We start from the raw sequence: 144,179 nt of genomic DNA, 5'->3' as shown, positions 1-144,179 counted from the left end.
ATGCATGTTTCAATTACATTACAATTACAATTACTTCATGCTAAAAATATCAAATTACAATTACAATTACAATTACTCCTTGCATGCTTCAATTACATTACAATTACAATTACAATTGCTGCTGTTGAACATGTAATTGAATAATCATAAATTCAACCGTGCTCCTTGACAACCGTAGCGTCGTATTTAACAACAATTCAAGTCTAGTTCAGATTGTGTAGTAATAAATGCATTTATGTGCGTACATAGTTGGCTATGTAAGATGTCATTGTGACGTAATATAAGCGTGTTTTGTATGCTCGGTAATTATGGCTCACGTAATTGGAAATGTAAAATGTTATTTACCTAATTTCCTACGGGTTAGGATTAAGGATAGGGTGCAGTATGTCGTTGAAAAAGTATTATAATATATGCACGTGTTGGATTTGCGTATATAGTATATAATTAAAGAAATAATATTATTTTTATCGAGGGACGTAGGAATTAGGATGAGGAGTAAAAACAAAACCGTGCTTTGTCAGATAAGACGTTATATAATGTCCAGTGGTCAGGTTAGTCAGCCAGACGAAGTAACGATGCAGCATCGTGATCTAAAATCGTATTGTAGATTGCCAACCCACGGATAGATGCGCAAGATGTGAGTCACGGATGAATGCACCGACAAACGTACTGCAGAGCCGGCTAAAAGCAGCAAACGTTGTAGTCCTAGAGCTGGCGATCCATGCGTCCAAATTTGATGCATCTGGTATTTATCGTAAGCTATTGATGTACTAATTCCGAAAATACAAAATAAAATCTCGTCAGGGCAATGTAACTGCTCCAAAATAGCCGTTTAAGGCCGACTGTTCTGAAAAGTGAGAACGCTGCAGCAGCATGACCACAACAATCACCAAATACGCCCAGCGATTGTTCAGAACAATGCCGATTCCCAGACTTTCACGACTATTTTGGGATGGTACCATTGCCTGGAAATATACTTTTATTGCGGAATCAGTGCGACACTAGCTTTCGATTAGGACCATACATATCAAATTTCGACGCTTGGATCGCCAGCTATGGGACTATCAATTCGGCTGCTTTTAGCCAGCTCAGCAGTTCGCTTCTCGGTGTATTCAATCGTGAGTCACGTGTTGCGAATCCATCCGTTGGTTAGTAATCTAAAAATTGTATACAATGGCAGCCGAGGCCAGCATAGCGGTAAAAATAAAAAAACTTCGCCCGCAAGGGCGCAGTTAAGGGCTTCCGCGAATGGATCCACCAAATTCCTTGTCGACATTTAAAGAGAATGCATTATAAGTCAATTATTTTATGTTGTGCTTGTCAGGTCTCAATAGCAATTTAATGTAATTGAAATTGTAATTGAGCAAAATTTTTGTCAAATTACAATTACAATTACAATTACACAAAATAAAAATGCTTCAATTACAATTACATTAGAATTACATTAAAAAATGTAATTAATTACATTCAATTACAATTACAAATTACAATTGATCCAACTCTGGTCCAGATATATTGAAATCGCTTGCAAGCCAGACGTAACTGAAAGAATATGTTCGTCCGAGAGACGAACACGATTCCAAATTCGCATTTCAACACCCGGGGCTCATTATTTTCCTCGGTGGGACAAAATAGCGTAATGGTTAAGCGTCCGACCTTGATCGGTAGGTCGTGGGTTCGATTCCCGGCCGGATCAGACCAAAGACCTGATTAGTAACACTGGTATCCATGGCTTCCCTGCTTGGCGCTCATGCATTACTGGGGTAGCATGGAGGGGTGGTGCATGACTTAGAAAGCCGTAAAGGCTATAACTGCACTTCCTTGTCCAGCGGCATATGCACATCATGCCCTCATGGTATGCATATGCGCAGATCATGTGTATGTGTATCATGAGTCGGTGTATATGCCGCAAAAACATCAAGGACAAAAATAAACTACGTCATTTCCTTTCCTTTCCATTTAATACGTGCGGCTCAAGCTGCGGGTGGCGCCTTGGCGCGTTGACAGTGGACATATCAATGTCGAACGTTTTGCGATTCATGCGGGGGTTATATAGTTTCAAGTTTTTATCGCCGCCAATCATTTTGGAAACACATACAACGCAAGCGATTCACATGGTCGTATGTCGTCGGATACTTTAAATTTAGGTCGCGTCTTCTATATCGTGAAAATGCCCACCACCAGAATGCGGGTTCATTTAATAGTTGCGGTCCCGTTGTCTGCACAGTGAACACTCCCATGCTAAAGCATCCAAAAGGTTTGATAAGATATTGGGTTGACGTTCTTCCATAACGGCTAATACGGTTGGACCATACATTATGCATATTTTTAAAACATATTCTGTATACATATACAGCTATTTATTGGGGGTTACCACATTATAACCAAGACATCTGGTTTCAATAAATTTCAAAATAAGTAAAGTCGGCCCTGATAGACCCTATTTTATGTTGATTTACGAACTAATTTTGGATCGCCTACGAGCTTTGTACATTTTGATAACTCCTGTTCACTTTTTGCAAAAACATGTTCTCAATATGTCGTTTGCGTGAAATCGTTTGGTGTGCCATGAAAAATCATCTCGGGAGTTACCAACCCCTGTATTAACCTAATGTAATCCAATAGCTGTTGAAATCAATCAGACATCTGTGGTCGATCAAAGTTGCAACAAGTTTTTTGAACTTGGACTGCATGCAGTAAAGACTGCACGAGTGCACGTGAACATCAGTTATATTGTAACGCAGCCTTGTCTTGTTAATGGTAATGGCCCAATAGTTTAGTTAATTCACGGCCTATGTTGAAAAAAACTGCATGAAACAGACATGGGTTAATCGCGATTAGCAATCGTAATAGATTACGACGATTACAGCATTTTCAAGTAATCGTAATCGCAATCGATTACATTCGAGAACATTACGAAGTAATCGTAATCGACTACCTCCCATATCTAATCGATTTCTTTATGAAAGAACGATTACTTTTTATTTGTACAATGACTATGAAATAACTGAACATTCATACACAAGGAAGAGATATTATACCTGGTTACGTGTTTAGTGATAGCTTGAACGTCTGATTTTCAAACGCCACTGCTCATTATTACTGTCAGAAGTACTAGCTTTGCTCGTTATTGTGTAAGAAGTATCCACATATCGTAAATAGATATTCGATGTACATTGTAGTGTGATTGTAAGAACACCCGCTGTGCTGTATGTCAGGTTTTCAATACACTCGAAACGCCACCACTTCTCAGCAGGATAACTAATCACCACTCTGCCTATAGTTTCAAATAGTAACTTTTGTATTGCTGTCTGGTTATGCTTAGTTAAACGTAGTTTGCCCGCTGCTGCTTGGCGAGCAGTAGGCCTATAGTACGTACGTACGTACACCGGACAAAGATTTAAAATTTTGTACTCGCTTTCCACAACGAAGCATTCATAATCAACAGCTGCCGATATATATCATTACCGAGCCGTTCTTGCAGTATCTGAATTAACTTGAAGGTAGAATTTTATGTTCACTTTAGCTTATTCTCATATGACTTTACTTGAAACGGGCGCCAATCGTTATTTCACAATTCTTTACTCAACATTTGGACCTGCCGCCATAGTCATCCGCTTATATACCATGTTAGCGTGGGTTGCAGCCAGAATCAGGGATTAAAACAGAAATTCGTCCCCACTCCAAACGTTGGTCTTGGGCCCAAACAAGAATGTAAATATTCAAGTAGAAGACCGAATTTCGTTATTAATATTGGTAATTGCATAATATTTCTATTCATTTTTAATCCGCTCTCAGCCCCCGATGGTCAGATTTACCTACAAGGCTTGAGGCACATAACTCATAATGATAATATCTGATATTTTATTATAATTACCCTAGTGCATGTTTTTAATTATTGACTTCCGCTCTGTAATCAAAAGATATTGTAGTCGCCGAAACATAGCAGACTAAATGAAAAACCTGTGAGACGCACAGACAAATAGTCATGTCTTTAATCCTCTGTGGGTGCCCTGGAAGGCATCTGCATTGTGGGCTCAGATTTAAAAGACAGTGCTATTAGTCACGCGTTCCCAGCGCGGCTATTGATAATGCACGCATACCCTAAGTTGCGGCCAAGGTTTTTCCTTAGTAGCACACTTTGTGGAGTCGCAGGTTGGCCGAAACTGCACATGTCTTTTGGTTTGTGGTGGCGCGGCGCGGTAATGACCGGCACCGAAACGCCTATTCCTATAAATTAGACATGCTTTTTTCATGAGGGTAAGACGTACGCATTTCAAAATCAAGCTATCTATAGAGACATTTAAATCGCGAAGCTTGAAGAAAATTTTCATGTTAAATAAATCTCTTCAAAATACTCAAGAATTTATGTTGATTTTACTAAATACTTCTTATTCCCCATATAGCTCTCTTCCCATCCTGTTGGGAAATCTAGGGTGCGGCAGTTACGGACCTGGCATGAATGCAAATCGTTGGGTGCGATAAACCGTCCTCTTTAAAATGGGCAATTGGTACATTATGATATAACAAGCAAATGACGCATCATTTTTAAGATAGTTGTTATCTCATTTGGCCGTTTCAGCGCAATCCTTATATTGTCTCCAATATATCTTCTAATATTACTTCTAAGAAGCAAAATGAATGTAATCATCAGTAATCGTGATTACGTTTGCAATGTAAACGTAATCGTAATCGATTACATTCATAAAGTAATCACCCCATGTCTGGTATGAAATCGATTCAGACACACACTGCCAGTGTGACGTGATGTCTCCGTACCTTATTTTAAAAGAAAAAACACTAGGGGGCGCCAAAGAGTGACCGGAATTTGGTAACCCTATCATACTCCTAACACAGTTTGCTTACGCTGACTGAAACAGTAAATGTCCGAATTTGGCTCAGCCCATCCTTTCTAAAACTTGTAGGCCTTTTTTATCAAAGCTATTATCTAGTTTACTTTCGCAATCGTATCCATTTCCCTTGTAGTTGCTTCGACAGCGACATTCGTATTCGTTTTCATTCAACCTCTGACAGTCCGCTTGTGCATGGCACCGTCGCTGGTTTCTACGCACACATTCATCTTCTTGTCTTTCTGAAATCATAATTGAAAGTTACTCGAAGCAATGTTTCTCAATGTTAATCAAGTGAATTAACCGCGGCAGTTATGCCCATCGCCAGAGTAGCCCGGAGAACAATAACATCTCGGTTTTTTATCCTCTTGCCGCCGCTCACATTGCGCCCACTTGTGACAGTGTCTTCCATTTTCTCGTTCACAGTCTGTGGCCTCTGTGAGTCAAGGAGTTGTTTCAGTCATTAGCGAAGTCAGACCTGGAATTATTTATGATTCGAGCTGCAAAATCAATGGGTAGTGGGTTCGAGTCCGACCAAGGTCGACTCGAGAATTCCTACCTAAGTGTGGGAGGTTTATGTACTAGGCTACTCCTCGCCATCTCGTCCGTGTAAGCGGTGTCTTATAAAGCGTAAAAGTGAATAGTGGTACAAGTCGGCAGCTGGAGAATAAAAATTATGAAAATTGGCCTGTACAGTTGTAGAGTTGAGTTATTTTCCATATTCAAGAAAATGAAAGTCGGATCATCACGAGAAATTTCAATTCAACTCTGACTCGATTCCATTCGAGTCATGTCATGACATGATTCGAGTCTGTATCTCATGAAGACAGTTGGGGAGTTTGAAATCGAAGATTACTAAGCCAAAAGCAAATGCTAAAATACTGACTTTCGCATCTTGGCTGTACACCCGACCAGTGGCCGCTTGGCATACAAGTTCTGGTCTTTGAACCAACGATCGTCATTCCCTTTTGGCATCGATATCCGACCTTATTTCCGACTGCGCACCCTCTGTTCATTGCCACGACGCCGTTTCCCATATGATGTGGAACCCCACACTTTCCTTTACATACGATTCGTTCGCAAGTGGGATTCGTGCCAGACCATTTTCCGTCTTGTTGGCAGGTTCTGGATTCCCCACCAATCAACTCGTACCCGTGCTGACATTGGTAACTGATTTTGCTTCCGACTTTGTGCGATCCGTCGCTAGTGGAAAACCACCCATGTTGTACGTTGTTAGGTGGATTGCATCTTTTTAGCTCAGCATCCTTCTCTATCGTGGAAATACGTCAATAGTTTTAGTGGTTAGTTATCGCATATTGTTCTCAACCAACAATGAAACTCGATTACTCTGACATTGCATGCGACTAGGGTTGCACTAAAAACAAATGATTTTGAAAACACTTAGTTTAAAGATAGGTATATTTTTTAAACATTGTTTTTTTTAATACCATTCATTTTTTTAAATTGTATAATTATGCCATAGTTGTGTAAATACTTTAGAAAAACTTGTAGTATGATCCCACGGACGATTTGCGTTCAAAGATATTTTTGGTCCCTTTAAGACAGGAGTCGGACACCTTTTTCGTCAAAATAGTCATTTTTCCCATATATTTTAAATTGTCAATGTTACTCCTCTGTGACGTCACAATTTCAAACTCATGACGTAATGGCTAAAGAAAAATGAAGTACAAACAATGAGAAGTGTACTTAAAAACGGGCCATATTTAAACGCGTTTGTTTTAAATTGATTTTTATTTTAAATGCGGTAGGAACGACAATAAAACAACGTAAATATCCAGCTAAAGTCGATTATTGTCGAAGGATAGAATAAAGAAAGCTCTCTATGCTGTAATGAAAATCATTTCCCAGAAATCGGGCCATGGGTCCAAACCAGGTTTAGCACCCAATACCTCTTAAAATCAGTCATGCGTAACATTACGTTGAAATAATTCTGCCGCAATTTTGTCTTCACGAAAATTGAGAGGTAACGTATCTCGGGAAATCTGACTTCACGACGGATCACCTGCAATATTTTAGTTTATGATATTTTATTCTGGTCTGAGTTTTCCTACAGAAACACCTTTAAAATTAGATATGCCGAATCCGGATAAGGACAGTGTTTTTAATTTCTAGTTTATAAAGGCGCAGAGCTCCGAAAGCTCGTGTAACTAATAAAGTTATATTCATACAAGTGGACGTTAAATAGGGTGTGGAAGCTACCAAAGTCTTAGTTTATAAAGGTTGGTTGTTCGCCTCGATGTTTGTATGAACGAACGAACGGCTGGTTCCTGCAGTGTACCAGAACTTCCATCTATTGCTGAAGTATGGTTAGAAAATAATCGACGACAGAGCAATAGATTAGAGCAGGATTCTTTTGTTATCCGGATTTTAACAATAAAGACGGAAATGCCATGGTCCGGATTGAATGAGATTCCATTTTATCGAAAGGTATTGAATCTGGATCCCAAAAGATCGTGGTCTCTACTCTCTAGTGTATTTGTGGGTTTGGGACTCGCGTAGAGATAAAATTAGATGTAGAACACAGGGCGGGCGACGGTCCTCAAAAGTAGTATTGATTATTCTTTGACGGTCCCGAAACCACCGTCGCGGTGCACTGATATACAGATCTTACTTCTGTGGCAGTTATATCCATCACCTCCATACCCCGGAGAGCAATAACATCGCGGTCGCGGATCGCTCTGTCGTCTCTCGCATTGAGCCTTCTGATGGCAGTGCCTTCCTTGCTCTCTTTCGCAGTCGGTCGAATCTAAGACAGATCGATTTGATTGCGTCCGCGATTGTAGCGTATATTTCGCCACTTCACAGCTGGACAAACTACCTACATTTGTATATCCCATCACCGGCTTCATAATTTTTTATAGAATATGTTTTGCTACATTCAGAACCTGAATTTGTGCTGCATACTCGGTTCACGACGCTCTTGTGGGAGAATCAATGGAGACCGACATCAATATTACGCAGAATATATTTTTAATGACGTGGGAGAAAAAACCTTACCGTCAAGGAATGATACATCTTCGTGCTGGATTTTGTGAGCAGAAACATGTAAGTCATATTATAGACCAGTGATTCCCAAAGTGGGCGTCAGCCATACCCTGGTAATCAACATATAGTGTATTGTTACATTAATTTAAGGTCGCAAAATGGAGCATTAATTGCCCATTAGACTTCGCATTTGCTTGTCATTCGCTGAAACTTATCGCATTGACATTACCATATAACAAAGCTATGGTGGCGAGATAGCGCGGTGGTATAGTCCGCGGCTGCAACAACAATGGGTGCGGGTTCGAGTCCGACCGAGGTCGACTTCAGAATTCCGATATCTAAGTGTTGGAGGTTTACCTGGGCTCCTCCTCGCCACCTCATCCGCGTTAGCGGTGTCTTACAAAAAGTCTAGAGGTGGTCCATGCTATAAGTCGGCAGTTACGGAAAATGAAGAATATCGGCCTTGGGTAAATGACCAAAGTAATCGAGAAACACCATGAATACCACAAAACAAAACAAAAATACCAGAGCTACATCAAGAAAATAGTGCCATTGCAACCATTGTCAAATACCGAAGACACGCAATCATTTTATTAGATCAGTGGCTTAGATATTTTTCAATGGTCAGTGGCTGGTGGGACAATGGCATGGAGACAAATATGCTCACTTGATTTGTAAATCGAAGAGTATACTACACTCTTAGCCAAAATAACGTGTAGTCATGCCGTGTACCACCTGTGATATATGGGTGTAAATCAGTGGTTCCCAAACGGTGGGGAATTTCCTACTGGTGGGGAATAGACGCATTTATTCAAAATTATATACAGGACAGTCTACATATTCACGGAGACACATGCGCAATTACCGTTACCAGTTAACTGCTCTGGAATGTATGTATCGAAAATTATATTGCGTGTTGTTCACAAAACCTCATTTTTAACTCTAGGTGGCCAATGATGGCGTCACAAACGCATCCAGCATGACTAGTTTGACGTGAAATACCGCTTTCGCGAAATTTTGAGCGTTTCTGGTATCGGTTCACAATACGTTTTATGTTGCAGTTTGAGGCGATTTTCTTGCGTACTGGTATGGTTGTGTGTCCTGTGTAGTGAAACCAGAAGATAGCTGCTCTGTGATGACAAAAGTGCTGGGTATAGTGGGTAGCAGGATCGTAAATGCCGCACCCCAAACCCCCCATTTGGGGGGGCGAGCTCTAAGAGGCCCAAAATTATTTCGTGAATTAACATTAATTAAACTATTTTTTTGAAAATAGCTGGGTGCGCGATTTAATATTGCCAAATATCTGATTATTTGGTTACCCTACCCCCACGAAAATACGAAGAATTTATAGAAATGGAGACTTCGGCGTCGGCCATTACTGCGTCACGACGCACCATGACGTCACATGCAACGTCATGCAACTCAGTGAAGTGTGCCAGAACGATCAGCAGCGAGAAGACCTTGGCCGAGAAGAAATGGCCTTATGGTGAATGAAAACCTCGATATGTACAATATAGGCTACATATATGTTTAATTGTCCATAGGTGGCTAAATGGCTGGCGCCGAATGTTCCTGTCCTGGCGATCTGAACTACACAGATCAAATGTCATCTCGCAGGGAAAAATTATTTGCCAGTAAAGAAATACCAATTTGAAATCGTGTGTGCCTTTTAGTTTGGGCGATTTCCATATCTTTTGACATAGCAGATATAGGAGGTCACGAAATAGCATAATGTAATGGAGTCAATATACCAACGGGTCCGCCTGAAATGTTTAATTCTTCTTTAGGGGTCCCACCTTTTCCAACACACCTCACTCACCTGTACCGGTAAATTTGATTACGTGAGCAGAGAGGCGATAAAAAATTGATAACAAAATATATGCAATTCCCTATCATATCTACCGATTCAAACCACGAACTATATAAATTTTTCGGGCTTCGCGCGTTTACTCCGAATACGGCGACGCATTAAACAGTATACCCAATGTAGCCCAAAATATAGTTATGAATTTTTTTTTTTCAAATGTATACTATTGGACATGAATTTTTGTGGATATTGCCTATACTATAGTTCATGGTTGACGAATAAAAGTATTCTCTCTCTCTCTCTCCAAAGTTAGGTTTATCACCCTGTGGGGGCCCACGAACAACGTTTTTTGGGCGGGGCAGACGAAGTGCTGCTACAGTACTGGTGGGGAATGAAGGTTCGGAATAAATCAGAAGTGGGGATTGACGACAAAAAGGTTGGGAACCACTGATGTAAATTCGTACACATTTTAGTCCAAATGACGCTTGCATGTAGGGCTGTAGGAAGGTGTGGTCGTAGGCACGGAAGATTTATAACTACGATGTAATACTCAGTTAGGTTCTGTTGTCTGGCAACATCTTTTTGGCATCAATCCCCAGTCTATTCCGTAAGAGTGCGTGTGTATACGTATTATTATTTTGCGATGTACACCATAGGCCAGTGGTTCTCAACCGGGCTCCGTGAAGCATTTCCAGGGGGTCCACGAAGCCTCAAAATAGTTTATAACCTAATTTGAATTTTTTTTAATCGGAAAATCCTGAGGCACGATTTTGGCTTCATTACCAGTTAAACTCCAGAGCTCACATCAACAGTATTGCCGCCTGATATGAAATAATCTACTGCGCAGACTCAATAGCCTACTGATACAAACATTTTGCTGTTTAAAGATGTTTCATTGTGACTACGAAATGTTTACAAAAAACATTTTCTCCAGCGATACACGTAACCGTTTTTTCCATAATATAACTTCATGATAAGCTGCTAGATAGAAATGACCAGACCTGACGTTAGGTGTTCATTAAAAAAATTGTTTGTCAATTTTGGTGCCATATTTGTTGCGATCATACCCAAATGTGTCGTCGGAATCGTTACGCGTTATTATTACATTCGCCACAACCTAAATTTGTGGAAATGGATTTTCGGCACTCGTTCATAACAAATCGAAGGCCCAGGTTTTCAAAACACTACCCTGTATCTCAAGAAATGCAGTTGCAGCATTCGCTTTGAAATAATAGAAGTCAACCATTTTTTCTACATGAATAGTATGATCTTGTTTTCATGAAAAGTCATTTTGTTGCTCTATATCACTAAGCCTACAGTTATCATTTGCACAAGACAAAAATAGATAGCACGATAAATGAGCTAAATTTGAACTAAAACTTCGTGCGGGACCGCGGGGCACCGTGACGGTCCTGAAGGGGTTCACGAAGACAAAAAGTTTAAGAACCACTGCCATAGGCAAAGAACACAAAGTATTGCTTATTTGAAATAGAGTAATGCGCAACAAATCCAAAAGAAAAAGCACTGGCTTTCAAAGACTGCACTTCTACTATTTCAGTTATTGGTAGTAATAGCACCCGAAAATTCAAGAAAGCTAAGTGGTATTAACGTAATCATCACAAACCCAAATCTGCTGATAACATTCCCAGTCGGGGTTGATTGAATGCAAATGCTGGTTGTCCAATGTCCAGTCTATTTACCTGATTTTGCAATGGCAAAGGAATGTTTTTGCACCTTTAAAGCTCGGTGACTTGATCTGGACAGTCACCGCATAAAACGCTATCACGCAGTGGTTATTAACCTTTGCAAGCCAGGGGAACATTTATGCGAATCTGCAAGCTTTCCGGGAACCCAGATTTTCGCTGAGTCTCCGATAAAACACTACCACAATACATATATTAATACGCATTAAATACATTACTTCAGATAACAGGTGCACAAAATGGACTGTGCTTCAACAGAATGTTATAAGGGCAAACCCCATTAAAATGTGATTTTCACTCTGAAAGAAAATATGATCATGAATATTTACTGAGAATCAGTGTGAATTCTGCTGTTCTTTACAAACATCAGTTCGGAAATGCTTCAGCTTGGATTATGACATCGTATTGTTTGGTCGAAACCCAAAAGCCATTGCGGTTCGCAAAGTATGGTATGCCATGAATATAATCACCAGATTGATTAGGACAGCGGAAGTTTTCAATTTTGCTGCCTATAACTTGCCTGTCTTTGACCACCGTGAGGTAAGAGATATCTACCCGCTTACCTGATGCATTGGCTGACCTCCAAATTACAAGAAAGCAGAATATTATGAGATACCGCCGTGAATTCTTCATATTGAGTTGTTTGCTTCTTGTCCGCTTTTGCCGCTAAATCTTACTAAAACGCAACGTATTGCCAGCGGGCCCGTTTGACAAGAATCGAAATGTCGAACGCGACAGTAACGAATCTTCAATATTTATGCATCAGATACGTCATTTCTAGTCATAACTAGTGTTTCAATGTGATACCGACATCGTGTCCAAATAGTTCATGTAAACTATGTTCTGATGGTCTTTGTTATAGGGGAGATGTGGTACCGATGGATCGAAAATTGGAAAATGATGGCTGGCCCCGAAATGTTCAGCCGAAAACAGCAGATCTTTTGCTGGCTCAGCACTTTGATACAAGCTCTACCTATCGCGCACACATACATGAATATCCGTCTTTTCAAAAAATATTTAGGAGCGTTCAAAATTTGATGCTCGAACGTATCGTCGGTCCCCACCCGGTGGGTCCAATGGCACACGACCCGGGGACCTATGAGACATACTCTCAAAAACTCAGATGTCACAGCTTTTCTTGCTGTGTATAATATAGTCTAAGCTACAGCAAGCCAAAGAAGAACGTTTGGTCGCAACCGTCCAAAAATAGAATTATTATTAACTCAAATGTTGCCATAAAATCACTTTTCGATTTAGACTCGATCTTATAAATTTGAAGGTACATATTGCCCTAAAATCGACATTGTGACTTCCAAATACCTAGTTATAGCGATAAAACGTCACATGCAATTATTACATAAAGATCTTCTGTACGTAGGCATGTTTCAGTTGTTGCATGATTAGTATGCTTGATTATTTTGCTTGATTTGGCTATTGTATCATCGGTCCCCACCCTACGAATTTTATACATGAATCGAAAAAAATTCCACTCAAGGAAGTTATTGAATAAAATAATATGTGCCATTATATAGCCTGATACAAGCCCTACACTTCATAATAAAAATGATTGCTGGTTTGTTCGTGTTGAAGGTTACAAAGAAAAATGTATGAGTCGATTGAAATTTAGTTTACACCCCCCAAAACAGAAAACATCTGTCAGAGACCCCATAGCACCCGCACGTCGAAATTTTTTGTATGTAAGGAAAGATTTAGCCAGCATGCAATTGTAGACAAGCTCACGGAGTGTAATCATGGAATTATCATAGAGAATTTTTCAAGTATTTTCGGTCCCAGTGATTCATCGGTACCACATCTCCCCTATTGCCAATCAATGCATCGGATTGTCAATATACTGTATCTGTATCGCTCTGAAGATAAACTTTAATCACGACTGAATTGAATCGTGTCGCTCAATATATGGCTAATGTCGCAATCTGTATAACCCTATATGTAGAATTAGGTGCAGAGCAGGCCCCCCTTATTACCAAGTCTATCCACGTGATACTATATTACATTATATTACTATCAATTCTAACAACACCTTTATTCGCAAACAACAGAATTGACAAAGTAGGATGACTTGCCGGTTGAATACAGTTATAAAACCCTAAAACAGCAGCTCTAGCAACGATATAAGTTTGAATATTTCTATGCTCCCTTTGTTTTAGTCGTGGTCTGGCGTAAGCCCTGGGTATGCGTTGTGAGGAATATACAAGGGATTCAACTGCAAACGAATTTAGTTCGAATTGGAATTTGGTTCATCAGGATTGATGCGCGATTCGAGTTTCTGTTGAGGCCGGGGACCTTTTGAGCTGAAATGGATGTGGCAGTGTGACATCAAATATTTGAATTATATATTGTGGCATTTTATTATCAATGTAGCCTGCGTATAACGGTTTCGCATTGGTGTTTTCGCTTCTGTGTTGTTGTCCTTATTTTCCCTAAATTTATGCCCTTAGTGTGCGCATTTTGCCATTTTGGAATTGGGTGTTAATGTCAACGACTTGGTTCCTAATGATCACTAGAGTAAAACCATAAAACCGCTGTCGGGCGGTTATAATGTGGCGCATTTGCTGTCTTGAGGGATTAATTGAAGGAAATAGTTCTTCCTAAAAAGTTAAGCATTCGTGACAAATGTGCTAGATAAATACAAGTATTTTTGCATTTCCTTAAAATTGCTTCTTAGGCCGGATGAAATGGTCTGGTGAGCCGAAAGTGGCCCTCGGGCCTTATGTTTACCACACCTGACATACGTGAAATCTGAATATATGTGCATGCATGATGGCCTCTAGCGAGAAAACGTGAGATGCCTATAATTCTCCAATCTTTTCCAAATCGTTGTTACTGATGAATCTATCAAGATTCTGTTGTCAACCAGAGTCTTGAGATATAGATTTTCGAAAACCAGGGCTTATAAATCAGTCATATCTAGTGGCAGTTGTGGGCCTGGCGATTCATTCGTAGGTGTATATTCTGAATTAGGGACGGTGTGAACGTGAGGTTCACGTTCGCGTTCTGTGTGCGAACCTAAAAAATTTAGAAGTTTACGTTCACAAACGAAACTTGGTATGTTCTGCACTGTAAATCCTTTTCATATATTACAATTTTTCACGTCATTACACCTTCTTTGGTTGAAATTCATTGCATTTCAACTGCGGGTCACTCTATGCACGGCGCTGGCAGCATAAAAATTCCAGCACTAAACGATCATGCACTTTCTCAATCTCGAGAAATTTACTTGCTTCGTTACAAAAGTTTGCTCGAAATATCCAGTCGGGTTCCAGTAGGGATGGGATTAGCAACATGACGTCACCTGACGCCATGAGGTCACGTTCGCGATCACACAGAGCGTTTCTAAAAAGTCCGCGTTCACACGAATCTGAACCTACTGTATTCCGCCCCCTGGGATCAGTTTGCAAGGACACGACTATTCGGCGTCTGGACACATCGATATCGAGCGTAATATGCGACAATCATTTTGTGTCTACATTTCATCGCCGAGGATCTTTTTGCGAGCGCAAACGCAAAAAGACTTTCTCCCGTAATTGCGAATACAGTTAGACTCAATCGGGTAAACTATGCGTTTTTTTTATTTTCAGGAGGGGGAAGGCTACCAAGCAAGAAATCGTGTGACAATTAAGTACGCGAAGCGTGAAAAAAAATCGGATTCGGATTCGGATTCTATTGTAGATTTTGTTTCGGATATTTTCGGATAGTTGTACCTTCGGCTTCGGATATTTCTGGATAGTTCTGACAAGAGGTGACTTAGGTTCAAATCTAAAGAATAAAATCGTCAGCTCGACAACGGAACACGGACAGTAAACTCGTTCTGATAGGACTACTAGTAGTAACGCAATAAAGTTGTTCAGTCAAAGGTCCGAGCAAAGATAAACCAGATAGCCCTAACCTTAGCCTTTGCAAATCTACTCGCAGGTCGGCTGTAGTGCTGTGCATCAGGGTTCTTCGGAAAAGTTATTCGATTCGGATTTTGGAAGGCATTATTCGGATTCACATGAATTTTTTGGTTGAGATTGTTCGGATTCGGACGGATCGTTCCTCAGAGACCCAAACTGTCAGACGGATTCAGACTCTCAGAAATCAATATCCGCCCATCACTGTAGTTCTGCTGGTTGAAGATATTTAGGTTCGTATATGACAGGCGTTAGAAATCTATTTCGTCAAAGGAGATACATATCAATCCACTATGACTTCACGTTCACAATTTATTATACGTGACGTCATGGCTTAGAGAAACTTCAGAATTCCTACCTAAGTGTTGGAAGTATATCCATGCTCCTCCTCGTCATCTCATCCGTTTTTAAGCGGTGTCTTATAAAATCCTAGAAGTGGGCCCTGGTACCAGTCGACAGCCCCGAATTAAAATGAAGAACATTGGCCTGGTGTAAATGACCATATTATTAGACAAACATCATGGGTATCACAAACCAACGAACACTGCATACAACAGGTTGCCCATTCGAGTCATAGACCAGCAGGGGTTCTCATAATTAGTTTAATCTAGGTGATGTGAGCGATAGAAATATCATTTGAGCAACGACAATCTTTACCGGAGGTCATAACATACCAACCAAGCATGCTTCTATAAAGTCATCAATCCCAATAAGCTCCACAACGGTGACAAATGAGAGAGTTATGAATATAATCCATACGTGTTTGATATGAATAACCACGTGTCGTAGATATTCTAACGCCATCAGGGGAGTCATTACATCCTCATTCGTGATAGCGATCGTAATCGCGTTCGTGTTCGGGACTTTACTCAATCGAACAGAATATTTAAATTCGGGATACGCATTACTTGTTTTGTTCGTACTCGTCACTTCTGTTCGTGATGAGTTGGAAGTGGGAAACTTAACACTTCGTTTCGTTGATTGTTTGAAACCCATCTAAATTTGTTAACTGCAATTTCTGGGAATGAATATTGCAGTACAAGCACAAGTTCAGACAATGATCTCAGAATTTGCGGAACGATGATTTGTTTATGACTTGATTAATTATGAGCTAAAAACGAATCAAAGACTTTTGAGACCTAAAGTTTCCACATAGCAGCTCCATTATGACATGGCAATTACCCTGTGCTATTGGAAATGCCATAATTGTTTCCATCGTCACGGCTATCTATCAGCTATTTAAACAGTAAGAGTGCTTTCTAATCGTAAATGCTTATCTGCATGCCTGTTTAATATTATTATACCTAATATATCCAAATTTACGTCTTTCCAAATCGTCAAGAATTCTTGAATTTGGAAGTATCATGGTTTGATCCAGGCCATTTTGCTACAACATCGGTAAATATAAGGTTTGCATCACAGATTCCCTGAATGTTGATTGAGTAAAACTATTTTCTATTCACACAAGCGAACTCGTCATCATGCGGAGCAAATATAGGGATATTAGATCCGTCGATGCAGCTGATTACGCCAGGAAAACCAGCTACTTGATAAAAATCAACGTTTCGCGGCAACGACCTCCGTGTTATTTTTTGACATGTAAATGAGATTTGGAGCTATCGAAAGCATTGAATCCCAAAATGCGCTTAATACTTTACTCATGGATGGCTGGGATACTTTCAAGAAATCTCTGCTGCAATTCTGAAAACTTCCTGAACCGAGCGATTTAGGAAATAACAAAACTTTGTGCTGTAAGGTTAGGTCTGCCGAACGATGACCTATTGGCTCCATGCTATTCTTCACTGCTGGTAATGACCACAAATATTCGATTTCATATTCGCTTATTCTAAATTCTATAACGACTTCTTTATCGCTCCATTATGTTCAAGTCAAAATATTCCCGGTCTTGACATCCACCAAAGTGCGATGTGCGATTATCTACGAAGAAATTACGGGCAGCCATATGCCGATCTAAGTCGTCCCGAATGACGATCGTACGAACACGAATGGTATTGAGTGTTCGTGGTCTGCCGAAGATATTTGTCAGAATTCCGGGAGATTTTTTTTCATGGTGTTCGCGCCAAGATCGCACGGAATACCGATCATAAAAAATGTTTGGTGGTTTCCCGAATACCGAAGATTTCTATTCTTACGAAGAGCATGTAATGACCCCCTGATCTACCGGTACGTGATCACATGGTCAGAGAGATATCCAGGAAATATTAGTATTATTTGCAAGTACCAATATCATTGACAAATTCATTGATTGTAGCTATGAAAATTTGTCGATTCGATGGACGAGAGTAACGGTTCCCAACGTGGACGATATTGCGCCCCAGTGGGTGATTTTGACAATCAAGAGGGCCAAAATGCCAAAGGGGGCGATTAGGGAGCGATAGCGAGCGAAAATGTTCGAATGTCACTACATACATACAAACGGTTAAAAATGCACGTGAAGACGGCTTATTCTGCTTATTCTGCACGCAAAAGAAAATGTGAACTCAACTGAAAGTAGACGCGGAAACCCAGTTTTTCAAGCACCTACCACCACGGAAAATGGACTTTTTTAGTAAATTCACCAGCGATCAGAGTTAGGTGAATAAAGTTTCCGATTCAACATGCTCTTTTTGGATCTGTAAATATGTGGGGCGAAAATTTGTGTCGAGATTGATAAGGCGGCAATGAGTCGAATAAGGTTGGGAACCACTGGACTATAAAGTAGGCTACACACTAATTTTTCTTAACGCCATAACCCTCGATTTCAATGCGTAGTGAACCGATACGTTCGCAGTTTCCTATTCCTGCTCACACATGAATCGCGTATCACTAGTCACTACATTTTTCCGGATTTTGGATTCTATTTTGGATTCTATTTTCTGGTAGAACTGAGGAAAGTGGTGACTTCAGATAGCAGTCGCACGACTCTTTCGCGTTTATGGCCAATGGACAATTGGCAATAGGCTATATATATTGATGGTTTTCTCCAACATGCGGATGTAATTTGCGGTCTTATTTGGTAATACACTTCGAGAAGTCGCATTCTGGCCGAAACTTCAGAAGTCTTGGTGTGTCGTGGAGAGGTAATAGTTGGCGCCGAATTGCCTATATATTTTTTCATGAATGAGGCGTATTTTTTCGTGAGGCGCTGCGCGTACCCATATTAAAAAGTTACTTTTATTCAAATTTTTTGAAGTTGTACGGAGTCTCCCCTTCCTTCTAGCTCGCCCTCCTTAAACAGGATTGGATCCGGATCAGGATAGTGTTTTTAATTTCTAGTTTATAAAGGCGCAGAGCTCCTAAAGCTCGTGTAACTAATAAAGTGATATTCATACAAGTGGACGTTAAATAGGGTTTGGAAGCTGCCAAGGTCTTAGTTTATAAAGGTTAGGTTTTCGCCTCGATGTTTGTATGAACGAACGCGACTGGTTCCTGCAGTGCACCAGAACTTCTATCTATTGCTAAAGTATGGTTAGAAAATGATCGACGACAGGGGCAATAGCTGCTCAGACGTGAGCAGGATTCGTTGGTTATCCGGATTTTAACATTAAAAGACGGAAATGCCACGGTCCGGTTGACTAAAAAAAGATCAACTTTCTCGCTCAACTCCCGAAAATACAGTTTTTTCTTACACATCATCAGGTGGTGGACTAAATAAAAAAAGGTCAACTTTCCGGCCCAGCTCACGAAATAGCCGACGGATCGTTACTTCAGTGCAGATTTGATGTCCTATATTTAACCAAATTCTCAAAAAAAGAGGACAAAATCTCCAAAAGAAGACACTTGGGCGTCCTCCAAGGAGACTTTAAAAAAAGAGGATAAATCCTCCTGAAAGAGGACATATGGTAACCCTACGTAAGGATCGATTTCATTGCGATTTCATTGCCATTGTAGCGTATATTTCGCCACTTCACAGCTGGACAAACTACCTACATTTGTATATCCCATCAGCAGCTTCATACGTTTTTATAGAATATATTTTGCTACATTCAGAACCTGAATTTGCTCTGCATGCTCGTTTCTCAACGCTCTTGTGGGAGAATCAACGAAGACCGACATAAATATTACGCAACATATTTTTTTAATGACGTGGGAGTTACATGTCCGAGAAAAACCTTACAGTCAAGGACTATTTCATGTTCGTGCTGGATTGTGTGAGCAGGAACGTGTAAGTCATTTTATAGACCAGTGATTCCCAAAGTGGGCGTCAGCGTCCCCTGGGCGATCAACATATAGTATATTGTTACAATACCGTTATGGTCGCAAAATTGAGCATGAACTACGCATTAGAGTTCGCATTTGCTTGTCATTTCCTAAAACTTATCGCATTGACATTACTATATAACAGAGCTCAATCAAGAAAATAGTGCCATTGCAACCGTTGTCAAATACCGAAGACACGCAATCATTTTCTTAGATCAGTGGCTTAGATCTTTTTCCATGGTCAGTGGGCTGGTGCTCACTTCATATGTAAATAGAAGAGTATATACTATACACTCTTGACCAAAATAACGTGTAGTCCTGCCGTGTACCTCCCGTGATATATGGCTGTAAATCGAACACATTTTAGTCCAAATGACGCTTGCATGTAGGGCTATAGGTAGGTATGGTCGTTGGCACGCAAGATTTATAACTACGATGTAATTCTCAGTTAGGTTTTGCCGTCTTGCAACACCTTTTTGGCATCAATTCATACTCTGGTACCTAAGAGTGCGTGTATTATCGCATTATTATCTTGCGATGTAGCCTACACCAGTGGTTCTCAACCTTTTTCACCTCGCGGACCGGTAAAATTTCAAAAAATATTCGGCGGAACGGTGAGCTTTCAAAAATTGAAATCAACTCAAAACGTGAAGTATGCAACTGTTTTATGCAAGTATATGATGCTAGAGAGTGACATTTTGAGGGGTTTGATTGTAATTAAAGATGTTCATGATGGTATCCATCTGATTATACCGTAGTGGGTCTGCTGAGTCCAAGTAAATTTGCCTTGACAAAATAAACGTTCTAGCGCCGAGAGTCGTTGACAGTCTTTCGCGCCGAAGGTCACGTTAACTCGAATATTAATATTCTCTTCGACAATATTGAGAGAACAAGCGTTTCGGAGTCGAACCAAGCATCTTGTCGTGCTACCTTGCTCATTGCCCATTACCATCAGTCGTAGGTTACTCTGGCTATACTATGAATTAGGAATGGTGTGAACGTGAGGTTCGCGCTCGCATTCTGTGAACTTCGGAAATTTAGAGGTTCACGTTCACAACCGAACCTTCGCCGGTACTGGGCAGTGAACCTCTTCCATATATCACAATTTTTCACATCATAGCATCATTGGTTGAAATTCTTTGCTTTTCAACTTCGGGCCACTATGCATGACGCTGGCAATATAAAAAAGATCAACACTAATCGAGCAGGCACCTTACCAATCTCAAATATTTTACTTGCTTTGATACAATGGTTTGCTCGAAATATCCAGCTTTCCGTTTGTGAATATTTAGTGACTCTCTACTTCGAGCATGACCCGCGGTCACACAACATCAAGAGCGAAAAACGCTACATGTAGGTATAGTCAGCGAATCATCCTTCTCATTCCACCAATCAATGAAGTTGATATGAAGAATACAGCACTGTCTACTGTGAAAAATCTAACAGGCGTATGGGATCGATCATTATTTTATATGCTTATTGTATCACGTAGGGTCATAGGTACACGATTGCGTTCACACAGAACTTTTCAAAAAGATTCGCGTTCACACGAATCTGAACCTATCAGAGGTTCATACGATCCCTACTACGAATACAGTACGCCGCACGAGAACACCTGACTACAGCAGTTATACCAGGCTATCCACAAAATCAGGGCCGATCGTCAGCCTAATTGCCCCAAAACGGTAGTCTTGGGGCCCCACAAAGCATAAACCAAACGTCTAGCTAGGAGGCATCGCCCCCAGACCCCACAGCTAGTTTGTTGTTTTCGTCAGGACTTGCGAACACATTCAATATACTGAGTATAGGCAGAGAGTTTTCTTTAGGTAATTCACGACTGAATCGCTCAATAAAATTATTAATTGCATATATATTGCTCTAAATTTGTATACTATCAAAATCATCAGATTTTCCCGTAGAGTTGATTGAGGTGTCGTGTTGAAAAATTTAGGAAAAGTAATAGATAATAATTAAACATATTCGGCTGGGCCTATTGGAATAATTATTTCATCGCATGTCAATTTTTCGTCACCTACTGTCTGTTATATTGTGACTAGACATTGAAATCACCCAAGCTTACTAAACTAAAGGACGGACACGATTCCAAATTGGTATTTCTTCACTGGCAAATAATTTTACTCTGGGCTTTGTCAGTTGTGCTGTGGAGCACAGATGGCCAGTTGAGATTAGGTGCCAGCCATTATGGAGCCTATGGACAATGATACATATATACATCGAACTTTTCGGTTAATAAAGGGCAGTCTTTTTCGGTCAAGGTGATCCCACCGGTGAGTTTATCGCAAACTTTCCGGATTCCTATGTTAGCCTAAACTTCATTATGTGATGGTGCGTCCTTTCACCAACGAATGAATCGAAAACGAATGATCGCGCAAACTGCGCGAATTAGTGAGTCAGCTCGTATGAGTCCTTGCCGATCATATTTCGTCAAATGACATGGGTTGAACTTCAAGTCAAATCGAACATGCTCTCAGACCTAATATGTTACTTCACGACGTTCTGAATGAGTTAAAAACTTGATATTTATTTTATTTTATCAATCGACAAGCCTTCAACATATTGCATCTTGAAATTTTGTCATAAAATTGCAAAATACCTCGCGTACCGGCGGTTGAGAACCACTGGCCTACACCATAGGCATAGAACATAAAGCATTGCTTATTTGAAATAGCCTAATGCGCAATAAATCCAAATGAAAATGTACTGGCTTACAAAGACTGCACTTCTACTATTTCAGTTATCGGGAGTAATAAAACCCGAAAATTCAAGAAAGCTAATTGGTATTGACCGATTATGAAGTTTCGATTGCGCAACGTAGCCCTACTCATCATCACAAACCCAAGTCTGCTGCTAACATTCCCAGTCGAGGTTGATGGAATGTCTATGCTGTTTGTCCAGTTTATTTAGCTGATTTTTTAATGGTGAAGGAATGGTGTTGCGCATTTAAAGCTTGGTGACTTAATCTGGACAGTCACAGCACAAAAGCTGTTAGCCAGTGGTTATTAACCTTTGCTAGCCTGGGGAACATTTACGTTAATCTGCAAGATTTCCGGAAACCCTGATGTACGCTGAGTCTCCGAAAAAACTCTACCACAATACATATATTATTACGCATTTAATACATTACTATAGATAACAGGTGCACAAAATGAACTGTGCTTCAACAGAGTGTTAAAAGAACCAACCCCATTAAAATATGATTTTCACACTAAAAGAAAACATGATAATGTATATGTATTGAGAATCAGTGTGACTTCTGCTGTTCTTACAAAAACCAGTTCAGAAATGCTTCAGTTCGGAAAGTGACATCGTAGTGTTTGTTCGAAACCCAAAAGCTATTGCGTTTTGCAAAGTATCGTATGCCATGAATATAATTATTGGATTGATTAGGACAGCGGCAGTTTTCAATTTTGCTGCCTTTATACGTCGCCCGTCTTTGACCGTCATAAGGTAAGATATATCTACCCGCTTACCTGATGCAATATTGGCTGACCTCCAAATTACAAGAGAGCAGAATATTATGAGATACAGCTGTGAATTCTTCATATTGAGTTGTTTGCTTCTTTTCTGCTATCTGCCGCTAAATCTTACTACAACGCAACGTATAGCCAGCGGGCCCGTTTGACATGAATCGACATGTCGAACGCAACGGTAGCGAATCTTCAATATTTATACATCATATACGTCATTTCTAGTCGTAACTAGTGTTTCAATGTGATACTGACATCGTTACCAAATAGTTTATGTAAACTATGTACTGTCGGTCCCTGCTATATTGCCAATCAATGCATCACAATCTGTATAATCCTATGAATGGAATTAGGTGCAGAGCAGGCCCTGAAAATCGATGGCTGTGCGATTGCATTTAAGGGCCAATCGCGAGCAATATAACAAAAGCGATATATTTAGAACCGTAGTTCAATTACCAACGCAGTTAATTGACGTATATGGTAGAAACATAATCTGGCAGAACCCATACTTCTAGCTTAGCAAGCAAAAACTGCGTCTGAAGGCTATGTCAGGCAAAGAGGTAGTCAAATCATTATGGCGAGATATGGTATCATGGTTACTGCACAGTGCACAGCCATATTGTCTATGAGCGCTGTTGGATCTGAAGTATAATGAATTTTCGGATACTGTGATATACAATCGGTATGAAAATATACCAGAGATAAATGAGCCAGTATCGGCCATTATGTCTTCCGAACTTCCGAATTCGCAGAAAGGTACGAATATTATCACAGGTAGGCTATATCGGTAGCGTATACTGATAAATGTCATTATTGAAAATCTGATCTTTGTCGTAATCTATTTCCAGGGCTCATTTCTATTACTATCGAGTGAGGGCAATATTGATGATGTAAACATTAGAGTTACCATACGTCCTCTTTTAAGAGGATTTGTCCTCTTTTTTGACTTTTTTGAAAGTGTCCTCGGAGGACGCCCTTTTGTCCTCTTTTTTGAGATTTTGTCCTCTTTTTTGAAAATTTAGGTCAGATTTAGAGCAAATTGCGAGTGATATGCCGTAAATTAGCACAGAACTGACGATCCGGCGGGTACTTCGAAGTGAAAAACGGTTATTTTAGCTCTGGACGGAAAGATGACCTTTTTTTTAGTCAACCGATCACAAAGTGGGAAAAATTCACCGGTTTTTGAGAATTCTTCTCCGGTTTCGCAAGTCTCAAATTTCTGAACAAGTGTCCTCTTTCTAGATTTCCAAAATATGGTAAGCCCAGTAAACATGCCATCGCTCATTAACTTGTATGTCATTAGATCACTTGTAAACATTAGGAAGATAACGATACTATGATAACACAAATGCAGCAGAATTCATCGCACATTTGTCGAATATTCCCGACCTTCCGCTACCCGAACGACCGAGAAGGAGATGCCTACCAACAACTCATCTACCATGCACATAGACCGGGGGTGAAAAACTCAACTTGTGTCGCGGGCCGGATTCAGTCCTTCAGATCGCTCGCGGGCCTGTCTAGTCAAATGATTCTTAAATGTTACCTTAAAAAACATGCCTTTGTTTTTCACTTGAACGCCTTATTACTAGGGCTGGGCAAAATCGAGTACCTGAGTGATTCGATTCTGAATCACGTAATATGCTTCGAGTCGAGTCGAGTATTCGAGTATCACTCATTATGACGTCACGACAGAATTAATATGTCTAAATTCAAGTATGTAAGTTTTATGCGACCACAAAGGACATAATCCCTGTTTCCATTACAGAGATACTTTGGTATTTTCTCGGCCATACCGATCACATTGCACTTGGAGACAATGTTGTGAGATGGCCATGACTTCGAAAATTTGCGATTTCCAGTAACATTTGTACTTTGTACTATGTGTTTCGTATGCTACGATACGGCCAATCAAGGTTCCAGGGCTACAATAGTGAATATTAGTATCGAAACCATAATTTTCATTGATAAATTAACTTTCAGTGGCGACGTTCGTATAATTCCAGTAGCCTACTCGAAAAAATCGTATTTTACTACTCGACTCGAATCATTAAAATTAATACTCGATTCAGATTCGAGTACTCGAATCATTGTGCCCAGCCCTACTTATTACTAGGGCTGGGCACAATGATTCGAGTATTCGAATCTGAATCGAGTATTAATTTTAATGATTCGAGTCGAGTAGTAAAAGACGATTTTTTCGAGTACTGATGTTGTACGCTCCTCGCCATTGAAAGTTAATTTATCAACGACAATTATAGTTTCGATACTAATTTTCACTGTTGAAGCCTTGAAATCTTGATTGGCGGTATCGCAGCATACGAAACATATAGTAGGCTACATAGCTACGTGGGTTACTGAACGTAGCACATTTCCGAAGTCGTGATTATCCCACAGCATTGTCATCAAGTGGGTTGAAATCGGTATGGTCCAAAAAATGTCAAAGTATCATTTATGAGATTGATATTAGGCATTATATTCTTTGGTGGCATAAACGGTACATATTTGAATTTGGACGTATTACATCCTGTTATGACGTCACATTGAGTGATACTCGATTACTCGACTCGACTCGAAGGATATTACGTGATTCAGAATCGAATCACTCAGGTACTCGATTTTGCCCAGCCCTATACTTATTACCAAGCCTATACACGTGATACTATATTACAATCAAGGCGCTCCTAGCAACACCTTTATTCGCAAACAATGGAATTGACAAAAGTAGGATGACTTACTGGTTAAATAGAGTTATGAAACCCTAAAACAGCAGCTCTAGCAACGATGTAAGTTTGCATATTTCTGTGCTCTCTTTGCTTTAGTCGTAATCTGGCGTAAGCCTTTGGTAGGCGTTGTAAGGAATATACGCGGGATTCGACTGCAAACGAATTTAGTTCGAATTGGAATTTGGTTCGTCAGGATTAGGTCGCAATTCGAGTTTCTGTTGAGGCCGGGGATCATATGAGCTAAAACGGATGTAGCAGTGTGACATCAAATATTTGAATAGTATATTGTGACATTTTATTCTCCATGTAGCCTGCGTATAGCGGTTTCGCATTGGTGTTTTCGCTTCTGTGAAGAATTACATTTTTGCCCTTATTTTCCCTAAACTTCTGACCTCAGTGTGCGCATTTTGTCATTTTGGAGTTGGGTGTCAATGTCAACGACTTGGTTCCTAAAGATCACTAGTGTAAAACCATGAAACCGCTGTCGATTGGTTATAATTTGGCGTATAAACATACTCGACATTTGCTGTCTTGTGGGATTAATTGAAGGAAATATTTCTTCCTAAAAAGCTAAGCATTCGTGACATATGTGCTGGATAAATACAATAAGTCTTTTTTGCATTTCCTCAAAATTGCTTCTTGGGCCGGTTGGAATCGTCTGGCGGGCCGGATGCGACCCTCGAGCCGTATGTTTGACGCCCCTGACATGGACCTTACGTAAAATCTAATATACTTGCATGATGGCCAAAAGCGAGAAAACGTGAGATGTCTAAAATTCTCCAATCTTTTCCGAATCGTTGTTAATGATGAATCTATCAAGATTCTATTGTCAACGCGAGTACTGAGATGTAGATTTTCGCGAACCAGGCCGAATCAGTCAAGTAGCAATTGTGCGCCTGGCGATTCATTCGTTGGTGTATATTCTGAATTAGGGACGGTGTGAACGTGAGGTTCGCGTTCGCGTTCTGTGTGCGAACCTAAAAAATTAGAAGTTCACGCTCACAAACGAAACTTGGTAGGTTCTGCACTATAAATCTTTTTCATATATTACAATTTTCCACGTCATTATAATTTCTTTGGTTGAAATTTATTGCCTTTCAACTGCGGGCAACTCTATGCACGGCGCTGGCATCATAAAAATTTGTGCACTAAACGATAATGCACTTTGACAATCTCGAGAAGTTCACTTGCTTTGTTATTAAAGTTTGCTCGATATATGCACTTTGGGTTTCATTTGGGTTGGGATTAGCAATATGACGTCGCGTGACGTCATGAGGTTCACGTTTGACTTCACACAGAACGTTTCAAAAAGGTTCGCGTTCACACGAACCTGAAACTTTCATAGGTACACACCATCCCTATTTTGAATATTTATACTATTCGGTGGCCATGTGAATGGAATCGTTATTATCTAAATAACACACTCTCTCTCTCTCTCTCTCTCTCTGTAGTTGAAATCTCGTATATCTATTTATTGTGTAAGATATAGACCGAAATTTCAAAATATCAAAATAAAGTATATCTTATCGCATGACGGGATTCAGCACAAGGGCATTGCAAATTAATCCTCTCATTGTGTAATAAGTAGCCGCTACCTTCACAATTCAACAGAAACGGTCATATGAACACGATCATAAATTTTATATCAATGATGACTGTGAGAGCACTTTTACCGATGAAATAACAGCTCATTTTAGATGAAACAATGACACAGACATAAGATAGGTAGGTGGGAAACATAATCGCTTCCAAAATAAATGCATACAGTATATATTCATATATATATGGTTGCCAATCGTCAGTAGTGTAGTAGATCGCTGATGGCCAGGCAGGGCTTCTTATAGGCCCACTCGCACGGTTCCCCGAAACCCACGTACGCACGGTGACCCTTTTGCATACCGCCAATCGATAGCACGGTGCCTTGCTGGGTGTAGGGATCGCTCGCATGGTAACCGTTTCAGGTATTGGGAACGTTTGCATGGTAACCCATTCAGGTATTGGGATCGCATACACGGTGCCATGAAACCGGCGTCGGCAAGGTGGTTTTTCAGGTGCATCTCTGACACGGTCCCATAAGAAGCCTTGCAACACCACAAGCGATCTAATGCACTGTACTTACGTCCTCATATAGGAGGATTCAAAATGTTTTTCGAGGACGCCTAAATGTCATCCTATTTGGCAACTCGTCCTCCTTTACAGCTAAAACAGCTAAGCTAATGGTCTAGTTTAACTGAAAATCGGCAAAAACAATCTGAGGTAGGCAATGCGGACGCTGGAGCCGGTCATTCAAGAGTCGAATCAAAGTGATGACCTTTTTTAGTCAATACGACAGAAGTGGGCAAAAGTTTTTGATGCACTTGTCGCAACAAAGTGATGACCTTTTATGTTTAGTCAACACAACATGATTTCCAGTGATTATCTCAAAATTAGTTGTTTTCAATTTCGGTAAACTAACTTTTATGATTTTTAGAAAGTGTTCTCCCTCCCGGATTCCCAAATATGGTAATCCTACATCTCCTAAATCGACATAACACCACGACGACGGTTCCCAGTTCACTAGCATGGACTGTATGCGTCGCTATGGCGTAACGTTAAAATAAAAACTCATTTTAAATTATGGATAACCAATGCTGGGTTTATAAACACGTTTAGCACGAGCAGCCTGATGTGCAATAAAACTTTCGCAGAATTTCGCAGGATTCGTAAAACACAAGAAGCTTCATGTTGTAGTAAAATGCGATTGCTAATGTCTACTTTCAGACGTCCCAGGTTGTTGGATGCGCATAAATAAGCATATATAGCTGGTCCGTGACATCCGGCATACCACGATGATGAACTTGAAGTTTTATGGAACATAATGACTAAAGTTAAAAGAAAATACGACCATACTTAACCCGACCTCGCATTCACATTTATTCAGAAAAATTATGAGCAACCACCAAAATCCATGGTTTTCTTTTCACGGGTCGTCACTATCAATCCTGGACCGTCTTAACCTGCACCAATAGAAAGTCCTTACGAAAGGTTGGGAACCGCTGGTGTAGGCATGGGATAATCCTAATGGTATTGATTTCATCCATTAGACTAATAAATGTAATTGCTCCAATACCACGATGCAACAATGCAATTAACATTCGCAACAACATTATTTATTTTACGAATTATCGTGATTAGAATTTTGAAAAAGTAATAATATGGATTATTGCCGGTCACAGTTATCGCCTTTTTAGGCCTTGCGCACCGCGACAATGATTTAAGTAATAGTCATATTCCTTTCTAATCTTCAATGGAGGACATCAATCCGTCGCACTGTATCATTCTCGTATAGCGAAGGTAGGCTCGTAAATGTTATTTTGTGGTTCTCTTTTGCTTTGATCTGTCGATCTTGACTCTTCCAAATCGCAAATTTCATATTGGGTCTCGCGATATTTTGTAAATTTGGCGTCTGGCACATTCTGATACCCGGCATTCATTTCCACATATTTGCGATCGCCAGCAACTTCCGATATGCCGTTACCAGCGGGGACGCTGTTTGATACCGGTCTACGTGATTTATTCTGGTCTTTCGTATTGCTGGGTTCAAACCAATTCTGATTGGCGGCCGATGGCTGCGGAGACATCGGGGCATAATAGTCTGGATCCTCTTGGTGTAAATTCCTAGTTGCTGAACATGTTTTGACGGGTTTGTCTGCTATATCGACGTAAAAATGCTCATCTGTCTGAAGCTGGTCTTGCCGCATGCGCGATGAAAATTTTGCTTTTGGTCGTGCTATAGATTCACTGGATTTCCTCCATATCATGCAGCAGTTTCTGAGAAAATCAACTTTCGCGTTTCAGTTACTCTTGGCGGAAAATTAACGGAGATTTACTTATATTTGCGTAACGTCAACGCAGCAATTAAGTAATCCACGCACAATAGGGTCGTTGAACAATATGTTTTTTTTTCTAAATTTCACTTGATTGCTGATTAAATTTGTCAGATTGCCTATATGAAAGCTACAAACCAAATTTGGGTTAGTTTTGATCAGTACAAGCCGTGCAGTCCTCATTTGAAAATTCGACCATTTTTTTGAAATAATGGTAGGATTCATGGTGGCAAATTTCGACACTTCGATATGCCCAACGTCGTGTTCCAGGCATGCCTTATTGGAATGCGATATTTTCCCACGGGTTGACATCTTGATGTTACTAGCCCGTGATAGAGTTTGGATAATGAAATTGCTAATTATTGGAAAATTTATATGACGCTTTATCTTTCAATGTAATTCTTGTTAATAGGTGTCATTTATTTGTCACTGGCCTTTATCAAGATGTAAACGCGTGGAGAAAGGCATCACTCTCTTCTGAGACATGCCAGAAACACTATGTTTGGTCATATCAAAGTGTCGAAATTTGCCACCGTAAATAACTAATAAACTATTATTTCAAAAAAATCTCCGAAATTCCAATTGAGGATTGCACGACTTCTACTGATCGGAATTAATTCGGTGTGTAGCGTTTTTGTTGGCAACCTGACAATTTAATCAATTGGCAAGCGAAATTTAAAAAAGTTATTTTTGAACAACCCTAATGTACAGTGTACGATTGCACAATGCACATATATAATAATACATTGTACGATAGACATTAGGTGTGCTAAAAAATCTGTTATCCAAACTACACATGCATAGTGAATGTAGCCTATTGTTAGGTGGCCGTGGCCTACAATATCGTTGTGCACCACGTTAGGCCGATTCCAACCAGTGGTAGCGAAAAAATAGCGACCGATTGTCTTCGCGTAGAAACGACTGGCCAGTTATTAGCATTCTACTATCCTATGAAATACATACTTCCTATGTATATTACCTGATTATCTTAGTCGTCTCAGAGTTTAGTGTAGAAAGTCTCACATTTGCGAATTCACCATCACACAACGTGGCTATCTCAATAAAGGCGTGATTTTTTAGCTAATCAGTGATATATTTTTTCTCATTAATCCGCAATTTCTTCATATAAACTGTCACGCGGTATCAGACGCCATGATGAAGAAAATCACCCATATATCATTTTATCATACATCATTTTATTAAAATGTTAATCGAATCAGAACACCGCAAGATTTCATTATAATGAGAAGATGTGAGGGTACAGAAACGACTTGGGGTGGTTGGAACTTTTTTTACAGCTTCCGACAGTTTTCTAGATACTCAGAATTTATGTAGCCTACTATGATGTTTTAAGCTGTTTAGAGATATTTTATCGTGCAAATTTTTGCAACTTTTTTCTATTTTTCATGTCAATTTCCAATGCAACTATTATCAAATAATGCGTGAAAATGTAAAGGACTGGTTTAAAAACATGCTATAAACTATTTCTAGTATGGTTCTATTCTATTTGATTTGCATAACAAAGAGCTATATGATGGCCGCATCTCACTGTTATCTATGACACAATGGCTTTTGAGCAAGAAGTTCAACTACGCCTTCCAAGCACGGCCGACGGCCGTGCCCGAACAATATGTAAATAGATCGCTGTCGCTGTATCAATTCTGTCGTTTAAATTTTAAATAATTTCCCATTTCACGAACGCCCATGCGAGACCACCGAAAATTACATTTTCACTGGGTCACCTTATTCAGGGTACTGATTTTATTAAAGTCGCCAGGAGTGAGTTTTTTCTGTAATGCCTTGGGTCAAGTTTGCAGACCTAGGGGATTTGGGGTGTGTTATTCGACTTGTTTAGGGGCAGGGTTTATCGCTATGCTGTTTGGCTTGTTGGGGAAAATTATTCCCGCATTGCGTAATTTTCTTGCTCTTTGCCGGGAAAAATGTAATTTTTGGCGGTTTCGTCAAATCGTTAAACAGCGAAGTAACAAATTTGACAGCTCCGCAGGAACTAAGTGATACAGCGGAACATTTCGAGTATCTCATACCCTAATAATTCAACAAATATTATAAAAGCAACTTTTTACTGCAACTTTTGTTAAAATTAAATGCCACTTTCTCGCGATTTTAGTGCAACAAAAACTTGCCCTACTAATGATAAAACCACATCATAAATTCAAATTTAGTGTCTCACGGATACTATTACTTCATGATTGTAATCGATTGCGATTACGATTACTTCTAAATGACGCGATTACGATTACGATTACGATTACAGCAAAATCAGGAAGTAGTCGATTACGATTACGATTACATTGGAAAAGTAATCACGATTACTCACGATTACGATTTATTTTGCATCTTGGAAGCTATGTTGGAAGACAATATATGGATTGTTCGTTACGTCATAATGTCCCCATTGCCGATTTTTATAGAGTTCAATTTATCGCGCCCAATGATTTGCATTCTTGCCAGGGCCATAATTGCCGCACCCCAAATTTCCCAATAGGGTGGGGAGTGAGCTTGAAGGGGACTCGAAAAGTATTTCGTAAAGCAACATAAGTTATAGAGTATTTTCGAGAGATCTAAATAACTTGAAAATCCTCTCTAGATCAGTGATTCCCAACCGCGGCTCCGAGCTAGCCTACTTGCGGCTCCCATTGACGTTGGAAAATCCAACAAAAATATTATAAAATCAATTTAGAACAAATAAAAAAATTGATACTAAAAATTACACTTGCTTGGCTTAGAATCTGGAGTTTATAATCAAGGGTGGAGACCAATTCCTTTGCTGTCGAGTAGCGATTCTCTACTCAGCAACGATTTCGTTACTGAACTCACGTCAAAAAGTATGCTCACACTCAAATGCGTTTGGATCGTCACTCAAATTTAAGTCTGCTCATCATGAGACTTAATTAGGTGCAGGTGGTGTTCCAACCCGTTTTACAACGCTATCTGACCATCAAACCAATGGATCATTTGACTTGATTGTTAAGTTGAGCGGCCGCATTGACGGAATGAATGCTTTTTTCCCCATGATGAAAATATTTTCATGTCCTATTGTAGTTAATGTGGCCACTGACCATGGTAATTTACAGTTTGAGTTGCTACACATACATTCAGATATAAAAGACATGACAATTTGTTTGTGCGTCTCACGAAAGTTTTTCTTCTAGTCTGCTACGCTTGAGCCACTACAATATCGTTTGATTATATAACAAATTATATACCTCACGAATTAACAACATACACTAAAGTAATTGTAACAAAATACCAGAGGTTATAATTATGAATTACGTGCCCCCAGCTCTACATGTAGGTAATTGTGTGTCGAGATAGCGCAGTGGTATAATCCACGGCTACAATGTCATTGGGTTGCGGGTTCGAGTCCGACCGAGGTCGACTTCAGAATTCCTTTCCAAGTGTTGGAGGTTTATCTAGGCCTCTCGTCGCCGCCTCATCCGCGTAAGCGGTGTCTTACAATAAGCCTAGAAGTGGGCCGTGCTACAATTCGGCAGATACGGAATCAAAAATGCAGAAAATCGGCCTGGTGTAACTGACCGTTGTAGTCGACAAACACCAAGATTACCTCAAACAAACAAACTCTACAGGATCTGACCATCGGGGGCTGAGAGTGGATTAACCCTTTGTAACCGGCCGGCCTACTGACCAAAATTTTACTGCATCCACATAGAAAACGATAAAATGTCATCCATATGGCTCAAATCGACGCCCAATATATTGCCGTCAACCTGAAGTAGCCGCCTAGCGGTCTGAGATACTCTCACCGCTTAGACGCCAGACGGAATAGCGTTATGCGAGAAAATGTTCGTGATTTCTTGAAAATAAATTACAATTTTGTTCTTCTATATCTCCTGACGTCATACTTAGGCCCCCTCTCAGTATATGACCACCTGATTGCCTTCCGCATGAATCTCTACGTTCCAACGAGACATTACATGCTACCATAGCGCTTCATAGCCCAGCGCTACGATCTTGGAAAGGTAGTGATGATGAGCACAATCACGCGGCCGCCGCCGATGAGTAATCGATTACGTAATCTCGTATTCTCGTTGAAGGCAACGCGCGTCCAGTTGTGCAGAACATAGGAACTGCCTTGGCAATGCTGCCGTTAGTATAGGCCTACATCTCCATGCTATTGAAGTGTTATAAACCCCAATTGCTTGTTATATGTAACTTGCAGCTGCAAGGAATCCGTAAGTATACACATATTGCCTTATTCGATACTGCCCACAGTGCCCAGTGCCCATATACGCTCGGGAAGTCATTTCACGTGATACATTGCTTTATTTCGCATCAATTTGAACTGTATTCTACACGGCTAATGCTCCATGTATGATCAACAGTAGTCATACAAGCCAACAGTAACTTCGTGTGCCATCTAAAACAGATATATAACTGCCTCTTTATGATGTTGTTATCACAGGCTCGGGTACAAAAATAGCCTAACTCGCACGCTTATTTGTGCGGTGTTAGGGCTGGTGTCGGCTTTCTTATACAAAACTAAGCTCCATGATATGGATATTGATGGATATGCCAGGATAATGGCTAACTATATATATATTTTGCTATTGCCTGAAGCAATTGTACATCTGTTTGAAACCGCAACGAGTCAGGTCATCTTACGCAGCCATGATTTTCACGTAATAAGGTATGCTTCTTTCACGTCAATTTGAAACATCTTCTACGTGCTAATCTTCGATATAAGGACTTTCATAGAATAGTATGACCAACAACAAGTCATAGAAGATAACTGTAATCGGTTATATGAAGTCTAGAACGGAAGATAAAATGGTTTATATTTCAGGCGGTCACTCACGCAAACATCATTACAAATTCAATTTTGCGGGAAACCTTTTTGCATGTTCAATCTGCATTTCAAGCATGATATACATTGCAACATTAGGTTATACATGGTCTGATGTATGCGTATTTATAAGAGCTATACATACCAACCGATTGCAATCGTTTATGACCAATACAGCTCTAGCTATCTTGGATTAAATATAGACTCCTCTGCGTTAAACAGTCGCGGTCTAGTATACTAGAACGCCGGTCGCAAAGGGTTAAAAATCAAAAGTAATATAATGCAATTTTCAACGAAATTCAGTCTTCAACTTGCGATTACCACCCTATAGGAGACGTCTTCCTGTTTTGGTCCTGATTCCAGCTACAACCCATGCTGACCAGACTTGTACAAACTAAATATTTAGTTAGTTGATGGTCAACTAACTAACGATTTTTACTGTAGTTCTAGTTCTAGTTGTAGTTGCGGATTTTAAGAATTGAGTAGTTCTAGTTCTAGTCGTAGTTGTGGATTTTGAAAATCGGGTAGTTCTAGTTCTAGTTCTAGTTGCAGATTTGAAAAAAATATTAGTTGCCGAACAACTAAAAAACATGTGTCGTGGTTTTTGGCAAATTGCATGAGATGCGGGTGTTCTGTTGAATGATGTACAATGTTCTTACCAATTCTCTACTAATTGCTGACGATTACCCCTGACGAGTGTCAGCCGAAAATATTCGGGTTCATTTCAATATGAATATACTATTCAATAGAATGATGTTTGTGCACAATGTGCAGCCATTGCGCGCTCGGAGCCATCACTGCTAACAGTGGCCTAGCCAGCGGGTTACTTTTCGGGTCAGAATCTCTCCCATTTCACACTCGAAACCCAGTTGTTTTGAAATGTTGATTCAATGTCTGATATTCCCGAGAAAATCACAATTAATGTGGTAAATAGGAGAATGAAATCCAGTTCTGTACGGTTCTGAACCTTCAATGACTTGGGAACCCATAGATGGGCCGGGCAACTATTTTCTGAGAATGACAGGCAGCAAATACGTTGGCTAGCTAAGTCAAAAGTTTTCACTGTAGTAGGTGGTGTATGTATTATAAATTGAAAGCAATGAATTAGCCTACGTGGTTAACACAAGCTTCTGGGTGGATGTATTACTATTAGGCAATTAAGAATTTAGAGTCAAAGTACAAATAGAATATTTATCCTACGTAATTATTCAAAACAATGGTAAACAAGAAACATTGTTAACTATTTTTAATCACACCAACCCATAGACACGTCCTTCTCTAAGACACCAAAGTATATGGGATGTTACAGCTTGGTCACTATCTCGAGCGTTGTGTCGCATATTGGTAAAATCGTCATGTTGTTTTGGTAATTTGGCTGGCAGGTTTTCCGAATTCGTCTTCTCGCAGCTTCAGCCGAATGAATGTGTGCTTATGTCATAATCCCAACTTTAATTAACCCATGTGGTATCGACTTTATTATGAATATAGAATACGCCAGGGATCGGCTACCCCTGGCACGCGTGCCAAAAGGGGCACGCAATATGATTTTTCATGGCACCCTGAATGATTTGATGTGCATTATTATAATCGTGTTTTTTGCAAACAGTGGAACAAAAGTTTTCAAAATGAAGAAGTTCGAAGGTGAATCCAAATTACTTCGAAATCAACATGAAGTAGGGTCTTTTGGGACAGATTATATTTTTCTTCAATAGTTCTCCGCACTTCTCACGTATGGACTGAATTCGGCCCGCGGTCCGTAAAATGCCCAGGTTATCCTACGCTAATCTACAAGCCTCCGGAGAAACCCTAATTTTCAGTGAGTCACAAAACAAAAGTCTATCACATGTGTGCAATGTGCATACCATATATATCTGTACGACTACCAGTAAAGCTACTCAGACAGCAGACTTGTACAAACCAAACATTTAGTTAGTTGATGGTCAACTAACTAACGTTTTTTTCAGTAGTTCTAGTTCTAGTTGTAGTTGCGGATTTTGAAAATTGAGTAGTTTTAGTTCTAGTCGTAGTTGCGTATTTTGAAAATTGAGTAGTTCTAGTTCTAGTCGTAGTTGCGGATTTTGAAAATTGAGTAGTTCTAGTTCTAGGTCTAGTTGTGGTTTTTGAAAATCCAGTAGTTTGTACAAGTCTGATGCTGACATGATATATAACAGAGATGAGCGGATTTGAAATTTCCATGTCCTAATCCAATCCAAATCCGAACCTTCAAATCCAAATCCAAATCCTAATCCAAAACTTTTCCATATTCAAGTCCATGTCCAATCCTAATCCGATTCGAACTGGAAATTCAGAAAAAATACTAATTTATGCAATGGAGGGATTCGAAAATTTTCTTTCACAACCAACGATTCACTTGATTCAAGATAACGTAGTAACCATAAGTACAGTAATAACTGATCTGAATAAGGTTTGTCGCCATTCGCCACACGACATTTCTATCTCCCAGGAAATAGGTAAATCCAATCCAAATCCTAATCCGTTCTGAAAAAAATGTCTAATCCAAATCCAATCCAAATCCGACAAAATTTCACAAATCCTGTTTTTTCAAAACCTAATCCTAATCCATGCTCATCTCTGATATATAAGCATCATGATATATAAGCTCATTACCATGGCGGCAGGTCCCAATGTTGAGTAAAGAATTGTGAAATACCGGTTGGCGCCCTTTCAAGTAGAGTCACATGAGAATAAGACGAAGCGAACATAAAAAATTCTGCCTTCAACTTAATACAGATATTGTACTGCAAGCGGCTGTTACGAGAAACGGCAAACACGGCTCGGTTTCGATATATATATATCACCAGCTGTTGATTTTTACTGCTTCGTTGTGGAAATCGCAATGTTTTATTTGACGAGTTCAAAATTTCAAATCTTTGTCCGGTGTACGTACGTACTATAGATAGGCCTACTGCTCGCCAAGCAGCTACGGTCAAATTGCGTTTAACTAAGCATAAGCATAACCAAACATCAACCATAAGTTACTATTTGAAACTAGGCAGAGCGGAGATAAATTATACTGCTGCGAGGTAGTGGCGTGTGGAACGTGTTGATGACCTAATATACAGCACGGCGGGTGTTCTTACAATGACACTAATGTACGACGTACGTACATCGAATATCTATTTAGTGTGGATACTTCTTACGCAATGACGTGCAAAGCTAATAGGCTGTTTCTGACGTAATAATGAGCTGTGGCGTTTGAAAATCAGACGTTTGTGCTGTCACGAGCCTGGTATAATATCTCTTCCTTGTTCACGAATGTTCAGTTTATGTCATAGTCCTTGCAAAAATAAAAAGTAATCGTTCTTTTACAAAGAAATCGATTAGATATGGGAAGTAGTCGATTACGATTACGATTACTTCGGAATTTTTTCGAATGTAATCGATTGCGATTACGATTACTTGAAAATGCTGTAATCGTCGTAATCGATTACGATTACTAATCGCGATTACCCCATGTCTGACATGAATATCACGATCAATTGTATATTGAATTTCTGCACCTCCAATAGTTTCTATAAATAATCAGGGGATTAAAAATTCAAATCAGAATATCACTTGAATTGCGAAGAAATAGCGTATAGCCTCAAACGATCACTGTTCTACTTGGTCGATTGGAAACATAAAGTCTTTCTTTTTGAAAAGGTGCATGCCATAATTGTGCAACTACTTTTATAGTTCTTTCGTATACATGTAGCATGAACCTTAGTGATGCATTCAATGTGGAATGGTTGTGACCAGGGAAATGATCGCCAGTTCAGCAGTTATAACACGCAGTTATATATCACTGAAACGGGTGTTCTCGCCAATGGAGATTTATTTACCCTGTGGTTGCAATTTAAGTCTTAGGGAATTGTATGTTTTAAATTGATAGCTGTTCTAAATGCCACACTATAATAATAATGTGTCCTAATTCTAAATACGAAGCTGTCCCATACATTTGAAATCCACTGTTCGACTATCGTATTGCATCCTAACTGGCATTCGCATTATTGTCAACAGTCAAAAGAAAGCAACACTACTGAATTTCTAACTATACACGCACCTGATGCCTTTCGTGCACATCCCGGCATAGAGTATTCGCAAACTAAAGGCATTCAATCTTAAGTTTTAACCCAAATTTTCAGAGGGCTGCACTGCAACGTCGAAAGATGTATCATTGCATATACGTATTTGCCATGGCGAAAGATGTATGAGATTAGCATCGTCAAGTCACGCTCGGTGATAAATATATCAGCAATAAGATCCGTTGAATTACTCGAGCGCAATCAATGACTCGTAACTTGTCGCGCATGATGTAAACAGCGAACGAACTTCCTAACAATAGCACAACGAATACGATATCCAACAGTTATATATAATAGAAGAGAATATACAATACACATGTTGTAGCATTGCCATTCAAATCATTGTATTCGGTTAATAAGAAGCAATGTAATCATTGACAGTTATACTGCTCTCCCATGCATCCATGCGATTGCTTTCATTGTATTCCGAAGTTGTTATCTCTTTGAGTTTCTGTATGAATATGACATAACACAACCTGGATTAGTTGCTCATGATCTAACGATGGTGCGAGTATCTTCTATTGCGCTGGTTTCTTACTTGATTTCTATTAGACTTGCAGATGATGGTGAGTGGTGACATGGTACTTGATTGAAATACATATATCTAGTTACGAATGAATTGTAACAAAATATGAATGGCTGTAGGAATGGCGAATGTTTGGCTTGAAAATGAATAAAAAGCTGACTTTGCTATCACTCATCAATTCAAAGTACATTTTACAGTATGTGAATTAGAAGTCTACCGACTAGACCTGGCCGATTATCGAGGTCGATATTTGGAACTTTCCGGATTATCGATAACGGCCTATGAAGGCCGATATAGCAACCGATATTATGTATATATAATCAAAATTCAATGTTCCGTGTTCTCAATCTCAATAAATTGACGACGCAAGGGCGATACGTGACAGATTTACCCTTGCAAAATTACTATAAGTGGGTGAGCATGCAGAGGAACTATGCTTCCTGCATTACAATTTACCTTTACCGGACTAATATGTAATTCTGTGTCACGTTTTGCATTGTGGGCTGTCCCAAATTTCAATGAATGTGCACAATTAGGCAACAATTCTTTTAATTTCAGGTTTCTCGTTTGATATTCAGCCTTCTGGGACATGTACAATGTACAAGTGCCATTTTGCCTAATATATAATATTTTTGGCGAAATGGTCCTCTGCTCTTTCCATATTGATATCGGCCTACGATATTGGTTATCGACCTTGTGAGTGTGTCGATAATCGGTATCGGCCTGCAAAAATCGATATCGCTCGACCTCTAATGTGAACCAGATATGATCTCACCTCTCTAAACGTTCCTTTTGCAACTGCGAATCGGTACACGGCGTATATTGGTACCCATGACATTGAAGATAAAGCTAGCAACCAGCATATTACAATTGCATACGTAGGATATTCGTAGGTAACGTTTGTGCGCTTGTAAACTAGCGGGGTGTAGTATACTAGACTGATGATGAATAGCGTCTGAAATGAACAAAGATGTGATATAATAATGTAGTAATTTATAGATTGCAAGCGAGTATTTACGGAAGGCAGCAATTTACCAATGTCGCAGCCGGAGTCACGATTAACCAGCAGTATTTGAACCAGGGAATTGGTCTGAATCCTATCATTTCACACACTCTGTCCCAAAATTTGTTGATGCCAAATATCCAGGCCACGCCGACGCATTGAAACAATCCGACAAATATCAGACACCATCCTGCGGCGCCGTAGTTGTCAAATATATGAAGAACGTACACTCCACCCTGTCATAGTAACCACAAATGGTGCAACTGTTGATATACACATCAGTTCCTTTGAATTCTATACTATAGTTATTGACGATTACCCCTCACGTGCGCCAGCCATTTGAACAAACTACCCGTTCTGTTAGGGGATATGTTGTACCGATGAGCCGCTGTGACCAGAAATATTTAAAATGTTTTCTATGATAATCCCATGAAAACGGTCTGTTAATTTGTCTATAGCTGCATGCTGACGGAAATTTTCGTCGCATGCATATAACTCTTCGACCTGCACGAGTAATGGGGTAAGTTGCAGATGTTTTATGTTTTTTTTTGGGGGGGGGATAAAATATATTTCTATCGACGTATACCTTTTTCACACTCAACACAAACAAATGAGCGATCATTTTTGGTCGAAAGTAAAGGGCAACATAACGCGCAAAGCGCGAAAATTTTCTAAAATTCATGATTGAATCGGTCAATATGATCGGGAATTGTATAGCTTACATTGCTATCAATTTTTATCTTCTCTCTGCTTACGTAATCAGATTTACCTGTAGAGGTGTTTAAAGTGCAAGCTACAAGCTGTAAAATGTCAAATGATAGGCTCACCGACCGTGCGAAATCTACGATACAAACTAAATGCAGGTCGCAAAAAAATTTGACTTTGTAAACAATCTTGACATTTCTCAGCCTAACGGTACAATTTTGACAAATTCTGACTTTTTTGACAAGTCAAAAAATCACCCCTGTCATAACCTTCTATGCCATCAAACTATCCGTTGGGATTGCTATCATTCTGGTTGTATTTTTTTCACTATCATAAAGGGGAGCGTCTTCATATACTATAAAACTGCCTCAAGCGCAGAATATCGGTCAAAATCTCAATAATCATATCAGTGAGATTACAAATTCTAATGAATGGAATATTTCGAGTCAGGTAATTGTATAAATAGTGCTACAGAGATTTAAAATTACGTAATTTCGAGCACTTGATGGCAGGAAGTAAGTCATGTGAAATTATTCGTACACATAATTGTTGCGGACATGTATTTTGCGACGATTTGTTACTTACATTAGTGACCATGGCAAGTCCGATGACGAATTGACTCAGCGACAGAAATGCTAGAAATATTTCCTTTCTCCATGGTTTCTTGAAAAATCCCGGTCTCAAATCCACGAAGGCGCTCATCAACGTTTCCTGGCCTACAAACTGCGATGGGTCACCATTAGAATATTTCACAATGATATATTTAATCCGCATTGAAAAGAGTCACTCACTTCGCTGTCCAAGCCGAGAAGAAACAACATGAAGAAGAATAAGCATCCCCATAGCTGCGGTAGAGGCATCAATGTTAGTGCTTGGGGATAAGCTATGAATGCTAATCCTGGTCCAGATTCGGCGACCTCCGTGATATTCCGACCCTTACGCAAATATTATGCTTTCATATCAGGACAAAGACATAGGCATACTAACATGATGTAGGAATCTGGCAGTGTGGTGGAATATCAACGCAAAATTCCCAGTAGTTTTCCGCAAATACCACTTTTGTAATACGTTTCAGGCAGTGTTTGATTGTTTGTAGTAGGATATCCATAGTGCATGTCGAATTCAATAGTCATTTACACCAGGCCGATATTCATCGTTTTTATTCCGATCTGCCGACTGGTAGCACGACCCTCTTATAGGCTTTTTGTAAGACACCGCGCATGTGGATCACATGGCGAGAAGGAGCCTGCAGAAACCTCCAACACAAAGGTATAGGAGTTCTGTAGACTCGGACCGCAATCCGTTGGTGATGCAGCCACGGATCATACCACTGCGCTATTTCGCCACAACGTTCCGGCAGTGCGTTTTATTGTCTAGACTTGTCTAACCCGGTAGTTTCCATAGTGGACGATATCGCCCTTTGGTACGATTTTAAGAGACAGGAAAGTGGGCGCTTTGGAGCCATTTACAATATACAACAATTTCCCGCACGCTGATTATATGTAATGCCGAGCGATAAAATTCATAGCACTCTTAACATATTTCAGAGCTTTGGCTTCAGGGGTTGGACTGGGAATTTTCGTATATATGTCTTTACTCGCTACAACAGAGTTCAGGTATAAAGGGAATAGCCTGTTCTGCCATGGTGACGGGCACTAGCGTGATATCGTTAATTCGAATTCGCACGCGGTATAATAGCATGAAGGTTCAGCATGGTAGGATAAACCTCACAGGCTGACCAATACGCGATGTATGATCCAATGAACTTTTGTGGATTATTTTAAACCACTGTTTCGTGGGCATTGGGCATATAAATAGTTCAAGACAAACGCTATCATCAATTTGTGTTGTACCATGTCAGTTGCCTGCACTTATCGTAATGTGATGGTAAAGACTTCGAATGAGCCGACATGTAGTAAGACAGGTGAAACCCAGATTAACCTCAGCCATTTTTAAACTGGCAAGTGGTACGCAAAAGAACAGTCATTCGTGCCTCGGCATTCGCCTGACTAGTTTGAAATGTTATCGAACAGCTTTTATACGTCGCACGATATTTACTGCTATTTTATCTAAGCACTCGGGTTATAGCCTACGCCATGTTTTATTACTAGCGCAACAATCGCCAAACTAATGCTGTTGAATAGTTGTACCTATAATTCTAGACATCTAGCATCTCTGGGGCGTAACGGAATCATTAGCAACTAATTTTTAGGATGTTAAAATTCCCATTATACCTGCTCTTTGGCCATAAATCCAAGCACCGAAAATATGGCGAATCCAGATACGAAACTGACTCCGCTATTGAAAACAGCTAGCAATATGCAGTCCCTACAATATTAAAATATCCTAAATGTCATGAGAAATTTGGAAATTATACTCACATACCTGTAACTGTTATATCTGTATTTATTGTAGCTGCCCATTGTGGTTAACATTCCTTTGCATAACGCATAAGAAAAAAAGACTTGCGTCGCAGCATCTAACCAGACCTGTGGACGTCAAAGAAATCGCCATTGTGCTATCAATACAATACAAGCAAAGCAACGTAATTTGCCACCTGAATATCCTTTAATCGCTCTATTTCCGGTTTCAGGTAGAATATTATACCATCGATAGCTCCGGGTAAAGTGACGCCTCTTACCAGCAGCACGAGCAGCATTATAATGGGAAATGTAGCGGTGAAGTACACTATCTGAATAATATACATTATTTGGGAATACATTGTAACCTGTGTTCCTTATTATTCAGAACTCGGTAGAGTTGACTTTGATAGCGCAACAACAGACATTAAGATTTCGAAAATATCTTGTTATTACAAAGCAAATAGAGCATTTAGTACATGGTTAAGAGTTCACTGTTATAAACGGTACCTATACCTTGCTTGTCCAGCCTATTCCTTTCCAGATACAGAAATAGATAACTATCCACGTGACCAATAGGCACAATAGCAACTCCCAGACAATCGTACCAGGTTCGTCCACTCCATCCGATATTTTAAGGACGCCGTGCCTTGAAAGATGGTATAGGAAAAATAGCATTGGTACATACACAAATAGTTATGTAGACACTTTGGTCTTCATATGTTAAATTTCTTTGTCCATAGTGTTAAACTGTTTTAATAAAAGGCTTCTACGATAGGTGGGTTGAGTAGCCTATATAACTAAAAAGTGCGAAAAGCCATTCTGGCTTCCAAGATTTACGTAACATGTGCAGTATCAACAGCTTCTTGGAGACACAGAAGTTTAATATACAATTGAATGGTATATATTGAAATGAACCTGCATATTTTCGGCTGACAGAAGTAGGCTAATCGCCAGCAACTAGTAGAGAATTGGAAAGAACATTGTCTATCAACAGACATATCACAAAATATGACGTCATCGCATGAAATTACAAATAATCGGGGCGAGAGGATCTTTCGCGCATTGGTAAACATTTTTTGGATATTCATGTTCGCGCGAAAAATTATCGAGACGACAGATTTCGTGTTGTCGGGAGACGCCTTTCGCAATTTGGATTCCTCTGGGTCGAATTTTATCAAAATACGCCAAGCAAATCTGTGCCAACAGATGGAGTTCATGTACCATTTAGAAATAGTACATTAAGCGTAAGCATCCTTTTCGTCCCGATTATTCGAAATTTCATACGTTGACGTCATACTTTGTGATCCGATTGTTGATATACAATGTTCCTTCTAATTCTCTACTATAGTTGCTGACGATGACCCCTGACGAGTGTCAGCCGAGAATATTCGGGTTAAATTCAATATGAATATACTATTCATGTGCAATGTCTCCTCTAAACAGCGCGCGTGTGCGGTCGCGCACTGCTGACAAAGTCGCCGCGCACAGAAAAATCTGTGGCGCGCGCAAAAAGAAAACAATAGATGACCTTTTCTGAGTCGTTACGCACTGCTATCCAAGGGACTGCGCAGTGAGAGGGTGAGTGCGTGCAGACACATAAAAAATTAGAGGGGAAATTGTTCATGTGTAGTATATATTTACTTTATATACTTTATATTTCCAGTGTTATCGCTATGAATAAAAGAATAAGAAAAAACTTTGGAATACTGACGATCGCATTGGTCGAAATTATGTGTACCTCAATTTTATTTTTGGATATTTTCCTAGTAAAAAAATCAAGCTGATAAAACCTTGTTTTAAATTTGTTTTACATATAGTACATCATGCGTTAAAAGAGGGCCGCGAATTGAATAAGGTTGAAAAGCACTGCTATGGATTAGTAACCTCCGTTTGTTTGGTATAGATACTGTTACCCTGGCCTAATTTAAACTTACTCCCAAAATTCCACAACTGATGAAACACTGTTCGAGTCCACCGAGCTGCCATTAGTAGAATTGCTTCCGTAGACGTAACAACTCCCTGTGTTCCAATCATTATCACATGACGACCATGGCAGATCATAGGACATCGAGGCCACGAAATATCGGAGCGACCAAGCCAATATGACCGCGTAGTAGATGTTGAGGTAGTAGTTGATTAAGTTCATTGCGATTCCAAGACCTATAAGTTAAAATTAACATGTCTTCACAACCCATCATAAGATGGGTTGTAAATGCCAAAATTGTTTTGTTTTCTTTCCGTATTCAACTTTTAAAAGCAAGGAATCTCACCATCCCCTCATCCGAAGCTGGCAACGACATCGGTTACGCCAGTGGTTCTTCAAAAATGGGTGGCGGAATTTTGGTCCCGACCTTACCAGAGCAATCGCTTACTGTTACTAATATTAGCTTAATTTATTGCAAAAATAAATTATTCCCGCAAACGATCGAACTTTTGTTGTTGCTATAGTCATCCGGTGCCATATCCAATTATAGTGACACGCGCCGTCACGCACCAAGATTGGTACGACGATACGGCTTCATGATAAAACTGTGCTCACCCCTGTATCATATTATGGTTGGTCCGACACTAGGTTAGCCTGAATAGCTGTGAAGATCGCGTTAAAGATTTTCGCTGCTCCAGGTATATTGGAAATTGGAATTGCTTACATGTAGCAGACGAAAGTAAAAGAAAATCTGCTTTCGTGAGACGAGAAATCGCATTTCGTTCCGGGACTCAATATTTTTGTTTGACGGTCTCCGTTGCAATATGGGTTGAGATTGCAGGCACAGGACTATTCGGCGCGGTTTATTTCCGTGCCTGGAGGACATATCAATATCGAACGTACTGGCCAACATGTGGCGGTTATTTAATTTCAAGATTTTTCACCGCCAATAATTTTGGCAGCGAGCACTTCACGGTGTCGCATATTGCCCAAAGCGTTATCTGCCTTGGTATGTCCTAGCACGATGCACATCTCTGAAGTAAACCATCCTAGCGGCATCATATATTAGAATAGCATTCTCTCATAACTCTCATCATAAGACGGTCGGAGTCATTTCTGCACATTATGCATTATTCCTACGTATTTTATTTTATTTTATATATATGGGGGGAAGGCAGCCATACTGAAGTCAAGAAATCCGGTTCCACCAAATCGCACGCAACGCGTAGAAAAAATTCAAGATATATAAAATCTGTCTCATAATAAATTCTCGTAATCTGTCTCGTGGTCATTACGATATAGTTTGGGTCGCCTTCGGTCTATCTCCATTTCAAAACTTCTTTTTAGGCTTTTCGCAACAAACAGTGTTAGACAATGCACGTGCTTCAAGTCATTTGACGTGCCATGAAAGATCTTCCGTGCGTGCCAGGGGTCGCCGACCCCTGTTTTATCCTATTACGCAAAACTACTTGCTGTTTACATTGGATTTTGTAACGACGTATGCATCGACCACAAAATCGTTTCGCAATCGAACGCAGTAACTATTATACTCTGTTTTGTTGAAAAATGCGTTATCAAGTCTGGTCTTCCTTATGACACATACCATTCGCTGATGGACTTTGGGACGTATGAGTGGAAATCGAACCAAACTAACATACGGAAAGGTACGCAATTCAGTCGTCAGACTTGAATACACAACTTGAATGTCTACAGCTGAGTCGGCTTAAATCAGCATATTTGGTAGTCGTATAGCTGGCGACCTGAGCGCTTATGTTTGATAATACTGGTCTTAATGCAAAGATAGTGTCGTACTGTTTCGAAAAATACAAGTTGAAATATGGTCAGTGCAATCGAACCACCTCGAAATAGCCGTAAAAGGCAGAAAATCGGCAGTGTTCCGAACAATCACTCGACGCAACTGACCATTGTTATGCACATTGTGTTGCGGCGGTCCGATTGCTCGGAATAAGCGGCTTAAACGGTTCTTTCGCAGTGGTTCCATTGTCTTGACGAGACTTTGAATTGCATTTTCAGATTCAATACGACACTAGCATTGGATTAAGGCCAGTTTTGAATAAATTTAAGCGGTCGGGTCGCCAGCTATAAGGATTAGCGGTATAAATCTTTGGGTATTCCAGTGTGACGGCTGAGTTGCGCATCCATCCGAAGGTTGACAATCTATGATCACACAGAATATTTCGTTTTATTTGTAAGATTTGTCTCACAAATAAATACCTTTGAAAACTGGAACGATCATCCAAGCAAGCGCGCTTCCGCATCTAGCGTATTGGCCGATAGTAACTTCGAGAAAAAACACTGGGAGAGATCCAATTGCCACAAAGAGAACGTATGGTATTAAAAATGCCCCTAAATAGAAAGAGACTGGCATCAATTACACCAATGTCTCCGTATGGCGTATACACCAACTGTATAAACAAACAGTTGACTCAGTATTATTCAGACACTTTGGTTCATCTTAGTTTTTGCCGAATAAAGCATGGAACGGAAAAGCAATCGCGTAAGAACTATGTATTTCGTTAAACTTACCGCCTCCATTCTTGAAGCAGAGATACGGAAACCGCCACACATTTCCGAGACCAACAAAGCCACCAGCGATGGAGAAAGCGAAATCAATCTTTTTAGCAAACGTGCTCCTTTTTGAATCGCCCTTCAATTCCTTCTCTGGCGGTTTCTTCAAGTCATCCACGCCATCGAACGCCGCGGCATTACTGAAGTCACTCGAACGATAGCTGATAGCATGAACGCCGTCCATCGTGCAATACTTGCATTCGAATGGTAAATCCACCAGCGGCGATTCTACTTGTTCTATGACAATGTAACGTCAGCTAAGGACATCCGACCCTAACTCCCGATGCACTCAGCTGATGAAGACCCCGGTTCCATTGAGTCAGAGATCTAGTCACCATTTTATGGTGTTTGTTCAACGCAAGCTGAGGATATAAATGGTATTTGCTGATCGGGGTAAATAGATGTGGTCAACACTCAAAATAGCGGTTTCAACGATGAAAGGCATTACATTCTGAGAGCAGCAAATAAAGTATGTTTGTATGAATGCCGCAATTACATAGTTCGTCGGGTATGTGGAACAACGATTATCATCTTTTTAAAAGAACTGAATTTAAATGTAATATATGAGGAAGGTTTTCAATGTTTGATTTTCTATGAGATTCTATTCATCGCACTTTTTATATTTACCCCTTTAGTGAGTTTGTGACTTCTGAGGCGTGATGAACCTTTGCAAAATCTGCGGCTACCGTTTGAAGACTAACCTAACTACTCATATAATTTATTCCTCAATATACAGCAATATGTCAATAAGTTGGATTAGTCAATCAACTCAATCGACATTGCCTTGGAATTGCAATGGCTCAAAAATATACAGCAAAAACCAAATATACCTCCAATCAAATCAGCATCTGACTATCATAGTCACCCGACGTATAAATCGATACAGCGGTGATCACTGGGTTTCGGTAACATTACTTATTTGAATCGATCAAGCGGCGATCACTAGGTCTATATGAGTCATTACTAATCTGTGGAATATCATGTAGGCTATTCCAGGATGCCTGAATATGCGAGCAAGTAGGCCTCTTATCTCAATAATGGCGTCGTGTGTATGATTCATGTAGGCTACAGAAGTCATTTTGTGATGCAATGGCATCACGCAACTGATTCGTGATTCGCCGTTGCATTTCAACTATTTAACACAAAACACTCTATTCATATAGTGCAGGGGTAGCCAACCTGTGGCAGTGGAAGATAATTTGTGTGACGATGGGCACGTAGCCTAATTGACGGTCGTCGATATAAAAATTGAATTTACGAATTCACTCTCGAATTTTTAATATATTTAAATCAACCTTGAAATTTTTGCCGCCATTCAATTCGACTTTATTTTCCCATTTTAGTTTGGCAGCGCCCTTTGTATTCCGAGCACCGCAGTACAGATGTGAACAGCAGAGAGAAATAATGTCCCCCTTCCATATATAGGCCTAAATATCAACTTGGAATCGTGTTTTCCGCAGGAGAGAAATTTATTTCTGGCGCGTTTGGACGACTTCAATATATTTCCACTATACCGAGAATCCTTAGGGGAGGTAACGAAATAACAGCATGCACCAAAGTCACTAATTACAGTTAGCCCACCCGAAGATACATCATCATTGATAACTTGTTTCAAATTTTCGAAGACACACCCTCCATCACCCCTATCATCTCATTGGCTGATAAAGCATAAATTATAGGAATAAGTGAAACTACTAATAATAACGACGAAATTCATTCGTGAATCTGAAAAGTTTTCGTGCTAAGCCACGACGACTCGAAGAATGTATTCCTAACAAAACAACTGGCTATTTTGGTCCGTATAGTAATAAGCCGATATGAATAATTAGACTATAGTTCAGGTGTCACAGAAAATGGACATGGACACTGGGACGTTTAAATGGATATTTGGTGTCCATTATATTCATTACTCGAGTCAAGTCGAGTCATTTTCAATTCATCACCGAGTCGAGTCCGAGTCCAAGTCACGGTTTAAAGGGTCAAGTCCGAGTCATATAGTGTTATGACTCGAGTCCGAGTCCAAGTCACAGTATTGAAGCCATGTTCAACTTATGTTTTCAATCATGCTTGGGTGATATCGAAATCCTTGCCTGCCAAACACCCTTAGGCCTATTTTGTCGCTATCAGAGTCTTGGCATATGTTTAGTTAGGCTGATAACCGACAGTTCCTGGCCTCATTTACCGATGCTACAGATTGACGAGACAGGCCGCCAATATGATAACTTTACTAATCTTAGAACTTTCCATCAAATATCTGTCTTGTCAGTCTGATACATCACAAATACAAGCATTCAGTTTTTATTACGAGCACATCGACGACAGCTCACAAATAGCTTATAGAGAGCCAACGAATTCACGTCTGCATACTATTTGATAGAGAACCAATGAATTCACGTCTAGATACCAGCTGATAGAGTATCAACAGATGCATGTTTATGTAGTGTAGAGATGCAGTTTTTCTTTCACATTATCAGGTGGTTGACTAAAAAAATGTCAACTTTCCTACTCAGCTCGCGAAATAGCCGCCGGAGCGTTTCTTCATTGCTGATTTACTGTATCTTAGTCGTATTTGCCCTACATTTACCGAAAATTCTCAAAAACAGGACAAAATATCAAAAAGGAGGCTACTTCTTAAAATTGTTAGATTGCCTAAAAGAACTAAATTTGCCTCAATTCCAACCAGTAGAAAGCAATGCTATGAGCGAAAATTTTGGAATAATTACTAATAGAGACTTTCGAGCAGGGCTGTGGAGTCGGAGTCGGTGGAGTCGGAGTCTGGGTAATTTTCGCTTGATGGAGTCGGAGTCGGAGTCGTGAAAACTATGATAGCTGGAGTCGGAGTCGGAGTCGTGGGGAAAATACTGAGTGGAGTCGGAGTCGGGGTTTGTGCGAATGACCCTGACTTCGACTCCGACTCCAACTTCTCTATCATGAAAACGTTTGCTTTCGAAGAATTTTCAATACAGTTTTTATGTGCCACCAATCACTGTCATCGATAACCATACAGATCAGGTGCGGCCAACCCGTGGCACGCAGGCCAAATTTGGCACACGAGAAGGTAATTCTGTGAGGTAATTCTCGAAACTATTTACGACATCAGGTACAATTGCAAGGCCAACCAAAATTTGATTAGCATGACCGCGAAATTTGATGATGACTATAAAATAACATTTCTGGCGCATTGACGTAGGCCTATTCAGGGGCCAGCCACATTTATCCCAGATCTTCGTATATGACCATAAAGTAGAAAATTTCATGGCAGATTTATTTGACTTGAAATTCTTCTCGGTACTTCGCATGATTCATTGTCACTAGATTTCTTGCATTCAGTATTTGAGCCCCCTTCTGAAAATTATAAATACATATTATTCACAGAATTGAGTCTAACTATATTCGCAATTAGGAGATAACGTGTCGTCCAACATGCGGTTTCGCTTGTGCACTCGCAGCAAGATCGTCGACAAAACATTTGCGCAAAATGATAGAGGCATTTTATGTTCACTGATACCGTCGATTTTGCTGTGTCTAAACGTCGAATAATCCTGTCCTTGCCAAATGAGCCCAGTGGTATACAGATGCGACCCCCAATGTATGTTAGCATCATATTTATTGATATAATTCAGTCATTATCTTGCAAAAAAATTTCGCGCTTCGCGCGACCAGGGCCTGATTGCGCACTGCGCAGTTGCATGACATATTTTATTATCAATTTTAGAGCGTATTAATATAAGTCTTGTCTGCAATGTTATCTAATTCGGTTCGCTACTATCGGACGACTAAAAAAGGTTATCAACATTACAGTTGCCTGCGCAATGGTTCGTAGATCTCGTGTGTCCCTTTGGCCGAAAAATTTGCCCACCCCTGGATAGATAAAATTAGACATTACTTGCAAATTACAACTCATTGCACAGGGGAAGAAAATCGCAATGTGCGTTTTCGCGATGCAGTCAAAATTGATGCATTTTTTGGAATTATACCATGATATCGTGACAGAGCAAATGCATCGGCTGGTTTTGTAAAATTGTAAAATGATGTATATATGACCAAACGATGCTTCCCACTTGACAAAATAAAAATGATTGTAGTGTGGCTTAGCTGTTTGGGTCGAACAAATGATTAAGAAAGACTGCAAGTCCCAATCCTTGAATACTTGATTAAGTACATGTAGACTAGACATGAGCTATTGTCCTTGACTACTTAACTAAATTCCATTTATGACCAATGGCTATTAATAGTAAGAGTGTGAGTGTTTGTAATCAGGATGGTGTGCAATGACAAAATTAGTAAGTTCAATCTCTTTATTAGTTGTTGACTCATACACAAGAGCTACACTTGGATTTTCTATCTACATTTTTATTATACAGGATTGGATATCTGCCATATTTGAATGATTCATACATTTCAGGATATTAGAGAGTCCATGCTATAAAAACTTGAAAAAGGAAGGATATTTAGCAAATCTTTCTTTCATATTAATTGCATAGTGGATAATTTGAGCTGTGCCACAATGTAACAATTTAGCATGCCACCGTTAATCATATGTTTACATTGTGGCACAGCTCAAATGGTTGTAGGATAATCATTCAACCGACAATGTGGCATATAAATTTAGAAGTAAATTGGTAATAATGCTGGAGTCGGAGTCGGTACGTTTAAAGACCCGGGAGTCGGAGTCGGTACGTTTAAAGACTCAGGAGTCGGAGTCGGTAGTTGAAAATGTGTGGAGTCGGAGCCGGAGGTAAAATTTACCGACTCCACAGCCCTGCTTTCGAGACTATACCTCATGATATGGTTAGATTGTGTAAAAATCTGATTCATAGCTAATTTGGCTCAATTCCAACTAGAAGAAGCGAAGTTATTAGAGTGGAATATTTTGGATATGAATAGATAGTGCTATACTGGTATGTAATTATATGATAGAGTATATTAGAATATAGAATATATTAAGAATTTCTCACTAAAAATACTCCACTCACTTCAAATCCAAAATTCTCTCCTCTCATATCATTGATTCTACTTTTTAAAATTAAGCCAGATTCAGTGTTCTTTTTATGCAACACACCAATATTATCAAGTTGCTATCCAGTAGAATAAAAAGAAGTTATTTTTGAACAGCCCTATTGCACAAACATCACATAACATAACAGTAGCCATTCATTATTACTCAATGCACATAACTAACAAAAAGGCAAATGGACGGAGGGTATTGTGCGTTTTCACAGACAGCAGATCAAATCAATAGGTTACACTTCAAAAATACTAAAGTGGAGAGGAGATCTTCAGAGCGGGAATTGACAAGCATTTTTAAACCACACTGAAGAGCATTGGATGCTCATTCTTTCTAGTCGCCAAAAATTGCAAAGAATCATCGCCTTCAGATTTATATATGAGGTTATCAGTCTCTTCTAAGTACTTGACCATCTGAGTCATTTCATTGGCTCTAATTGAACTTTACTTCGATTGTTTGCTTGTATAATTGAAAAGTATTGAGTACTATGATTGCAGAGGATCTGTTACCACTTCATCACTGGATGATTTTGTACAATGCATTGCTACTCTGTTGTTTTTCCGGCGGCACGTCCCATATCAGACGAGTGCAACGAAAGCAGTGGTGACAAATAGCGATGTAGGCAGAATTCGTCAGATACGTTGATCTAACCATTACGATTCGGAAATTTCTTCATCTTCAGGTCATACAAAATAAGTTGAGTTAATGACTCGAGTCGAGTCATGCGTAATGACTCGAGTACAAGTCGAGTCAATCCAAATATTGACTCGAGTCTAGTCGAGTCATTTTCCCATTTCAAGAAAATGACTCGAGTCAAGTCGAGTCACAAAAAAATTGTGACTCGAGTCTGACTCAAGTCGAGTCATGACTCGAGTCATTACAACCCAGTCGATAACCAATCTAAGAATTGGCAGTATATCACCTGTAACAAAACCCCAGAACAGTGACAGAATTTATTTCGCGGGAAGTTTACGTCAAAAATTTTTTCAAATAACAGAAATATTAAATTTAAAGTTCGATCAAGAGTAGATTACTCGCGCCGTATGTTTATTTTACTTCACCAAACGTCTGTAAAATAATATGTTCTGCTTACATGCCAAAAAAGTAGGGCTGGGCACAATAATTCGAGTACTCGAATCTGAATCGAGTAATAATTTTAATTATTCGAGTCGAGTTGTAGAAGACGGATTTTCGAGTACTGAAATTATGCGCTTCTCACCACTGAAAGTTAATTAAACAACGAGAATTATAGTGTCGATACAAACTTTCACTGTTGAAGCCTTGATTGGCGGTATCGTAACATACGAAAAATATAGTACCAAGCCAAAAAGGCTACGAGCGCGTACGAGTGTCTGCGTATGGTGTGCTAGTGTACAGCACATTGACGTATTTGGCTGTATTGAAGATTCGCCTTGGATTATGTAATCAAACTGATTTATATGGCGCAACGTGGGACTTGTGTGTAACGGGCTAGCAACCGTCCGTCGCCAGGAGAGGTTCCGGAACCCGAACACTCTTTACGACGTTGCCGTTAAGCAGTTACCGCCGAATCGCGGACACTACAACAGCTAGGATAATGGACAGGTTCAATTCAAAACCGGCATAAAAGCAGTGAGATAGGTAAAACGGACAGGTCATTCGGGAGTCGAATGAGAGCGATGACCGTTTTTTTTCTTCTTCTTTATTAGTCAACTCAACAAAATTTCCAGATATATTGCAAAACCAGCTGTTTTAAGTTTCGATCAACTAACTTTCATGAATTGGCAAGTGTCCTTTCCCGATTCCAAAATATGGTGACCCCAGCGTTGCCACTCAAGTAGAAGCAACATTGTAAGCAAGCTTCCACTCAATTGCATATTGAATTATGGATTTCTACAAAATGTCCGAACCATTTCAAGTAGAGGTGATAAATCAGATATGACTGAAGTACTATCAAAAATTAGATTTGGTCGCACACTCCTAGCAATTACCAGAGCTAGATTACTGATTGCCTTACAAATATACAGAATCTTTGAAAATATATTCACCATTCAATTATGTTTGTACAAGGAATATTTTACGCGGTTGTTACAATTGTTCTCATATATTCCCAACAACTTTCTACATTTCACAATCTAAATACGCTCCGACGGGCATTGCGAGAACGAGATCGTAAGAATGACATTTATTTTAAACAACCCATGTATAGGAACCCATGTATAGGAAGAAACGGGTATTTCAGGAGTCGAGTCGGAAAAATTAACCTTTTCCTAGTCAATTCAATATAGTTATCGAAAAAATTTCCAAATCCGCCGATTTCTTCACCGTACGAGCTTTTAAAACTTTTGAAAATAGTCGTCTTTATCGGATCTCAATTATGGTGACCCTACTTGAACACATTTCTCACGACAATTCTAATTTTATGCGCATTTATTAAATTATCTAGGAAAATTACTATAGCGACAATAGATGCTTGGGGTGTGTTTCCGCTGCCTGCCTTGAACGTAAGATCCGCTTCCCTTATCACCGCTAAACGTAGAGTTTGAATCGGTTTCGATAGAAGACCCGGGCTCTGATAGAGAGTCAGAGTGTTTGCTTGAGGGTAGAGGAGACGATGCACGTTCTCTTTCTGACTTCAAGTTTGGGATATTCTTAATCTTTGCTGTATCCGCGAATTTCACCTCCTGAGCCGAAAATCCACCTTCCTCGTTACGACTTATATCTGACGTATCCGATTCGGGAAGAGACTTGAAATCCGCACTAGGAATGTATTCGTCGACAATTTTTTTCTCCACCGATTTGTCCGTAGATTTGCATTTAACATCTTGAGATTTGGGTTTTTCAGAATCTGACTTTTTCTTTACTTCCGGAGTCGGGGGAAAGCCTGGTTGTTCAACGACGTTTGAAAGCGATTGTACGTGCTTAAGACTAATCGGAAGATCTTCATCGACTACAACAGGCAAAACGCGTCTCCTACGATCAAACATCCTATCGCTCGCCCTGTTCTTGAAATATCTTTCGTACAAATCTCTCAAAACGCGCGACGGCTTATTGCGACGCGGCTCCGCATTCTGAACAGCTTTAAACCCTTCCGCTAAAACGGGCCGGAATATCGCAGACTTTTGCATCAGCGACGGGCTGCTCTTCATAAACACAGGGTTGTTACAGAACGCCGGTCGTATTCTGAAAGGAATGTCCACAAGTCAAGATAAATCCCAGGGTTGTAACCAAGTCACAAGGCTCCGAGTCACAAGCCAATCTCACTTTTATATTTTTGACTCGAGTCAAGTCGAGTCATTTTTAATTCCCACCGAGGCAAGTCCGAGTCCAAGTCAGCGAACAGAGGATCGAGTCCGAGTCATGGTATTATGACTCGAGTCCGAGTCCAAGTCATTGTGTTGACTGCTCACTTTCCAGTTAAAGTCTTCCTAAACCCACTTTTTTTAACTCTGTTTGGTGATATTGAATGGTTCGCATTTATAATATATCAATTTTCCTCACTTTTAGCAGTTTCTGGTCGCATTTTCAAGCACCAGTACCACAAACGAAATCCCAATAGTGTGTTGGCTTCGAAATTACAATGAAATGTCAGGCTTCGCCGTCTGAATCTCGAGTCAATGACTTGCTTCGAGTCATGCGCAATGACTCGAGTCCAAGTCGAGTCAATACACAGATTGACTCGAGTCGAGTCGAGTCATTTCCGTATTTTGAGAAAATGACTCGAGTCCAGTCGAGTCATCCGAAAATCGGGACTCGAGTCGAGTCATTACAACCCTGATAAATCCAACGGCAGCAGGGCACAGGCTTGTAAATACTTCTGGTTTTTCAAAAGGCGTATGCAGAACTAGAACTACTCACTTTTCTGAATGGCAATTAGAACGACAGCTTCTCACTTTTCAAAACTCGCAACTGAAACTACAATTTGGAAGTCAACTTTCATCAAAATACGCAAACCTAGTGCCAACAAAATGAGTTGATGCATCACTTGAAAATACTACGTTGATATGCATGTGATGTCCTACATGATGATACGATTGTTGATATTCAGAATTATTTTCAATGCTCTATTACTTGCAAACGAATTTACTATGAAGAACCCTCATGTCGTCATCACTTATTAAATCAATACTAACATGACCTGACGCGAGATTTTGTGTCTCAAAAAAGCAGTTTGCCAATCCCAAAAATCGTACTTTTGCGTAACGGAAGTATCCTTTCTCCCGCACTAATTTCTCGTTCTAACAAGATGAGAGAGGAGTGTAAAATCAAGTAAATTTGTCCTTGATAAGCTTGACTGCAATACTCATTTCCGTCTGATCTCTTTTGACTTGCAAATGGAGAATTTCCTGCGGTGTCAGCAAATTGGGTATACCTAGTAATTCTTCCAAGAGAAAAGCTTAAAGCCGGTAGCTTTGATGGACCCCAGCATGAAATTCCTTCTAGAATGTAGTAAATAAAACTTTTTGGAAGATCACAAAGCACCCAACTACAGACAATTGGTCCAAAATTGGTATCTCGATACGGAAAACTTGGAGCAAACTGAAGCATGAGCATATAAGTTCAGTTCCTGTTCAGTAATCTTGATATATTTTCGGAGCATTTTGATGGTTATAGTGACGAGCAAAGGGAAAGCTTCCACCAAAACAACAAAAGAAATATATCAGGGTAGATGACATGAACATATTATGCCGCGTTATTGCTTACAGGCTAAAATCGTACAAGGAACAATGTTGTTTCCAACTACATTATTAATATTATATTCCAACTGAATATTTTAAAGTTACAATAAGTGATTGACATAAAACTGATTAAATTAATGCGACATTATTCGAGTATTTGGATAGATACATATATATAGAATTGAAGTATATTATGAACATGATATCTGTGAAAGTCTCCAACTATGATAAATCTAACACCCCTAAATAAAATTCTGTTGCAATTTTTTTTGAAACAGTCTTCTGAGTGTAAAAAAAACAAGTAGATTGAATTTCTGAGCTTTATAATACGATTGAGCGTATATTTATCTAGCCCATACAGTGAAATCATAAGATTTTAGTCACAAATAGCCCCATGGGTGACCTCCGAATCCAGAGCCTATTCGAAAAAAGCTTGAAATCAGTGCAATTCAGAAACGCCAATACCACGACATAAGAATACGTGTTGACCTGTGTTAGCAACTAAACCAGATTGATGGTTTGTACAAGTCTGACAAGGCAGCGTCACTGACCTGCGTATGAATTGTATCCAAGACACGCAAACGCATTTTAACGGTTCGAGTATCAATATCAAACACAACACCGCCACGGGGATGGAGAGCAGTGCGGTGTAATCGCCGGGAGAGTAAAACAGAGGTAATAGACTTGCGCCAATACCAAAGCACACTGAAAAATAAAAAAGTCTTTTACGTTCAAGAGCTGGCACAGCCGTCACTCCTAAGGACTGCGACGGGGGTTGGAACTTGTGTGATGTTACAATGCACCTATCAAACCAAAATTTGCCAATATATGGATTACCACACAAAAATTTTAGCCAATACAAGAGTTGGACATGGTATTCCACACCGGTGGTTCACAACGTTTTTGAATTCGCGGTCGGTAAAACTTCATAATATAGACCTACTTGATCACCTCTTTTCGTTATACTAACACTGTTGCCCTACCTCGCCCAGACATTACTTCATTGATCATTTGCTACCATCGTTTAATTTTTCTTCTATTTTCCTTTTATATATAACTAACATTTTTTACAGTCAGACTGTTCAGAGTCAAGTGTACCTTTTTGATGCTGGTGCGAACAGACTAGACGACCTTCACGGTCTTATCGATCATTCCTATCTAATGCCGAATAATGTGCAATTGTGCATGCATATTTTCGGTAACACCATCATTGCCATGTGTTATGTATGTTGGTTGGATGAAAATGAAGACTCTCTCTCTCTCTCTCTGTGGACAGATGAATGGTCAAAAACTAAAACTACCGCTGCATTTAATAATAAAGAATGCATGAAACTTCATATAATGATGCATTTTTGATACTGGATATCTATACTATATGTGGTTCTATTGAAGTTTCTGCAAGCTTGGGAAGTCCCGTTAATGACCACTAAACTATGATTGTGTTTGTTTGGTATCCTTTGAAAGAAATGTGACTTTGCTATTTGATATAGCCTGCATTATACTGTCAAATATCACGTAATTGTAGTTATAATTGAACGAAGTTTTTTTAGAAGTCCCCGTAGCCTTCATATACAACTTGTCCGAGACGAATTGTAGGCTACTTTTAAACACTTTCCTATCACACTTACACTGTTGTGAGGTACGCCAAGAGTAGACGATGTATTGAGACACAATACAGAAAATATACCGGACACTTCTAAATAAATTTAGAACTTCACGTTTTGTTTCTCAACTAATGAACACTGAGGGTGTTAAAAAATGACTTTTTCTTTCAAACTGTACTAACTACGGTACTTGATAAATTTTCACGTTACCTAAAATAAAACGCTGCACACCAATTTTGGCTCAATTCCAACCCATTGTGGTGGCATTGCTATAAGAGCAGAAGTTTTGGATTTATTTATTAAAATAACTCAATTAAAAATAAATATAATCTTTTTTCAAATTTGACTGGCTACCCCATGAAATTGTTAGACTATCTAAAAAAACGATGCACAGCAAATTTGTCTCAATTCCAACAAGTAGAAGCAAAGTTCTTGATCTTCAAAATTTGAGATTTCAAATCAGTGTTTACGGTGGCCTGAACTATAATAAATATTTAAAGAATTTGCCTCCGTAAAAACTATTTTATTCAAATCCAAATTTTTCGACTACAATAACTCTGCTTCCACTGGTTGGAATTGAGCCAAATTTGGTGTATAGCGTTTCTACAGACAATGTAACAATGTCATGGGGTGAACAGAACTTCTTGTATTCTGGAATTGAGATATAAAATTTTAATCTACTGGACCGGTAGGAAACCTGTTACAGACCGGCGGTTCAGAACCACTGTTTTACACCCCAATCCAAAATAGGATTAGGTTTGAAAATATAGCATCAGGTAATCTTTGTGTGTCGAATATATCATCGTGAGGCATGAAGCCCTTCTTTTCAGAACACCGTAGCCCTACTCAAGTCAGGATTGTAATGACGAGTCACTTTCAGTTCATGTATTTACTAAACGTTACTTGAGTTATTGTGCATGACTCGAACCAAGCCATATGAAACGGCACAAGGACGGCCAAGACATACATTTCATAGTAACTTTGAAGAATAGTAAAGTCACCACATGATTGGTAGTTCGTCTATCAGTCCTGGTACTTGGAGAATATGGCCCAAAACTGTTAGGACTGAGGAAAATTACGAAATTATGAATGCGAGCCATTCTATATCACTTGAGCAGAGGTGATATTGGTGGATTGAATCGGACTGAACTTAAGACTGAACAGTGAACACTCTGACTTGGACTCGAACTTGATTCACAACACTATGATTCGGACTCAACTGTCTACTCAGACTTGACTCGGTGGTGAATTCAAAATGACTCGACTTGACTCAAATCAAAACTATAAAAGTGAGATTGACTTGTGACTCGGAACCTTGTGATTTGGTTACAACCCCGACTCAAGCAGACTTTGCCTATATGCTTCCCTTACTCGAGTGGCGATTTTTTAAGTCCGCCTAAGATATTACACTTCTATATCTCAATTTCAAAGTGGAAGAAGTTATTCATCAACATCAAGTTTTAAATTGATTTTTAAACTTGAAACGTATTTATCTGCATGCTGTTCCATATAGAGTTATTAGACATCTTTTAACTTATCTTATGTCACAATTCGGCAAGTGTTGTGTGAAAATGTTTAAAAGCAGCCTGCAACTGGTTTAGGAACAGTTATATGTGAAAACGACAAACCCAACCCTAGTTATGATTGAGTAGAAATTTACAGAACCGCTTCTATCCATACTTCAGAGTATTATTTTGAAGTAGCGACTAAGAAAAACCACAGCAAGGTTCACGTACCGACTGACAACACCACGAAAAGTCGAACAACAACTCCCGGGTAATATCCGATGCTGGCGTTCTTCCAGCTAACTAAAGTCTTTATGTTCCCGTGGAAGGCTTCTACCATTTCCAACCTGTAAGGAAACAGGCAAAATATGGTGCGTCTATCAATAGTCTTTTACAGACGAACATACTCGTTCATCTCCTCGCCAAAGATGTATTGCAGCATTCCGCGACCCTTTTCAGCTTGGAGAGCCTGTCTCGTGTGGTCTTCGGGCTCGATGCTCTGTTATCAATGCAATGGGAGCTCATGAACGGGCAGCAACGCAGAGACAAGAATATTTTAAATTTTACCTAATTAGTTACAATAGCTATACAGTTTTCGTCAAAGCAGATTAGAATTAGCATTGTAACTACGCCTTTTCTTTCAAATATACTCAGAATCTTAGTTACACAGTCTTTGTCACAATAGATTAGGATTGCAACGATGCATTTTATTTCAAACATGATTAGAATTCGAATTGCAACTGTACAGTTTTTGTCAAATTAGATTAGAATTGGAATTGTAGCTATACATTTTCTTTCAAATATAATTGGAATTGGAGTTGTAACAATACAATTTTCTTCAAATTAGATTAAAATCAGAATTGTAATGACGCATTTTCTTTAAAGTATGATTAGAATTAGAATTGTAGCTATACAGGTTTTGCCAAAGTAGATCAGAGTTGCAATTGTAACTATATTGTTTTCGTCAAATTAGAATTTACATTAGAATTACAACTAAGCATTTTCTTTCAAATATGATTAGAACTAGAACTGTAATCATACAGTTTTTGTCAAATTAGATTAGGATTACAATTGTAACGATGTATTTTTTTTCAAATTAGATTAGAAATAGGATTGTAACGATGCATGCAAATATTACTAGAATTAGAATTTTACCAATACCCGGTACAGTTTTTGTCGATAATTAGATTAAAATTAAAATTATAACGATGCATTTTCTTTCAAATATGATTAGAATTGTAGCTAGTTATCGTCAAATCTAATTTGAATTACAATTGTAGCAACACATTTTTTTCATATTATTTAGCTGGTATACTGATTGGGGTGGCAAAAAAGATACATATTTCCAACAATCCAACATAGCAAACAAATACTCACGGCAGTCGATGTCACTTTAAACACGTCGTGGAAATGCCTCGGCAGCTTGCGTTCTCCCTTATCCGCACCTATTCGTGTCACTTTCATTTTTCTCAACACTTGCTGTTGGCTGAAACATCAACATGGCAACGATATTTCGGGTAAATAAAGCATTTTTATAGAACTTGAGACTCAGGAACTTATGCGAAGTACTCGATTTTCGAAATCCACAACTAGAACTAGAACTACTCTCTTTTTTAAATTCGCAACTAGAACTAGCACTAACGAACCTTTTCGAACATGTTAATAATTGATTTTACGGGAATTGGATAGGTTCGGTACAAGATAGGAGCAGTACAAGTTTGAAATAGGAGGGTTTCGATAAAATCAACCCAGTGATCAACTCCAAGTCCAGTAGTTGAGATCTACTTTGATGCTGGTGACGTCATGTTTTGAGATACGATTGTTGATACTTAATGTTCTTTCCAATTCTCTACTAGTTGCTGACGATCGCCCCTGACGAGTGTCAGCCGAAAATATCTGTGTGCATTTCAATATGAATACATTATTCAATTGTACATTGAAGTTCTGTACATCCAAGAAGCTCTTTCAATTACAAGTATGAGTAGCCATTCGCAAGACATGTAAAAACTAGTTGATTAACACGAGGGGTCACAAGCTGTTAGATGTTCATCTGAGGTGGCTACTCTCAATTTGCAAGAGGCATTTTCGCATCTAAAGCCAATTCACTTAATGACACTACAAATCGATGAAATCTCAAAACTATATTCAGGTACGATTTTATGTGGATCTAGTAACAACTTCTCTAGTAAACCTATCCAAAAAATTACTATCAATGATAAAAACTGCCCTTCCACTAGCAGCCCCCAGCAGAGGCCGGAAAGATCGCTTAATGGGTTTATCGCCAAAATCACCTTCGAAAACAACAGAACACTATATCCGTATTGAAATAAACCAGAATATTTGAGGCTGACAGTTGTCTGGAAGAAACGTCAGTAACTAGCAGAGTATTCAAAAGCATTTTGGACATCAACACTCACATCAGCAATTATCACATCATAATTTTTATGCCTGTGAAATCATATTAGGTGATACAAGTGTTGATATGCACAGTTCTTCTGAAATCCCTACTGGTTGCGGGCGAAAATATTCAAGTTTATTTCAATACGAACGTATTATTCAATTCTATACTGAAGTTTAATTCCTCCAACAAGACTCTTTTTTTCGTACTTTGGACGCTGATGATGAAGATGATTTTAGGTATAGACCAATTACTGGTCAGCAACCTTTAATAATCAAAGTCACAATATGGCATTCTCTATTGGGGTGTTAACAGCCTACCCTACTCAGTAAATTATCACCAACCAATCATGCATACTAACATGATTTTTTCTCGAAATGTCCGAATATTGGCCTGCGCCCTCGTGCTGCCTTCAGTTCCACTTTTGAGGGACCCGTACGCACTCGGTTCGAGATATCGCGAAACTTTTGTCGCCGATTCCAGATCACTTGTCTCAGCGTCGAATTCGGAAGAATAAAGGCTTGAACGCAGGTCGCTCACGGAAGAAAACATCTGATACTGTCCGGCGCTGGGTTGCATGTTCCGTTTCTTGGCGGGTGCTGCGTGGCTCAGCGAACAGTGTTCGTTATTATTTGTGTCAAGCTGCAAAAGCAGATTATATCAAAGACTATTGAAGATCATAACTTGAACAGTGTGCCTTACAAGATTGCGTAAAAAAGTTGATCAATATTTCTTACCAGGAAATTGAGCACAATGATGCTAAAGAGGAAAAGTTATGGCATTATAAGTAGGCCTAAGAATCAAAATAAGACGGGATAAGCACAATTCGTCAATTGCAAGCATGTATGAACACTAATTTCTACTTATAAAATATGAATTGTAAAAAGCAGGGTTCTAATGACCCAAGTCATGACTCGTCTCGAGTCACGATTTTTTGGTGACTCGACACGAGACATTCTGCATGACTCAAACCAAGTCATAAGACTTAAGACTATGACAGTCAAGACAGACATTTAATTGTAACTTCGAAGAATAGTAAAGTTACAACATTATTGGTATTTCGTCTATCAGACGCGGTACTTGGAAAATAGAGCCAGAACTGTTAAGAATGAGGAAAATTACTACATTATGAATGCGAGCCACTATTTATCACTCGAGCAGAGTTGACAAAAGTGGCTTGAACCTGATTGAACTAAAAACCAAACAGTAATTCGACCCGGCCCTCTACCAGCAGACTTTGACTTGACTTGGTGGTGAATTGAAAATGACTCGACTTGACTTGAGATAGTACTATAAAAGTACTTGTGACTCGGAACATTGTGACTTGGTTACAAAACCTTGCCAAGGAGTTTTATAACTCAGTTGAACATGCCTTTAACTCAATACTGAACAGTAAACATTATGACTTGGACTCGAGTCTAGCATTATGACTCTGACTCGACCTGTTGGTCCCCGATTTAAACTGGGACTTGACTAGAGTCGAAACTTTAACAGTGAAATTGACTTGGTTACAACCCTGGTGTCTATTATCAATAACGCTCACCTCATGGTAGGAAACTATATCTTCCGCACAATGCTCTTGTACACATTTTTGCGGCGGCTGGTTCACATGCGATACTGGTTCTACTTTCTTCAATAACCGAACGGTTTCCTCGTCAGCTAAGTCAGACGTGAGCTTTACCAAATCTGCGGCTTCCTCGAGGTCGTCGTGTATGTTACGACGGAGCCTTTCGAACGAAATCAAGACGTCGTCCAACGTGGCTCGGCTGTCGTCGCGGCCTCTCTTGAGTAGCGCGGTGATGTGACGCTTCACGTCCGTCGTTTCGTCATCGCTTGCCGAATACTCTGAACAGGCAGATCGGTGTTTAGCAGGGGGATTATTTTTGACGAATCTAAAAATGTAAATTTTTTTTTTTCGAATTTGTAGGGCTGAGATCATAATGCTGAATTGAACAACCCAGGATTGAGAGAACAGGTCGATCGCTATGCATTAAGTAGATAGAGTTCTTATCATTTAGCAAACCTGGACAAACTGCACACTGCGTAAAAATTCCTACGCAGAAATGTAGGTTACGAATATAAGGGCAACTGTGCTACGCATCAAGGTCGGTGAAAAGCTCACCCTTGACTCATCCGCTCAAGCATGATGGTCAACAATAAAAGGCCATCGGCATTCTGCCACCGACAAACATCTGTTGGATAATCGCGCTCGCGCAAAAAATGATTGAGACAACAGATTTCGCGTCGTTGTGCGCTTTGAAGTCGACTTTTAAAAGAATACATCTGTCAACGCTGTGTCAATAAAAAGAGTTCGTGTCCCATCTAAAAATAGTACTTTGAACACTCTCGTTTTCGAAATTTCATGCTGGTGACGTCAAATTTTGTGATACGATTGTTGATATACATTGTTCTTTTCCATTCTCTACTGGTTGCTGACAATTACCCCTGACGAGAGTCAGCCGAAAATATTTGGGTTCCTTTCGATATGAATATACTATACGATTGAAGTTCTGTACCTCCAAGAAGCTATTCAAATATTTCCAACAATGACTATGACAATTGTCTTCTAGGTAACGGTTAACTCAACAATCAGAAAACAAACGAAATATCAGTAGCGTCCGCTTCAATCAACAACCTGACAACTGACAGCAAATAATGCGTTTTCGCACGATGATGCAACAGATTGCCAATTTGGACCACCTTGCCCAATCAAATCATAGCGGGTAACCTTGCACCACCTTAAGCATCCCAATTAATAGTTTTTAATCACATGATCACTTCAGCCAATTTCTTCCCAAAATCGTCTTTGAAACCATCAGATTTGACACTATCATAAAGAGCGGCAAAAACATGGAAAAACTCTTGTGGAGATGTAGAACTTCAAATCCAATTGAACAATATATTCATATTGAAACAAACTTGGATATTTTAGGCTGATATTCGTCAGGGTAATTGTCAGCAATTAGGAGATAATTAAAAAGAACAGTGTGTATTTGAGGAGAATTTTGGGGGTACTGAACTTTAATATCCGTTTTCATAGTATAAATATATTTGTGACATAACTATGGAGGCACAGTGAAAGGCAAAATCACAGGTCCCGCCAAGGTATTGCCGAATAATCCGAACATTCACATGATTCGCAGATATTGTCAGCACTGATTACTGGATGACTTGAAATTGACTCGCAAATTAGCTCCGTGTCACGACTCAATCTACATTTCTCAAGCACCGAGTCAATTCAAGTCGTACAAAAAAATTGATTCAAGTCAAGTCCTTGCTAGAGTCATCTCTGCGTTGCTGCGCACACATATATTACCTTCTTTGCCATTAGGAAAAAACACAAAGGACGACGTTCGCTTGGCGGCCTTTTCGTTTTTACTTCCTGCGACCGAGTTGGCATCGCACAAACTCTCTTTGACGGCCCCCTTCAGGTTGTTTGTGGCTGCTTGCGTCAGCTCCGCAAAGCGAACGATTCTTGCGATGGTCAGTCTGGCAATAGACTTGCAATTAGTAAGGCAACGTAATTGCGGCCTCGCCAAATCCAACTATGTCACTACCATAATAAACGCTGCTGACATGATATTACATAGAGTATAAAGCAGTGGTAGTCAGCATTTCTACCTTGGAAGACAAGAAAATTTACAGGAATATGCATCCACACAAAATTTGTGACAGAGCAAAGATTCGTCACACCTAAGAGTGCAGCTATTAAATCCGATTATCTTGGATTTGTGATTTTTCAAATCATCTACCTAACTTCTCTGATATAATACATAATTAAATGATTCCTATCATTCTAGTAGTGGTCTTCCACCTCTGTTATTTAGGGCGTCCGATGAGATTTCAGTCAAAAATCAAAATTAACCCAAATTGTAATCACGACAAATGTATTCAACTCAAAATCAGAAATTGTAAACTTTAACTTTTGTTAAATAGATCCAACATTTTCTACCACAGTAACTCCGCTTCCACTGGTTGAAATTGAGCAAAAATTGTTGCGCAGCGTTTGTTTTAATTAACCTAACAATTTTACAAAGTAGCAAGTAATATTTTAAAAAAGTCATTTCTGAACAGCCCTAATATTCATAGTGAAATGAACCTGAACATTTTCAGCTGGCACTCGCCACGGGGCAATCGTCAGCAACTAGTAGAGAATTGGAAAGAACATTGTATATCTACAATCGTATCACAAAGTATGACGTAGCCTGAATGAGATTTTGAATAATCGGGGCGAAGAGAGCACAAGCTCAATGCACTACATTTAGATGGTACACAAACTCCTGTAGGCTTACACCTGGTTGGCATAATCCGATAAAAGTCGACTTCAAGGCACACAAATGAAATTGTTTGCTACCTTTCACAACAAAAGGAAATCTGTAGTTTGAAAACAGGATTATCCAATGGCAGAATTTATGGCATTTGCCAGTTCTGAAACAAGCTTCAGGGATAATAAATGTAGAAGCATGCTGTTTTATGCGGTCCTGTGTTGTTTTTCCCCGCGTAGCCACAATCACAATGGCAATCATATCTATAAACTTCATTACTTTGTTGAAGTGCAGGAAGAACGTTTTTATGCGATGCAGGGAGCAGTTAGAATGTCGTAATAATACAACGATGAAGAATTTTAAGACCAAATAGCATTGCATTGCTTGGCAATGTGACAGGTAAACCCACCTTGCGACATCAGCCAGCTCAATCATGTACCATTGCGCCATACAACTTTTCTCCACCGCCTGAGAAATATCTCTCTGAGCCATTGCTTTGAACGCGACTTCATTGAGAAACGCGTCGATGATACATTGAAAAGATTCTTCCCACGTCGTGGATTCGTTGACGGGCTTACCGGAACCTTGAGACTGAAATTTTAGATTGAAATTATGTAGAGATGGAAGCGGAATGGATGGATCATTGAGCAGGGTTATTACAACCCAGCCAAATTGTGTGTGCGGCATTTTAGGCCACCTAACAATTTCATCATTGAATCCACGGAATTCGGAAAAATTTTTTTAACTGCCCTACTAACTGCGTTTGTAAAACTTGTGGGACATTTAATTCAGAAAAAGAAACTGAGAAATATGCTGGGCGTAGCACGTTAAATTCTGGAATTGACAACATGTGTAGGACACAAAAAAGGAAAGCTTACAATTACGCTGATAGCTGAGTCGATTTTCTTGAGAAGTCTCGCAGACAACATCTGTTCATCGACAGGAAGTTCCCAAGGCGCTTCTAAAACCTCAATGCAATCCAGGACGGCGCCGCAAGAGTTTTTCTGTAACAAAATATACATTTCTGCATGGGAAACACTTCACTGGAGCTAACATGAGCCTATTTATCGCAGATATTTGTGACTAATACTACCATAGTCGTAATGACTCCAGTGTCGATTTTTCTGGTGACTCGACTTGACTCGAGTCATTTTTTCAAATGCTTAAAATGACTAGAGTCTAGTAAATCGACTCAAGACTAGGGCGGTCATGACACACATTTCATTGTAACTTTGAAGAATAGTAAAGTCATTACATGATTGGTATTTTGTCTATAAGTCCTGATACATGGAAAATAGGGCCAGAAACTGTTAGGACTGAGGAAAATTATGATATTATGAATGCGAGTCATTCTATATCACTCGAGCAGAGTTTAAAATGTGGATTGAACCTGATTGAACTCAAAACTGAACAGTGACACAATGACTTGGACTCCGACTCAAGTCATAACAATATGACTCAGACTCGACCGTTTACTCACTGACTCGGACTTGACTCGCTGGTGGAATGAAAATGACTCGACTCGAGTCAAGTCAAAACTATAAAGTCAGATTGACTTGCCACTCGGAACCTTGCGACTTGGTTACAATCCTGAATACTACATTGTCCAAAAGAAGTGGGAAAAATTCAATATCTGAGAGGAGACAAGTCAAGTAGTAAGGAACCACTGATTATGACATCACAACAGCATGAAAGATGTAAAAAGTTCAAATATGTACCTTTTATGCAACCACAAAGAATACATTGTCATCTCTACATCACAATGAAGGTCATTTATTACTTTACAGACAATAGCAGAGCTATAAAAGCGTCAACCATGTTTTGTGACTTAAAATTAGAAAAATATTCGTCGCCATGAATTGATAGCGAAAATACTCGCCTTCATGAAATCGAGGATTAAATCGATGAAAGTCGGAGTCTGCTTCGAATCCTTGGATATCTTGTCGGCTTCGTCACGCTCAGATCCTTGCTTCTCCAGCAAAGCGGCCATCGTCACGTCCTTGTCGGAGACAAGCTCGAGACCTTGTAACATCGCTCCTAATGGTAAAATTAGTGATATATATGCGGGTGTGGTTCCTAACGTGGGTGATTTTGAGAAACAAGGGGGAGAAAGTGGCGGTTGTAATGAACGAGTCATGACTAGACTCAAATCTAACTTGAGTCACCATTTTTGGGTGAGTCAACTTGACTCAAGTCAATTGTTTTATCGACTCGACTTGTACTCGAGTCATTGTATATGACTCGAACCAAGTCACATGAATCAAGACTAGGACGGCAAAGACAGACATTTTATTGCTACTTTGAAGAATAGGAAAGTCACCAAGGCTTCATTGGCATTTGGTCTATTTACTAGGGATGGTGTGAACCTCTGAAAGGTTCGGGTTCGTGTGAACGCGAACCTTTTTGAAAGGTTCTGTGTGAACACGAACGTGAACCTCGTGATGTCATATTGCTAATTCCAACCCTATCTTTCAATGGAGTGATAGCCTATATTAAAGTACACGATACCTAGTGAAGACTCGGGCCACATAATATCGCATTGTTGAAGTACATATTGGCGTTTTAAACGTCGCTAAGTGTATCAACCGCGGTTATCAAAGGATATAATAATCTCATAAAATCAATACATTCCGTCGCTTTGCCAACAATTTCGACGAGGACTTACCAGGGGATATAAGCTTACGCCTTAATGGTCTTAGCCAGACCAGACAATGTATTCGGAGTCTGAGTATTGCTACATTGATATTGAGCAGAGTGTAAAACGGGTTTCTATACTTGCTACCGATACCGCAAACAACAAGTTATATAGCAGTAGCCAGCACCTTAATCGCACGGATTCGGTTTTAATGATACAGTAAAGATATGAAATCGAGATTGACCCCGTACGCCCGCTCGATTTTATACATCAGAAAACGATATCAATGTCATAGATTGGTTGAATATGCATCATTCGCTGACTACGTATATCGCTCGTGATGTTGTGTGATTGCGGGTCAAACTCACAGCAGAGAGTCACTAAATATTCACGAACGGAAAGCTGGATATGTCGAGAAATTTTTGGTAACAAAAAAGCAAGTAAAACTTTTAAGGTTGTCAGGGTGCATGCTCATTGGGTGTTGATTTTTTATGCTGCCAGCTCCATACACAGAGTGACCCGCAGTTGAAATGCAATAAATTTGAACCAAAGATCTTATAATGAAGTGCAAATTACAATTTACCAAAAAGGTTCACAGTGCAGAACCTACCAAGCTTCTGTTGTGAACGCGAACCTCTAAATTTCCGAGGTTCACACACAGAACGCGAACGTGAACCTCACGTTCACACCATCCCTACTATTTACTGTTAGGCCTACTTGTAAACGTGACCAGAAACTGTTAAAAGTAAGGAAAAATACCATATCATGAATTTGCAGCATTCGATATCACCAACATAGTTGGAAAACCGTGGGTTTATCAAGACTTTTACTCGAAAATGTGCAGTCAACTCAATGACTCGGACTTGAGTCACAACATTATGACTCGGACACGACCCTCTACTCACTGACTTGAGCTTGACTCGCTGGTGAATTGAAAATGACTTGACTTGACTCGAGTCAAAACTGTAAAAGCGAGATTAACTAAAAAGCTACCGACTAAAAACTGCTAATACGAATTACTCAATTTTAAATGAAGCGAGAATCATCGTTACATAGGGAAGGAGTAGCAAGTTTGGATTGGGAGAGGTTTTGACTAGGGCTCGGCACAATGGTTCCAATCGAATAGTGGTTGCTGATGTTTTCAAGTATTGAAACTACACGCTCCATGCACCTAACAGTTAATTTTAGTTCCTATACTATATTCCACTGTGGGAGCTTTGATCATAAGGTAGTGTGCGAAAAATCGCAAACAAAGCTACAAATAACCTTTCAGTGGTATACAACTGCCATTATTTTCTTGTGGTGGCATAAAAGGTCCATATTTGAAACTGTCCACATCTTGAATACTGCTATGAGGTCATAATGACCGATACTTGAATACCCGACTCGACGCATAATACTTAATTCAAAATCGAATCACTCAGTTACTCAATTTCGTGGCTATGCCACTAATAGTAGTGATGACTCTGACCAAGCAAAGTCTGCAAGAACATCACACAACAGAATGCCGGCATCGCAATTCACGCCAAATGGCGAAAATTTAAACTAAAACTACTCAATTTTCAAAATTTGCAACTACAACTAAAACCGCTCTAAAAAACATTAGTTAGTTGACTGACAACTAACGAGACTGGTAATTTGTCTTTTTTCACTGACGACTTCTTTGTATAGTGTCAGGCAATGCAACTACCTTGGCACTGTATGTCGTTGAGGCATTTCATCATGGTCCGGAAGTGCGACAACCTTTCAGCCGAATTCAACGTGACGGCGTTTTCTCCTGCACCGCTGTCATTGTAACTTTCCTCCGAGTCCAAGTTGCCAGGCTCTGACGAATTCTGAAAGTGCTGCTGCAGCGGGTTGTCGTGTTTGAGATGCGCTGGTCGCAAGTCCGGAGTCAGCAGTAACGTTTTGGTGCTTTTCACCACGACGTCGATGATTTCCTGATAAAATCTCGGCCTTTTCTTTCCTAGAGTGAAAACACAGATAAACTATTCAATTGAATACTATATTCATATTGAAATAAAACCGAATATTTTCGGCTGACACTCGTCAGGGGTAATCGTCAGCAACTATTAGAGAATTGGAAAGAACATTGTATATCAACAATCGTATCACGAAATACGACGTCACCAGCATGAAATTTCGAATGAGAGAGCGTTCAATGTACTATATTTAGGTGGTACACGAACTATAAACTATTCAATGCCACGTGTAGCTGAAACCAGAAAATATACTAATAGGCAAGTAAAAATGTTTCATATACTCTCAGCATATCTAATCAAACACTAGGCATGGTGACAGTGGAAGTACTACAATGGAGACATTCCATGTCATTCTACCTAGTTATGGGTGAAGTAGCAGAGTTGAATTGACTCGAGTGATTTTTTGCAGATGCAAGATTTGACTCGAATTGAGTCAAGTCAATTTTGGTATTGACTCGACTTGTACTGGAGTCATTGTGCACGACTCGAACCAAGTCATATGACTCGAGACTAGAAAAGCCAAGACGGACATTTCATTGTAACTTCTAAGAATAGTAAAGTTACCACATGATTGGTATTTCGTCTATCAGGACTGATGCTCGGAAAATAGGGCCAGAACTGTTGAGTCTGAGGAAAATTACGATATTATGAGTGCAAAGCATTCTATATCACTCTAGCAGAGTTGAACAATAAAAGTGAAATCGACATGCGACTCGGAATCTTGTGACTACCTTAGTATCATTTGTTCAAGTTGGATACCGTACCTAAAGTGACGATATCTATGCAGGAAGAAGGAGTTCCTTCATTGAAGAGGACTCTTGGACTCTTCAACATACAAAGGAATAATAAATTCATATTGATATCAACATGAAAATTTTCATCAGGACTAATTGTCAGCATCGAAAAGGAAGTTCAAAGAAACTTTGTATATCAATGATCAGCCAAAAATATCAGGGTTTATCTTTATTGTAATAAGCATATTAGTCAATTCTACATTGAAGTTCCTTCATAGTCCTGAGATATTCCATTCGTATAAAATGCAGTAAAACATCTCACCACTGAAAGCTGCAGTTTCACCTTGCCCCTCTGAGCAGACGCCCGATCTCCAAACCGTCGGCAGGCATTCGCTAAATCTCATACGAAGAGTCAGATCATTGCCACCTTGGCAAGGTCTGTGCAAGTCTGTTGATGTACACACCTGGGAAATTCAATATCAATTACACATTTGCTATATGCGGTTCTATTGCAGTTTCCGTTCAAAACCAATAACTCCATTGTGATTCCTCGGTTTCTTTTGGAAGAACTGTGGCTTTACCGTTTCCTAACCCCTATTATACTGCCAAATGTCGCTTAATCGTGACATTGAAATGTAACAAGATTAATTTCGAATGAATTTCAGGTTTTTTCATAAAATTTTGCTTCACTCTTCAAAACTGTCAAATACGACCTCAATGGGATGCGAATCCACCAAGTAATATATCGTTGGATTAAAAATTTCAACGCCTAACCAACTACGCCACGGAGCTAGACGAGAAAAGAGAAAGCAACCAATCGTATATTGTTCTGTAAAAGTTCTGTACCTCCAAAACGCTATTCTGATAGATATAAGGGTAATATATTTGATGGTGGACCTGATAGTGAACAGGGATCTGAGGTTTCGAAGTGAGGACCACTGTATTAAGTCACCTTGCAAGTGGCTTCGTGCTCTGTCCTTATAGCGTTCTTATCCTTGGCCAAAACGATGGACAGGCTGACGCAATCGTCTGCACAAGCCTGCATGGATTTCATCGCCTTTTCGTGACTGCGCCACCATTCAAAACTAAGCGGCTTTAACTTGGTGTCTTTCTCTTTGCCTGATATGTGGCAACTGCAAAATAAAGCCGAATATCAAACGAGACCGGGGTTGTAACAAGTCACAAGGTTCCTAGTCATAAGACAATCTCACTTTTATAGTTTTGATTCGAATCCAGTCGAGTCCGAGTCCAAGTGATTGTGTTGACTGTTCAATTTCGACAGAAAGTTTTGTATAACACACTTTTTACATTGGTGCTTGGTGATATCGAATGTTTCACATTCATAATTTATTAACTTTTTCTTGCTTTTAACAGTTTCTGGTCGCATTTTAAAGTAGAGCCTAGTAGTAGTAATAGACGAAATACCAATAATGTGATAATGTTACTATTCTTCGAAATCACAATGAAATGTCTGTCTTGGCCGTCCAAGCCATATGAGTCCGAGTCATGTGCAATGACTCGAATACAAGTCAATACACAGACTGACTCAAGTAGAGTCAGGTCATTTTCAGTATATTACTCGAGTCAAGTCAAGTCAATAGAACGATTGACTCAAGTCGAGTCGAGTCATTTTCCGTATTTTGAAAAAATGACTCGAGTTGAGTCACAAAAGAATTGCAACTCGAGTCGAGTCATGACTAGGGTTAGTCATTACATTATTACAACGCTGCGTGACACCATCAGTAAACACAATCTAAACATCAATATTACGTGTATCCTTGAAGATGCAACACGGGTTGAAGCCGCGAAGCGTGTACATGACAGCAAACTCCACTCGACAGACTTGAGCAATCCGAGCACACGTCGATATCTTTCTCTTGATTGTCAACTTGAGGTTTGCAGTTGCGACGCAATTTTCTAACGGCTAAAAAAAAGTTTAACAACTACGAAATTTCAGCTTCTTCAATCTATATTAGAGTTAAAATTATAGCTGCACAGTTTTTTTTCACAATGGAATAGAATTAGATTTACTGGTGTCACAAAAATTTCCAACGAACCTTTTCGGCCAGGAGTGGTCTCAGAGCTCGATACTCTGTTATCAATGTAATTAGGAGCTCATAAACGACAAGCTAAGCTTGACAGTCAATACTTGTCAATACTCAGCTTTTAGATTCAAAAATAAAATACCAGAACGCAAATGAATAAGTGCAGAGACCATGGCGTGAATCGTCAATGCGTGTTTCATAGTAACAGTTGAAGAGCTTCTTGTAGGTACAGAACTTCAATACACAATTAAATAGTATATTCATATTGAAATGAACCCGAATATTTCCGGCTGACACTCGTCAAGAATAATCGTCAGCAACTAGTAGAGCACAACAATTGAATCACAAAGTAGGACTTCATTACAAAATCATATGTTAAAACCACAGTACATACTTGGCCGTCCCGACAATCCGAGCAAATCCAGAAGAACTATTTGTTCATTGTCGTTAACAGTTGCTTCTTCGACATCCCCAGGAATATCAATAGCAGTATGGAGTGACAGGCCAGAATCAGTCAGATCAGCAGGATTCTGAAATAAAGCAACGCAATCAGCAACCATTTTGGTAATTGTAATCTGAAGGGCGATAAAGAAAGCAAAAAGTTGTCAAAATTATAGAGGATAAGAAATTGTCAAAATTGGTTATAAAAATTACACCGCCCTGGTGTCGTAGAGGTTGCACTCTCCGCGAATTTCTAATTTTGAATTTTTTACATCTTTTCGCCCGCCAGTTCTTTACAGTATTGTAAATGGTGCGTCGAAATAATATTGATTGAAGTTATTATCAAATTTAGGGGTGGCCAACCTAAGGCCATAGAACAGGGGTTCTCAACCCGCGGCCCGCAGACGGTTATTCTGCGGCCCGCGAGATCTTCCAATATGATCTTTACTTCTTTGACTGTTGTGATAATCCTGATGGGAGATTAAGGAATAACAACATGCAACCAAGTGAACAATAACAATAGGCCCAGCTGAAGTTGCATCATCATTAGAGCTAGTTTTTGCCACTTATTTAACAGCTTCCAAAGGCTCTCTAAATACTCAGAATAAATGTAGTATGTTTCAAGCTGTTTGGAGAAATTTTATATCGCAACTTTTTGCAACTTTTTCTATTGTTTCAAGCAACGTTTTTGTGCATATTTCATCAAGCGTTGCGCAAAATGTAAAAGAATGATTTAAAGAACATGCTATAAAACTAATTCTAGTATGGTACTCCCTCTGACTTGCTCACCGAAGAGCTATGTGATGGATAAACTGCATCTCAATGTTATCTATGACGTAATGGTGTGCCAGCAAAGCACGACAATGTCTGAGCAATGTGTAAATAGATAACTCAACAATTTTATGAGGTAAACAGTAAAATTTGAAAAATATTTTAACAATTTTTTTTTATAATGAATTCAAAATTTTAAAACTCTTCTAGCTTCACATCGTACCGGTTGGAATTGAGCCAAATTTGGTGTGTGACGTTTTTGTTAGCTAATCTAACAATTTCATCAAATGGCCCTGAATAACTGAAAAAAAATTATTTTTGTACAACCTTAACGATCACTGATATCGAACGATTGTGCAATATCCGAACCACTGATAAACAACCACTTACTTCGTTAAATTTCGCGAGCGCATTCTCATAGCATCTCATTATCTTCAAAGGAAGCAGATAGCGGATGGCGGGAGGCTTTTGCTGCGTTCCAACTTGAATGTGACAATTCGAACATGTGCTGCCATAAAATTTATCACCAGTTAGCACAGGGGTCGCCAACTCAAAACGGGTCGCGGGCCAATTTTCAAATTTCGTAGAGGCCGCGGGCCGCATGAATTCGATATCGATCTAAAATAGGCAACCACGTTCTAAAACTCTACGTCAGTACGACGCTGAGCTATTTTTAACTGTGAGCTGTGCACGATACGTGGAAACGCTTTTCAGCGACTAAGGAGTCGATATTGGGACTAGGGAGATCCGTTACTAGCTGACATACCATCTCCACGTAAAGTTTGATCTTGTGGGAAAGCCCTAAGCCAGTGGTTCTCTAACTTTTTTAGACACGCCCCCCTTTATGATACTGAAAAATCGTCATATCACAAAATGCAACCAGGAAGCTAGCAATCCCAACGGCTAGTTTGATGGCATGGAAGGTTGTGATTGATGATGAGAGAGCTCTATAAGATGAATTCCGGCCTATACACAGAGCAATAACGATGAATTAGAGGTAAATCGCGCGATGCGCGAAAAAATTTTCAGTTGAGCGCAGCTCCGCCTCCCCTTCTGATGCTTTCGCGTTCCCCAGTTTGCACACCACTGCCCTGAGCCGTTTTCTATGCGTCTTGGTCTTGGCGGTGTTTGGGCCATTGCAAGTCAAGTCAATATGCCCATTCATATCAGCTGATTCTCCCTCGATGGAATGCTGTTGCCATCACCAGAGCCGTTTTGGCTAGTGACGAATAGTGATGTTGGGCACAGGAGAATAGCTTATTTTGAAACAACACAAAACAAGTTGAGACTGTAGTCAATTTTAGCATTTCAAATTGGTTTTCTTAGTTTTTTTCTGAGATCTCAAATCAGGTCGCGGGCCGCAGAATATGACTTGGCGGGCCGCATGCGGCCCGCGGGCCGCGTGTTGGAGACCCCTGAGTTAGCACATCAACTGTTTAACCGTTCCTAGAATACCTGTGCGGTGGAGTCACCGAGAGAGCTTCGGATAGGCTTTCGGTCGTCTTTTTCAAATCCGGGGCTCCTTTACATTTGCAGTATCCTTGGTCGAAATGTGCGGTACGATTTCCATGGTCGTCGCAACATTTGAATGTTGGATACTGAGAACGGTTGCCAGAAATAGGGCATTAATGAAGGCTAAAACTTAAAGAAAAATGATGCTTCATATATGAGTAACAGAGTTGTAATGACTCGAGTCACGATATTTTGGTGACTCGACTTGACTCGAGTCATGTCTCAAATGCGTAAAAGGACTCGATTCGACTTGAGTCAATTTGTGAACATGACTCAAGCCAAGTCATATGACTCGAGACTAGGATGACAAAGACATTTCCTTGTAACTTCGAAGAAAAGTAATGTCACCACGTGATTGGTATTTCGTCTATCAGTTCTGATACTTGGCAAATAGGACCAGAAACTGTTGGGACTGAGGAAAAGTACTATGTTAGGATTGCGAGCTATTCTATATCGCTCGAGCAGAGTAAATAATTTGAATTGAACCGGAACAACCTAAAAGCTGAACAGTGAACACAATGACTCAAACTCGACCCTCTAGTCACTGACTTGGACTCGGTGGTCAATTGAAAATGACTCGACTTGACTCGAGTCAAAATTATAAAAGTAAATTGACTTGTGACTCGGAACCCTGTGACTTGGTTACTACCCTGCTGTAAAGACACCTTGCAATACGTGCGCTTGATATTGAAAATTTTAAAAAATAAGATTTTGTGGGTCTGACATCATGGTTCGATGGTGGTCAATGGAAATCACTGGTTTAAAAATATGTGAACTTATAGTAATATATGAGCTTGAGTGTAATTAGATTTGGTAGTAATTTCCCTGTCGGTACGTCAAATATCTTACAATTTTATATTTCAATTTCAAATTGGAAGAAGCTGGACACTTGACCATTAATTTGAGAATCATTAAATTTCAAATTGAATTAGCTAAAATGAAACATATTGCTTGTCGTCTGAGAATGGTCAATATATTTAATTACTGTCTTTTGACATTGGATTTTGACGTCTTAGACATATTTAATATCAAATATGAAGGCATCTATGACATCGTATGAACGACAGCTATTCACAGAAAGAAACCGCAAAGGCCTAGCATAATTAGAATGGAATGTATAGCTGTGTAGATAAGGCAATCATATTGCTTTCAGGTTTATGTAGATTTCAGTGAATTCTTAAAAGAAAATTGTGATACAGCCGATAATTTAAAGACTCACTTTGCAAACGTCACAGATCTCGTCAAACATTCCTTTGATGTTGTCAGGGTGTTGAAATTTAGCGATAAGAGGAGTCTTGGCGTCCGGGTGAGTTAGCCTTCCCCGTGCGTTGACAGACTGGTAATATTTCAAGGTCGAAGTCTGGCTTGCCTCTGCTTCGCTGCGCATGTCGTATTCTCTGCCGCTCCTGTCGTTGTTCTGATGTGAGCAGAAATACAAATCACAAAGGGTAGGCTGTAATAACTCGAGTCATGACTGGACTCGAGTAGCAATTTCTTGGTGACTCGACTTGACTCGAGTCATTTTCACAAAACACGGAAGACGACTCGACTCGAGTCAATCTGTGTATTGACTCGACTTGTACTCAAGTCATGGTGTATGGCTCGGACCAAGTCATATGACTCCAGAGTCCTACGGCTAAGACAGACATTTCATCGTAATTTCGAAGAATAGTAAAGTTACCACACTGTAGGTATTTCGTCTATTATTAACCTACTGGTCGAAAATGCGACTGAAACTGTTATAAGCAAGAAAAATTTGTATATTATGAATGTGAAGCATTCGATACCACCAAGCAGTGTTGCGAAAAAGTGGGATTGACAAGAAACTAGCCTGAAACCGAACAGGTAATGCAATGATTTGGACTTGGAGTTGACTCCGTGATGAATAGAAAATGACTCGACCCTTACTTGAGTCAAAACTATAAAATTGAGATTGACTTGTCACTCGGAACCTTGGGACTTAGTTACAACCCTGACAGAGATAATTTGGTATTTTTTCAACCATGGCTACTTCATTAAACTTTGTGACAGCACTATCGGTTGATCATAGCTTCACAGGAAATATGGCGGTGCTGAACTTGAAACCGTAAAGCAGGGTTACTTAAGACATGGGGTTAACTTTGCACACTACGCAATAAAACATTTAAATAGTCTTCGATGGAAACGGGTTGCCGCTGGAGGTTCAATAAGAGGTGGATTATTCTCAATACCAGATAAACTTGATCCATCATTGATAAATATTGATGTGCAACAGGTCAGATTTTGTTTCATTTTAGCCGCCGCTTTCATCAACTCTGACCAAATAAGACTCATTTTGGAGGGTTTACAAAAAATAGAGTGAAAAGACATGCAAATAACTACATAGTCTGAAGTTACACCCCACAGCTTATGACACTGTTAATTCAAAAAATATGGTACTCATACATGAGACTGAAGATTTTGCATTAGTTGATTCTAATATATGCTCCATAACCCCAGAAAAACAAAATAAATACTTTCCCTGCACTCTAGTACTTCCTAAATATAACACGAAATTGTGAAAATTATCCAAAGTGACCTCACTTTCCCGCATTGCTTCCATGACTACATTCTTTGCAGTATAATTTAATTGCTCAAAGACTTTCCGCGCGCCACTTGTCAAGAGTTGATGACACAGTAAGAAGCATACAAACACAGAATCAAATGAGCTCATATAATCTACAAGCTAGTGTAGATTTTGATGAAAGCCGAGTCGAAGGTACATAAATGGAGGAAAGAACGTCCTTTCTCTTCTACATTAGCACCAAAGCTAATTACTTTGACCATTTCCAGTTCACACCAACACTTACACTTACCTTATCTCCATAGCTAGATTTGTTGGCATCGAGACGTCTGTAATGTGTGTTGCGCGGTATGAGACCGTAGCATCCCGGTGAATTGCAACAACCGGCAGCTTCTCTCCAACTCTCTTTGGAAGACTTTTGCGTCGCTGACTTATCCTCTGAAGATCGTGAGGCGGTCTCCGACTCTGTATCTGCAAAAAGTGAACGGCAAACAATGAGGTATCTATGATATCTAGTAGGGCTGTCCAAAATTTGTAAAATTTCAAAAATTATGGGTACCTTATTGATAAAAAAACAGCAATCTCTCATCATTTTTGAGAGATTCCAAATTTTGGACAACCCTGATGTCCAGTATAGATGTTCATAAATAGCTTTTTTCTTCAAAGTTTTCTGGCTACTTGACAAAATTATTAGGTTACATAAAAACGATGCACACCAATTTTGGCTCAGTTCCAAACAGCGGAAGAGAAGTTATTATAGTGAAAATGTTGGATTTATTTACTTAAAATAAAAAATAAAATTTGAAATTTTACTGAATACACCGTGAAATTGAAATTGAGATAAATTTGTCTTGCCGTATTTCTTCAGACAACCTAACTAACAATTTCATGTAGAACTTGTACCAAGTGCTAAAATAAACCAGTAATCAATAAAGAACCTACCGCAATTTCTCTGGCACTCTCCTCTCTTCAATAGATAGTAAGCTTTATCCTCAGGCGTGCACGCAGTCTGGTCCTTCGAAGAAATAGATTTATCTGCACGGCCGGCATCGCGGTTAGGCACATATCGAGTGACGCCATCACATTCGTCACATATGTACTGAGAGTTTGGCGGTGGATCGGAAAAAGCGCTCGCGTCTGAATCGTCGGCAGCCCAATATTGCGGATCGTATTTTCGAGTCAAATGCTTAAGTTTTTCGGCGCTGGTTTGCGATCTCACCGGGAATTCGTAGTCTTTTGTCGTAGTCTGAAGAGCGTTCTTTTTTGGTTGTATTTCGTCCTTCTCAACAGACACAGGAGCAGTTTCAACAGCTTTAGAATTCAGCCTCCTCGATGAGGCCGTGTCTGGCTTGCTTTGTCTGCTTTCTTTCGCCTTGCAAGCACAAGAAGGTCGCTTTTCTGAATTCGCGGGCAAGTCACTCGATAAAACGTGAGGTGGCTCAGCCTTTGGTTGCTTCGGCATGGACTTTGGAACTTTACGGCCTTCCACACATTCACATGTATTGCCAATTGGCGTACCACAATTCGGAAAATCATTCCTATCATCATTCCTAGCAGATGTGTTTCCGTGGGGGCCGTACCCGCTCGGAAAAGGCACAGGAAACGTCACATCGTTGGTGAGATTTTTGATGTTTTCTCTCCTATCCGAGGTCCGTACTTGGTTGTACCTTTGAACAATAAATTCATGATGAAATATACATAAAAAAGTTTTCGGCTGACACTCAACGGGGGGTGATTGTCAGCTTCTATACTGGCTCATACCATCGACCTTGAGCGCAATATACTCATCCCCAATCCACCTCTGTGTTCGACAATACTGGTACGTTAATGGTTCTGGGTTTTGTTTGATTTGTTAGTGCGACCAGTAAATCAACTGAAAAGGTGGCGGAGATCTCTGCTCAGAGTGAATTTAGTTCGCTAAAACAACTGTACACTGCACCCAGTTGTCAACTTAACATGAATGTACTGCAAACAAAGCAATCCATATGATATTATGTGCATGTGAAGTTGTGGGTAACATCAAACAGTATCATCTTTTATAGCAGTGGTTCTTAAACTGGAGGGGGGGGCGATTTACCTCCAAATAATGGTGATAGCTCTTTGTATAGTGCGAATTTCATATTTTTCAATTCTCTCATCTGCAGTAATGCATTACATTCCATGCCGTCAAACTATCCATATTGCTATCCTAGCATTATGGTTGCATTCTGTAATATGACGATAAGGGGGGCGCTAATTTTTTTATGAAGGGGGGGCGTGTCTAAAAAAGTTTAAGAACCACTGCTTTGTGGTAAGATGAAGTAATATTTACTATTGTCATTTAATTGTGTAGTTCTCAAGTACAAGGATATTATGTGCGCCGCAAGATACAATACCTAGTTCAGAACATTTTGTTGACAATAAGTCTCTATCTTGCATGGTGGGGGTGTGTTAAGGAAGAATCTGCGATCGGAACGGACGGATATAAATTTTACATGAACTATAGTAAGTCATTGCATGGATGGAAAGATATGCTTCTTTCAGCGTTAGTTTATTTCGAGTGAAAAATTTTGAGATTTGACAAGTTTTGTCGAATTTAAATTCGCAACGAGATGTCAGGGATGCATTGAGCTATTGTTCTACTATGTCACCATATTTCCCTATGCTAACTGCCGAGTGTTTCCACCCCTTCAAAATCCAAATCGTCCCTTTGGGGGCACTGGCGACAGTGTTAAAGGTCTGATGAATAAAGCCGATATGCCTATATTATAATTCTAATCTAATTTGTGAAATGTTTCTACACTCTAATAGAAATGCTTCTTGGAGGTAAAGAACTTCAATATACAATTGAATTGTAGCCTATATTCATATTGAAATGAACCCGAATATTTTCAGCTGACACTCGTCAGGGGTAATCGTCAGCAACTAGTAGAGAATAGGAAATAACATTGTATATCAACAATCGTATCACAAAATACGACGTCACCAGCATGAAATTTCCAATATTTGAACGAGCGTCTTACGAAAATATTCAGGTTCATTTCAATATCAAGATACTTTTCAATTCATGGTTTTCCCGAAAATGTAAGAGAAGAACTGTATCAGTAGTGCGAAATCAGCCAATTGAACTGGATTTTTGTTGTTTTTCTTCTAAATCGGAATTTACTTAAATTTCCAAGTTTTTGCCAATTCAGTACTTCTAATTCCAATCTAATTTTTTTTAAATGTGTAGCTACAATTTTACCTCTAATATTATTTTGAACCGGATTGAACTGAAAACTGAATAATGAACATAACGACTTGGACTCCGACTCGAGTCAAAACACTATTGACTTGACTCGATGGTGAATTGAAAATCACTCAACATGACTCGAGTCAAAGCTATAAAAGTGAGACTGACTCGTGACTCAGAACCTTGCGACTTGATTACCACCCTGGAAATATGACCAAACCAAAGTAGATTTGTGAATGTACCTGCGCTGAATCTCACGAATCGTATCGCGGTTCACTTCCGGCACCGCTTGCAGTTGAGAAATTCTCTTAGCCGGTAAATCTTCGCATTCGGCCGCTACAAAATCCAAAAAATCTTCCGTATTTTCAGAGTGTTCGATGACGGCAGCAATGTCGCATATGAAACAGTCGTGCTTTCCGAGGTGCGAATTCAAAGCGAGGGCTTCCCGGTTCTCACGGTCGCCCAGGAACTTTCCGTGGCAAGTGCAAAGCTTCAGGTTCTCCCAGTTGTCAGGATCGCCGCGAAAGCGGTCGTTCCAGTCCACGCAAGAGTCTTTTTCCAGCCCGGGAATACCGTGAAAAACCGCCACTGCCGTGCGTCGCTTGGACGACAACGGAGGAACCCAGCACTTTGAAACTTCGTGGTTCGATTCATGATGGTGGTTGGTCTCCAAATCTTGGTATCTTTTTCTGAAGAAAATATACTGCGTTTTCATAATCTTAAAAAGTGATGGTGGTTTCATTATTGACAAGTGCATTGAAATGAACCCGAGCATTTTCAGATGACACTCGTCAGCAACTAGTGGAGAATTGCAAATGACATTGTATGTCAATAATGGCATAGTCAAATATGACGTTACCTGCATGAAATGTCAAATAATTAGGGCGAAGAAATCGCTCAAGATTAAAATCCTAATTTTACTTGGTAAACCAACTCCTGTTGGCACAAACTGGGTTGTGGTATTTTGATAAAAAGTAAACACCAAGACACACAAATGAAAGTGTGAATGGCCACTCCCGACGATACGAAATCCGTTATATCGATAATTAACTGAAGGATCAGAATTATCAACAAATGTTTGTAAATGACAGAATTTATGGCCTGTTCTGAATCAATGTTCAGGGGACGAGTCAGGGGTGAGCTTTTCCTTGAGTGTGATGCTCGTGTTTTAATAAATCTAGGACATGCTGTTTTATGCGGTCATAGTAAGTGACAGGACTGTTTGTAAACCAAGCTCTTATAAAAACTCTACTGGTTGCTACCGATTATCCCTGACGAGTACCAGACGAAAATAATTGCAGTTATTTGAATATGAAATTTATTCAAGCGCTTCTTGTAGGCACAGAACTTTAAAATACAATTGAATAGTATACTCATATTGAAATGAACCCGAATATTTTCGGCTGACACTCGTCAGGGGTAATCATCAGCAACTAGTAGAGAATTGGAAAGAGCATCGTATATCAACAATCGCATCACAAAATATGACGTCATCAGCATGACATTTCGAATACGAGAGCGTTCTATGTACTATTTTAGATGGTAAACTTTTTTTGTTGACACAGCCTTGGCTGATGAATTTTGATAAAAGTCGACTCCAAGGCACAGAAATGAAGGTGTGAACGGCCCCTCCCAACAACACGAAATCTGTCGTCTCGATAGTTTTTCGCACAAGAGGTAGATGGATGTAAGCATCTTAGGTTATTCATTCGGTAGGCCGTGTTGATTTTTCTGCGTTTAATTGCGTTAGTTTCCTGTCTATGCTGTGGTTGATGAGCTGGGTAACCATTATCAAGTGAGATTTTGCAGATGTTGTCCAGTTCCAAGTTCACTTTGTTACCCGAACATATCATAAACACTCTACGTACAAGGGTGCCTATGAGGTAAATTTACTTGCGTCTAGGACTAAATGTATTCCAACAAAGCTATTGGCCTGAAGATGGATGTTTCAAAGTTATTGGTATCATGCTTTTCGACTAAAACATTTAAAAATGACTATTAGTTATTTCGTTCTATTTCAAATGTGAATCGCCGGGTAAAGCGAGTCCAAGCTAACGAGAAATTGATCACATTTCCACTCATTCCTGAATAGGACAAAAGTATCATCTACATATCGGCAGTACAACAATGGTTTGACGGCCAAACGCCGGGATGTTTGTCGATGGCAGAATATATGGCCTGTTCTGAATCAATCATCAGGGGACGGAGTCAAGGGGGAGAGCCTTTCTCAAGGCGTGATGTTTGTGATCTAATATAGCTAGGACCGTGCTGTTTTATGCAGTCATATTTAGTCGCAGGACTGTTTATATACCAAGTTCCTAGAAAATGTCTACTGGTTGCTGGCGATTAACCCTGACGAGTATTAAACAAAGATATTGGGGATTATTTCATTATAAATATTATTCAGGGATCTATTACCATCAAAATATTGACAATATCGAAATTACAGTGTGCCATTCTTACTGGTATTTGAAGTCCATGTTGAACCGCTCAAAATCTTTTGACTGCAGAAAAAATTCGTTGACGGTCCTCATCTTCCTGATGTAGCACGGGTTGTATGGGTGACATTCGTTACCCTCCTTTTTGGGGACAACGGCCAACGCTGCAAAATTTTTCCTCCCATGTACGTTACCAGCAGTCCTTCTATGTGGACAAACCAATGACCCCGTTTCTGTGTCATGATTTTGGAGTCTTGTGACAAACGGCGGAGTCACGACGCCGTCAGATAAAACAAGGGATGATTCTTTCGACCGCGGCTTTGCATTCTGCGTCAAGGTGGGTTGGGCAAGGTATCCATCGCGTGGACAACATATTCTCTCTGACACCCATCGATGATCGCTCTTTGCTTGCTGCACCTTTGTTGGCAATTTCAGATATTTTTGCATCTCCACCGAATCTGGTAACAGATGTAACAAAATTGGTCACGGCTAGCATTTGTTACGCAAATTTGATGGACGAATAATAAGTCTCAAAATCTGGAATGAGTGAAGTTGAGCATTACGCTTTGAATCAAATCTACTATTGTAGAACTCATTATAATGCAGGGGCAGGCGACTTCTTCAGTCGGCGAGCCAAAGATGGGAAAATATAGTACTTGGCGGGCCGGATTCCTGAATAGATACATTATTTGCATATTTATCCATCTATACAAAAAATGAATCGTATTTAATGTTAATTTTAACCATAAAGCATAGAGACCAAAAGCAGCCTTCGATGAATTTAATAAAGCAATGTTCTTCAAAAGCTATTGAAGTCAATTGACATCTGTGGTCTATCAAAGTTGTCAACAAGTCCTTTGAACTCCGGCTGCATGTTAGACGTAAAAACTAGGGATGGTGTGAACCTCTGAAAGGTTCAGGTTTGTGTGAACGCGAACCGTTTTGAAAGGTTCTGTGTGAACGTGAACGTGAACCTCACCTCATGACGTCACGCTACGTCATATTGCTAATTACAGCCCTATCTTCAATGAAGTGATACCCTATAATATCAATGTACACGATACCTAGCGACGACTCGGGCCACATAATGCCACAATGCATAAGTACAAATTGGCGTTTTAAACGTCGCTAAATGTATCAACTGATGCAATCAAAGGATAAAATACTCCCACAAAATCAATATCTTAGCCGCTTTGCCAACAATTTCTACGAGGACTTATCAGTGAATATAAGCTTACGCCTTAACGGTCTAGGCCAGACGGAACAATGTATTCGGCGTCTGAGTATTGCTATTGATACTGAGCAAAGTGTAAAACGGGTTTCTAGACTTGCTATCGATATTACCCCATTAACAAGTTCTACAGCAGTAGCCAACACCTCAATCGCACGGATTTGGTTTTAATGATGCAGTAAAGATATGAAGCCAAGATTCACCCCGTACGCCTGCTAGATTTTTTACATCAGAAAACGATATCAATCTCATTATTTGGTTGAATAAGCATCATTCTCTGACCACGTATTTTGCTCGTGATGTTGTGTGATTGCGGGTCAAGCTCACAGCAGAGAGTCACTAAATACTCACAAACAGAAAGCTGCATATTTCGAGCAAACTTTTGTAACGAAGCAAGTAAAACTTTTGAGATTGTCAAGGTGCATGCTCCTTTAGTGTAGGTTTTTAATGCTGTCAACGCCATGCATAGAGTGGCCCGCAGTTAAAATGTAATAAATTTGAACCAAAGATCTTTTATAATGAAGTGAAAATTGTAATATATGAAAAAGGTTCACAGTGCAGAACCTACCAAGGTTCTGTTGTGAACGTGAACCTCTAAATTTCCGAGGTTCACACACAGAACGCGAACGTGAACCTCACGTTCACACCATCCCTAGTAAAAACCCTTAATAAACACATATCTCTCACAAGTAACTAATGCCGTGGTTCTTAATCTGTGTTCTATGAAATACTAGTGTTGCCTGAGCCAGTGTCAGCGGTTCCCTGCAGGTCAAGACCCGCAATCCACTCGTACATATGATTTGTGATAATTAGGGCAAGTTTTTGGAACTTTTCCAACTTTTTTTACAGCATCCGGGAGCTTCCTAAATACTAAAAGTATATGTAGCAGTATGTTTCGAGCTGTTTGGAGGAATCTTATAGTGGAACTTTTTGCAACTTTTTCTATTTTTTCATGCAACTTTTATCAAGTATTGTGCAAAATGTAAAGGAGTGATTTAAAAAACAAGCTATAAAACTATTTCAAACATGGTTCTCTCTTTGATTTGCTTAACAAAGAGCTATGACTGAATAACTGCATCCAAATGTTATCCATAGCGCAATGGCGTGCAAGCTAGAAGTTCAACAACCCCAGCCAATCATGACAGTGCCTGAACTACATATAAATGGATCGCTTGATTGACTTACTGTCATTTAAATTTGAGATCTGCCCCATTTGACAGACGCCTAGGCTGACCGCCGAAAATTACAATTTGACTGGGCCGCCTGTTCAGGCTATTTATTTTGTTGAAGTCACGAACACTAAGATTAGCTGCAACGCCATGGGTCAAGTTTGCAGACCTAGGTGATTTGGTGTGGCATCTGAGTTATACAACCCAATGGAACCTAATAATTCTAAAAAATTGCAAATAAAACTTTTACGACAACTTTCCCATAATTTTAGTGCAACAAAAACTTGCCCTAATACCAACTATTATTGCAGCGCACAAAAATTCAAGCCTGTAATCCAAGGTACTTTTTTTGAGTACCAAAACTGTACACTCTACTTTTCGCGCAAAAAGCATTACCTGGTTGCCTGTCTCTCTTTTCAAGCACCTCTCGAGCATTGTCCGCCAAACGTAGCATGATCTTTGCGACTTCGTTCAATGAGATCACAAGCCGACAAAAGTTTCTTTTGGTGATCTGTCAAGAAAGGTGAAAGATTATTGATAAATTAATTGCACCAGTTCAGAGTACTAAATCCTACTAGTATCTTCATAGTGAAATAAACCAGGATATTTTCGGCTGACACTCGTCAGGGGTAATTATCAGCAACTATTAGAGAATTGGAAAGAACAGTGTACAGTACATAGGCTACACAATTTGTACCATCTAAAATCGTATCACCAAAGATGACTTCGAATGATCTGGGTGAAGAGATCGCTTATGCTCAATGTAAGCCTACTATATTTAGAACAGGGGTCACCAACACGCGGCCAGTGGGGTTAACCCCAAAATCTGTACCGTTGTCGTTCAAAAGGTCTGGTATCGTGCGCAGCTCTTACTTCAAAATAAGATGTAGGTGATGATCACGATAAATTGTTGTATTTGTACTTATTTTACAAAAAATTATATCTTTTAAGGCAACTAGATGTCAGTCGCCTATTCGAGACTAGATTGTTGCACTGACATAAAGTTTTAAAAACATGGTCGCTAAACTGTGTGGCCTATTTCGTTTTGACATTGCATTCTTACGGCCTGCGGCCTCTACAAAATTGGAAAAGTGGCCAACGACCCATTTTGAGTTGGCGTCCCCTGTTTTAGATGGTACATAAACTCCTGTTGACACAATCTGGGTAGTCGGATTTTGATAAAAGTTGAATCCAAGGCACAAAGATGAAAATAAGAACGGCCGGACAACGCGAAATATGTCGTCTCGATAAGTTTTTGCACAGTCAGAATTATCCATTCAATGTTTGCCAATGTTTGCCAATGCACTGAAAAGCACGCGGAAAAGGCCATGAATTCTGCCATTGACAAACATTTGACTATTAACCTTGACCAGTGACAGCCGAAAATATCCAGGTATATTTTAATATGAATATAATAATCAATTGTATATTGAAGTTCTGCAGGCCTACATCCAAGAACCTACTTGTTACGGAAATGGTTTGTTTCAAGAATATTTGCAGTTCGATTTCAAGAGTTTATGGACTGTTCAATTCCTTGACTCTCTGGATTGTGGCAATTAGCGTTGGGACCCCGGGAAATCCCGATCCCGGGATCCCGAGATGTGAAGCAATCCCGATCCCGGGATTACTCCCAATGAAATCCCGGGATTTGTAAAGAGCATTTTACAAGGCTTACGTTGCGCCATATCTCTTATTCTGGTAATAAAGCAATGTCACAAACTCTGCTGATAGTCTAAAACAATTCACAATTATTTGATAATAAAGCCAGCTATGGCATAACAATGTACTACACAATCACTTCCGTTGTAGTCTACGAATCGTAGCAGTGTAACTGAGTATCGGAAAGTCACAAGGACGGTGCTGTGGAGGTGAAATACAGGTCGAATAATGGCGAATTTCGGAGATGTCAATGCAAAGAGAAAATCACATGTTTAGCGAAACTGTTTGTTTTATAAATCTACATAAAAAGCCAAATGCAACTTGTGTCAAGACGTTTTGAAAGCTTCAGTGTGTAGCACAAAGGGACTAATAACCCATTTAAGGTCCGTACAAATGATAGTAATTAAATCATGCATGATTCAATCGGACACGTCAAAGAAAGATCAGCTATAAATAAAGATGAGGAAGATCGATTCCTATAAAATAAATCGCATAAGCCTCGCCTCGATGAACTTCTTAACCAGTTAACTGCTGTGGACGGGTTAACATTTATTCACTTACCCAACGTGAGTGAATTCGTCGGGCCTTCAAGGCTTATGGCAATGACTTGTCAAGATGTCGCAAACGGGTTCGTGACTTGGTGATCGAGCACAGCAAATAAATCCGTAAGTGTGGGGAATAAGAGCTTATGGCAATGAAACGCAGCATTGGACGTTTTTTGATCACGTTTGACGAATCATTTTCTACACGAAACAGGCGGTACATGAATTTAAACGCTCATTATCCGGGTGGCCTTCGGTGGCTATGGGTTTGATTCGTACTCACGGGAGCATGTTTTTTCGTCAATACTACAAGGAATAAATGTTGTGTGTGTAGCTTGTATGTGTATTTTACTACTTTGCTAATCCCGGGAAATCCCGATCCCGGGATTTCAAATTTGATCCCGAAGTCCCAACCCTAGTGGCAATAAGGAAGTAATTTTTTGATGGACTTTCATCATTTTACGATTGAAATCGCCATAGCCCTAGGTGCATATCCTAGCGATTTTTTGATGGCTCGGCTTGACTTAAACGAATTATCTCAGAATACATAAAGTCATTTTGTATCACTCGGAACGAGTCATGTGACTCGAACAACTCAGACAGCCGAGACCGACATTTCAATGTAATTTCGAATAACAGTAAATTAACCACACGATTTGTATTTCGTCTATTAGTAAGGGTACTTGAGAATGCGACCAGTTCAGTTACGCTACTTGGTGATGTCTAATGCTTCGCATTCATACTGTACTAGAATTCTTCATTTTTAACAGTGTCTGGTCGCCTTTTCAAGTAGACCTGACAGTAGGCTACTTATAGACGAAGTACCAATAGTGTGGAAACTTTAGTAAGCTTCGAAATTACAATGAAATGTCGGTCTTAGCTGTTTGGGACTCGAGTCACATGACTTGGTCCGAGTCATGCGCAATGACTCGAGTGCAAGTTGTCTCAATACACAGATTGGCTCAAATCGAGTCATTTTCCGCATTTCGAGAAATGACTCGAGTCATTACAACCCTGCACCGACTCTTAGAGGTGACTAGTTTGACAAGCTCTCTCTGTCGTCTGTGAGAGCTTACCTTCACGACAGGGCCGATCTTCCTCTGAATTTCACTTCGAACTTGGTAAGAAAGACGATGAGCTCGCGACACGTCGATTTGAAGATCACGGAGCAGAAGACGACCTCGTTCTGACTTTTCGATAGTGGAAGCAAGCCTGCTGATGATCTGGAAAATATGATTCTTTTAAAAGGGCACAAGCGGTCAGACTGATAACAGAATTCATAATTAAAGACGAAATTTTGCTCAATTCAAACAAATACATGTGAAGCCATAGCAGTTTGAAAATTTCGAATTTATTTGAAAAGAGTCTGACTAATAATAGCCTATGTCAGCCGGGTCAGACTGCGTATTTACGGTGAACCGCTCTACTCTTGATAGTATCGATCGAAATAGTTGAGAAAAAATCGGTCACTCATGGCTTGTTTGAAAGATGTTATTTCTGTCGCAGCGAATAGCACATGCTAATTCACACTATGTATATACGTTGTGGACTTTATAAAGAAGTAACCAAAACATGTATATTTCTACAGCAAGTTTATCTCTTCTTCTTGATTATACGCATGCTCAATTGACCTGATCTTGTCTCGCTTCGTGGCGTATCGGGTTAGGCGTTGACATTTTGAAGTCAACAATATATTACTTGTTGGTTTCGCATCCCATTAAGGACGTGTTTTACAGTTTTGAAAAGTGAAGCAGAATTTTTCGGCACGACCGGAAGGTGCCAATCGGTTAATGTGATCTAGAACTGGCATTATATCTGTTGTGGTCGCATAGGCCTGAATATTTGTTTTTTCCGCATGAGTCATAGTGTTGCGACGTTACAATGAATGATACTCGAATACTTGACTCGACTCAAGGTCTAATATCAAATTCAGAATGGATTCACTCATTTACTCGATTTTGCCCAGCCATAGTCTTCAGTCATTCGCTATAGTCGTGAGGATGCCTCCTGCAATTTTTAACGTAGCCCTTCCCATAAACTGTAAAGTATGTGAAACCTCGAGCAAACCTTCTACTTCTACTGCTACTTGGGTAACAACGCAAGCTACTTTGAGCACCTATGTTTGTCACTGGGCTACATTCCACTCTTTTCAATTTTAGAACGTTAATGCCTTTATCTAGTGGCCCCTCAGGAACTGTGATTTCGTCATATTTCTAGCTGCATTGTGATGTCCAGTGATGCCCAGCCGCAGCTCCGATTGACCTCTAAATACGCTACAAAAATATAACAGACAACGGTTGTTGTTTGTTTCTATGAATAGTTATAGTCGATTACGGTACATGAATGCTAAAATGAGGGATATTAGTTATGTTTAAAACCGTCCAAGGCCGCTTCTGAAAACCGGGAGAGAGAATTCCTGCCGGCTAGTGACAAACGCAAGGATATAACTTGAGTTCTGCTGGTCATAGGCCTTTAAATATCATGTCTGCGAAGAGCAAATTTCGACACAATTTTGCTAACATCAAAATAACGGCTCAAGTATAAATTGCAATAGGTCCAACACTACTCAGCGTATAATCCCCCGCAAACTTGTGCATCAAGTGCTGGAATGTATGAAGAGCTATCACATAACGACACATAGTTATGTTGTAGCAATGATATGATTTTTCCGTTTCTTTCAATGAATAGCACACATCAATCTGCGTCTATCAATGCTAAAATAATCGATATGGAATCTATACAAGTCTATGCGCAATGTGCATGCTTTTGAATTAGCTGGATGTTGAGATACAGAGGTGGGCTAGTTACTTTTAAACTTTTGTTATAAGCTCCGACATCCAAAAAGGTTGGGAAGCATTGATTTACGTTACGTTACACCAACTAATTTATCAGCGGAGAGTTTATTAGGTTTCAATATAAAACTCGAAATGTTATGCAGGACAGAGCCTAATTGGCTTGTAACAGTGACATAACTTTCGAAATACCTTTTCGCCATTTGGTTTTCTCTGGCGGACCATCTTGAGTACTTTAGTAAGCAAATTCCTGCCTTCAACACCGGCACTGAGAACGCATCGAACAAGATTGACCAAGCTTGGGACGCCATCACTTTGAGCAACAGCGTGTCGAATCAAACGGCATACCATCGATTTACCTGTAAAATCACAAAAAATTATTCAAAATATTTTTTTATTCAATTGTTTTGAATAGTAGCCTATATTCATACTGAAATGAACCCGGATATTTTTGGCTGACACTCGTCAGGGGTGATCATCAGCAACTGGTCGAGAATTGTAAAGAACTTTGTATATCAACAATCGTATCACAAAATATGACGTCACCAGCATGAAATTTTGAATAAACACTTATGCTCAATGTACTATTTTTAGATGGTACACGAACTCCTTCTGTTGGCACAGACTTAGTTGGTATATTCTAATGAAAGTCGACTCTAAGGCAACCAAATGGAAGTGTGAACGGCCTCTCCCGAAAACACGAAATCTGTCGTCCGGATAATTTTTTGCGCAAACAGGATTATCGGACAGATGTTTGCCAATGGCAGAATTTAGGGCCTTTGTCTGTTCTGAATCAAGCTTCAGGGGATGAGTCAAGGGTGGGCCTTTCACCAAGCATGACGTGCATGTTCGAATAAATCTAGGCACACTCTGTTTTATGCTGTCCTGCAAAGTGTCCTGCAGTGCAAACATTTCGTTTTTCCCACGTAGCCACAATTCAGCCACATTTAATTGACATGGTTTTAAATAGCATGCTTCAGTTTGTCTGGATCAGGAGTGGTTAGTTGGTTACTGATTAGGGCGACTATTCTTTGACATATAAAACATGAAATTTTGCACTGATAAATGAAAATTTTGACATATTTTGCAACTCTCTGACCTAGTAGCGTGGCAAGAATAGAAAACAAACGTTCAACAGCTGCAGTTGTTTAGCATTGAAGTTCAGTGCACACTGCCGGAGTGCTAGTAACACACGTGTTGCTTCAGACCAACATCGCACTTGGACCGCCACCATAATCTGAGATTTGTTAACATTATGCAGTTTACGCATGCATTGAGAACCACTGTGCTACAAGGACCACGCGTTTAAGTTTCAGATTTACAGTTGAGGTAGTGGCATGAGCTTGTGAAAGTTTCTGACCTACTAAAAATTTTACTAGTGTTTAGACGTGTCGATCATCACACCATGTCAACTTCTTTGTATTATGGTTTCAGATTCACATGAGTAGGCAATGGGCCATCTACGCAGTAGGCTACAGGCTGTAAATTGTCTAATAATAAGTTCACAGACAGTGCAACCTCTATGACACCAACAAAATGCAGTTTGCAAATTTGTTTCGCTTTTGTAAATAATTTTGAGAATTTTTTAACCTAACACTATAATTTTGACAAAATTCTGATGAGAACCCTCAGACTAATATGCAAGCCAGCCCCACATTTTCGTCTGATATATCTAATCTAATATATCCTATAACACACTGGTGCAAAAAATGAACTGTTTGAACAGTTTCCTGGAGGTGCAGAACTTCAATATAGGCTGCAATTGAATGGTATATTCATATTGAAATGAACCCTAATATTATCAGCTGACACTCGTCAGGGGTAATTGTCAGCAACTAATAGAGCATGGAAAAGAACATCGTATATCAACAACCGTATCACAAAACCTGAAAATTTTATATTATTCCAGATCTGGGTGGCACCCACTTTCGGGACCACATCCTTATACTTCAATAAAATCGAAGTTCGGATATTGCAGCGAAAACAATCTGTTCCCTAAATCCCATACCTTTGTCATCGGTCATTACGATTTGCCGCAGCAGCTCCCCAAACAAGTAGCAGCCTTCCGCTGTGAGCAGCATGGCGCGATAGAACTTGTTGAGGACTTTCAGCTCTTTCTCCGCCAACTCTTTCAACGGGCACGTCTTCAAAATGCAAAACTAGAATCGCTCAAAATAATTAAATACATCTCATCATTGAGAGGAAAATTTTAGAAGCTCTTCAATTTCTAATTTATTGAGAATTCCGTAATTCTAATATTATTCTATTTGGAAAGCACAAAATGTTTTAGTTGTCTATCCCTGAAAGTAATGCTCTAACACGAAATGCCATTTACGACACGAGAAACAGAGAAGAATGAGATACCTTCAGCGGTATCTCCTGATCGTGCAGCTTTTGCCGCCATAAAAGCAGCAACTGAAGCTCGTCAAACACGCTGTTCCGAGATTGGCTGGTCGCGATCGGATTCTCACCTGTAAGAACCATGCCATCTCCTTCATGAATATCGGAAATAGGTAATTTATGTGAGAAAAATAGCAATGGTTGGGTGATAATGTCGTTTAGAAACATATTATCATTAGCTAAAATAAGTGAATATCGGATAAAACAGAGTCAGGGATGTAACCAAGGCACAGGGTTCCGAGTCACAAGTCGATCTCACTCTTCTAGTTTTAACTCGAGTCAAGTGGAGTCATTTTCAATTCAACACCGATTCAAGTCCGAGTCCAAGTTTTGAGTTCCATCCTGCTCGAATTCAATTGGAATTCAACTCTGCTATAGTGATACAGAATGGCTCGCATTCATAATCGTTATATTCGTCAGTTGTAACAATTTCTGGCCCTATTTTCCAAGTATAAGGACCGATAAACAAAATACCAGTAATATGGTGGTTCACTACTCTTTAAAGTTTCAATGAAATGTCCGTCTGGGCCATCCAAAATAACATAAATACATTCCTAATTTGTAGTTATTGCCGAAATCCTTCCCCGCGTTTCCCATTGAGCTGCCATTTTGCAGTCCGTATTTTTGCTGCAACGGAGTAGAAAGAAACAATTATGAGGCAATGAAGAATATATTTTTTTATACCGTACCCTGAGTCTGTCCACATTATCTCCTTGGTAGCGAAGGCGTCGCGTAAGCTCGTTGATAAGAATAGGCCAAATCGGCGATGGCTTCGCACAGGCAATCACGTACTGTATGATCTGAAATGCGTATGAGTTCCAAAGATTTGTGTAAGCCAACAGCAGTTATTCATATAGGTTAATTTCAGACTCATGTGTTTATTAGTTGCGCAATAAATGTGCACAACAATGTGCATAGATTCTAATAAACAAGAGACCCATCCAGATATTTGTCAAGCCTATCTTCTTTACTACACGACAGCCCTGATTGATCGCACACTACGTTAATGAAATGACTTCTCAATTTGCACAGATTTGGACATTATATCCTCATAGACTGCACACATCCACTTTGATAAAACCACATCTAAGAGCGCTCAAAATAGGCATATTAAATTCAGATCAAGTCAGAGTGACACTGTTATAACTTAAATCCAAGTCCAAGTAATGGTGTTCTCTGTTCAGGATCAATTCAACTCAGGTTGAACTCGCTTCTGTGAAGCTCTCGAGTAATATCAAAGGCCTCAGATTCATAATGTACTCATTTTTCTCACTCCAAACATGTTTTTTCAAACAGATACAATACAGTTTCCAGGCTTATTCTTCAATTATAGGTCCTGATATTAGACACTGGATTAGGTCATATCATAAGTGTCGAGTCATATGACTTGGTAGAGTCATGCCCAATGACTCGAGTACACGTCGAGTCAATGCACAAATTGACTCGAGTCTGCTCCTTTTGCATCTTCAAGAAAATGACTCGAGTCAAGTCGTGTCCATGAACAATTACGACTCGAGTTGAGTCATCACTCGAGTCATTACAACCCTGCCGCTAGGTCAAAAAGGTTGAGAACAACTGCCTAGTGGTGCCTTCGCAGGCGGAAATGAAAACAAGGCGTAAAATCCAGTTATCAATTCAAAATATAGAGTAAGCCTACTCATTACAATTCACAGGTAAGATAAAGCATAAACTGTCACCTTTTCTCCGTTTTTAATTTTCGACGCCATTATGAAGGCTTCACTGTACGCGAGCGGCCCATCGACGCACTCCGCCCACTCCACAAGAAAATCAGCCATGGCCGACCAAGCTTCCGAGTCGGTGATCATTTCACAAAACGCCACACCGAGCTTATCGGCGTATTCCGGGAAAATGAGCATGTCAAAAACCTGTTCAATAGTAAAATTGAATTACCGGCACACAGAGTGGGAAAATTGGAAATTTCCAGCTTTTCCATATTATAATTGACTCGTATATAAATTAAAACGAACCCGAAGATTTTTGGCTGACACTTGTCAGGGGTAGTCGTCAGCAACTAGTAGACAATTGGAAAGAATATTGCATATCAACAATCTTATCACAAAATATCACGTCACCAGCAAGAAATTTCAAACAATCGAAGCGAAAACAGGGAGAGCGATTAAGCTCAATATTAGTTTAAAAATAGAATTATCGCAATACACTTTTTCCAATTTAGATTATATTTCAATAACAGCTATTTTTCTTCCAAATTATATTCAAATTAGAATTACTGAATTCATGAAAACTAGGAAAATAAATTCAATTCCGAATAAGAAAGAAGAAAAAGACAAACCAATGCAAAAATCTAGAAAACATGTCACAGGAAATGGCGCGAAGCGCTAAGAAATATTTCAAGTCAATTAAATCTGCCACGAAATATTCTACTTTATGGTCGTGTACGAAGATCTACGAAAAACATGGCTGGCCCTGGCCTACGCAAATGTGTCGCAGATGATCTTTTCGTCATCGACATACCAAATTTCGCGGTCAGGCTAATCAAATTTTAGTTGGCCTTCCACGGTCACAATAAACTACCGTACATGGGTAATTTATTTTTCAATAATGAACTGATTTCAAGATGTACCTTGCGCGCCACTCAAAATATTCTCGCAAGCTGCGGGTAGCAGTAAGCAGCCTGAATAGGCAACCAGAATTATCTAGTTGTCTAAGTGTGCCAGTAACCTGAATTGTGAAAACCTATATGGATCAAAACTACAAGCATACCCTTTCTTTTGGTGCTGGGTCTTCACAACGCTGACACGATTCTCGAAGAGCTGTTTTTTCCTTGTTGCTTCCCCTTCTCACTGTTTAATAAAGTATTCCATCATTAGTAGCAAGCGAAAAAAGGATTGTGTGATTTTACGGTACGCAACCTACAGCAGTCTCTAGTTACCATGAGTAATTATGATCAAATAACGACATGCGATTCTGGCATCGGACAGCACCTCTTGAAACACCCCCGAGTGTGCAAAAATAATAATAGCGATCAGTTTTCCATAGTTGCTCGCGGCCATTTTTTTTTTCATTTAAATGTCCTCGAATCTACCATTATAAAGCAGCAAAAGCCGACGATTTTCCGCCAGAAGGAAAATATCTATACCCTGGGAATAATTCATTAGCGTTGAGTTGTCATTTGGCTATTTGACAGCCGAATTTGTGTCTGTTATACCGACTATACCGTAACCGCGCATTGTTATCTGCAGTTCGCAACTCTGTGTACTTGTCATTATTACGTCACAACGACACAATTCTTTCTATACTTCGAATTTGATTGATGAAGGTCAATCGAAAAGCTTTGAGTGGAATAAATTTGGCAATATCAACGTATTGTTTGCTGCAATATACAGAGACTATTCAGAAAAGTACTAGCAATACTGACGACCTTGACCAACTCACACAATTTGATATCCAAATTCGGAGAACTCACAATGTTTCTCAAATCTCTTCGGATCCATCTCATACTCTCCATACGAATCCAATTCCGCCCCGTAGTAATCCATATGCCGGATACCGCCATCATCGTTACGTCGAAAAGCCGCTGCAAGTGGCACCCCTTCTCTCAACCATTCATGCCCACGAACGCAACGATCGTGGTATACCCAGCTGACCTTAAGGAAGAGATTTTAGGGTTATTTTGCGAAAGACTGGCAGCACAATTGCCATACCAGGAGGTTTTCTTCAGCTGATAACTTCTCCAGTTCCGGAGGAACTACAATGTCCATAGCGGAATCAGCGTCTTGAAGGTCGTTGCCAACTGATAGGGTATGGAAGGATATTTACATGAAACACGACAATTACCAGTGAATAACATAACACACAATTTCTGGAGAGATCACCATTTTGCATAACAGACACCAGTTATATCAGTGGTTAGCAATATATGGGTAGCTACCCAAATAAGGCTCGCTATCTGTAAAATTTGGGTGATGGTAACAATATAATTCTTGCAGTTTGAATATATTTTTTACCTTCACGCTTTACATGATCTCAGATACAGCTATCATACAAGTATTCTAGTCCTTGTGTCGATTGCAAGGATTTAGTGATACATGTGCTTCAAAGTTCTTTGAAGCAGTCCTCGACAAGAAATAGGTTTGGAGCAACATTTATATTGGACCCAATTGGACCCTAAAGAGAAGTTCATTGCATATGCTAAAAAGGAGAAATATCTTGCTTGCTAGGCGATTTAATCATCAGGTAGCCTAAAAGGACGATGCACACCAAATTTGAATCCATTCCAACCGGTCATGGCAAGGTTAGTACAAAAACTGTAAATTTATTATAAATTTTCTTTTCGAATTTTGAAACTGTACTGGCTACGTCATGAAATTTGTGCTTTGTATACAAAATGATGAAAAACTAATTTGACTAAATTCCAACCGGTAGAGCCGAGTTATCTGAGTTTTCCGTTGATAATTCTGGAATTACCAAGCGTCAATGCTATTTTTCCAAATCTAAAATTTCCAACTGCAATAACTTCGCTTTTACCGGTTCGAATTGATTCGAATTTGTTTTGAAACGTTTTTGTACACAGCGTATCTATTTCACGGGGTAGCCAATGTAATTTAAAATAAAAGAAATTGAATATTTTATAGTAAATTAAAAATTTAAAAACTGTAACAGATTCGCGAATACTTGTTGGAAGAGATTTAAATTTGGTATGCATCGATTTTTAGGCGTCCTGACAATTTAATCGCCTAGCAAGATATGAAAAAGAAAGTTTTTTTGGAACAGGCACTGACCGATATTAGCTAGACCACCCCTGCGCTTCGACGAAAACGCCATTTTCACTTTTAACTCCGACGGCGTGAAATGGGATTTCCTGAGATTGAGTTTCGGGTTTCTAAAAGAGAAACATCATCTCGCATCCGACCCACGTTCTGATAATTCGAACCCTCTTAACACACTTGAGGCCCTGAAAGTCGGCAGCTGGCATCGACTCCATGGTTTTGAAGTCGCCCAGTTTGTTGGAAGCCATTTCAAAGCTGCCAATGGAGAAATCACTGTCTACCTGTGAATGAAATGCACTGTTTATCAGCTTGTGTTTGTGGATGCGGCCAGATTGTAAATACCTAACTATAATTAGAACTACTCGCTTTTCAAAACTAACAGGTTTGTAATCGGGGGCTTCCGAACCTCGATATTCCCCTCTGGCTACGCCCCTGTTAGTAATAATAACTCTGAGCTAGCAATGGCAGCAATAACATCACACACAAGGTGCGATTCATAACAAACGATCACAGGTGTTTTCTGATTTTCCGGCAACTACCACGATTATTTAAAAAAAATAAAAAACAAAAACTAGAACTGCTCAAAAGACAGTGTTTGGTTGGCCTTCAACTAAACCATGAGTTCTTAAAGTATGGGCCGCGAAGGATATAATTCTTGGTCGAAACTACACCAGAGCGATCTTTTAATAAGGATGTTGAATTTCATAAAACAACAGAATTTCTTTACAGTCATGATTGTTTCACGTATACCAGCTCATTGTGTGTGATACTGTGGCCAATAAACGAGACTCATAGAACAGTCGTTACCGGTACTACAATATTGCTTGATCATTAATATGTGCCGACCTTTGTATAACACAAACTGGTTTGAATTCATGATGATAAACTGTTTTCCACATTGTTTTCTCTGGAAAACACCTTCGGAGACCGTTGGGATTATTTAGTGTATTATTATTTGGTATTTCGAGGTCAACCCCTTTCGCTCCGGGAGATGTGAAAGCATGAAGTTTTCGACAACATACGGCTGGGCAGAATGCAGTGTCAAAAAGATCGGCGGCGATAAAAGCTTGGCCAAAACTTCGACATTGACATTTAACACCCCAATTTAAAATTGCGTGTTCAAGACATGTTTCATAGACCTACTTTGCATGCAACTGTTGTCAGCGCGTTCTTTATCATGCATTCCCGTAAAACGTAGCATACTAATATTAAAAATGTATAATTTTTGGTGCGTGAGTCTTGGGTCGCCAGATGCCAGTAAAACTCAGATTTGGGTCGCAGTCTAAAAAATTTAAGAGCCCATGAACTAAACAGAGTGATAATAGTGTTGGTAATGGTGTTCTGTATTATGATGCATCAGCATTGAACGATGGGCCCACAAGTTTTAAAGTTTAATAGGGGATAAGTAGGTTATAACGTTCAATTGAACTAATTCACTGCTAGTTGGAAGTGTTTGTCTGATTCACGTCTGCAGAATGACAAGCAATAAAAAATGGAATCGAAATTCTTACCTTCCAAACGGATATCGGCTTCACTATGAATCCACTTCCCATTTTCAGCGTGCTGTGTTTCATTTCCTCGAGCGGCTCGTCATCCGTTTCGGATTCTGATCAAAGATGCTGGTTAGGGTTGTGAAAATATAACATTTTTTGTTCAAATCTTACTAGACAGTTGAAAAGGCTTGCTTCAAAATAAGGCCGCACATCAAATTTGTCTCAATTCAAAGCTGCAGTAGCGAAACTATTAGCGATAGAAAATTTAAACTTTATTAAAACAAAATTTTCATATCATACTGACTACGCAAAAAAATGGTGAATTTGTCTTTAAAAAGGATTCATAACAAATTTGGTTCAATTCCAACCCGTAGGAGATATTTTAGAACAAGATTTGGGACTAGAAAAATAAAGTACCGGTATCCAATTATTTATATTCTTCAAATATTATTATAGAACTTTCCACCATATTACTATTACTTCAAATCCAAATTTACCTCCTGCAATGACTTAGCAAGTAAAACTGCATAAAATTCTATTATCCTCAATAAATTCGAACCATAACTCACTTTCGGCGCTTTCGAGAGACAGCATGTCGATCAAATCGTTTGAGATAGCGGACTGAGCGCTGACAGTCGATTCGCTTTCCTTCCCGAAAAAGCTCGGCATGAACGACTCGGCCTGTGTTTGGTGATGTACCGGCGTTATGAACGAAATGACAGGTTCTGGGGGATATCCTGGATTGCCGCTTTCTGAATAGAAATCATAGCCAGTCATTCAATTATCAAAATTTTCATCACTTCCAAACACTTGCGGCAGAGTTTAGCATTGTGGTGACAATAAGTGCCTGCTACCCGATCCGCGGCATAGAGATTAATATCGAAAAATAGCTACTAGATCGGGCACAAGGTCGAGGTGGATGCCAGTTTGACAGGCTGGCACCAGCGGGTTTTTCCAAAAAAAATTTCTTCACTTACCAAAACTGTAAAACACAACTTTATTGGGATGCTAAACCAACAGGTAATGCACGGTTGGGTTCAGATTACAACGCCCAACCAACTACGCCAAGAAGCGAGACTGGAGCGGGTCAACCGGTCGCGTATATCAGTGGTTCCCAACCGCGGCTGGAGTTTATAATTAAGGGTGAAGACCAATTCCTCTGTTGTAGAGTAGCGATTTTCTACTCAGCAACGATTACGTTGTCACGCCAAAATACCCACACTCAAATGCGTTCGGATCAGCAACCAATGCCCAGAAACACGATTCTCTATTGTGATCAGCTCATGTATGTGAAGCACTTTTTAGAAAAATGGTCAGAATCAAAAACAAATATTGTAGTCGATTGACCTATGACCACCGCAAGCAGCTACTGCGCAGTGCGTACTGCATTCTCTGCAATTATGCCTCGCTTTGACACACTTCTTGAAGGCCAAAGCCAATGCCAAATTGGACACTAAATTGATTTTTTTTTCTTGTTAGTGTTGCTATTCCTTGGTACGTGCTTCCATGCTTTATAATTTTTGTTATTACCTAATGAGTGTATTGATGAGGCTCCAAACGTACTCTAAATTTTGAAATGCAGCTACGACACCAAAAAAGGTTGGGAACCACTGGTTTATATACTCAAGAAGACAAGATAACCTGGTAAAAATGTACTAGTTTTGGTTACTTGCTTATTGAATCCACAATGTATGCCCAGTGCAAATAAGTATGTGCTTTTGTGCTAGTCATGCTATTCATTACCTCTTCTTTCAAAATAATAAGCCATGAGTGACCGTTTTTGCTCAACTATTTCGATCAGCAGGCCTACTATCAAAATGGGGTAGAGCGTTTCACCATAAACCGCAGTCTGACTCATTCGTCGTACAACTAGTTGTTGAGTCCTTGAGAGGTGAATGTAGAAACTATAACTCTAAAGCTTCGTTGTTCTTCTGAATAACCTTTACTGGCCGGTGGGCCTCTATGTCAAGATTTCATTGGGTTCAAAAAAATGCTCAAACATTTCACAAGTTTTCATATTATTCAGAAGGTAATCAATTTTTACCATGGTGAAGAAACAAAGCTTACCAGGATCCTCTGTTTCTCCATCTTTGTTGAACGTAAAGAAATCCTTTATCTTTGGAATGATCTTCTCAAACTACCAATAAAAAAGAAAAGAAGGTAAAATAACACAGCATCATTTTCGAACATCCATTTTAGGCTATGCAATGACTGTCAATTCAAAATAAAAGTAGCAACTCAGTTAAGTCGATTCCAAGTGCTCGTGTTTTGTTTCTAATTCAAAATATAAGGAAGCGAATCAGTATTTGCAGCATTTTACTACATTGATTTAGAACTACAGGTACTAACTTCAAATTTTCCTATTGAAACATTTACCTGGAACATTTTGCCAAAGTTTCTAAAACTATTAGATATAGGCGAGAGCTTAAATAACAAAAAGTCTCTAATTCAAGTGGCCACAAAAGAGGTTTACAATCGACTTTGAGATATTTGCAAACTAGCAACATCAACAGAGCAATGTAGGTTACGAATTTAAGTGTAACTGTGATTGTGGCTACGTGGGAAGAACGTCAAAGCGCTTGCAGGAACGCATAAATCAGCATGTCCCTAGATCAGGGGTGGGCAAGCTTTTGAGTCCGCGGGCCGCATTCAACATCTGAATCCATTCGCGGGCCGCACTATATAAAATTAGGAATATAAACCAAAACGCAATATTGCTGGTATTTCATTAGGACAAGGAGATAATATATGCTTATTTAAAACAAACAGTGGCGAGATTTCATAGACAGGTCGACCTCAATAACTAATTTGTCAAAACTATAGAGATGAAAGGCTGTTGTCCCGATTCTTAGAACAGGATTGAAATTTAAATCTGTGAGCAGCGATCAATTCATAGATTTACTAATTCCACTTTAGGTCCAGTTCCAGGACACACATTGCTGACAGCATCATAACCATGATAGCTTCAAACACGCTTCTTCTACTATATGTCTAGATAAAATATAAATACCCTAATTGCACGAATACAGAGAACGAATTTAGACACGCGCAAATCGGTTTTTATAAGCACATCACTGAAATAATAAAAACTGGAGTGGCCAATCTGAAATCACACTCGTGATCCGAATTATGTCTATCTCGTTTAGGATTTCTGTGATGTTTAGCAGCTGAAACTTTTTAAACTGCGTGGGCCTTGAGATCGGGCTGTCGTGCCAGAAATTATACATGGAATATATTATAGGAAATATTTACCTTAGAAAAGTAGTTCTCAAACTTTTTAAGACATGCCTCCCTTATGATGGTGAAAGAGTTAGCGCCCCCTTATCGTCATATCATAAAACGCAACCAGGATGCTGGCCAACCTAACTGATGGTTTTGTGGCAGGAGGTTGTGACTATGGAACTATGGATGAGAGATTTGTACATATGAAATACAAAGCCATAATACTGAACGATACGAAAATTGCGCGGAGCGCGAAAATTTTTTTCAGTTGGGCGTTGGGCTCAGCTTCGCGATCACCTTCAGATGCTTTCACGACCCCAAGGGGGGGGGGGGTCCCCCGGGTTGAGAACCACTGCCTTAGAATTATCATGGTGAAAAAGTTTAATCAAGTCCCTGCATTAATTCGATTTTTAGTACTCATTTTATCAATATTTTTAATAAGTTTCTTTAGACTCTCGCGGGCCGCACAAAACGGTGTTGCAGGCCGCATGCGGCCCGCGGGCCGTAGTTTGCCCACCCCTGCTCTAGATTCATCAGGACACGCTCGGTGAAAAGCTCACTCTTAACTCATCCGCTCAATATTGATGCGGATCAATCAAAGGCCATAAATTCTGCAATTGGCAAACACTTGTTGGATAGTCACGCCTGTGCGAAAAATTATTGAGACGACAGATTTCGCATACTCGGAAAGGGTCGTTCACACTTTCATTTGTGTGCCTTTGAGTCAACTTTTATCAAACCACACCAGCCAAGATTGTGTCAACAAAAAAAGTTCGTGTACCATCTAAAAATAGTACATTGGACGCTCTCTCATGAATTCGAAATTTCATGCTGGTCATATTGTGTGATACGATTGTTGATACACTATGTTATTTTGAATATTCTACTAGTAGCTGACAATTACCCCTGACGAGTGTCAGCCGAAAATATTCGGGTTCATTTCATATCCCACTTTTTTCAACTCTGCTCGAGTGATATAGAATGGCTCACAATCCTAATACAGTAATTTTCCTCAGTTTTAACAGTTTCTGGCCCTATTTCTAAGTATCAGGACTGATAGACAAAAAACTACTCGTCGAAGTTACAATGAAATGTCTGTCTTGGCCGTCCAAGTCTTCAGTCATATGACTTGGATCGAGCCCTGCACAAAGACTCGAGTCAATGCAAATATTGAATCGAGTCGAGTCATTTTACGCGTTTGAGAAAGTGACTCGAGTCAAGTCGAATCACCAAAAAATCGCAACTCGTGTCATTGCAACCCTGGTTCAGTGATTTTCAAACTTCTTTCGACACACCGACCTTGATGATAGTTAAAAATAGCGATAGCTTAAACTTAGGTTACTTGACCATAACCTAAATTAAAAACCGATGGCAGCCACACGCATTCACAAGTTACACTTCATTCCGTAACAGTTTCTGATTCGTGCAAAGTTTGTTACCGGTATCAGTCAAAATCTAGCATCAGTGTGTGGATGGTACGACGCAATTATGACATTTAAAATTGAAATGTTCAGTACGGCAAGTTTTGCAACTTCGCAACTTTGTTGGTGGAAATTTGAAAGTTTCAGCATAAATTAAACTTATTCCGAGTTTTTGACCCCCCCCCCCCTGCTCTAGTTACATTGAAAGGTATTTGGAGAGACTAGAAGTACCCTCATTCATTGACCACCTATAGCAAATACTCAAACATAACAAACTTATTTGCAAACAAACAAAATTGTTTTCTGTAACCCTTATGGGAAATGAGTATCAAAACTCACCCAAGTTCTCTCGTCGTCCGTGTACTCTTCATCTTCTTCCTCTCCCTCCTCTTCTCCTCCAAGTTCATCCAGGCTCACTTTGTGTTCGGCATCGATAACGCTTATGGCACTTGAAGTATTTTCTACAAGCTCAGCTTTTGGTTCGGGAATGGGAATGTCTAAATACCATAAAAATTTTGTATTTAACAGTTGAATGGTGCTTCAAATACTAAGCTCATATTCAAATATGACCACAACTTAGACCAACTCCGCATAACACTTTTTTTGTAAAATGTAACAGATCACAAATATTCAACAAAAATCACTTACCGGGATCCAGCCAGTTCCAGAACTTCCCATCATCACTCAATACCTCTTTCAGCAGAGCTTTGGTGGTGGCAATTCCTGTAGAAAACAACAGGATAAAGATATAATACGGTTATCCATAATTATAAATTATATAACAGCGCTAATGACCGCCTCACCGAATAACAGTACAGGAGAAGCATATATGTAAAAAAACATTATCGTAGGAAATATTTTCAAAAGTATTTCAAAACAAGACACTTCTGGCAACATTTTAACATTCTGACTGACTGTGGAAATGAGTCAAAAATGTTGAAGGTTATTAGCAGAAATTTTAATAAAATATGACTGGTAATCATGCATCCATTTATGATGTTTTCTAATTGTGGACTGTTGCAACAATTCAATTCAATTCATTATGAAACAATTTCATCATTTCAATGCACCACAAGACTGCGATACAATGAAAAGATGAGTGTCAAAACGACTTGAAAGTTTGAAATCAGACACCCACCCGGCCTAGGCGATGTAAAAAGGAGGCATGCACACTGAGTTTCAAGAAAAGATAATATAAAAAGTCAGGCGACAAAAAGAGGTATCATGTGCCGGTAGGTAAGATCGATATGTCAGGTCGTTGTATGTAAACTTGACTGCTGACTAGTATTGATTCAGTTGAAATTGCTTGTATTTGGACTTGAATGTGGACAATTGACATGCTGTATGACTGTCGGATAGACAGCGATATACTGTTCCACACTGCAGGTATGGTAGTTGTACAACATGTTGTACTTATGTACTTTTGATACCGAAGTAAAGATGTCATTGAAATTTCTAGGCAGTGACCGCAGTGGAACTGATGCAAAAAGCAAAAGCAATTTCTAGTCTGTCGGGCGCACATGTTGGGCTGTTTGGAGCCCTGGCTATGTTACTGATGACCTCATGTTGTAGTCCTTTTCAATCTTTTTGAGCTCTATTCACACTTTTTTGTAAAATAAATTTCATTCGCACAAACGAATCGAAAATTGTTATACAAATAGACTATGAAGATACTTATCAGCCTTTTGTTCAGATGTGCAACAAATTGGCTATTATGTATTTTAAGCTATCAAGTGTCTCATAAAAAGCCAACTTTTTTTACTCGTTTTGATTTCAACTATTTCACTAAAACCCTTCTCAGCGAAACAAGTTGTTAGGTTTTTTACAAGAACATCTACTAGTGCTGCGATGGCCAGGTCATAAAATCGGTTCTCCTATCCAAAATACAGCATATTTTTCGCAAGTGAAAAATGCTTGCTGGCAGATATCGTTTTTGGGAGCTGACACAAAGGTCCCGGAGGTTCCAGTGAAAAACTCGCATGTTTGTGTTGAGGCTTTTGCCTTACGTCTTGGGACATGAGGTGCAAAACGATCAAGGAGAGTAGGTACAATATGATACGTTGCTCCTACTTCTGTCTCGCGAGTATATGAGGAGAGCAAATAAACTCACGATACTGTGTGTTCTGCTCCTTAGCTCAATCTAACTTGAGAATTCATAACAGTTTATTAACGGTAAAGCGGCTTTTAGACTACCACTAAAATCGGACTTTTTGTGGCATCTCGCGACCCGAGCCTCAGCCATGATAAGGAATTCATTTTTAATATTACATTTGTATGCTGCGATTTTACGGATATGCATGGCATACAGAACGCGCACACCACAATTCTACCCAATACAGCTCTACAAAACATGTCTGACGCACACGATTTCAAATTAGGGCAAATGAAATTCGTCTGCGTGTCGCAGTTGTGCTACTGTCTAGTCAGATTGCAAGAATGAAACTATTCCGTGCCGACAACGGAGCACATCCATATCGAAAGGTTTGGCGATCCAGCATAGGTCATTTTGTGACCCAGATGTTGTCGTCGTTTATGTTTTTGGCTCCGCATTTTATCAGCGGTTTGTTGGTGAAAACTTTATGTCATCGTGTGCCCCAGTGGGCATGTAGTCTCTAAGGCTGTAGAACAGACCATAGTTTCGTGATAATTTTGTTTCACTTACAAGTACAAATTACTGGATTTCAAAATCCACTACTAGAAGTAGAACTACTCAAAAAACCAGTAGTTACGTAATCTTCAACGAACTTTAGTAATATGTAGGTCTGACAACAATTGTCTTGCTAAACTTCTGTGAAGATATATCACTGTGAGAAAACTCACCTGTGTTTCTAGTGGCAAACATCAATCCATAATTCATTTTGTTGTGCGCTGGTTTCAGGATATATTGCCTGTATGTTTTCGGCCGCTTCACTTTTCCAAAACCATCTTCGGCAACTGCAATATATTTTGTACCATGATAATTACCACAATCATTTATAAATGAGCAACATATTCACTACCTTTGTACCAGTTTATATCTTCCATCAAGATTTTATATCTCCAATCAATCCTCCTGAGAACGGCTTCTAGCAAAGAGGATGGAATAATCGCGCACGAGGCGCCATAAAAGCCAAGCATCAACGGGCCTGATAGAGGTAATACAGTGTTGACGAACAAACATGATATTATGGATCCCAAAATTTCCACGGAAATGCAGAGAAATCTTTCGCCTCTTCCGAATGCTGTATACTTCAGCGGACTGAATAATGATGTCCATAGGTGGATATCTAGATGAAAAATCAATGTTTGAAATGAGTCATGTTATGTTATCGTTCCATTTCAACAACTTGAGAGCTAGTACGACCGGTTGTGAAAATGATTAATGCAATGACTTTGAAAATAAATTATGCATATAGCCTATATATGTATAAGTAGTACACGACACATATTTGTACACATTATCTCCACTGTTGAGTGATGCATATACAATAAATCAGTGGTTCTCAAACTGGGGGGCTTGAAAGCATTGGAAGCAAGGCGCGAAGCTGCCCGAGTGAAATGTTTCTCAAGCTCGGATTAAGTTTAATTTGTGTTGAAACTACAATGACAATCATCCTAATTATTTTCCGATTTTAATTATCATATTTGCGTCGTACCATCCACACTCCACACAATGATGCTACACTTTGGCTGATACCGAACCTTACATTCATCAGATGATGTCCCTGAATGAAGTCTAACTGATGAAATGTGTGTAGCTGTGATTTTAGTTTTTAATCTCAGAGGTTACGGTCAGGTACGTATGAGCTTGGCTCAAGTGAGGTAAAAGAAGTGATTAGGCATAAAAATCGCTAAGATATCTATGCGTTAGGTACGACCATTGTACATGTTTCAGAAAATATTCAATTTCCCACTGGATATTTTTTTCGCGCTTGGCACCATTTACCTCCAACTTAAACCTAAATTTTTGCTCTGCGTATAGTCCGAATTCCATATTGGAGAAGTATCTCAGCAGCCATAACACCTTCCATGCCATTACTATTGCCATCACCATTACTAGAATGCACCGATGCGACCCTTTGTGAAAGTTTAAAAGTTCATGCTGGTGATATCATATTTTGTGATACGATTGTTGATATACAATGATGTTTCCAATTCTGTACTAGTTGATGGCGATTACTCCTGAGGAGTGTCGGCCGAAAATATTCGGGCTCATTTAAATATGAATATACCATTTAATTGTGTATTGAAGTTCTGTGACTCCGAGAAGCTCTTCATTTATACAGATGAAATGAAAAAGCACATACCAGAGACCGCTCTTCCCATCCAGCCAATCATTAACCTTCGATTCAAATCGTGTGCATCTGTCGCTGCAGTCAACGTTACTTTGACTGGGTCCAGGAATACCTCGATCCAGTCATGATACGGAAAATACCAGGTCTGTGCAAACAAACAACATTGCGACTGAATATACAATGCAACATTGAAACTGAATGTATCCATTATTTCAAAACGAGATTTCATTAGTTTGTCTTTTCAAAATCCAATGAGCAAGTCACCAATTAATCCAGCAAATTACCAAGGATAGACATCGTCAAAGTACTAAGCATTGCCATTCAAGTAGCAGTAGAAGTACTGCCATCAATTTATACTCACTTACCAGAACGTTGTTGTACGTTTCTACTAGTTGGACTTGAGTCAAATTTGTGGTGCATCGTTTTTTCTGACAACCTAACAATTTCATGGGGTAGCCAGTAAAATTTGAAAATTTTTTATATTCATTTTTATCTAATAAGCGCGAAACTTCTTTGCTTCCACTGGTTGGAATTGAGACAAAATTGATGTGCAGCATTTCTTTAGGATTAATCAAACAATTTTATCAAGCAGCCAGTAAAATTATTTTTGAAAGGCGCTAGTGAATAGTTTTTTAGGCTACTATTCGTTTCGTAAGCCTATCCTGTGCTAGGACCAATCGAGGTTTCAAGGCTTCCACGGTAGAAAATACTATTGGAAGCCCAATTTCGTTAATAAATTAACTCTGGGTGAAGAAGAAGCCAGGGTTGTAACAAAGTCACAAGGTTACGAGTCACAAGTCAATTTGACTTTCATCGTTTTGACTCGAGTCAAGTCGAGACCTTTTCAATTCACCACCGAGTCAAGTCAGGTTCAAGTCACTCCAGTAAAATTCTTGGGTGGAATCGAAGGACTCGGATTCATAATATACTGATTTTACTCACTCTAAACATGTTTTTTCAAACAGATAAAAGACTGTTTCCGGGTCTATTTTACAATTATCGGTCCTGATATACGAGACTTGGAATAAGTCATGATATGACTCATTTCGTTCGTTCATTTCGTTCCCTGCAATCGCCGCGCCCGCGCGCTGACCAACCAGCCGTGACACATGATGAAGAGGGACTCAGCAGCACGGTCGTCGGCGCGCGTTAACATAGATCTTGTATCTGTTTTAATTGCAGTTGCCGTTGGGGTTTATTAGTTCTAACTTAATAAATTATTGAACTGAGGTAACGTGTGCGTTATTCCACGTGATTTATCAATGGCGACGAGGACGGAAACGATTCCACGACAAGCGCAGAAACCCCGACGACGACAAACCTTGCAGCCATCATGGCGGATCAAGATCCTTCAGCATCGCTTCGGCGATTCGATCCTGAGCAGCATCGAAGCAACGTTTATGAAGCATTTTGCGAATTCGTGAGCACATTTCATTACGAATTTGACGCAATAGCGAAGGAGCCGCCAGCATCAGAGGCTCACAAGGAAATGTGGCTGCAACTGCACAAGAGCAGAATCTTCCTGGGCCGTTATTGTCACAGAAATTTTCAGCGTGACTTCGAAGATACGGTTGCTGAAAATGATCGCGCGAAACTGACCTTTAAAGAACTGGTGGACAGAATGAAAACCAGGTATGAACCGACTCGTAATTACACACTGGCTAACTACCAGTTCCACCGTATCAGCCAAGAACACGGTGAAAGCTTTGATCGGTTTGTCCATCGCCTCCGCCACGAGGCAAAATCCTGCCAATTCAAATGCGGGAATCAGGACTGCAAGGTCAGTGACATCATGGTAAGAGACCAAATCATCGTAAGAACGTCCATGGATGAATTCGTGCAAATGCCTTGAAAAATCAATGGAACCTCAAGGAACTCATTGAGAATGGAAGACGCATTGAAGCAGCCTCCCACTCAGTCAAGCGACTCAATGATCAATCAGAAACAGAGTGCACATCCGACGTTGCACGCGTCCGACCTAAGAAATACTCCAGTCGGCATCAGAAGAAGAAATCATGGCGGGATCAGTGCGAAACCTGCTGATCCAAGACGTGTGAAGGTGGTAAAACCTGCATAGCGAGAAAGCATTCATGCTTCATATGTGGCGAAAAAAGGCCATTTTAAGGGATCTTCTGCCTGTCGGAACATACCGCAAGCAAAGACGAATCGAATTGAATCAGATTCGGAGTCAACACATTCTAAACAGTCTACAGCGAGCAGTGATAGTGGCAAATCACGGAAGTCAAAGACTGTCGACAGGTGGAAAAGAGTGAGAAAAATCAATCGACCAGAAGGACGGAAGCCTTGGAAAGTCCGAAAAGTATCCAAACCCAGGTACCGAGTGAAAATCGTGATAGCTGGCGAAAGAATCAAAGCTTTTGCGGATACCGAAGCAGAAATGAAGGTTATATCAGCGAAAAAGGCTATGAAGCTAAAACTCCGCTATCGGCCCACAAACACTTCGCTCAAGCCATATGGCTCGAAAATCATCAAGTGTGTTGGTTGTTACGAGGGATTCGTGACTTTCAATAATGTATCTCATTCTACACGATTCTACATCGTGCCCGGCCGAGTAGAGACCCAGCTTCGACATTGAAGCCAAAACCTTCATATTTGTAGATGCCCATGTCTCGGGGATATCTGCAATCTTAGCTCAAGGTGATAATCCTGAAAATGCTCAAGTGGTCGCATTCGCAAGCTGTTCAACGAGGCCAGAAGAGACACACTACCCTCAACTGGACCTAGAAGCAATGGCAATCGACTTCGGACTGCAACGTTTTCGCAATTACATTGCAGGGGGTCCTGAGGTCACAATCCTCACCAACCACAAACCCCTAGTGGGTATATTTGGAAGCTCAAGGAAAGGCTCCATCAGAACAGACAGAATCAAGATGCGACACCAAGACATACCGTACAAAGTTGTGTGGAAGAAGGGCTCTGTGAACCCAGCAAACTACTTGTTACGACACTTACAGCATGCTCCTTACACTGAATCTGTAGTGATAGACCGCGTCATCGAAGAAACAAAGTCTGACAAGACACTGTCACGCCTCCAAAAATGCATACGAAAAGGATATATTCCAAAGAAGGACTCGTCGCTCGACATGTTCCGGAAATTCATCAATCAGATTACATTATCTAATGGCCTAATGCTCAAGCAAGATAAAATTATTCTACCCAAGGGTTTGTGGGAAGTAGCAATTGACAAAGCACATCGGGGTGGGCACCCAGGTCTAACTAACCTGAAACGTCGTATACGAAGCCATTTTTGGATTCCAGAACTGCACAAATTGGCAGAAGACAAGATAAAAGTGTGCCAAGTTTGCCAGCAGTTTACTCACGCCTGCACCAAGCAGCCGCAAAAGGTGATTTTACCTCCTAAGAAGCCATGGCATGAGGTAAGCATCGATTTATTTGGACCAATGCCTGACAACCGCCATGCCGTAGTAGTACAAGACATCAGCACGAGATTTCCCGATGTGAAGATAGTGAAAAGCACATCAGCAAAACATGTCATTCCGGCTATAGCAAACACTTACAATCAATTTGGGCAGCCTGACGCCCACCGAACGGACAATGGTCCGCCGTCTAACTCAAAGGACTTTGACGATTTCTCGTAGCAACGTGGAATTAGACATAAAAAATCTTATCCACATCACCCACAGGCTAATCCTGTGGAAACATTCATGAAACCGCTTTGGAAAACTATGAAAATAGCCCATGCGCAGCACCAGGATAAAGATAGGGCCCTACAAGATTTATTGGCAGGATACCGATCCACGCCACACATATCCACGGGTCAAGCTCCAGGGGACCTCATGCTGAGAGGAGGGTATCAAAGACACTTCCCACGGAAAATACCAAGTGACCAGGAGGTACAAGCAGCGTTAGAAAGAGATCTCCAGCTAAAAATATCCAGGCAAAATTCCGTCAATGCCTCGAACAAAAGGCAAGATCGCGAACTCTCTATAGGACAAGAAGTCATTTTACGAAACTTTGGTAGAACAAAATTTGAACCGATTTATGGACCGGAGATCTACAAAATCACCAAACTGCATGCAGATGGCGCAGAGGTCCTCCGCCTTTCGGATGGGAAAAAGTTTATCCGCCACCTAAACGATTTAAAACTACATTTTGGCAATATCGCGACTTCGAACCAAACTTCAAAGGTCCAACAGTTGATAGACTGGTGGGAACCACCTCAACAAAATGCTTTGGCTGACCCGGTGGAAGAACCAGGTGCTGCACTGAACCCCATCCAGTCGGATGAACCGGAGAGTTTGCAGAACGCAGCACATGTGCCACAGTCGCGTACTGGTCTCGCACTAAGCAGACTGGCCGACTTCAACAGTCCTGGTTTCCTGGAAACCGCTGAACTCTAAGTCTCCATGCCCTTCTCAAAAGGGGGGAGTATTGATATGACTCATTTCGTTCGTTCATTTCGTTCCCTGCAATCGCCCCGCCCGCGCGCTGATCAACCAGCCGTGACAGATGATGAAGAGGGACTTAGCAGCACGGTCGTCGGCGCGCGTTAACATAGATCTTGTATCTGTTTTAATTGCAGTTGCCGTAGGGGTTTATTAGTTCTAACTTAATAAATTATTGAACTGAGGTAACGTGTGCATTATTCCACGGGATTTATTAGGTCATACAGAATTTGTCGAGTCCTATGACTTGATCCGAGTCATGCGAAATGACTCGAGTACAAGTCCAGTCAATACAAAAATTTGAGTCGAGTCATTTTCCACTGTTAAGAAAAGACTCAAGTCAAGTCGAGTCAATAAAAAATTGCGACTCAAGCTCAACTCGAGTCATTACAACCCTGCAAGGAGCATATGATTACAGTATTCGAAAACATCAAATACCACTACACAACTGAACTCGATTAACCCACAAGCACTCAAATCATTGTACCCAGTCCGGCCTATGACCCACCTTTTGCCTCTCTGGGTTGTCACTGACCAGCCTGATCTGCACACTAGCAAGGTACCAACGTTTCCTGCGCGAGGACGGCCGGCACACAACAACCACGTGTCTCAAGTCTCCCAATAACATCCCAGAAGAATATACGTGGAGGTGGGAGTCGGCCTCCCAAAGACGGGGGTAGACTTCGCCATTAACGAGGAACGTTTTGCCGTCACATCGGGAACCTGAAAAATTTACATAATAAAAAATCGGATAGCAGTTGCTCTTCAAGGATTTGAAATCTTGATCACAATATTCATTTAACGCTTTGCGACCGGTATTCCAGTATACTGGAACGCCACTGTTTAACACAGAGGAGTCGTTATTTAATCCAAGATAGCTAGACCTGTATTGGTCATAAACTGTTACACTCGTTTTATAAGGATCGCTCTCTTGAATACGCATACATCGGACCATGTATAATCTATTATATCAATGTATAATATGAAATGAAGATTGAACACGCAAAAACGTTACCAGCAAAATTGAATTTGTAACGATGTTCGCTTGAATGAACGCCTGAAATGGAAACCATTGTACCTTCCGTTCTGGACGTCATATAACCAATTACAGTTATCTTCCATGACTTGTTGTAGTTTATACCATTGTATGAAAGCCCTTATATCGACGATTAGCACGTAGAAGATGTTTCAAATTGACGTGAAAGAAAGCAATACCTTGTCACGTGAAAATCATGGCTGCGTAAGAGCACCTGGCCGGTTGCGGTTTCAGACATATGTATAATTGCTTTAGGCAATTGCAAACTATACATATAGTTAGCCATTATGCAGTCAAATCCATCAATATCCCTATCTTGGAGCTTAGTTTTGTATAGGACAACCGACACCAGCCCTAACACTGAACAAATATGCGTGCGAGTTAGGCTATTTTGGTAGCCGAGCCGGTAATAACAACATCACATAGAGGCAGCCTATGTCTGTTTTAGATGGCATAGGAAGTTACTGTTGACTTCTATGAATAGTGTTGATCATACGTAAAACATTCACGCTATAGAAGACAGTTCAATTGGATGTGAAATGAAGCAATACTGTAGCGTGTAAAATGAATTCGCAAGCGCATATGGGCAGTGTCGAACAAGGATATAAGCCAATATACGTTCACTTGGATTGCCTTATTGCAGTTGTAAGTTACACACAATAACCAACTGAAGCTGATAACACTTGAATAGCAGGGACAAATATAACTTGGGCAATGTCGCCAGGGCAGTGCCTATTATGTTACGTAGAACTGGACACACATGTTGCCTTCAGCAAGAATACGCGATAACGTAATCGATCACTTATCGGCGGCGGCCGCGTGAGTCATGCTTCTTTCCAATATCGTAGCGCTGGGCTATGAAGCGTTATAGTAGCGTGTAATGGCCCGTTGAAACGTAGAGATTCATGCGGAGAACAATCAGGTGGTCATATACCAATAGATGCCATATGAATGACGTCAGGATAAATTGATAAACGAAATTATCTTCAATTTTCAAAGAATTGACAACATATCCTCGCATAACTTCATTCCCTCTCGCGTCTGAGCCGTGCGAGTGTCTCAGTCCGCTAGGCGGCTACTTCAGGTTTACAGCAATATATTGGGCGTCGATTCAAGCCCTATAGATGGCATTTTATCGGGATTTTCATGGATGCTGTAAAATTTTGGTCAGTACGCCGGTCGATCACAAAGAGTTAAGGCCATAAGTACATGTTTCTCAAGTTTTCAGCAATTTTTGAGGCTTTGGTAAATGTAACTTACAGGCAGAGGTGGTCAAAGCAGGCAGCGCTGGTACCAGGGCTGTACAGACTTTAGTCATAAATCGACATGACTCGAGTCGTTTTCTCAATAAACCAGTACGAAAAATGACTCGACTTGATTTGACTCAATCTTTGTATTGACTCGGCTTGTACTCGAGTCATTGCGCATGACTCGGGCCAAGTCATTTGAGTCAAGACCCCGACAGCCAAGACCAACTTTTCAATGTAATTACTAATAGTAAAGTTGCCACAGTATTGGTATTTAGTTTAGTAGTAAGCTAGTGGCAGCGCTATTAGTAAATGCGAGCAAAACTGTTAAAAGTGAGGAAAATTGGTATATAATGAATGCAACGTATCCGACATCACCATGCAGAGTTGCGAAAAGTAGGCTCAAAACTGAACACTGAACAGTCAACACAATGACTTGGACTCTGACTCCAGTTATAACACCATAACTCGGACCCGACCCTCTGCTCTCCGACTTGGATTCAGACTTGACTTGATGATGAATTGAAAATGACTCAACTTGACTTGAGTCAAAACTATAAAAGTGACATTGACTCGTGACTCGGAACCTTGTGACTTGGGTTCAACCAAGGTAGGCTACTTGCGATGAGAATATACGTAGCATTACTTCGGTACTAATCGCCTCTGATCTATTTTGATGTGATAGCATTTCTACATTAGCCTATATTAGAACCCACATCGAATATTTGTAAGTTGCCTAATTCTATTAAAATGCTAAGCTAATTCAAGTCTCACCCACAATTCGAAGCAGTATATCGCCCTCGTGTCCGGCCCATGGTCTGCAGCCAGTCGAGACAGAAATAAGGTACCAGTAAGGTTGTTGGATTTGTGAAGGGAGTCGCACAGCATGATGCTAAAAGGCCGAGAGTTGAAATCAAGAAGATTGGTCAATGTAAATTTGAAAGCCTACCAGTACTTTGTCAACTGAAATTAACAAATTGTACTTGTAATCATATTCATGTAAGCCTGACAATAAAATTAACAATGGAACTAACAAATAACTAAATATCAGGTAATGAATAATGATTCTAATTCCGAAATATGCAAAGAGATATCATTAGACAATGCTATGACATACACAGCACCGGTATCCAGGAGCTATCAAAACATTTTAAAGAAGATTCACAGAACAAGTAGACTGGGCAGTAGGGTTGTTCAGATTTGAAAAATTGTCAGGAAACTTCGATGCTCGTGACCCAAATGATGGTTTAATACATAAAAACACTTTTATGAGCAATTTTGGTCATCTTCCTCGTGACCTTCTATCCCCGAAAAGCCCCCAAAGATGCACGGGGCAATTCTCCTTACTGCTTGATCTGTAGTGTTGACCATGTCACCAGTTTATAGCTTTTGTGACGTTATCATTCGAAAACTGTCATGTAGAGACGAGATATTGCAAGAAAATAGATATGTTTTCAAAATTTTATTGAAATGCAGTCCTGTAAAGGCCACATGCATCTCCGTTTTGCTCAGCAAAACCTGTCTGTGATGCTCATGGGAATCATGTATTGGTTGCACCATTGACATCGGCTTTGTTTTGGATCGTACATTGAAGAAGCGCCGTTGGGTTGCAATTCGTGACCAAATACTGATATTCCCAGCTAGTTATCAGCCATAAGGTGTAATTTAGCCTATAGGTATGTAATGTCAGTAATACTTTTCTCAACTTCAAATCATCTGTAAAATACCGAGTTATCTTATTTTATGGTAGACTGCAATTTAGTTGAAGAAGAATGCCTGAAACAATGCATCAACACAATGTTCAGCGCTTGCCTTATAGGTGTTCTTGTCATATTCCATACGTTGGCAACCTCTTCAATAGTTAGCAGGACATAGTCCTGCGTTGTGGTAGTTTCGCGGCAATTTTCTTTCAGATATGGCGGATGTAGTAGAACCTCATCCAGAGTCGGTAGCTTGGAGTGACTAATACACTCAGATAAATATCCGACCGAATAGTGACCAGAATATCAGACCAAATAGTGGCCAGACCGGAATCTTGTTCATGGTTGGTCCGCAAAACCCATATCCGCTTTGTTTCAGACATTCTTCTGCAACTAAATTGCAGTCTACCATGAAATAAGATAACTCGGTATTTTACAGATGATTTGAAGTTGAGAAAAGTATTACTGACATTGCGTACCTTTGAATAATACCTTATGGCTGTAAACTAGCTGGTAATATCAGTATTTGTTCACGAATTGCAACCCAACGGCGCTTCTTCAATGTACGATCCAAATCAAGCCGATGTCAATGGTGCAATCAATACATGATTCCCATGAGCATGATAGACAGGTTGTGCAGAGAGAAATCGATGTGCGTGTGGCCTTTATATGACTGCATTCAAGTACAATTTTGAAAACATGGCTATTTTATTGCAATATATTATCTCTACACTGCCGTTATCAACTGATAACGTCACAAAAGCTATTAACCGGTGACGTGGTCAACATTACATATCCAGTAGTAAGGAGAATTGCCCGTGGATCTTCGGGGGGTTTTCGGGGATAGAAGATCACGATGAAGATGACCAAAATTGCTCATAAAAGTGTTTTTATGTACTAACCATCATTTTGGTCACAAGCATCGAAGTTTCCTGACAATTTTTCAAATCTGAACAACCCTACTGGGCAGTCATATCTAAAAGAATTGGCCTAGTTAATGAACACTCACCCAAAATCGCTTCGTATCCTTACGATACAGTAAGCATGAAACGACACACAGTAGCAAACTTAATGCTGCTGATATTGACACGAAGATCAGGGTTCTAGATTCCGCATGCTCAATGGCAGCAATAACATCTTCCATGGTATGCGTGCGCCATCTACAATCTGAATTTCCAAAACAAAACTAATTTCTGTAACTCTTTGTCATTGTGACATCACATAGCAAGATCATTGCCGCAAGCCGGCTACTGCTAGAGCTGGCGTCGGGAGTCTTTTTCGTGAGAGGTGCAATATTTACCCTTCCTTTAAAATTCTAATTGTCAAAGAGCCATATATTGTCAATGTACTGTGACGTCATAATGCAAGATTCCTGGCGACTTGCCGGCTGAACTCGAACTTCACCACATATGTATCCATGTTTTGCGTGTAACAATCTCGATTCCCGAGACCTGTCAAAACTGAAATTTACTCCAGTAAGCAGTTTCCAAAATCTGATTTGATCGAAGGCTTGTACGTACACTTTTAGCAGTTAATTGAAGCGTGGCTAGTGCTACTTTCGGAATGGCCATCGCAAAATGACTATAAAAACACTGCAGGAGTGAAATTGTTCAAAATCTATTCGGTTACCTTGATGCAGCAACGATATCGCCTAGTTCTTGCACTGTCACTCATGAAAACAGACTTCCGAATTTTCAAAACGTGCAGCTAGAATTACACAACTCAATTTTTGAGACTCGCAAGAAGCACGACAGCTAATCAATTTTCCGAACTCGCAACTAGAACTAACAATATTCAAAAATTAGTAACCAACTAAAACACTATTAACTGCATTCGATTCGCAATGAACTCACTCTCGGCAGAATGGGAAGTGCCCATGGGTAGCGCCACTTTTAGTATAGTGATGGTTATGAAGCAGTGAATACAAGAACATCACAGAACAGAACAATGGCGACACTAGTCAGCGTCTACTAGTCTCAAAGAAGTAGAACTGCTTCTACACTGACCACACTCGGTGAGTGGTGACATCATGTACTGCTGGGACCTGTCTATACACTTAATGCTCCCTAACCCCATCCACCTGCTGAATTCATAGCAATGACCAATTAATCAAACCAATATGTATATTCAATAATGAGAAGCTGTGTCAGCGCAAATCCTGTGGACCACTCTAAAGACGTTGTGCTTCGGTCAAGGGCTCAAACCACAAAGGTACACTGCGAAAATGGAAATGTGTAAATTGGAGCACAGCATAGCCAGAAAAAATTGCGATGGGAAAACTATCAGCAATGACCTTGATGTCATGGATCAATTGTAAAGAAACGGAATGAAAAAAATATAAACCCTAACAGAGTATTCGAATTGCGAAGAGCACAGTGAACTTTCCTAGACTAGTACAGTTTGGCAGGTGTAAATCACTAGTGAACACTTATCACAATAATTCACAGACACTGCAAACAACCTTGATGCACGAAACATAAGAATGGAACAAATGTAAATAACAGTACTGAAATTTGGTCAAAGATATAATGATTTATGTTCTTTGTGCGTTACAGACTAAACGAACAATAGTAGGCCTATTATGAATTAACCTGATTGTGAAATTTCTTTTAACATAAGAGGTGGTACGATAATAGAAATATTCATTGCCAAGCAGCCTACACAATATTACACTGTCAAATAATCGGCTACCTCCCATTCATCCACCATCACAATCTTTGATATGTCCTTTGGACAGGCGCTTGCCACTTGGATGTTAATTTCTTTGGTCGTTTACGTTGGATTTTTGCAGCGAAACAAGATATTTCATGTGTTGAGTCTCCGCAGTCTCGACAGCATGGAAAGTAACTTTGCCTCGTATTCGCGAGACTCTTACGACATCTCTCATCGATGTCATGAAATCCACGATGTTGTTGAAGCCAAATTTTCTTGGACTCAATTCGTCCATTGTGAGATCTCGATAATCTTTCTCAAAACGGTGCGCAGGAACTCCCTCTTTGGATGACATTAAAACGGAACGAACCATTTTTTTTGTTCGATCCATTTTCAATTGATAGTTCTCTTCAATGAATAGTTAACAAATGCGCTGTAAATAAATGAAAAAATTCAAGAACGATATCAGAGTTGAAATGACTCGACTCAAGTCGCGATTTTTTGGTGACTTGACTTGACCCGAGTCATTTTACAAATGCATAAATTGACTCGACTCAAGTCAATTTTTGTATCAAATCGACTTGTACTTGGGTCATTGTGCGAGACTCGAACCATAAAGGTACACCGCAAACAATGAAACCGTGTAAATTGGAGCACAGCATAGCCAGAACAAAATCGAGGTGGGAAAAATATCAGCAATGACGTGATGTCATGGATCAATTGTAAAGAAACGGAAGAAAAGAAAATGATATATTCCTTAACGCAGTATTCAAATGGCAAAGTGAAATTTCCTACACTAGTAGGCTACAGTTTGGCCAGTGTAAATCACTAGTGAACAATGAACATTTATCACAGGTGGCTAAAGATAGCATCGCAATAATTCAAAGACACTATAGACAATCATGACGCACGCAAACTAAGAATGGAACAAATGTCAATAACAGGAACGAGATTTGGTATACGGATATGCAAAATAAAAATCGTATCATGAGCCGGATTAAAAAGGTGCTTTCAAACAGCAGTGGTCGTATGACAAAAAGAACCCACTGGGTCAATACAGCTTTATAGGTGTTAATCAGTAGTGAACACTAATCGCTATTAACCGGTTGCTAAAGATAGCATCACGATAATTAAAAGACACTGCAAACAACCATGATGCAAGCAACATGAGAATGAAATAAATGTAAATAACAGTATTGAAATTTGGTCAAAGATATCTTGTGTAATTCTTGTGTTACCTAGTAAAAAAACAAGATGGTATCAGAAGCCTGATTACAGATTTGCTTTTGAACAGTACAGGTGGTACGACAATAAAAATCTTCATTACCAAGCAGCCGACACAATATTACACTGTTAAATAATCGGCTACCTCCCATTCGTCCACCATCACATCGTTAACGCACTCGACACCTTTTCTGCCATCACGGTAAACGCAGATGTCGTACACCAACATATTGTTTTCAAAAAAACAATCCAACACATGCGCCGTCAGTGCACGGCCTGTAATTGCATCTTCGAAACGCTTCATCGCGTCCAAGGTCAAGGAGTCCTTGATTTTGATACCGCCAAGTCTCCCCACCATTGCCAGCTTCGGCAAAATGGTGATGTTTTGAGGCAGATAGCGTAAAGATCCCGTAGGAACCACGTCCAATTCTCCGCGATCCACCAAATAAACCGATGTATGCCTGCCATTTACACTTCGCACTTCAACACGCCTCCAGATAGGCCGAGTGTACCTGTCACAGATCGTGGCGTAAATACCCTTATCGCCTCTCGACGGGTTGCAGCATTTACCGGCACTTTTTGAAAAATAATGCGTCATCATAGAGGTGATATTCTGAAGGTGAACAAGTCTCTCGACAGGCACCATGAAAAGATCCGGCCATAGTACTCTGGTGATTTCAACAACTATCATCTTTCCCATAGCTCCCTGATAGCAGAACGACTTGGGCGGGTCAACATAGGCGATGCCATTATATGGTTCAACTTTGCTGACGGCTTCAGTGACCGTAACATCGTTTTCCAAAGATGTAGTGGACGGACAATCATCTTCCTCACTTGAAGAAGATGCAGAACTAGACACCGATGAGTCAGATTCATATTTGTCCGAACCAGATGTTGATTCGACATCATCTTCCGTCAAAGACATTTTCACATTCTTCATAATCTCACAGTTAACGTTCGCGCCCGAATGATAAACATGCACGGCATGAACGACACCCGATTTTCCTTTCAAGTCTCCGACTGACGTCGAGATCACCTTGACCACAACTTTTTTGTTCAGAAGTGTAGGCAAAGTTTTAAGGCAGCCCTCTTTAAAAATCTTGTAGTCATAATTCTGCTTGTCGAGAGTGCATAGGACCGCGAGCTGCGGCATCTGGAACAAATGTTTTTGAAAATGATAAACCTCTTGATATCCGACCCGCATTGTATTTCCATAATCTATGAAATACACCATCACAAGATTTCTAGAAGTGGAAACCACTTTTGCACGCTTTCCGTTACAAACGACCAGCAATTCAGGCTTAATTTCACCGTGTACCAAATCATTTTTACCGCACTGTATGTTGTCGACAATGTCGATGAATTTTGGGTTTTTGAATATTTGTACATAAAAATATGCACCGTTTTCGTCACAGACGTGAGTGACCTTTCCCGAATGGAGAGAATTCTGTTCTAAAACCATTTTTTCAAGCGAACTGAACCCGGTGGTTTGAGCATCTGATGACAAAGCCAAGTATTTTCGCGGGCGTGCCTTTGCAATTTTTCTCTTTGGAGAACACATCGCTCTACCGGTATCAGATTTAGCAACATGTACCGTCTCAGGTTTGCGAGATACAACTTTGTGAGAGTCACCGTCACCTTTACCAAGCGCCCCCTTATATACTACCTGTGTGTGGCCTTTGATCATTTTCTTGAAGGTATCTTTGTGTTTAGATGGTATGCCTGACACTTCTTTCCTGCTGTTGATAGTAAGTTTGTCCATCGCTGACACCAGACATTGGTCAGGTATCGGGTAGAATTTCACATACTCTCTGTTCCCGATACATTGACGATTTATTTTTGCTACGTCAGGGACTTGCCCGCACTCGACAGCGTGCAAAATACTGTCCGAAATCTGACAATGGTATTTTTTCATGTAAGCGTTCTTCAGCTCATAAAAAGTCACGCCATCCTTTCTTCCACTCAGCAATTGACAGAGTTGATTTCTGATAGTTGCGCTGATCGAAACCAGATTACTATCAGCATCCATACTGAACTTTTTTACATCACTATCCTTCTGTCGTATACCAGTAGACTCACTTTGGGTGTATTCATTTCTCAACGGATATAGTATGTATTTCTGTCCTTGCTTCAAAGGATACACCTCCACCCTGGCCGCACCTTTGATAGTGCCATTAATCAGATCATCTATAATAGAGTCAGAAATCTCAGTTTTGTGTTCCCTGAAATAGATACTCTGAAAGTCTTGGGCATGCACTCCACCAGGATTATTTCCGAGAACACTTTTTATTCTGTTGAGAATAACAGGACTCAGCTTTCCCGAGCCCTCCGTGTAAGCAGATTTCACCTTGACTGATATTTTTCTTGGAAGAGCCGTGTTAACTTTTGGATAAATCACTGCGCTACTGTTCTGTCTAGAAGGTCCAATTAAAGGTCGTGGTTTACTCACACTAGGGAGAGGCGTGCTGATTTTCCGAAAATTCACAGTAACAGGATATTGTCCAAAGGGCCTCATTAGCGGTGCCGGTTTACTCGCACTCTGCTGCTTACTGCCATAGGTCACGATTCGTTTTGACCAACCTGATGATGACTGATATGGTCTTTGATATGTCCTTTGGACAGGCGCTTGCCACTTGAATGTTAATTTCTTTGGTTTTTTACGCTTGGATTTTTGACTCGAAACAAGATTTTTGATGTGTTGAGTCTCCGCAGTCTCGACAGCGTGGAAAGTAACTTCACCTCGTATTCGCGAGACTCTTACGACATCTCTCATCGATGCCATAAACTCCTCGATGTTGTTGAAGCCAAATTTTCTTGGACTCAATTCGTCCATTGTGAGATCTCGATAATCTTTCTTAAAACGGTGCGCAGGAACTCCCTCTTTGGATGACATTAAAACGGAACGAACCATTTTTTTTGTTCGATCCATTTTCAATTGATAGTTCTCTTCAATGAATAGTTAACAAATGCGCTGTAAATAAATGGAAAAATTCAAGAACACTATCAGAGTTGAAATGACTCGACCCACGTCACGATTTTTTGGTGACTTGACTTGACCCGAGTCATTTCACAAATGCGTAAATTGACTCGACTCGAGTCAATTTCTGTATCAACTCGTACTTGGGTCATTGTGCAAGACTCGAACCAGAAAGGTACAGCGGAAAAAATGAAACCAAGTAAATTGTAGCACAGCATAGCCAGAACAAAATCGAGGTGGGAAAAATATCAGCAAGGACGTGATGCCATGGATCAATTGCAAAGAAACGGAATGAAAGAAAATAATATATTCCATAACGCAGCATTCAAATGTCAACGGGCACAGTGAAATTTCCTACATTAGTACAGTTTGGCAGGTGTAAATCACTAGTGAACACTTATCAAAGGTGGATGAAGATAGCATCACAATAATTCAAAGACACTACAAACAATCATGGCGCGAGCAAAATAAGAATGGAACAAATGTAAATAACAGTAATGAAATTTCCTCAAATATGTAATAATTTATATTCTTCAAGTGCGTTACCAAGAAAAAGAATCACTAATCTGATTGTGAAATTCCTTTCAAACAGCACAGGCAGTATGACAATGAAAATCTTCAATGCCAAGCAGCCAACACAATATTACACTGTCAAATAATCGGCTATCTCCCATTCGTCCACCATCAGATCGTTAACGCACTCGACTCCCTTTCTGCCATCCCGGTAAACGCAGATGTCGTACACCAACATATTGTTTTCGAAGAAACAATCCAACACATGCGCGGTCAATGCACGGCCTGTGATTGCTTCTTCGAAGCGCTTCATCGCGTCCAATGACAAGGAGTCCTTGATTTTGATACCGCCAAGTCTACCCACCATCGCGAGCTTCGGCAAAATGGTGATGTTTTGAGGCAGATAGCGTAAAGATCCCGTAGGAACCACATCCAATTCACCGCGGTCTACCAAATAAACCGATGTATGCCTTCCATTGACACTTCGCACTTCAACACGCCTCCACATAGGACGAGTATACCTATCGCAGATCGCGGCGTAAATACCCTTGTCGCCTCTCCACGGGTTGCAGCGTTTACCGGCACTTTTTGAAAAGTAATGTGTCATCATAGAGGTGATATTCTGAAGGTGAACGAGTCTCTCGACAGGCACCATGAAAAGATCCGGCCATAGTACTCTGGTGATTTCAACAACTATCATCTTTCCCATGGCGCCCTGATAGCAGAATGACTTGGGCGGGTCAACATAAGCGATGTCATTATATGGTTCAACTTTGCTGACCGCTTCAGTGACCGTGACATCGTTTTCCAAAGATGTATTGGACGGACAATCATCTTCCTCACTTGAAGACACAGAACTAGACAATGATGAGTCAGATTCATATTTGTTCGAACCAGATGTTGATTCGACATCATCTTCCGTCGAAGACATTTTCACATTCTTCATAATCTCACAGTTAACATTCGCGCCCGAATGATAAACATGCACGGCATGAGCGACACCCGATTTTCCTCTCAAGTCTCCAACTGACGTCGAGATCACCTTGACCACGACTTTTTTGTTCAGAAGCGTAGGCAAAATTTTACGGCAGCCCTCTTTGAAAATCTTGCAGTCATAATTCTGCTTGTCGAGAGTGCATAGGACCGCGAGCTGCGGTATCTGGTACAGATGTTTTTGAAAATGATAAACCTCTTGAAATCCTACCCGCATTGTAGTTCCATAATCTATGAAATACACCATCACAAGATTTCTAGCAGTGGAAACCACTTTTGCACGTTTCCCGTTGCTAACGACCAGTAATCCCGGCATAATTTCACCGTGTACTAAATCATTTTTTCCGCATTGTATGTTGTCAACAATGTCAATAAATTTTGGATTTTTGAATATTTGAACATAAAAATATGCACCGTTTTCGTCACAGACGTGAGTGACCTTTCCCGAATGGAGAGAATTCTGTTCTAAAACCATTTTTTCTGGCGAAAAGAAACCGGTGGTTTGAGTAGCTGATGTCAGAGCCGAGTACTTTCGCGGGCAGGCCTTGGCAATTTTTCGCTGTGGAGAACACCTCGCTCTACCTGCATCAGATTTGGCGACATGCACAGTCTCAGGCTTGCGAGATTCAATACTGATGATTTTGCAAGGAATTGCGACTTTGTGAGAGTCACCGTCACCTTTACCGAGTGCCCCCTTAGATGCTACCCGTGTTTTGCCTTCGATAATTTTCTTGATGTTATCTTTGTATTTAGATGGTATGCCAAACACTTCTCTCCTGCTGTTGATAGTAAGTTTGTCCATCGCTGACACCAGGCTTTGGTCAGCTATCGGATAAAATTTCACATACTCTCTGTTCCCGATACATTGTCGATTTATTATTGCTACGTCACGGACTTGCCCGCACTCGACAGCGTGCAAAATACTATCCGAAATCTGACAATGGTATTTTTTCACGTAAGCGTTCTTCAGCTCATAAAACGTCAAGCCATCCTTTCTTTCGCTGAGCAATTGACCGAGCTGCTTTCTGATAGTTCCGCTGATCGAAACCAGATTACTATCAGCGTCCATACTGAACTTTTTACCATCATCTTTCTTCTGTCGTATACTAGCAGACTCACTTTGGCAAGCTTCATTTTTCAACGGATATAGTATGTACTTTTGTCCTTGCTTGAAAAGATACACCTCCACCCTTGCCGCACCTTTGATAATACCATTAATCAAATCGTCTATAATAGAGTCAGAAATCTCAGTTTTGTGTTCCTTGAAATAGATACTCTGAAAGTCTTGTGCATGCATGCCACCAGGATTATTTCCGAGGACACTCTTTATTCTGTTGAGAATCACGGGACTCAGCTTTCCTGAGCCATCCGTGTAAGCAGATTTCACCTTGACTGATATTTTCCTTGGAAGTGCCTTGTTACCTTTTGGATAAGTCCCTGTGCTAGCATTTTGTCCGGAAGGTCCCATTGAAGGTTGTGGTTTACTCGCATTTAGGAGTGGTGTGTTAATTTTCCGATAACTCACAGTACCATGATATTGTTCAACGGACCTCATTAAAGGTGGCGGGTTACTCACACTCTGCGGCTTACTACCATAGGTTACAATCCGTTTCGACCAACCCGATGATTGATATGGTCTTTGATATGTCCTTTGGACAGGCGCTTGCCACTTGAATGTCAATTTCTTTGGTTTTTTGCACTTGGATTTTTGATTGGAAACGAGAATTTTCATGTGTTGAGTCTCCGCATTCTCGACAGCGTGGAAAGTAACTTCACCCCGTGTCCGCGAAACTCTTACGACATCTCTCATCGATGTCATAAAATCATCGATGTTGTTGAAGCCAAATTTTCTTGGATTCAATTCTTCCTTCACCAGATCTCGATAATCTTTCTCGAAACGGTGCGCAGGCACTCCCTCTTTGGATGATATCAATACAGACCGAACAAATTTTTTTGTTCGATCCATTTTCAATTGATAGTTCTCTTCAAGGAATAGTTACCAAATACGCTGTAAATCGATGAAAAAATTCAAGGGCACTTCCGGGTTGAAATGACTCGACTCGAGTCACAATTATTTGGTGACTCGACTTCACTCCAAAAATTTTTTCAAATGCGTAATATGACTTGACTTGTAATCGGGTAATAGTGCATGACTCGGGACTAGGACGGCTAAGACAGACATTCAATTGTAACGTCAGAGAATAGTAAAGTAACCGCATTATTGATATCTAATCTAACAGTCCTGATACTTGGAAAATAGGGCCAGAAACTGTCAAAACTGACGAAAATTACTACCGGTATGTTATGAATGTGAGCCATTCTATTTCATTCGGGAAAGTTGGAAAAAGTGGGGTTAACCGGATCGATCTGAAAACTGAACATTTACCATGATGACTTGGACTCGGGTCACAAGACACTATGACTCGGACTCGAACCTCCACGTTGGACTCGAACTTGAGTCGGTGGTGAATTGAAAATCATTCGACTTGACTCTAGTCAAGACAATAAAAGCGAGAATGATTTGTGACTTGGTTACAAGCCTGGGGATTAATATTAATTAGAACAGTGGTGTTTGATAACTTGACAGACACTTTCGGTAATCGGTAAGACTCAAATGAAAGCAAAATTTTTTCAGCGTATCATAAAATCTACCACATTTCACTAGAATACTGATGCCCAAAATGAACAGTGTTGTAAGATGATTTTCACACAAAGAAAAATTATGCAAATGACTATTTATTGAGAATCAATGCGACTTCTGACGCATTTGATTTGGTGTGTGCCTCGTCATCCGCCAAATTTGTGAGACTGGGTCAGCAAACCCTTGGGGTTTATTTGATCCCCGTAAAATAACAAATGTATCAAGGTGATCATGGAATGGCTAAGATGCTGTAACCAGGGACATTCCTTGTGTTATTTATTGAAAACTAACCTAAGGATAGTTGTGCAACACGCCATTGCATGGTCGACAACCAGAGAGCACTAGAAATCGGCCTTGTTGCGAAGAATTGACGTTCCACATTTTTGCTACATTCATTGTATTTTGGATCTGCCGATATTCGAAACAATATCGATTTTCGACTTATAAGCGCATTCACGGGTAGGCTAATTGCAGTGTCTTGAACAGATTATGATAAATATTATCGGATTTGGTGTGACAATAGCTTTTATACACCACTTTTCCAAAATCTGTTCGCCGTAAGCTGCAACATTAATGCATCTGTTTAAAAAGATATAAGCTCGCAATAAAGCTTTGATAGAATTTTACTGGTTACCTGTATAGTAGGTTTGTTCAAAAAAAAATTATTTTTCCAAATCTCACTCGCCTAATGACTAAATCGTCAGGTTGTCCAAGAAAACGATGCACACCAAATTTGACTCAATTCCAACCAGTGAAGGCCGTGCAATCTTGAATTGAAATTTTCAATTTATTTTAAAAAATGAAAAAAAAAATTTCTCAAATTTTTCTGTCAACCCCATGAAATAGTTGAGCTGACTTCAAAGACGATGCAAATCAAATTTGAGTCAATTCCGACTAGTGGAAGCCGAACTATCTGAGTTTTTCGTTGATAATCCCCGGATCAAGGATAATCCGACAATTATCAACAAAACACTCGAATAACTCCGCTTCTACAAGTCCACGACCGACCGATCAAGAAGCCGGACGCTTCACCATTACGCTATCTTGTCGACCAACTTTATTAAAAAGCTGACCAGATATGATCCGAAGAATAAGGAGAATGCTATTATCTTTCGCAGGCTTTGCATTAGTTTAGTGGTTCCCAACCTGTGGTACGCGTACCACTAGTGGTATACGAAAGTCTTCCAGGTGGTACGCGAATAGATTGCATTTTCAAGACCGGAAGGGAGTTATTAGTTCAGGTGGGGTTGATTTCAAGTTTTTGAGGTCATAGCCGGAGGTAGGGGCAAAACCACCAATCACGGCGTACAGGGAAGAGATCTAGTCGTTAAGCATTGGATTCTTACCTAACAAAATGCCGAGTTGATATATTCGACCACAAGAATTCCAAATGGATCCACTACAGAAATCATATATTGCGCCTTGAAATGGGCAGGTCATTCCCTGTTCCACTGTCAGCTCAACACGATGGAAGCATTTTTGACAGCCTTCCGCGCGCGTAACCTATGTATGTGTGTGGTACGCGAGCACAGCATAAAACATTGAAATGGTACGTGGGTGGAAAGAGGTGTGAAACCACTGCATAAGTTGCATGCACGGATAGTTTCGAAGATGATAGCATTGATGGGTAGAGAAGTAAATGAAAAGGATCAAAACTGTCATTTGAATCGCAACAGAAAACTCAACTTTACAATGAATCAAAGAAGAGCCAACGACTTTTGATCTAGACCAGTGGTTCCCAACCTTTTTCGACTCATCGCCCCCTTTTCAAACTCCAGACCGATCATCGCCCCCCAAATATTGGGAACCGAGAAATGGGCATACAGACTGAAATCACCGGCGAGTTGACTAAGAAAAAAGGTCAACTTTTCGGCTCGACCTCGAAATTACACTTTTCCAGCTAAATTTTGGTGAGTTGACTAACAAAATAGGTGAATTCTCCGACTTGATTCCAAAAGGACCGTAACAGCACTTCGTCAGCCCCCACGGCCCACCGCAATACGTTGGTCTTGACCCTCCTCCATAGGGCGAATAAGCAAACTTCTGCACCCCTCAGACCCAACTCCCCCGATACCTCTTTACCGCTACTTCTCAGCACAAATTTTCGGACTCTTTAGTTAATCGGCCTAATTCGCGCGAAGCGCGAAAAATTTCTATCAGTCATGATTGAATCGGTTAATATGATCGGGAATTGCATATATGTTGCTAACAATTTTTTATCCTCTCTTTGCTCATGTATTCAGATTTACCGGTACAGCTGAGTGAGGTGTCTTGGAAACTGTAGGGCCCGTAAATAATAATTGAACATATCCGGGCGGACCCGTGGGTATAATGACTTCGTTACGTAATGACATTTCGTGGCCTGTCTGCTATGTCAAAAGATATTCAAATCGCCCATATGTACTAAACTAAAAGACGCACACGATTTCAATTTCTGCACTGGCAATTAATTTTCTCTGCGAGATGGCATTTTTTGCGGGGTGTTGATTGCCAGGACAGAAACATTTGGTGTCAGCCGTTTAAGCGCCCATGGACAATTAAATATATATGTGTATATAGTATATATATCGAAGTCGGTCAGCATAAAGGCAGTCCTTTTCCGCCAAGGTTTTCTCATTCTGGCACACTTCACGGAGTCGCATGTTACACGGCCTGAAACTTTATATGCCTTGGTGCGATAATGGCTGACGCCGAGATGCCCACTTCTATAACTCATGCGTATTATTTCTTGGAGGAAGGGTGACCAATAAGCAATAAATATGTGGCCATGAAATGGCGCGCAGCGCGAAATTTTTTGGAAAAAGTTGCCTTGATTTCCAAAATAATACTTTATAATTTAATTAATGTTAATTCACGAAATAACTGTGGGCCCTCCATCCCAATTGAGGGTTTGGGTGTGGCAGTTATGGTCATGGACGCCAATATAGCCATTTCAACGCGCAATCGCCCCCCTATCGCCCCCTTCGTCCACTTTCACCCCCTTGGCTATTTTCGCCCCCCTGAACCGACAAATCGCCCCCTGGGGGGCGATATCGCCCACGTTGGGAACCACTGATCTAGACAAATCAAAATGACAGCTGTTCAAACTTATGTATATACTCAAATACCTCGCTCCGTCCGATATATACAGGTTTGTGTTATAAAAAGCCAAAAAGGAATAGCGGGATAACACAACTATATGCTTAAAATAGTGTAGTTAATCATACTGCTATTATGGTTGTCATCTTATAACTAATTCCAGTGGTGGCATGGTAAAACGAGATGGAAGAGCAATAAAAGCATAGCGAAACAGGAGCATTGAATTGGATATGAATGGATAAGGAAACATATTTGCTTTCCGGTGCAAAAGTGCCTGCTTCTCCAGTAAAACGAAATTTACGAGACTCTGATTTTGTATCTAGCCCCAAGTCTAATGTATAAGAGACGACCTGATGCCCTGGTTAGGTAGGTTCTAATCGAAAATATAATTGCCGTTGTCATACAGACTTTACCGCCGAGGGCGCCGACCTCGCCTTTAGGTTTTTAGATTGGAAGTGTCACGCTATAGATAACTAACCTACGTAGGTCAGTTATCTATAGTCACGCGTAGTCCTGTGTCCATCAAGTGTCCATTCTCCATACTTAGTACTGGACACTTGGGGGCCAAAACCATACCACTGGTCGACATTTTTCAACTTTTTTTGCTTTTTTAGAATGGTTAATTTAGGCCCTTTTCATACCGGATTTACGAAACTCTTTCGGGAACAAGTTCCGAAACAGGCGATGTTCACATAGAGAAAAAATTACCGAAACAGTTCCGGGAAAAGGGCGCGTTCATACCTATTTAGAGTTACCGCGAACTTATGTTCATACAGGTCGTTTTTTCGGTAAATTCGCGGGAAATTATGGCCAGTATGAACGCGATTCTCCGTAAGTGTTGATAGTTACGAAACCATGTCTGTGGGGTGTTCCAGTTGTAATATGCTTGTGGAAAACAATGTGGGAGAGGCATATACGTGAGATGCGGAGAAGTTGGCTCCAACTTTTAGCTATGGGATGTTGCGGATATGCCTTCTCGAAGTGTATGGGGCTCTATACTCAATATCTGTATCAGTAATATAGAGCCCGAGCATGTTCCTGGCTTGTATATTATCAACCGAAGCTGAGAGCAGAAACTGAAAGCCAGCAAAGAGTATAGAGTCCTGGAATGAAAAGAACCACCGATCAAATCTGCGTACGAGGTACGACAAAGTCAGTTTATCTTTGTGATTGCTGTATAATGGTTTAGGTAAATCTAATTTTATGTACACTGTACAGAGAAACCAGGGAAATCGAGAAATTCGTGAGAGAAACATTTGGTATACTCTGCGACGAGCTTCGAGACCATAACGAAAAGCAGCAAGCAAATTACATAAACTCAATTTCTCTTGCTTGCTGAGTAGCTGTCGCTCTTTGGAGGCTAGCCAATGAAGCCAATCATTTCTAGATCCAGGTAAACATCAGATGTATTTTAAGAAGGCAACTGTCACAAGTTGATTTTAATAAAAATTGCTGGTGCCTAGTAGGGCTAGCCACAATGATTAGAGTACTCGAATCTGAATCGAGTATTAACTTTATTGATTCGAGGCGAGTAGTAAAATACTACTTTTCTAGTAGGCTACTGATATTATACTGAAAGTTGATTAACTAACGAGAATTATACCGTAGTTTTGATAAACTTTTCCACTGAGTAAGCCTTGAAACCTTGATTGGCCGTGTCACAACATACGAGATATAGTACAAAGCTATGAACGTTGCTGGAAATAACGTATTTCCGAAGTCATGGCCATCTCATATAACACTGTCAAGCAGTGCAATGAAAACGGTATGGTCGAAAAAATATTGAAGTATCTTTAATGTGACGGGCAATAGGCGTTATGTTCTTTATGGTGGCATAAAAGGTAGCCTACACATTTGAATTTTGGCATGGTACATTGTGTTGTGATGTCATCATGATGATACTTGACTCGACTCGAAGCGTAATAAGTGATTCAGAATCGAATCACTCAGGTACTCAATTTTGCCCAGCCCTAGTGCATAGTAATATTTCTACATTTGTCATGGCGTAATGTCAGCCAGTTTTTGCGTAGCATACCACTGCAAAAAGGTCAGACAAATTTGGTCTTGAATCATTATGTCAGAAAAAGAAGTCTGAAAGACCAATTGTTCTTGCCAAGTAGGCTACTTTCTGTCTCAAAAGTAAGACCCAAATTGATGGAAAATAGACTTAAACTGGAAACTGAGCAATCAACATAATGACTTGGACTCGAGTCATAAAACCATGACTCGAACTCGACGCTCTGCTCGATGACTTGGACTCGGATTTGACTCGGTGATAAATTGAAAATGACTCGACTTGAATCTAGTCAAAACTATTGAAGTGGGATCGACTTGTGACTTGGTTACAACCCTGCTCACTTGACTGAAATTGCAGAAAATGAGACCAAATTTGTATATTTTTTGTAGTGTAGTCAGACATGTACATCAACCTACTTATTTAGTTACTTTTAGTTAGCTATGTAGTTCTAGTTGTGGATTTGAAAAAGTGAATAGTTTCTGGTTCTAGTTGCGGATATTTGAAAGTGAGTAGTTCTAGTTCTAATAGCAGATTTTGAAAAGTTGATAGTTCTAGTTCAGGGCCGGCCAACCCGTGGCCCGCGAGTTAATTTCCGAAATTAGTAGTATTATCAAAAATGGATTGCACAGATTGTGAACTTGCAAGGCCAATCAAAAATTTGATTAGTCTGGCCGCAGCACTTGAGATGTGACGACTGAAATATCAGTTCCGACACATTGGTAGGTCTATGAGCCAGTCACATTTTGGTAGATCTTCATACACTACAATGAAGCAGAATACTTTGCGATAGATTAATCAAAAGTAAAAATTTTCTACATGCTTAGCGCAACATCTTGTCACTCGATTTCTTGCTTTTAATATGGTTACCCTTTGTGAAAATGAAAGAACGCCTAATCTATCAGATTGAGTCTAACTATATATATATTCGCTACCTCCCGTTTGCGCTCGCAGAAAGACCGACTATGAAACCTAGGCACAAAATGATTGCCGCATGTTGGACGAAGCTTTCGATATCGATATGTCCAGATGCCGAATAGTCCAGTCCTTGCAAACTGAGCCCAGCGATATACAGCAGGCTTGCAATATAGTCAAGTGACAATATTATTAATTTATCAACTTCAAAAAATTTTCGTGCTTCGCGCGGCTAGTGGCCGGCAGAATAGTTCGTCAATCGAATGTGGTTATTTGGCTGAAAAGGTTGGCCACCGCTGTTCTAGTTGCTAGTTTAAAAAATTAAGTAGTTCTAGTTGAAGTTGCGCATTTTGAAATTCCAGTACTTGTAGTCTGAGTGTTGTGGGTGGATAAAAAATTACCACAGCAACATTTGTACCAAACATGCATTTGCTGCATTCAAGTTTTTCAGGATGACTTCATGATTGGGAGCCAGAGGGTTGCGTACTAGCCTACATGACTGATGACGCAGCCTGTCCCTTTCAGCCCCGGCTCATGAAGCCTTTTCCCTGAAACACAGAGCATAAGCTAAAGCTAATTTCAAATATGTAATGTAAATTTTCTTTCTGCTACCCTTAAAATTCACAATTGCTTTTTCAGAAACTTAGCAAAGCACACTTGAAGGTTGAAAGATTTTGGTCGACTGAAGGCGCGGTGTTCGGCTTTGCTCAGAAACTGCAATCCGCTAAGGCCAGAATGATACAGAGGATGGTATATGCGATGAAGACAAGACCTGGTGGTGATCCAGTATCGCTGGCCCAGACGTCAGAAATGCCCTGTGTAACTTTCTCAATAAACAATGCTCTAGCTTGACCAGATGTGTTTGTGCTGTTTCATTTTATTCATGAGAGAAACTATAACTTAATGCACACTTGCACAGTTCCACCTTTTTCATCAGTATCCTCCATCTAGACCTGCGAAAAGATCAGAATAAGTTACACTTGCCTAGTAACTTCCTAACATTGCATGACGGAGGAATGACTTGGTTGCAACAAGAAAATGAACGCATAGGTTAAAACCAAATTATGGCTTGGATGATGTACGATGGTTTACCAGCCCGTTGATACAATTTCAATTTTGGTTAATGATTCAGAGCTAAGGACATCATTCTCTGCTGTGCTGCCACTATCAAAGCGGATGTTACTGACTCCCCTTTTCAGTAGGCGTATACGACAGTGACTAACCTACGCACAGCATATCCATGGTTAGAAACTTGCCTTTGATGTAACAAATTTGGTAAGGGTTAAGATCACCTACCAAATTAGTGTTGAACTCCTGAAGTTTTCAGGCAACTCACCCAATACTGCATCATTTGGAGATGGTGTTCTACCTTTTTAGCCGCGCTGCTCTGTTTACAAAACCTCAGATAAAAGAAGCTGAATAGTAGTCAGTGACTACGTATTGTGAGCTTACAGAATATAAATCCAAGAATAATGCATTCCCAACACCATTACACAGGAAGATCAAAATTCCGCAGGTAGCTGACCTCGAAATACAAGCAGCCTGAATGAACAGCGCGTTACCGTAACAAAAAGTTTGATTGACAGCGTTCCGGGAACCCAGCTGCGCCATTCGTGTTCATACTAAGTCGGTCCCGTAAAAATCTCCGAAAATAAGCGCGTTCATACCGCCCCGAAACACCAGTGTTATGTTCACATAGAGGGGTTCCGGTAAACATTTTCGAGAAATGTTATTCCCGAAACTCCGGTATGAAAAGGGCCTTAGTCAACCTAATTTGACGATGTTGATTCCGAATTTGCCATCAGAATTCACTCATCACGTCACAATATTTCGCAAAAATCGAATAGAAATTTTACCCAAAAACCGTTGATTAGGGGCGCTTATGCCCGTTTAGGTTGGTTTGGACAACTAGAAAATATTCAGCTTTTTTTTAAATTAGATTAGAATTAGAATTAGAGCTCCACAGTTTTTTCCAAATTAGATTAGAATCAGAATTACAGCTAACACAGCTTCATCATCATTCATCGTTGGTTTATTAGCATATTTTATCAGTTCAATACACCACAAAAATGCGATACAATGAAAAGACAGGAAGATGTCGAAGCGACTTGGAGTAGTCTATGGAATCAGACACCCATCTTGGCCTAGGCCAGGGGTTCTCAAAGGGTGGGCCATGGCCCACTGGTGGGCCACAGGAGCATTTGAGGTGGGCCACAAAGCTATTAGGAAAATTTTAGAATTAATGTAAATTTAGTTATATTTGTTATGTTAACCGCTAAAAAATATACTCATAAACCTTTTCATCCAACTCTGATGAGACGCAGTGACACACGGGAGCGACCAACGGCGGATTTTTTCACTGGTTATGACAACCTATACGGCAAACAGCACCTAAAATAATTTCGAGTAATAACTGGAAGGTAGTGCTGAAGTAACCAAGTAGCCTACTTCGGTAGGGTCATATATATTATAGGCTGTTGAAAGCAGGGCATGGTATGGAATGGTATGGTATGATATGGGAGTATATGGTATGGTATGGAACGAAATTTTGGCATGGAATATGGAAGAGTGCAAGTATGGTATGGTATGGAAATTTCCCAAGTATGATATGGAATGTGTTTTCCATACTTCCATACTTTTTCCATACTTTGACAGTTATGCCAGAACAACAATCCTGCTTTCGATTTGTCAAATTGATTGCATACCACCAGGGCTTTGGAGCAGCCGTAAATTTAAACTGCTCCAGCTCCGGCTCCGGAGCGTTCTTCAATCATACAGTGGCTCCGGCTCCAGCTCCGGAGCCGCATTATTACCACTGCTCCGGCTCCAGCTCCGGCTCCGGCTCTGAAATTATCGAATGGGTCTGTCTATATCAGGGGTGGCCAACCCGCGGGGCAAATGTGGCCCGAGAGAGGGTTTTGCGTGACCCGCGAGGTAATTTCCTATTATATTATCGAAAATGAATTGCTAAGATTGTGGACTTGCAATGCAATGCCAACCAAAAATTACAATTCTGGCTGCGACACTTGGGATGTTGATGACTAAAATATCAGTTCCGACGCATTGGCAGATCCAGGGTCCGGTCACATTTTCAGTAAATCGTCATATATTACAATAAACTAAAATAGTAGCGAAATTTTTCTTCACGCTTCGCGTATTTAATTGTCACACGATTTCTTGCTTGGTAGCCTACCCCCTGGCCCCTACTGAAAATGAAATAAACGCCTAATTTACCTGATTGAGTCTAACTGTATTCGCAATTACGGGAGAAAGTCTTTTCGCGTTTGCGCTCGCATAAACATAGTCGACGGTGAAATGTAGGCACAAAATGATTGTCGCATATTATCGGAGACCTTCGATATCGATGTGGCCAGACGCCGAATAGTCGTGTCTTTGCAAACTGAGCCTAGCGGGCGGTATACAATATAGACCCGCAATATACTCAAGTAATAATATTATTGACCTAGTTTATTTATAAACTTTGAAAATTTTACCCGCTTGGCGCGACTAGTGGACCGCGCACTCGTTCGTCAATTGCATGTGCCCCTTTAGCCGAAAAGGTTGACCATTCCTGGTCTATATAGATTACAAATCTACCCATAGGTTAGTTATAATAGTCTAGAGTCTGTCAGCCGTCAGTAACATCCGATGTAGCAACGAAGACAGATAGACTAGGTGCCGCCGTGCCGGCTTGTGACGTGATAATGTATACTTGTCAATTGTCGACAACATCATAGCTGCATTAGAACGCACTTTACTCTATGCCAGTGGTTCCCAACCTTTTTCGACCGATCGCCCCCTTTTCGAGGTCAACACCGATCATCGCCCCCCAAATTTTGTGCACCGATAATTGGGCATACAGACTGTAATCACCGGCGGGTTGACTAAAAAAAAAAAAAAAAAAAGGTCATCTTTCTCCGCTCAGAGCTGAAAATAACGTTCTTTCTCTCCAAATTGCTAGGTGGATGACTAAAAAAAAAAAAAAAAAAAAAAAAAAAAAAAGGTCAGCCGTTTTGACGCGTCATCGCCCCCCTATCGCCCCCTTCGCTATTTTCGCCCCCCATCGCCCCCTTTGTCCATTTTCGCCCCCCTATCGCCCCCTTCGTCATTTTCGCCCCCCTAGATCGCCAAATCGCCCCCTGGGGGGCGATATCGCCCACGTTGGGAACCACTGCTCTATGCCATTGCTGCGCACAGCATTAAAATTCAGGCCTGCTGTTCAATTATGATGAATCAGCAGATGTGTTTGTTGCATATATAATAGCATCTTATGAAATAGGTCGGAGCCGGAGCTACTCCTCAAATAACGGGCTCCAGCTCCGGCTCCGGCTCCGGCTGAATTTTATGTAGAGCTCCGGCTCCGGCTCCAGCTCCGGTGAAAATGCACGGCTCCGGGGCTCCGGCTCCGGGCTCCGGCTCCGGCTCCAAAGCCCTGCATACCACATAAAATCGCTCACTGTCTATGTTCATATCTCAAATTGTGATTCATGACTTGCCCACTCCAGTCGACATCTATTTGAAGATAAATAAAGATTCGCGACGTGCATGAATGAAAATAATATTATTGATAATTATTCCGATTTGAATGATCATCGAGGGCAGTCGCGTTCCAATTGCATTTCGCTTAGCGTAACTCTCACTACGTAAATAACCAATGTATTTTTAAAATCGTAGACTCTGAGAATGTAGAAGTTACTTGAAAATTTTATCGATTTGTTGGACTTATTGCAAATACTTTTCTGCGCTTTGTCGGGTGATCAACACGCAATATCTGTTTGACGGAACCATCATTGTCATTCAAAGATCTGTAGCTTGTCTTGGAGCGACGTTACGATATGCCGACCTACAGCACGCATTGTCATTTCATGAAACCTGGTTATTTCTGATATAATGGGCAGCGGACACCTCGATGCTGTCTAGAAGCTAACGAGTGTGACCCACAGATTGGCGGAAAAAATAGACATTTGATTAGCTGTCGCAAAATGATTGTAGTGATGTAAAATTGTATTTAAAGATCCCAATGAAGGTGTTTCCAACCGGTGAGGATGAGGAATACCCCAATTGTGGGGAATTCAGGGCCCTCTGGCTGGGAATAGACTAGGGTTGCCATACGTCCGGAATTTCCCGGACATGTCCGGAATTCCACTGAAAAATCTGCGTCCGGGAGGAATTTCTAAAATATGCCTAAATGTCCGGAATTTTGAAGGCGGGAAGCAGGCTCAAAAGTTTTTCGTAAATCAACATGAACAATATTATTTTCAAGCAGATTTATGCTATTCAAAATTGTTCTTGGCACCGCGCGCGAGTTTGCAACGTATAAGGATATCAGTATGGGCTTCAGGCACCACCCTCGCCAAAAATGCAATCAAAATAAATATAAATAACAATCATTTACTGAAATAAGTCTGATTGTAATCGCAATTATAAGCTAACGGTATTTTCCTAGAGTTGGTTAAGGCCGATTGGATGCTTCAATCACATGCAGTGGCTCCAAATCTTGGGCTCGTCCGCCTTTGTCTGGAGATCGCGATGATGTTGAATGTAATCAGCTTCCTATATGCCGTGTGTAAGTTTGGGCAAGCTGAATTTTCTTAGTAATCAGCTTATCAAGTTTTGAGCTTTGCCACGGAACATTTTCAAGTGGGAGATGAGGTCGCGAGCATAAAAGGTTGGATATCACCGGATGTGCAACCTGCTGGTGCATTTTACAGTAGCCTAATATATCGAAGAATCAATATATCATTGACAGAATTCATACATAAAATATAACAGCCAAATGCATATAGTAAGTGCCCAATAAGTTAATTACATCGACTACCCTATGGTGGGCCCAAGATCAGTGCTTTTTGGGCGGGAGGGGGGTGGGGGGGAGAAAAAAATGTTGTTTCGGACCTGATTAAAACACATAAACAGATAGCCGCACCGACCTAACTGTATAGCAGGGCAGTCAAACACAATCCTGACAGGCCATACATTTACATAGCAGTTCTGATAACCACCTCATCGACTCATAGTACAAAATAAACATATATGTAAAAAAACAAAATTATAGGCTTGCTGTGTAAGAATTGTTTTCAAAAGTATTTCAAGCATCTTGCAGACTACGGAAATGAGTCAAAAATGAGCAGAAATGCGACAAGATATTTAGTAAAATATGACTCATTAATGGTGTTATCAAATTGAAGACTCTGTAAAAATTGATTGATAATTTTCAGTCATCATTATGGATGGATGCTTGGATATATTGTAAGGGCTGAGAGAGAGAGAGAGAGAGATATGATATTCTTTCTCGCCTGCACCACCGAGATGCTTTGGCGACGGAGTTGCGATACGGCCCCATGAGGTCATCTAGTCTGCGCCCCCGTTTTTTTTCTCCTCCATGCTATCCGTGATTGCTGAGCGCCTAGCAGGATAGCTGCGGATACCATTTTTCGAGTCTTTGGTATGACCCGGCCGGGGATCGAACCCACGACATACCGCTCGAGAAGCCGGACGCATAACCATTACACTATCTCGCTCGGTAGATAGCTTATAAATGCAGCCAAGCCCATCAAAAAGTGACTATCTTTACGTAAGACAACTGTTCCACACAATTTCAATTCAATTTATTATGAAAGAATACACCACAAGACTGCAATACAATGAAAAGATAGAAAGGTGTCGAAACAACTTGGACTAGTCTTTGAAATCAGACACTCACACACCTGGCCTAGGCGATGTAAAAAAGAGGCATGCACACTGAATGAAAGTAAAAAAGATAATATAAAAGGACAGGCGACAAAAAGAGGTGGCATGTGTAGGAAGGTGAGATCGATATCTCAGGTCGTGGTACGGTAAACTTGCGGGCTGAGTAGTATGGATTTAGTAGAAATCGATTGTATTTGGACTCGAATGTGGACAGGCTCGATGACTGTCAGATAGCCAGCGAGGTATTGCTACACACTGCAGGTCCGGTATATTTGATAGAGTGATCATCTTTTACGTCGACCATATGGTAGTTGGACCTTGGACGACATGTTTTAATGCACTTTTGATACCAAGGTAAAGAAGTCATTGAAATTTCTAGGCAGTGACCGCAATGGAACTGATACATAAACAATAAACATTGCACTTTCTAGTTTCCGCATACAGTTCGTTTTATCTTTAGGACGCCAATTATTTTGAGTAATGATCTGTTGGACGCTCATCCTGGCCCCTTTGGGGCTCTGGCAATGATACAGACGACCTGATATTGCAGTGGCTTCAGTGCGCTAACACTGACAGCCCCCAGTAGATGATGCCATATTGTAACTTTGATTGGAATAATGATTTAAAGAGCATCAGAAGGACCCGAAGTAGCATGTAGTGTCTTAAGGCGTTAGAACAGATCACAATACCATGACAATTTTGTTCAACATGTGCCTACTACTGTATTTTCGAAATCCTCAACGAGAACTAGAACTACTCAAAAAACCAGTAGTTACTTAACCTTCAAAAAACATTGGTTGTTTGTAAGTCTGGAAAGTTCACTGAAGAATTAAGATAGTTCACCGTGACTGTAATTGTCTTGCTAAACTTCTGCGAGGAAATATCACTGTGAGAAAACTCACCTGTGTTTCTAGTGGCAAACATCAATCCATAATTCATTTTATTGTGCGTTGGTTTCAAGATATATTGCCTGTACGTTTTCGGCCGCTTCAATTTTCCAAAACCATCTTCGGCAACTGCAATATATTTTGTACCATGATAATTACCACAATCATTTGTAAATGAGCAACATATTCACTACCTTTGTACCAGTTTATATCTTCCATCAAGATTTTATATCTCCAATCAATCCTCCTGAGAATGGCTTCTAGCAAAGAGGATGGAATAATCGCGCACGAGGCGCCATAAAAGCCAAGCATCAACGGGCCCGATAGCGGTAATACAGTGTTGACGAACAGACATGATATTATGGATCCCAAAATTTCCACGGAAATGCAGAGAAATCTTTCACCTCTTCCGAATGCTGTATACTTCAGCGGACTGAATAATGACGTCCACAGGTGGATATCTAGATGAAAAATGAATGTTTTAAATGAGTCATGTTATGTTATCGTTCCATTTCAACAACTTGAGAGTTAGTACCACTGGTTGTGAAAATGATTGATGCAATGACTTTGATACTAAATTATGTATGTATATATCTATATATATACGTATAGGTAGTACCGTAATTTTCCATGTATAATGCGCAAAATTTTACCGATTTTTTGCCCTAAAATAGGGGGGTGCGTATTATACATGGGTACAACAAGCCTTGAAAAAAAATCGCTCAGTCAAAAATTGAAATCACACTCTTCTTCATGTTTGTTTAAATCGCGCATCACCTCTAGCCATTGGGCATCGTAATTCGTATTATAGAGTGTAACGCGCTGCCAAATAGAGAAGCCTGTTGCCAATTAACGAAAAGCATATTTCTAATTACCGAGTGTCGTCTGCAAAACATGCGATCTCTTGCTGA

General features: G+C 40.1%; 6 protein-coding genes and 2 long non-coding RNA genes across 12 annotated transcripts in view; 1 reads left to right on the top strand and 7 right to left on the bottom strand.

Moving 5' to 3' along the window:
- Window positions 1–23,127, bottom strand: part of LOC145437019 (sushi, von Willebrand factor type A, EGF and pentraxin domain-containing protein 1-like) — a 44,615-nt gene extending 21,488 nt beyond the window's left edge. Inside the window, exons 1-6 of one of the 2 annotated variants that reach the window (XM_080314188.1) lie at window positions 13,178–13,412; window positions 11,930–12,217; window positions 7,483–7,617; window positions 5,737–6,120; window positions 5,155–5,286; window positions 4,958–5,092 (exon numbers count right to left, since the gene is read on the bottom strand). In XM_080314188.1, the coding sequence (XP_080170314.1) occupies window positions 4,958–5,092; window positions 5,155–5,286; window positions 5,737–6,120; window positions 7,483–7,617; window positions 11,930–11,999 (856 nt within the window). In that variant the 5' untranslated portion in view covers window positions 12,000–12,217; window positions 13,178–13,412. Of the gene's footprint in view, window positions 1–4,957; window positions 5,093–5,154; window positions 5,287–5,736; window positions 6,121–7,482; window positions 7,618–11,929; window positions 12,218–13,177; window positions 13,413–22,968 lie in introns of those variants that run through there. The other variant, XM_080314187.1, reaches the window with a different exon arrangement.
- Window positions 23,128–28,298: 5,171 nt separating this feature from the next.
- LOC145437018 (uncharacterized) lies at window positions 28,299–38,644 on the bottom strand. The gene is made up of 2 exons (XM_080314186.1): window positions 38,446–38,644; window positions 28,299–29,501 (listed from the first exon to the last, which is right to left on the bottom strand). The coding sequence occupies exons 1-2, from the start codon at window positions 38,463–38,465 to the stop codon at window positions 29,006–29,008; spliced, it is 516 nt and encodes a 171-aa protein (XP_080170312.1). The 5' UTR covers window positions 38,466–38,644; the 3' UTR covers window positions 28,299–29,005.
- A 99-nt stretch (window positions 38,645–38,743) lies between these two features.
- LOC145437016 (sodium- and chloride-dependent taurine transporter-like) lies at window positions 38,744–49,446 on the bottom strand. 3 transcript variants are annotated; one of them, XM_080314183.1, is made up of 12 exons: window positions 47,536–49,440; window positions 47,224–47,355; window positions 44,999–45,224; window positions 43,578–43,710; window positions 43,259–43,393; window positions 43,087–43,190; window positions 42,936–43,029; window positions 41,493–41,636; window positions 41,287–41,424; window positions 40,029–40,232; window positions 39,769–39,948; window positions 38,744–38,918 (listed from the first exon to the last, which is right to left on the bottom strand). In XM_080314183.1, the coding sequence occupies exons 1-12, from the start codon at window positions 47,759–47,761 to the stop codon at window positions 38,820–38,822; spliced, it is 1,815 nt and encodes a 604-aa protein (XP_080170309.1). In that variant the 5' UTR covers window positions 47,762–49,440; the 3' UTR covers window positions 38,744–38,819. The 3 variants fall into 3 exon arrangements, with proteins under 3 accessions (XP_080170309.1, XP_080170310.1, XP_080170311.1); XM_080314184.1 differs by lacking the exon at window positions 41,493–41,636 and having other exon boundaries at window positions 47,536–49,446; XM_080314185.1 differs by lacking the exons at window positions 47,224–47,355; window positions 47,536–49,440 and adding an exon at window positions 45,496–47,154.
- A 5,530-nt stretch (window positions 49,447–54,976) lies between these two features.
- On the bottom strand, window positions 54,977–119,972 carry LOC145437943 (uncharacterized). Its single transcript, XM_080315314.1, has 47 exons — window positions 119,697–119,972; window positions 117,762–117,879; window positions 115,213–115,427; window positions 110,290–110,422; window positions 109,003–109,269; window positions 108,824–108,937; window positions 106,652–106,726; window positions 106,343–106,500; window positions 103,428–103,497; window positions 101,930–102,112; window positions 101,379–101,473; window positions 100,045–100,148; window positions 99,880–99,980; window positions 98,803–98,891; window positions 98,565–98,745; window positions 97,862–97,941; window positions 96,817–97,005; window positions 95,809–95,919; window positions 95,649–95,746; window positions 95,084–95,327; window positions 94,728–94,863; window positions 92,912–93,078; window positions 91,004–91,150; window positions 88,123–88,237; window positions 85,352–85,784; window positions 83,131–83,577; window positions 80,620–81,344; window positions 79,970–80,148; window positions 78,355–78,552; window positions 77,079–77,221; window positions 76,014–76,131; window positions 74,806–74,941; window positions 74,137–74,290; window positions 73,319–73,499; window positions 72,689–72,830; window positions 71,341–71,616; window positions 68,895–69,052; window positions 67,894–68,019; window positions 67,425–67,606; window positions 66,067–66,239; window positions 64,294–64,595; window positions 63,112–63,392; window positions 61,730–61,838; window positions 60,760–60,851; window positions 60,584–60,699; window positions 57,795–57,948; window positions 54,977–55,747 (listed from the first exon to the last, which is right to left on the bottom strand). Exons 1-47 carry the CDS (start codon window positions 119,829–119,831, stop codon window positions 55,003–55,005), a joined length of 8,895 nt encoding a protein of 2,964 aa, XP_080171440.1. The 5' UTR covers window positions 119,832–119,972; the 3' UTR covers window positions 54,977–55,002.
- An 820-nt stretch (window positions 119,973–120,792) lies between these two features.
- On the bottom strand, window positions 120,793–125,492 carry LOC145438044 (uncharacterized). Its single transcript, XM_080315410.1, has one exon. It carries the CDS (start codon window positions 125,490–125,492, stop codon window positions 122,685–122,687), a length of 2,808 nt encoding a protein of 935 aa, XP_080171536.1. The 3' UTR covers window positions 120,793–122,684.
- Window positions 125,493–125,534: 42 nt separating this feature from the next.
- On the bottom strand, window positions 125,535–130,473 carry LOC145438041 (tudor domain-containing protein 7-like). The gene has a single exon (XM_080315408.1). The coding sequence runs from the start codon at window positions 129,010–129,012 to the stop codon at window positions 126,184–126,186; it is 2,829 nt and encodes a 942-aa protein (XP_080171534.1). The 5' UTR covers window positions 129,013–130,473; the 3' UTR covers window positions 125,535–126,183.
- Window positions 130,474–133,388: 2,915 nt separating this feature from the next.
- On the top strand, window positions 133,389–136,607 carry LOC145438124 (uncharacterized). 2 transcript variants are annotated; one of them, XR_013914835.1, is made up of 3 exons: window positions 133,389–133,907; window positions 133,984–134,158; window positions 136,334–136,607. It is a non-coding gene; the product is annotated as an uncharacterized LOC145438124 (long non-coding RNA). The 2 variants fall into 2 exon arrangements; XR_013914836.1 differs by having other exon boundaries at window positions 133,389–133,917.
- Window positions 136,552–137,462, bottom strand: LOC145438112 (uncharacterized). The gene is made up of 3 exons (XR_013914822.1): window positions 137,147–137,462; window positions 137,031–137,081; window positions 136,552–136,647 (listed from the first exon to the last, which is right to left on the bottom strand). It is a non-coding gene; the product is annotated as an uncharacterized LOC145438112 (long non-coding RNA).
- Window positions 137,463–144,179: the final 6,717 nt, after the last annotated feature.

Source organism: Botryllus schlosseri, chromosome 4 (assembly GCF_051294905.1).
Source record: "Botryllus schlosseri isolate E-star chromosome 4, Bs_hap1, whole genome shotgun sequence".
In the NCBI taxonomy this organism is placed as follows: domain Eukaryota; kingdom Metazoa; phylum Chordata; class Ascidiacea; order Stolidobranchia; family Styelidae; genus Botryllus; species Botryllus schlosseri.
Note: the sequence above shows the minus strand (reverse complement) of the source record. Positions and strands in the feature narration are given on the sequence as shown.

Coding starts and splice junctions, on each gene's coding strand:
- LOC145438041 (XM_080315408.1), bottom strand. CDS start 129,012: ATGGATCGAACAAAAAAATTTGTTCGGTCTGTATTGATATCATCCAAA.
- LOC145437016 (XM_080314183.1), bottom strand. CDS start 47,761: ATGGACGGCGTTCATGCTATCAGCTATCGTTCGAGTGACTTCAGTAAT. Junction 47,356..47,535: donor CTGCTTCAAGAATGGAGGCG/GTAAGTTTAACG, acceptor CTTTCTATTTAG/GGGCATTTTTAATACCATAC. Junction 43,394..43,577: donor GAATAGGCTGGACAAGCAAG/GTATAGGTACCG, acceptor TATATTATTCAG/ATAGTGTACTTCACCGCTAC.
- LOC145438044 (XM_080315410.1), bottom strand. CDS start 125,492: ATGGATCGAACAAAAAAAATGGTTCGTTCCGTTTTAATGTCATCCAAA.
- LOC145437943 (XM_080315314.1), bottom strand. CDS start 119,831: ATGGAAGATGTTATTGCTGCCATTGAGCATGCGGAATCTAGAACCCTG. Junction 115,428..117,761: donor TATACTGCTTCGAATTGTGG/GTGAGACTTGAA, acceptor TAAATTTTTCAG/GTTCCCGATGTGACGGCAAA. Junction 73,500..74,136: donor TTGCATCTTCAAGGATACAC/GTAATATTGATG, acceptor TTTATTTTGCAG/TTGCCACATATCAGGCAAAG.
- LOC145437018 (XM_080314186.1), bottom strand. CDS start 38,465: ATGTGCACGAAAGGCATCAG. Junction 29,502..38,445: donor ATGTGCACGAAAGGCATCAG/GTGCGTGTATAG, acceptor TGATTTTCTCAG/AAACTGCTGCATGATATGGA.